Below are 104,896 nucleotides of genomic sequence, written 5' to 3' on the forward strand. Positions count from 1 at the left end.
TCAGATGGGTGGCAGTGTGCCAAGGTTTCTTTTCATTTTTTTTTTCCTAGTCCAGCCCTGGAAGTCTCATTATTATGTTGGGTAAGACTACAATGAAAGGGAATACCTCCATTAACAATACATATCAGGATGCACCATTTACGTGACGGTCATAACTAGAATAGGGCAAATTTGTTCAGGTTCCCTCTTATTCGGCAAGCTGCAGAGAGAAGACGGCTTCCTGAATCGCGCCAGCTGATCGGCGCTGCAGCTGCATGTGTGGCGGCTGTGTCACAGTCACAGGACATGCATGGAGAGCCCAACACACAGGCTTACCATGAAATAGATCACTCTGTAATGACTCTATATAATGAGTTTCACTTTTTGAATTGAAGAACTGAAATAAATTAACTTTTTTGATGGTATTCTAATTTTTTGAGAAGCACCTGTAGCTATCCTGGAGAAGTCAAAGGCAGTTTATTACAGCCTAGTTCATGTGGCTGCTGAAAATGAAAAAGTGGGTTTTAAGTCTAATATTAGGCCTGTGGGTCAGTGTGAAAATTCCTATTTTATAATTTTTTTTTTAAATACACATTGGAGAAAATAAGAATTTGATACGCTGTTTATTTTGCAAGTTCTCTCACCTACAAAGATTGGAGAGGTTTATAATTTTTATCGTACGTACAGTTCAACCGTGAGAGACCAAATCTTTGAAAAAATCATACAATGTGATTTTCTGGATTTTTTTTAAGTTAATTTGAATTTTTATTGCATGAAATAAGTATTTTATACAATAGAAAAACATAACTTAATATTTGGTACAGAAACCTTTGTTTGCAATCACAGAGGTCAGACGTTTCCTGTAGTTCTTCACCAAGACATCACTTTCCCTGAGGAAGCCACACTTGTGTGGCGATACGCGTGGGGTCCTTTTCCCACACTATTCTCCTCTCCAGCACTTATGGCTCCATTCAGGACCTGAATACTTTTGCAGCTATTTGGCCCAGGCCTTCTCTTGTCTCTCTGATTCCAGAGTAAAAATTGGGTAATCTTTTTATCTTCATGGCCTTACTTTGTGCCTCACTAAGTTATTAGGCTTACAATTCGACATATGCACATATATGTGCGTTTACTTATTTGTTTATCTATTTATATATATAGTGGTGTTCAAAAGTCCTGCATAGGATAAATTGATTTTTCAAGTTTTAAACGTTTTCTGTCGAATATCTTCGATGCTAATATGACATATTATATATGGTTTTGTACAGAATACAATTTTGCATTCTCTCCCTGTAATATTTTTGGCTTGGAATTACCCAGAACAGGCCCAGATCTGGTCGGCCCAGAAAGTCAACTAAAAGGGAGGATAGAGTACTGATAAGAACATCCCTTGCCAATCGAAAGCTCACCTCTCCTCAGCTTCTGCGAGAATGGCAAGAAAAGTGCAATATTGAGGTAGCAACATCAACTGTTAGGGCTCATTTCCACATGCGAGACATACGTCCGTGTCTCGCAGGTTAAAACCCTCTTCTGGCGCCGGCACTTGGGAGCGGAGCGTGCAGCTCCATGTGTTGCTATGCAGCCGCACGCTCCGCTCTGGAGTGCAGGCTCCAGAAGAGGGTTTTAACCTGCGAGACATGGACGTATGTCTCGCATGTGGAAATGAGCCCGTAGGAAGAGATGTTTGGAAGCAGGATTGAGAGGGTGCAAGGCCCGAAAGAAGCCATTGATGACAGCCATACAAAGACAAAGCTGAAAACTGTGGGCATTGAAATATTTAAAATGGAGGAAGGAGGAGTGGGAAAAAGTGCTATTTAGTGATGAAAGCACTTTTTGCATTTTAGGAAATGATGGCAAGTCTTATGTGAGAAGGTTCCCACATGAAGAGTACAAGCCAGAGTGTTTGAGCTTCTCTGTGAAACATCCGATGAAAGTAATGGTCTGGGGCTGTATGGCAGCCAATGGTGTTGGAAGGCTTCATATTGTGGAGGGTATGGTTAATGCAAAAAAATACATAGACATCCTTAATAAGAAAATGCTGCCTTCTGCTCAACACCTGTTTTCAGGGGATTATATCTTCCAGGATGATAATGCTCCTTGTCACAGAGCTAAGACAGTAAAGGTACCGTCTCACAAAACGATTTACCAACGATCACGACCAGCGATACGACCTGGCCGTGATCGTTGGTAAGTCGTTGTGTGGTCGCTGGGGAGCTGTCACACAGACCGCTCTCTCCAGCGACCAACGATCAGGGGAACGACTTCGGCATCATTGAAACTGTCTTCAACGATGCCGAAGTCCCCCTGCAGCACCCGGGTAACCAGGGTAAACATTGGGTTACTAAGCGCAGGGCCGCGCTTAGTAACCCGATATTTACCCTGGTTACCAAAAATAACAAACAGTACATACTCACCATCTGATGTCCGTCAGGTCCCTTGCCGTCTGCTTCCCGGACGGGAAGCGGACGGCAAGGGACCTGACGGACATCAGATGGTGAGTATGTACTGTTTGTTATTTTTTACATTTACGATGGTAACCAGGGTAAACATCAGGTTACTAAGCGCGGCCCTGCGCTTAGTAACCCGATGTTTACCCTGGTTACCAGTGAATACATCGCTGAATCCGTGTCACACACACCGATTCAGCGATGTCAGCGGGACCTCAACGACCAAAAAAAGGTCCAGGCCATTCCGACACGACCAGCAGGGGCCTGGTCGCTGGTACGTGTCAAACATAGCGAGATCGCTACTGAGGTCGCTGTTGCGTCACAAAACTTGTGACTCAGCAGCGATCTCGCTAGCGACCTCGCTATGTGAGACGGGGGCTTTTCGGAATGGAAAAAGAAGAACAAGGTGGCTACTATTGACTGGCCAGCTCAGTCCCGGACCTCAATCCAATTGGCACAAGGTATCATTAGAGATATCTAGAAAACAGCCAAGGACCAAGAGTGAGTTGATTGAGGCTCTGATACAGGCCTGGAACCACATCATCACTCGTGAACATCTGCAGAAGCTTGTTCACTCAATGCCACAGAGATGCAAGCTGGTGCTCAAGATTAGAAGCTGGCCAATAAAGTATTAGAAGCTAAAGATGCACTAAAAAAAGCCCTTTTCAGGACTCTGAATTAAATAAATAATAAATCTTAAAAAGTAAAATTTAAGTCTGTGTGAACTTGCATTGGAAGTTAATGAACTTAGAAACCTGTTCACCATTCTACACACTGTACTGGTGTAGGTATGGATATGCTGTAAAAAAAATTATCAAAAATGTGCATACCATAACAATTTATACACTTGGGACATTCAAAAATGAGTATGGCATACAATGAGGGATTACAAAAACATATGTTCTACCAGTTTCACTGTAGAGATGCAGAAGTATGAAACATAGTTTTCTTCACGCCTATGCAGGACTTTTGAACACCATTTATATGTCAGGTCTTTTAGATTCTATGGTGGCCAATTGGTCCATTTTCATGGTACTGTGAATGAATATGGTTTAGGATGTATCTATTTATCTACTGTGTATAATTCAGCCACTTGGTGGTTTTCTGAGCTATACTAAAAATATATATAGACATCTCTTTTTGTGTTGAGGATTATTGTGTGGGCAGCCTTGGCCTCGATATTAAGGCATGGCTAGGCAAAACACTCTTTGCAGATATTAAATGTTTTTATGTGTGCTGTGTCCTGTCTAGTGGTTTATTTATTTTCTTAAATAAAGTACACGTCATTTATATGATATACTTGGGTGTTCCCATCTTTATGAGTGCAGTCTTTCTCTTTCTTTTTATTCTAGTGTTCATTACTTGCTCATGGAGAACCCCAGTTGTATTGTTTAGCGGTGCCCTCTAAGCCTTTTTGTACTTTCTTCACCAAGTTTGCACACACTGCAACAGGGATTTTGACCCACTCTACTATACAGTGCTCCTCCGGATCTTTCAGGTTTTGGGGCAACATTGTAAACTGGGCAACATTGAGTGTCAGCTCCCTCCAAATATTTTCTGTTGGTTTCAGGTCTGGATACTGGTAGGCCACTCCAGGACCTTGAAATGCCTCTTACGGAGCCACTCCTTAGTTGCTCTGGCTGTGTTTTTCTGGTGATTGTCATGCTGGAAGACCCAGCCACAACCCATCTTCAATGCTCTTACTGAGGTAAGGAGGTTGTTGGCCAAAATCTCGCGATTCATGATCCCATCCATCTTTCCATCTTCCCTTCAATACAATGCAGTCCCTAAGGCCAGTTTCACATTAGCGTTTCTGTGCACAGGGTAGGCCTGCGTACTTTCCTTAAGATCCGCATGCATCTTGTGTACCTATATTTAACATTGTGTACGCAGGGACATGCGTTGTATGCGGGTGCGTCGTTTTGACATACCCGCCGAAAGCAACATGTCCCTGCATACACAATGTTAAATATACGTACGCAAGACGCATGCTGATCTAAAGGAAAGAAGTACGCAGGCTTATGCTGCGCATAGAAATACTAATGTGAAACCGGCCATAGTCAGTTTCAGGAGGCTCCACAATCATGAGAAAGACTGCTGACTTGACTAATGTCCAGAAGACAGTCATTGACACACTCCACAAGGAGTGTAAGCCACAAAAGGTCATTGCTAAAGAAGCTGGCTGTTCACAGAGTGCTGTGTCCAAGCATATTAATGGAAAATTGAGTGGTAGAAAAAGAAGCACAAGCAAGCGGGATAACCGCAGCCTCGAAAAGATTCACAAGGAGTGGACTGCTGCTGGAGTCATTGCTTCAAGAGCCACCACACACAGAGGTATCCAGGACATGGACTACAAGTGTCGCATTCCTTGTGTAAAGCCACTCATGACCAATAGATAACACCAGAAGTGTCTTACCTGGGCCAAGGAAAAAAAGAACTGGAATGTTTCTCAGTGGTCCAAGTGTTTTCAGATGAAAGTACATTTTGCGTTTCATTTGGAAATCAAGGTCCCAGAGTCTGGAGGAAGAGTGGAGAGACCACAATCCAAGCTGCTTGAGGTCTAGTGTGAAGTTTCCGCAATCAGTGATGGTTTGGGGAGCCATGTCATCTGCTGGTGTAGGTCCACTGTGTTTTATCAAGACCAAAGTCACTGCAGCCATCTATCAGGAAATTGTAGAGCACTTCATGCTTCCGTCTGCCAACAAGCCTTTTGGAAATGGAAATTTAATTCTCCAGCAGGACTTGGCACCTGTCCACACTGCTTAAAGTACCAATACCTGGTTTAAAAACAACAGTATCACTGTACTTGATTGGCCAGCAAACTCGCCTGACCTTAACCCCATAGAGAATCCATGGGGTATTGTCAAGAGGAAGATGAGAGAGACCAGACCCAATAATGCAGACGAGCTGAAGGCTGCTATCAAAGCAACCTGGGCTTCCATAACACCTCAGCAGTGCCACAGGCTGATCGCCTCCATGCCACACCGCATTGATGCAGTAATTGATGCCAAAGGAGCCCTGACCAAGTACTGAGTGCATTTACTGAACATACATTTCAATAGGCCAACATTTTGGATTTTAAAATCATTTTTTCAAGTTGGTGTTATAAAGTATTCTAATTTACCGAGATAATAACTTTTGGGTTTTCAGTGGCTGTAAGCCATAATCATCAACATTAACAGAAATAAACACTTGAAATAGATCACTCTGTTTGTAATGACTCTATAAAATATAATGACTTTTACTTCTTGTATTGAAGAACTGAAATACATTTTTGATGATATTCTAATTTTGTGAGAAGCACCTGTAGGCAGGTGCTTCCATAATAAATGTTAGTTTTGTGGTATACTTATTACCTCCCTCTGTTTTCAGTAATTTATTACAACCTATTTAGTAAATGTTAAACCTACTTGAGTGGGACCTACAACCTCCATAAGAAACAAACTGACACGGTTCTCTTTAAAAAAAAAAAATATATGTAAAGTTTATTGTATGTAGCAAAAAAAAAAAAAACTTCCCCAAGAACCTCACATTCCAACCCCTGTGATGGGAATATAGAGGTCGGTCTTTGTAATGCTAATAGATTCTAGATAATAAATAATTCACAACATTCCTAAAATCATTCCACACATTAAAAATCATCTAGATCAAATCCTTCCACTTTGGATAAATCGTTTCCAAGCCCGATTCTAAGGAGTCATTTGTAGACAGAGGAGTTAAAGAATCCAAGATATAGTCCATAAACTCAGTTATAAGAATTGGCCTTTGACAAAATTTCCACATCAAATAAAAACATGCTGCGCCGGTCACACAAATGATTAGTGTCAAAATTCAAAGGACTTGGATTCATCTTGGAGAAAGGAAATGACTGTTTACCAGAAGTTGTCGTCTGCTTCTCCAGTGGAGTGAGCTGTGATACTGAAAAAAAGAGAGAGAAATTATCGGAGCAGACAGAACACTGCAGCCTCATAATTAGGTCATTTCTACACGGAGCGCAGGAGCTGGACGCAGAGGATGCAGCCGGTTTCTAAGAGAGCTCTATTGGTTTATGGTAGTCAGGTGAGTAAAACCAAGAGGAGGACAAATGTCCAGACTGAGCGGACAGTTTCACACCCATGGATTCCACAACCACATTACACTAAGATTCAACTACTGTATAGAGTAAAGCACAGTTACCGAACAGAAATGTCCTCGCTGTGTCCTGGCAGCCTGTGTTCTACGCTTATGTATTAGCAGCCATATGTCTACAGACTGAGCATCACAAGGAGGGATCCAGCATGAACATAACTGGAAATGAAAATCACAGGCTCCATGTTTTGTTTGTGCTTTTAGTTACATAGAACAATAAAGCAAAGCTGCAAATCTCAGAAAAATAGGCTAAAATGGGTTGTCGGGCTTCAATCTCCAAGTCTGCAGTCACTATAACTGCAGACTTGTGAATCCTCACACCGTGCACACTCGCACAGTGAGGATTCTCCACTGGCGGGAGAGGAGGGGGTGTGACCGTAAGCATGTGATTTGCATACATGCGGTCACATGCCGACTAGACTGTATTTGGCCTTGCTTAATGCAAGTGTATTGAGTGACGCTGGATACAGTCTGCAAATCCCATCCCTGCGGTTCCATTACCGCTCACTGCTGGCTCCAGAACCAGAGAATCTCACAGCGCACAGTACGCACGATCTGAGGATCTGCAGACTTGTAGTTTTAGACCAGACAATCCTTTAAAGGGCCTGTCAGCACACAATGACTTAACATGAATTTCATGCGCTCCACAGTGGGCCAATCATTTATATACACCTTCCCACCAGCTTGGTTTCCATCTATCTTCTCCCTTCTTTGGCTCTATGAAGCCAGAGCTGTCAAAGATGAGGGGGGAGGAGATAAAGGGAAAACAAGCAGGCAGGAAGGTGTAAATAAATGATGGCCCCGCCGTGAAGCACCGAGCGGTGGGACTTAGTTTGAACAATCAGTCTGTGCTGACAAGGAACTTTAAAGGGACTCTGTCAGCATAGAATGATTGTTCAAATAAAGTACAAGCGCTCAGTGTACTCTAGGCATGGCCCAAATATTAAGGGCACCTTCTCAACTGCCTGTTTTCCAGGTGAGTCGCTATGCAAGAGAATTGTCGATCAACTGCCGCTAGGAAGAGCCGCTAAAAAAAAAAAGTAAAAAAAATAGTAGTAATCTTGCAACATCACACTGGCTACTGGGGCGTTTGTAGACTCACACTTACTGTCTTTTCAAGAAGTGTTTTCAGTAGGTTTCTTATCATCAGAGGCAGGATAAGAATTATGACAGGTAACAACTTCTATACACAACTGACAATATACAGAGTGGGCCATGTATACGGAAACAACTAAATAAAATGGGAATGGTTAGTGATATCAACTTCCTGTTTGTGGCACATTAGTATATGGGAGGGGGAAACTTTATAAATGGCCCACGCAGGTGTATCCATATAAATGGCCTACCCTGTAGTATCACAATACGTCATCACAGCTGACCCTGCTCTCCCTACCTTCACAATGACCCTTGCACAGGCTCAATAGATGCTTCAATACAAAAGATTGGGTCAGGGTCTGACCATTCTATCTATGTACATGGATTGTTTCCCGAAACAACAGAAACTTAGTCTGAAAAAGCCCCAATGGCCAATGTGAAAAATGCAAGATTTATATTTTTTATTTTTAATACAGATTGTGATATGTAAAATGATATGTAAAATAAAAATATTTTTTTTTTATTTACCCCAAAAACCGGATATAAATAATTTAATTTTCTAATGATAGCTTCGTTTTAAGACTGTCACTATGATTTTCAGTCCCAATGCATGATTACTCTACTAGGATAATTAATACCAATGGTTTGAAAATATATATTAGTATATGGTTTGTGTTCTCTTCCTGCACTGTGGAGACACACGTCTACTGATTTTGCAGGTGCCATTTGAGCTTGTCCTTCCCCCCCCCCCCTTACAGTATTTTAGTTATGGATAATTTTTGTCTAACTATGGCTTCATTATTTTGTAACGCAGATTTGAGTAAAAGTTAAGTTTTAGCCATTTTTTTTTTTTTAGTTACACTGAAAATGCAGGCATATTAAAGGGAATCGGTCACCCCCTGGGATGTATATGACTTATTAATATGGGCATACAGGTAACAGAAATGTTACTCTAGTCCTACCTGTATGCCTCATATTAATGCTCTTGTTGTTGAGAAATCTTATATTCTTTCCTTATGGTAATGATTTCTTCCAGGCTCTGGAAGAAATTCCTGCCTTCTGTCTTCGTTATAATACCACCCACCTCCCATGCACGTCGGTTCTGGCGCCAGAAACCCGCACCTGCACCTTGCACTCCCTCCACAGTACATACCTTTTCCTCCCTTCTACACATGGTTCCTAGCGATGACTATGCAGGAAGGAAGTGGGGAAGCGTGCAGGAGATCCCTGAATACAGTGCCCATAATAAGGTACGGATTGTGGAGGGACTGCAGGCCGCAGGCATGGGATTCCAGCACCACAGCTGACATGCATGGGTTGGGGATAGTATTGTAATGAGGGCAGGAGGCAGGGATTTCTTCCAGGCACCGTATGCCCCGGAGCTTGGAAGAAACCATTAGCATAAGGATAAAATAACAGATTTCTCAACAACAAGACTGTTAAACTAGTCCTACCTGTATGCCTCATATTAACATTTCTATTACCTGTATTCCCATATTAATAGGGCATGTGTCCAAGGGGGTGACAAATTCCCTTTAAAGAGCAAGAGAAGTTAGACCGAACAACTGATTCCTCTGGGTCTAGGAGTCCATTGGGCGGTCCTATTCAATGACTGACAGACTTCACTGTATGACTCTATGTAAAGCAGTGGTAAAGTCACTGCTTACTGGACTTCTAAGCCTAGAATGTGACTGGCTTACATGTCTGACATTTATAGAGTAAGGACTGGAATGTCTTGACTAGCCATGAATCTCGTAGCTTGAACTTAATGGCCTATTTTCCTATAAGGCTTCTTTTACACATACCGTTGTTTTGCGGCCTGGTTTTGCGGCGCCAATAGATTTCTATGGGGCCGCAATAATTTCACGATGCGCCGTATGGCCGTGAAAAAAGATCGAGCCTGCTCGATCTTTTACACTTTTACACTGCTTACAGACAGGGCCCCCATTGAAAATCAATGGAGCGAGCCGCAAAAACAACAGAAGCTTGTTTTTGCAGTGCACCGTGACTTCTGGTTTTGCAGAACACCTTTTTTTTCCCAATACTATTTCCACAGTATTGGAAACCTGAAAAACGGCGATCCGCAAGTTTTTTGCGGTCCGTTATTGCGGCAGACCTTGAAAATTGCGGCGATACGGCCCGCAATAACGGGCTGCAAAAAACCCGGTATGTGTAAAAGAAGCCTTAGACTGATGAGTTCAGGTTAAAAATCCGGCAGCTGGTCCAAACACCATGGCCTGTGCTAATATACCTGTGAGACTGGAAGTTTGAGTCAAGAGACTTTCAGTCCAGTCTGGACATTGTCCGACCGTACTTGGGACTGTGAATGTCGGATGTGTGAAACTGGCTGTAGACCAGTAGGTTTCGTGTTATCTTCTTGCCACAGAACACTATACTAATCTGCTGAGCTGCTCCTGGTCTAGAACATGTTGCTTAAAAGGTTTCCTTTACATATATTAGTGCAATAAAGCAGTCAATGCAACGATTCACAACTTCCAAAGACACCGATAATATGGACAGAAAATATAGTGAGCAGGAACGAACATGGCTTCTCTCGCTGCTGCGATACAAAACTACAGCGTCCTGTGTGAACCCAACCAATCTTTTTGTGTTAAAAACAATGAATTTTCTGCAACCGTATTAAAGAATAGTGTTCCTTGTCACATTTACGAGCGTTCTTCCTAGTAGAATAATTAGGAAAACATGGCACTTCTGGAATTCTGGTGGTGCACAAGTAGGATAACCAAATCCGTCAACTGCGACGTAGAAATCCTTGGCACTCATATAGGTGTGATCAAGAACTTATTTATTGAATGTAGAAATTCCACAAAATTAAGAGACGTTTTGGTCATTTCCTGACCTTCATAAGTCATCTGGATAGAGGAGATCTGTGTGGAAGCGCGCGATGTGAGGGTCTGCGGTGTCCACTGCTTCCTGTCTCAGCAGTGGACTCTGCAGTCCCTCACACAGATCTCCTCTATCCAGATGAATGATGAAGGTCAGGAAATGACCAAAACGTCTCTTAATTTTGTGGAATTTCTACATTCAATGAATAAGTTCTTGAATACACCTATATGAGTGTCAAGGATTTCTACATCTTCCTAGCAGAATGGCCATAAATCTTGTAATATTAATGTGCACTGATAACCTGGAGGCCTCTTGCATGGCTTTGTTTTTTTCATATTATTTACCTGGTATTAGAAAGTTTTTCCTCTACAGACACATCTTCAAAGATTTCTCTAGTAACCTAAAAAAAAATTCTCAAGATATTAAAATTCACAGGCAACTGTGCTTCAAAAAACCAAGAGCTACAGCTATCCTCGTGTTATAAGGAACATTATGACAATTATTTTCTGCTTACCTTATCAGACTTTTCCTCATTTCTGTTCTGAAGGAGCAACTGCATGTACCTGTCCAAAGGATTCACTTCTGGGCTACCGTCCTTTACACTTTCGTCTTGAATGTCAAGTAACGTTTTAGGTTCAGCTACAAAAGCCTTAAAACAACGAAGTCACAATAAGTGTGAATAAACCAGAATTCTAGAAGTATGACTGACATGATTCAAAGCGTTTTTGCTCGAAATGCGATGTCCGGGTCCAGCGCCTCCCATCTTCATGCGATGACGTCCTCTTCTTTGCTTCATGCCGCGGCTCCGGTGCAGGCGTACTTTGTCTGACCTGTTGAGGACAGAGCAAAGTACTGCAGTGCACAGGTGCTGGGCCTCTCTGACCTTTCCCGGCGCCTGTGCACTGCAGTACTTTACTCTGCCCTCAACAGGGCAGACAAAGTACGCCTGCACCGGAGCCGCAGCGTGAAGACAAGAGGACGTCATCGTATGAAGATAGGAGGCGCTGGACCCGGACCGCAATGCCCATCGGACCAGACCGCCCCTGGGTGAGTATAATCTAATTTGTTTTTCTTATCTTTCAGGTTAAATCGGGGGCTTATCTACAGCAATACAGAATAATGTAGATAAGCCCCTGATGCCGGTGGCTGCAGCCTATAGGCGAATTTTGGGGTGACAGGTTCCCTTTAAGAAATGTGAAGTGTTAGATTTTTTTGCTTTGATATAGCGGCTGCAAGATGAGCACTCTTATCTCTGTATATTCATCCCAGGAACCGGCCTGGAGCAATCCGTGCACCGCACCCTATCTGGCATTCCTCCTTCACTGCAGAGCTGATGATTTTTCCTTTTCCCCTTCCTACAATATTTTGATCCATTTTTATAGTAACATAAGTGTGATTTCCCATACTGAACTCTGATGGTGCCCATAAATGTTCAATAGCTGGCAGCTGAATTCTCATTGGGCGAACAGCCATTTCTCACAATCCCCTGATGCACATGCACACTCGATTCATCTGAGCATGCATTTATTTTTCATGGTCATATACAGGTGCTTCTCACTAAATTAGAATATCAGCAAAAAGTTAATTTATTTCAGTTCTTCAATAGAAAAAGTGAATCCTATATATTATATAGAGTCATTACAAACAGAGTGATCTATTTCAAGTGTTTATTTCTGTTAATGTTGATGATTATCACATACAACCAATGAAAACCTAAAAGTCATTATCTCAGCAAATTAGAATAATTAACAAAAAACACCTGCAGAGGCTTCCTAAGTTTTTTAAAAGGTCCATTATTCTGTTTCAGTAGGCTCCACAATCATGAGGAAGACTGCTGACTTGACAGATGTCCAGAAGGCAGTCATTGGCACACTCCACAAGGAGGGCAAGCCACAAAAGGTCATTGCTGAATAAGCTGGCTGTTCACAGAGTGCTGTATCCAAGCATATTAATGGAAAGTTGAGTGGAAGGAAAAAGAAGCACAAGCAACCGGGATAACCACAGCCTTGAAAGGATTGTTAAGAAAAAAACATTCAAAATTTTGGGGGAGATTCACAAGGAGTGGACTGCTGCTGGAGTCATTGCTTCAAGAGCCACCACACACAGACGTATCCAGGACGTGGGCTACAAGTGTCGCATTACTTGTGTCAAGCCACTCATGACCAATAGATAACGCCAGAGGTGTCTTACCTGGGCCAAGGAGAAAAAGAACTGGACTGTTGCTCAGTGGTCCAAGGTGTTGTTTTCAGATGAAAGTACATTTTGCATTTCATTTGGAAATCAAGGTCCCAGAGTCTGGAGGCAGAGTGGAGAGGCACACAATCCAAGCTGCTTGAGGTCTAGTGTGAAGTTTCCACAATCAGTGATGGTTTGGGGAGTCATGTCATCTGCTGGTGTAGGTCCACTGTGTTTTATCAAGACCAAAGTCAGCGCAGCCACTACCAGCAAATTGTAGAGCATTTCATACTTCCCTCTGCCGACAAGCTTTTTGGAGATGGAAATGTCATTTTCCAGCAGGACTTGGCACCTGTCCACACTGCCAAAAGTACCAGTACCTGGTTTAAAAACAACAGTATTACTGTGCTTGATTGGCCAGCAAACTCGCCTGACCTTAACCCCATAGAGAATCTATACGGTATTGTCAAGGGGAAGATGAGAGACACCAACGAACTGAAGGCACTATCAAAGCAACCTGGGCTTCCATAACACCTCAGCAGTGCCACAGGGTGATCGCCTCAATACCACGCTGCATTGATGCAGTAATTGATGCAAAAGGAGCCCTGACCAAGTATTGAGTAAATTTACTGAACATACATTTTAGTAGGCCAACATTTCAGATTTTAAAATCATTTTTTAAGCTGGTCCTATAAAGTATTCTAATTTACTGAGATAATGACTCTTGGGTTTTCATTGGCTGTAAGCCATAATCATCAACATTAACAAAATAAGCACTTGAAATAGATCACTCTGTTTGTAATGACTCTATATAGGAATTTCACTTTTTGTTTTGAAGAACTGAAATAAATTAACTTTTTGATGATATTCTAATTTTGTGAGAAGCACTTGTACATGGATACTTAAACTACTGCACTGCCCTGCACATGGGGTAAGTGCCATGGAAAAAAAAAGGCTTATACTCGCCTAATTCAGGCTCTGTGTACACCGCTGCCGCCATCACTAGTGATGGGCAACCCCCCCCCCCGATGTTCGGGATCAGCGGGCTTGCCTGAGTTTTTTGTAAAGTTCGAGTTTGGGGCCATAGATGACACGAACTTTCGTCTGAACCCCGCACTCGGACTTTACTTAATGGGATGGGTAGGGGGAGCTGTAAGAAAAAAAAAAAAAAAAAAAAGGCAGAAAATGAATAATAAACATTATAATTATACTTACCTGTCCAGTGACGCGTCCTCCCGTCCCACTGTCTTCCGGCCGCTCTGCTTCTGGGGCCGCTCATTAACTGCCGGCAGTATTCACTGTACTCCACAGTCTTCGGCTTTTTCCGACAGTGTCACAAACACTGCCGGAAAAAGCTGAAGACTGCCGAGCGCAGTGAATACTGGCAGAAGGTAATGAGCGGCCCCGGATGCAGATGCGGCCAGGAGACAGTGGGACGGGAGGACGCGTCACTGGACAGGTAAGTATAATTATAATGTTTATTATTAATTTTCTGCTTTTTTTTACAGCCCGAACGGTCCCGAACTTTAGAGTTTGGGGGAGCCTATTCCTAGCCATCACCTCTTCTTTCCTGGAAAGCAATGGGCGATGGCCGGTGTGATTCAGTGATGTAATTGCGCCATCTGACGCCCCCTTCTTGTGTCATCTTCAACAGGGCACAGGCCAGAAGTAACCTTGCTGGAGTTTCCAGCGGCGCTCACATAAATTATATTCACGTTTTAAAGACACAAAAACAACTGAATGCAGAGAGAGCAATGGCCGGGGTGAAGGCGGTGAGTGGTGGCAGTGTCTGACACCCTTCACCTGTGGGTCTGACCCTTGGCCATCAGTGCGCTAAATGACTGTGGCCAGAGGAAGGAGACACATGGCCATGGGCATTCAGCAATGTTTTTTGTTTTTAATTCACAGTGCGCCCCCCTCGGGGAGGCAAGAGGTAGCGTCTTATACACATGCCTAACCCTCGTACTGGCCCTGCTGGTCAGGATTGCTAGAGCGCACTGTCAGCTCCCCATCTGCCCAGCTTCAGGGCCTCTGCTCTTGACTGTCAATTATGAGGATCCCCACCTTCCAAGAATCAGAAAGTTGGCAGGCTGAGAAGAGGTGCATGTTTGAACAGACAATATGGGACCAACCATTTAAGTCCTAACACTGAAAAATACCTCCAAAATATGGTTGCCTTTAGTAGCGAGGAGCGAATATACTCGTTACTCGAGATTTCCCGAGCATGCTCGGGTGTCCTCCGAGTATTGTTTAGTGCTCGGAAATTTAGTTTTTATTGCCGCAGCTGAATGATTTACATCTGTTAGCCAGCATAAGTACATGTGGGGATTCCCTAGCAACCAGGCAACCCCCACATGTACTTATGCTGGCTAACAGATGTAAATCATTCAGCTGCGGCAAGAGAAACTAAATCTCCGAGCACTAAAAAATACTCAGAGGACCCCCGAGCATGCTCAGGAAATCTCAAGTAACGAGTATATTCGCTCATCACTGGCCTTTAGGTGATTTTGTTACGTTCCCCGCGTGATGATGGACATTAGATTACCTGAAGACCATGCTTCTTTAGGATCATCATGACTATGATGTCACACCATGGACGATTACCTCTGCCTGATGATCTGCATTCCCTTGTGTCTCTGATTGGTCTCTTATTGATCCTTCCTTGTACTCAGGGGGGTCAGTCTCCTCATTCCTGTCCAAGTCTTTACCTATATTATCTTTTTCTTTACTGCTGACTAAATAGAAAGACAAATGTTACTTTAGCCCATGATCTCTTCCCAACTAGAAACGGCAGCCTGTACATATGTACAAGAGGATTATTAGGTACCTGCTACGGGCAATGATTTTAGCTTCACACCCAATATGTCCTCGTATGTAATAATCTATACAAGCACATACATGAAGATACCAAATTATACAGCCAGAAAATTAATAACAGAGATAAAAATCAGACACGTCTGAATCTGCGGCAGGTTGGGTTTTCCCTTTCTGATCGTCTTGTCTCTCCTGGAGGTCAGTAGGACCATTAGTTTCTTGTTTTTTTGTATTAGCAGCATCACAATAATGATTCACCTAGCAGTTATATACATCAGTACCATAAAAAGTGAGCACAAAAGCTGCCAATCATATCTTATTCACCAAGGACATCACAGAAAAAGTCACGTCAGGAAGATTCTGTAATAACGAAGCAGGAGCCCTTACTTAATTTTTTTTTTACTCCTTGTTCTGCCTTACGAGGAAGACAGTTCCTAATGACATTGGCTGTGGGTTTGGCGTTGTCGTCCTGCTACAGAATAGATTTGGAGCCAATCAGATCCACTGTTCAGAGAACTCTGACCGGAAATGATTTTTATGAAAAAATTGTGGCCCAAAAACTACAACTCAACTACACAGGAAAACATTGGAATTGGGGGCAGAAAAATGGCTGGCAGCATGTGCTCTGGACTGGTGATGTGAAATATTTGGCTGTCACAGAAGGCAGTTTGTTCTCTGAAGTGCTGGATGGAGAGCAGTACAATAATGAGTGTCTGCAGGCAACAGTGAAGCATGGTGGAGGTTACTTACAATCTTGGGCCTAAATTTAAGTGAATGGAATTGGGGATTTAGTAAGGATTTAATTGGGTCCTCAATGCTGAGAAATACAGGCAGACACTTCTTCATCATACAGCACAATACCATCAGGGAGGCTTCTGATTTTCCAGCTGCAGAATAAATTTGGAACCAACGACCCAAACATTAAGGTAAAGTCGTTAACAACCTTTTTCAGGGTAAGGAAGTAAAGTCCTGGAAGTGATGGTATGGCCCCACAGAGACTTTATCTCATCATTTCATCTGTCTGAGATTACATGGAAAGATCTGTGGTTAGTTCTCCAAGGTGTTTGGAACAACCTCCCTGCCGAGTTCTTTCTAAAACTGACTGCAGCCTTGAAGGATTGATGGCGTAATGTGGTTTTGTAGGCAAAAGGCGGTCACAGCAAACATTGAATAGATTTAGATTTTGCTTTTGTTCATTCACTTAGCATTTGGTTCATTGCTAAAAATAAACCATTAACATTTTTTACAACCTCAAATCCAAAAAAAAGTTGGGACGCTGTGTGAAATGATTTAGAAATCTCTTCTAACCATATTTTATTCACAGCAGAGCATGCAACACACATCAGAAGATGAAAGTTAAGACATTTTTCCATTTCATTTTACAAAAATTCACTCATTTGGAAATTAGCGATAAGAGATTTCCAAATCATTGCATTCTTGTTTTCTTTCCATTTTTGGAAACATTCTTACTTTGCAGTGTTAATTTTCCACATCTGCCTAAAACTGGACTTTATTCTAAATACATGTGATGACCTTAATGATAGAAATACATGAACACAGCAGACGCTCGGCACAATGGCTGGAGCGTTCAAAAGAAAAACAATTATTCTACATAAAAGCCAATAGTAAAAACGATCGATTGTACGAGTGGGAAGAGCTCTTCACTTACACGGGTCAGGCACTGAAGGAGCCGCCACTGGCACATCGGCAGTGACACCAATGTCATGGACACAGCTTCCAGATGGACCAGACAAGTCACTTTCAAGCTGCTCTGGTATGTCCTCCTGGTCTGCGGGGAAGAGGAGGGGGAAAGTTTAACAATGATCCTATTATCTTGTAGAGCTGGGCCTGGCAGAACTGTCTGGGAATCACTGCGTTCACACACTATGTACCATTAGGCTCAATTCTAGAGCAGCAGAAAAGAAGTTTCTCTTAACCTCTCAATTAGCACTGCGGTCACCGCAGCAGTAGGGAGGAGCGGAGAAAAGCTAAAAGAATAGGAGGTGGACAAAGCGAGCGGGGAATATGTCCATGCACTTATTCTATACGTTACATGTGAAGCCAGTCCTGTTCTACTTTTCCTGACACCTTTAATATGACATAATTTTTTTAAAAAGCAAATTGAAACCAGATGAGTTTTTGTTGAAATTTTGACGTCTACGGGAAACCGATTCGTTAAATAGACATCCGTTTTTCTTCCATTGGAAACTGGTCTGTTATTTTTTACTTACTGGATCAGCTTCAAATAAACGATTACTTGACAGCAGTCATCTACTTTTAAGTTTTCCATCCAGTTGCAATCAGTATTTTTAAGCCGGACAAAAAAGTGCTGACTGCAGAACTATTTTTGTCCTGCTAAGATAACGGATTGCTTCGGGATCCATTTCAAATGGATGATTGCTGGACATGTAAGCTTTGTTGTTTTTTCTAAATTTACAGTTGTGGCCAAAAGTGTTGGCACCAGAAAAGGAAGTATTTTTTCCAAAAAATTATTGTAATTACACATTTTGTTATACACATTTATTTCCTTTGTGTGAATTGGAACACAAAAAATGACTAAAAAAAGGTAAATGGGACATCATTTCACACAAAACCCCAAAGATGGTCAAGCAAAATTGTTTGCACCTTCAACTTAATATTTGGTTGCACAGCCTTTGGAGTAAATAACTGCAATCAGTTGCTTCTTATAATCACCAATAAGCTTGTTACACCTCTCAAAGGGAATTTTGGACCACTCTTCTTTTACAAACTGCTCCAGGTCTCTCATATTTGAAGGCGCCTTCTCCCAACAGTAATTTTAAGATCTCTACAGGTGTTCAATGGGATTAAGATCCGGACTCATTCCTGGCCAATTCAGCACTTTGTTTCCATCCATTTCTGGGTGCTTCTTGAAGTATGGCCATTGTCCTGTTGGAAGACCCATGACCCAGGATGCAAACCCAGCCTTCTGACACAGGGCACTACATTGCGACCCAAAATCTTTTGAAAATCTTCATATTTCATGATGCTTTACCCACAATCAAGGCAGTCAGTGTCAGAGGCAGCAAATCAACCCCAAAACATCTTTGAACCTCCACCATATTTGACTGTAAGTAATGTGTTCCTTTTTTTGTAGGCCTCATTCAGTTTTCGGTTAACAGTAGAATGATGTGCTTCACCAACAAGCTTTAACTTGGTCTTATCTATCAACAAGACACTTTCCCAGATGGATTTTAGCTTATTCACATACATTTTGGCAAACTGCAGTATAGCTTTTTATGTCTCCATGTCAGCGGTGGGTTCCTCCTGGGTCTCCTGCCATGGTGGTTCATTTCATTCAAATGTTGACGGATAGTTTGCGCTGACACTGATGTACTATAAGCCTGCAGGACACCTTGAATTTCTATGGAACTTGATTGGGGCTGCTTACCCACCATCAGGACTATCCTGCGTTGCAACCTTTTATCAATTTTTCTCTGCTGTCCACATTCAGGGAGATTTCCTACAGTGCCATGAGCTGTACATTTTTTGATTATGTTGCGCATCATGGACAAAGGAGCATCAATATCTCTGTCTGACAATTTTGGTACTCCAAAAGTTCTCATCTTCTCTTTCTGTTCTCGGTGCTTACTGTGGCACACACAGACACACAATGCAAAGATCAAGTCAACCCCTTCCCTTTCTATCTGGTTTAAGGTGTGATTTTCATATTGCCCACACGTGTTGCTTGCCACAGGTGAGTTTGAAAGAGCATCACATGCTTTAAACAAAGTCGTTTAACCACAACTTTGGAAAGGTGCTAACAATTTTATCAGTCGCAATTTTGGGGTTTTGTGTGAAATTATGTCCAATTTGCCTTTTATTCTCATTTTTTGTGTTGTTCCAATACACACAAAGGAAATAAACCTGTGTATAACAAACAGGTGTAATTGCAATAATTGTCTGGGAGAAATACTTCATTTTCTGGAACAATTTCCAGGGTGCCAACGCTTTTGGCCATGACGGTATATAAAAATCAGATTATATTTATTTATTCAGAAAATTCCAGGAGGTTAAAACTTTTCAGTAAATTATTGTTTGCCTATGATACCACACTACCTTATTGAAGAGCACATGAGCAGATTACATATACAGCAAAGTCTGTTTTGTAAATTATATGATTACGTCCATACCCTTGTGGTTGAGGCCGGTCCAACCTATTATCTTATCTGCTTGGACACAATGGATTACATTATGTTGCCATGTAATACATTGTTTACTAAGACGCCTGAATGGATCTCAAACAATGAGGAGTTTATTACACACAGATGATGTGGATTTTCTTGTGGTTTATGTGATTGTCTTACTGTTGTGTGTAGTCTCCTCTGGGACATTAGATTATGAAAACATTCCCCTGTGCTAAAAGAGATCTTTGTGGTCATTGCTATAAAGCATGAGATGATGCTGGAATGGACTACTTGTCCTGCGTATCATCAAACTGTGCTGACAGCAGGCGCCCTCTGCTGGTCCCAGGGGAGTAGTACAACATGTACTCATCCATAGCAACACACTGACCCATTACATTCAGGGCAGATCAAAACTACCCTGAAGCCACAAAATGGGCAAAAAATTATGTAATGAAGTATAAAGCTTGAAATGTGTTTTTTTGTTAAAGATTATTATATAAATATTATTAAAAATAATAGATTTCTGCATTGTGCACTGGTCAGTACGCGATTCATTATGCAAGCATAGAAATTTGTACCCTTAAGGTACCGTCACACTAAACAATAATCGCTAGCGATCCGTGACGTTGCAGCGTCCTGGCTAGCGATATCGTTGTGTTTGACACGCAGCAGCGATCAGGATCCTGCTGTGATATCGCTGGTCGTTGATTAAAGTTCAGAACTTTATTTGGTCGTCAGATCGCCGTGTATCGTTGTGTTTGACAGCAAAAGCAACGATACCAGCGATGTTTTACACTGGTAACCAGGGTAAATATCGGGTTACTAAGCGCAGGGCCGCGCTTAGTAACCCGATGTTTACCCTGGTTACCAGTGTAAAATGTAAAAAAACAAACACTACATACTCACCTTCTGATGTCTGTCACACGTCCCTCGCTGTCCGCTTCCTGCACTGACTGAGCGCTGGCCGTAAGTGAAAGCACAGCACAGCGGTGACGTCACCGCTCTGCTGTTAGGGCCGGCGCTCAGTCAGTGCAGGAAGCGGACGCTGGGGGACGCGAATGTAAGTATGTAGTGTTTGTTTTTTTACATTTTACACTGGTAACCAGGGTAAACATCGGGTTACTAAGCGCGGCCCTGCGCTTAGCAACCCGATGTTTACCCTGGTTACCCGGGGACCTCGGCATCGTTGGTAGCTGGAGAGCTGTCTGTGTGACAGCTCTCCAGCGACCAAACAGCGACGCTGCAGCGATCAGCATAGTTGTCTGTATCGCTGCAGCGTCGCTTAGTGTGACAGTACCTTTAGTGAAAGCCAAAAGCACAGATCTAAATGAGTCCATCAATGGAAGCAGTTAAGCTCCACTCAATTTTATTTTTTAGCCATAAATGGGTAATATTGATTTACTTTCTCTGCTGTGACAGCTTGAATAGGTCTTCAGGTTATGGGACACTCTTCTCCTCCACCTGCAGTTTCAAAAAACAAACAGGCTTTTCCCACCCTGCCCGGGTCCGGCTTTGAGTCTTTGCCACTGATCCCAGTGTCTGTAATTGTCTCCTGGTTTGCTATCATGAAGACAGCACCACAGCCAATAACTGAGACTCATGGCTCTGTCTGAGTTGATGGCACTGAACTACGTTATTGACGGTAACACTGTCTACGTGCCGAACCTGGGGAGGGTGAGAAAAGCGCCATTTATTTTTTTTAACAAACAGCTGCCAGGGAACAGGTGTTTTCCAAGGCTGGAAAAGCCCCTTGAAGGGTTGTTTTTCCTTAGTGCCCTTTTACATGGCCTGATGATAGACTGAACAAGCATTCTAAAAAAAAGATGGTCATCTGCAAATATACCAGCAATAATCTGATGAGTAAATGCTGATCACATCTCTTCTGCAGCCTGAACAATAAATCTCTGCTGAAAGCACATCTCCTGGTATAAGGGGCTGGCTGCCGACAATATGCAAACTGTACGGGGACTAAACAATCCTATTAATCACTGTTTATACCCATACGGCTTGCATCGGCCTTTGTAGAAGGACCTTTAAAACAGCGCTGATTGACTTGTCATATATTCTGTTGCCACTTGTTGTGCAGAAACTTGCAGAAGTATAAGCCCCCCATACTCTGCATCTATCTATATGGTGATTGTGCACCACGGATTCAGGGGCTGTCTGTGAATCCAACCTGCCAACAGCGTTGGCTGTCTCACCAGGGAAGGGTCCTAGGTTCTTCTTCCATCCACCGTTCCATTTGATTGATCTAAAGCAGATGGGACTTGCTTGGGAAGGAGGGAAGGATTGTTCTGGAGAAATAAGGAAACTTCCTTGGTAAAGGAATGGCCATTGGCCACTTATATACTCATTTAACTGCAGGGTATAGAGTCTGTGCCGGCTTTTTCATAGTATATAAGTTTGCCCAGGGTCGGAGGGATTGGTTTAGCTTTCTCAAATCTAATGTATTCCCCATTTCATTCTCTCTACCTATCTGAATCCCAAACCTTGCACCATATTCTTGTTATCCCGCTGTCATAGAGGTTTCTTTAATCACTACACATCAACATATCATGTCCTTCCAGCAGGTTCACATAGCTTATTAAATACATTGTATATAAACTAAATATGGAATATCCTCCTCCAGATTTCTGCATCCTCCATAAGATTATTCTTTTTGTCCACATACTTATTTTTGTGGCAGAGGAGCTGGACACATTACAGCAGTGCAGCTGAAGCTGCTGGTAACAAATTCCGATTTAGTTCCTTGTACCCTGTGCCCATTCTAATTTAGGCTCCCTTACCCTGTAGTGAGGAGTCTGAACGATCCAGGTCTTCTGGATGTAACTTTTCAGGCACAGAATAGTGGGACAAATCTGAACTTCTGGTCGCTGGCATGTGAGCACTAAAGAGAAAGGAAAATTTGGAATGAGCGAATGATGTAATCTACAGTACAGTAACCAACCATCATTTACTTTTTACAGTATTTATGTTCACTTGGGCTTTAAAGGGCTTTTCCCATTCATCATCATATCCACATTCATCCCTATCCGTAACGGGGTTGTCTCACAAGACACTTATGGCCATAAATGCCTCTGTGATGCACATCTACAGTGGCTTACAAAAGTATTTACCCCCTTGGGTTTCTCCCTATTTTGATACATTACAACCGGTGTTTAAATATTTTGTAATAAGATTTGTGTGTGATGAATCAGCACTAAATAGTCTAAGTTGATGAAGTTAAGTGAGCAAAATATAGGCATCAATTTATTTATGGGATCAAATAACTAAAAATTGTCATGTGCATATGTATTCACCGCTTTTGCTATGAAGCCCCTAAAAAATTCTGGTGCAAGCAATTCACTTCTACGTCCCGTGCTTAGTGAAAGGAAGTCCATCTATGCAATCTAAGGGTCACATGGCCTGTCAGTATATACATATCTTTTCTGAAAGAACAAAGAAACAAAGAGGCTGCAACAGCATAAAGTACAAGGCACCACTAACAACAGGAAGACAAGGAGATCTCCAAACAAGTCAGGGACAAAGTTGTGAAGTACAAGTCAGGGTTCGGAGAGAAAAAAATATCCCAATCTCTGATGATCTTCTGGAGCACTATCAAATGGAAAGAACATGGTACCACAACAAACCTGACAAGAGATGGCCCCCCACCAAAACTATCAGCCTGTGCAAGTAGGGCATTAATTAGACAGCCAGCACAGAGACCAAAGATAACCCTGAAGGAGCTGTAGAGTTCTCAAGCAGAGATTGGGAGTATTTGTCCATATGACCACAATATGCCAGTCACTCCATACAGGTGGCCTTTATGGAATAGAGGTCAGAAGATAGCCTTTACTTACACACAAGAATTGTAAGACTGGTTTTGAGAGACATGACATGAGACATGTGGGAGACTCCCTTGTATGGAGGAAGGTGGTGTGGTCAGATAAGACCAAAGAACTTTTTGGCCTCTAAGGTAAATGCTATGTCTGGCACCAAACTAACACAGCTCATCACCCCAAGAACACCATTCCCACAGTGAAACATGGTGGTGGCAGCATCATGCTTTTCGGCAGCAAAGACAGGAAAAATGCTCTGAGTCAAAGGGAATCTGAATTGTGCGAAATGCAGCAATATTTTTGAGTAAAACCTGTTTCAGTCTGTCAGTGATTTGAGACCGGGACGGAGGTTCACCTTCCGACAAGACAATGATCCAAAACATACTGCTAAAGCAACACTCAACTGGATTAAGGGGAATGCATATAAATGTTTTGGAGTGGCCTAGTCAAAGCCCAGACCTTAATCCAAGTGAGAATCTGTGGTCAGACTTGAAGCTTGCTGTTCACAAGAGGAAACCATCTAACTTGAACGAGCTGGAGGAGTTTTGCCTTGAGGAAAGGGCAAAAATTCCAGTTAAGAAGAGAATGACCAGCTTCACTGAATCCGTAAAAAAAGAGTTTTCTTTATTTACAAACTTTAACCTCTTCACCCCCGGAGCTTTTTTCGTTTTTCCGTTTTCGTTTTTCACTTCCCTCCTTCCCAGAGCCATAACTTTTTTTATTTTTCCGTCAATATAGCCATGTGAGGGCTTATTTTTTGCGGGACGAGATGTATTTTTGAACGATACCATTGGTTTTACCGTCCCATGTAACCGAAAACGGGAAAAAAATTCCAAGTGCGATGAAATTGCAAAAAAAGTGCAATCTCACACTTGTTTTTTGTTTGGCTTTGTGGCTAGGTTCACCAAATGCTAAAACTAACCTGCCATTATGATTCTCCAGGTCATTACGAGTTCATAGACACCAAACATGTCTAGGTTCTCTTTTATCTAAGTGGTAAAAAAAATTCCAAAGTTTGCTAAAAAAAAAAAAAAAAAAAAAAATTGCACCATTTTCCGATACCTGTAGCGTCTCCAATTTTCGTGATCTGGGGTCGGGTGAGGGCTTATTTTTTGCGTGCCGAGCTGGCATTTTTAGTGATACCATTTTGGTGCAGATACGTTCTTTTGATCGCCCGTTATTGCATTTTAATGCAATGTCGCGGTGACAAAAAAACCTTAATTTTGGCATCTTGATTTTATCGCTACGCCATTTAGCGATCAGGTTCTGAACGCGGCAATACCAAATATGTGTAGGTTTGATTTTTTTTTTATTGTTTTATTTTGATTGGGGCGAAAGGGGGGTGATTTGAACTTTTATATATTTTTTATTTTTTTTATATTTTTAAACACTTTTTTTTTTAATTTTGGCATGCTTCAATAGAAGCATGCACAACTCGATCACCTCTGCTACATAGAGGTGAAGCACAGATCACCTCTATGTAGCAGAAATGCAGGTGTGCTTCGAACGCCGACCACAGGGTGGCGCTCAAAGCAATCGGCCATCAACAACCATAGAGGTCTCAAGGAGACCTCTGTTTGCTTTGGCAATGCACCGATGACCCCCGATCATGTGACGGGGGTCAGCGGTGCGAGCAACACCGGCCGCGCGGCCGGGAGCGCTAGTTAAATGCCGCTGTCAGCGTTTGACGGCGGCATTTAACTAGTTAATGGGCGTGGGTGGATCACGATTCCGCTCGCGCTCATTGCGCGCACACGTCAGCTGTACAAAACAGCTGACATGTCGCGGCTTTGAGGTGGGCTCACCGCCGGAGCCCACCTCAAAGCGGGGGATCTGCCAGCTGACATACTATTCCGTCAGCTGGCAGAAAGGGGTTAAGCATAGAGGATACAGACTTCAGCACGAGCCATATGGGTAAGAATCTCAACGCGTTTCTGGAGACTAAGCTCCCTTAATTATGACAAGATTAAGGGAGCTTAGTCTCCAGAAACGCGTTGAGATTCTTACCCATATGGCTCGTGCTGAAGTCTGTATCCTCTATGCTTAAAGTTTGTGAATAAAGAAAACTCTTTTTTACGTATTCGGTGAAGCTGGACATTCTCTTCTTTTTTGGATTCTATACGCCTGGACACAGCGGGTCCGTGCTCCCGAAGATTGGTTTATGCATCACGGGTGAGCTGGTTTATATTCCTTCCTTAAAAATCCCAGTTGCAAGATGTAAAAAGCTCAGAGACTTAGCCAAAGAGACTTGCAGCTGTAATTACTGCAAAAGGAGGCTCTACAAAGTATTGACTTTAGGGAGGTGAATAGTTATGCACACTGAAGTTTTCTAGCTCTTTTGTCCTATTTGTTGCTTGTTTCACAATAAAAAGAAAACCAAATGTTTACAGTTGTAGGCATGTTCTTTACATGAATCTGCTGTTGTGAGGTAGCAAAACACGAAAAATGCTAAGGAGGCGAATACTTTCGAAAGCCACTATATAGAACATGGATCCCCAATCCTGCGTTGAGGCTGACATCCAAGCACCAGTGGGCAGAGAAGTGGCAGGTGCTCTCTATTCATTGCTCTTTCTGACCTCGGACGGAATAGTACGTCCGAGGTCAGATACCGCGCTTTGATGCAGGGCTCCGGCGGTGAGCCCGCATCAAAGCCGGGACATGTCAGCTGTTTTGAACAGCTGACATGTGCCCGCAATAGCGGCGGGTGAAATCGCGATTCACCCGCCGCTATTAACTAGTTAAATGCTGCTGTCAAACACAGACAGAGGCATTTAACCGGAGCTTCCGGCCGGAAATGAGCGCATCGCCGACACCCGTCACATGATCGGGGGTCAGCGATGCGTCAGAATGGTAACCATAGAGGTCCTTGAGACCTCTATGGTTACTGATGCCGGCCTGCTGTGAGCGTCCACCTGTGGTCGATGCTCATAGCACACCTGCATTTCTGCTGCATAGCAGAAATCTGATGATCGCTACTATGTAGCAGAGCCGATCGAGTTGTGCCAGCTTCTAGCCTCCCACGGAGGCTATTGAAGCATGGCAAAAGTAAAAAAAAAAAAAAAGTTAAAAAAAATGTGAAAAAAAATTACAAAAAATATAAAAAGTTTAAATCACCCCCCTTTCGCCCCATTCAAAATAAATCAATAAAAAAAAAAAAAAATCAAACCTACACATATTTGGTATCGCCGCAATCAGAATCGCCCGATCTATCAATAAAAAAAGCATTAACCTGATCACTAAACGGCGCAGCGAGAAAAAAATTTGAAACGCCAGAATTACGTTTTTTGGGTCGTCGCGACATTGCATTAAAATGCAATAACGGGCGATCAAAAGAACGTATCTGCACCAAAATGCTATTATTAAAAACGCCAGCTCAGCACGCAAAAAATAAGCCCTCACCCGACCCCAGATCATGAAGAATGGAGACGCTACGGGTACCAGAAAATGGCGCAATTCTTTTTTTTTTTTAATAGCAAAGTTTGGAATTTTTTTTCACCACAGATAAAAGAGAATGTGATGAGGGAACAGCCGCCATCTTGGACGGGCATACTAACAGAGATTGGCGTGACTCCATTTTGTCTCCTGGTCACAGGTCTGCAGAGAGGATTGCTCCTGGCTCCCACCTTTTCTCATGAATAAAGTTCCTTTTAGTATGGTAATGGGCTGAGCACAGTGTAGCAGGCAGATGGCATTTCAAAGCCTGAGTGAGGAAGCCACACCAGCAGGGGACATAGAGGTGCCTGAGGTGCTTAATTAAAGCACGCATGTGAAGTGGCCACAGGATACACATCTATTATGGCCGTTCAGTCGAACCGTCTCCAACATGGAATCGTGAATTATGGACGCATCGTCCGAGGTACCGGCTCATAAAAAATATCCCCCTCGCCCTAAAGAAATTGCGCATCTGACAGTGCGACTCCCGGGTCCGTGGGAGTTCTGAAACCTGAGATATAGAGATCAGCCTCCCACAGCGACCGAATGGGTCCAGGTTTGATCCCTGTATGACTGGCAGAACAAACCACATGCGCTGGTACTGCCCGTGTACTGATCTGATCATCCTGAGAGAAGTTATCCCATTTATTAGATATTGGAATAAATCTTGCAGGGATGCAGAGGGGTGGAGATTGCTAAGCCCACCCAGCTACAGGGGGAGGGACACAGCAGGGTTAAGAGCTGGGACACTTGGAGAGTGGGTCAGAACAGAGGAAGATGACTAACTAAGGAACTAAGGAACAGGGCATATGCCAGATAGAGGGGAGCAAGGACACGCTTTCTGGGGGCTGCCCGGCAACTAAGTCTTGGACCTGCAGAACGCAGAGCCCCCCGGCTTCCACAAGCGACCTTCAACCTGGTAAATTGACCTCCAACTTTATACCTCTAAGCCTTGTCTTAGGATTGTTATATTTTACTTTGACTGTATATTTCTTGTAATTACCTAGTCGCCCTTAAGGCAATTAAATCATAAATTAATTCTTAGAATACCCAGCGTGGGTAACAGGGCAGTCTCCCCGGCGGCCATTTGCTCTGGGTGCAGTTCCCTTACTGACCTGAGAGACAAAGGGGGCGCTGGAGAGCTGTGCCTGTGTAGTGACGTCACGGATTGGTGACGTGGGAGGAACTGGGCTTCCTTCACAGAGAACCTAGACATGTTTGGTGTCTATGAACTCGTAATGACCTGGAGAATCATGATGGCAGGTCAGTTTTAGCATTTGGTGAACCTAGTAAAAAAGCCAATCAAAAAACAAGTGTGGGATTGCACGTTTTTTGCAATTTCACCGCACTTGGAATTTTTTTTCCGTTTTCTAGTACACGACATGCTAAAACCAATGATGTCGTTCAAAAGTACAACTTGTTTCGCAAAAAATAAGCCCTCACATGGCCATATTGACGGAAAAATAAAAAATGTATGGCTCTGGGAAGAAGGGGAGCAAAAAACGAACACGGAAAAACGGAAAATCCCAAGGTCATGAAGGGGTTAAGTTCTGAATACAGCCAAGAGCATTTGCAATGAATGAAGAGACACGCACATGATCCATCACCTATTCACTCACTTGTGGTCGGTCACCTGCCAGAACATGAGATGGGGTACCCCTCTTCTGGGGCCAGATCCAGTTCCCAGAGGTGGGCCTCGCATAAGATCAGAAATGCATGGCATATTCCATAAATAGGTCATAAATGGGCCTCATGAGACAGGATAGGCCACAAATACTGTGATCCCAGTAAACACAATGGGTTCTATGGTTTATAAAACTCAGTTTTAAACTGGGAACTCTGAGTAAGGAGATTGAGGTTCCTCATTCAGAGGTCTCGTGTACCAAGAGAGGTCTGAAGACATCATCTCTTCCTCTGGAGGACCTGGCCTGCAATGAATCTCCTACATGTTACTGATGATGGCTGAAAGCCTCAAAAATGGGTCGCTCTTTGATCTGCTTATGACTAGAGATGCCTAAAACAAAAATGGAATACTTCAAGGGGACAACACCTGTTTAGGATAAATATACTATGACAACAACTGGTAAAAAGCTTATTAAAGTAGAATGGTGACCTCTCCCAACTTGCCTTTAGCAATATATTGTATTTATCATGATAAAACAATGTACTGTTCCCCTGTTATTTACTAGTAAATTGACAACTAGGTGTAGCCAGCTGGGGAGGGGGGTGTCTCTACACCCTCTTATCCGGTTCAGTCAGTGCTGATCATGTCACACAGCGTATGGGCACACCCCTTTAAAAATGTAAAAGGTAATATCCATCTGTCAATGTATTCATAAATTTCTAGGAGGAACCCCGTAACATAAAATTCTAAGAAAAGGTGCTCCATAATTGTTATATTATAAGGAACACAAGTATTTTCTCTAAAATATGCCTATTAGTCAAGGATGGATGTGAATGTATAGGTCATCTAAGAGATGGTAAAAGCGCAAGAACTGACTTGCTGCCATCTAATAGGCTGGTAACGGCAGAGAGAGGAATTGCTCATCCGAGTTTAGAAATAATCACCATATATCTCTGATCCTATACCTGGACTGCTGCTCAACTTCACCCACTGCTGCAGTATCCACCACATCACGGCTCTGTGGAGGACGCTGTGCTACTTTCGTTATAGGAGATAGCCTATGATTAAGGCTGTGGTGAGATGATGAAATATAGGAGCCATCTGTAATGAGACATTTAGGGAAGTTATATATATAAATAATTTATATGTAATGCACAACAAAAAATACAGTATCCATTGATAAAGTCATTTACTTAAAGGGAATCTGTCAGCAGATTTTTGCTATGTAATTTGAGGATAGCATGAGGTAGGAGTTAAAACAGTGAACACAACGATGTGTCCGGCTGTGTGCTGCTGTTTATTTACACTGAAGCGTTAATCACTTTGTGATTAACATTGCTGTGACTAGCTGGTGCAGGTCACACTCCGCCCCCTCCTGTGATAAGCAGCTCACTGTCTATAGCTATGTGCATTGAGAGCCTGGTGTGGGCGGGGTTAGCTTTCTCAGCTCTGCTGCGTTGCTACATCTAAAAGCTCCGATTGTGTCCAAACGGCTGCACCCTGTAATCTGAGTGACACATCGCTGGATTCAGCTTCTCTCTGCCTACATCATGCTCCTCTCAGATGAAGTAGCAAAAACCTGCTGACAGATTCCCTTTAAAAAAGCCCTCCCATGAACTATTTTTCCCCAAATCTGTGTATATGTTTATGTAGTGTAATGTTAGTTTGTTAATATAATTAAATCTCTCATTTGCTATAAAAAAAAATCCATTCCATTATCCCATCCAGTCCCGCACCCCCATTTTGGATGTTTTTTAGGAGGCAAGAAAAGAAGAGTAACATACATTAAAAACATCCCTTAAAGAGCAACATATTCCTTTTAATATTACTAAAAAGGAACGAAAAGCTATAATAAACCTCAGAAAGAAGAAAGATCTTCTCATTAGACAAGCGGACAAGGGGGAGGGGGCTATTGTGCTACTTAATGCAGGACTCTATGAACAGGTAAATCGTGAAATGTTACAAGATACAACGGTAAATCAGTAACTGATCTTCAATCCCACTAATAAATCCCAAAAGGAACTCGAGATACCTCTCAAAGAGGGTGTTAACATGGGGGCTATAGCAACAGAAAATTATCCAAAAGATCTTTCTACACAATTCTCCACTATCCCCATATTCCACTAACTTCCTAAAATTCACAAAGATAAATTCACCCATCCATTATGCTGTATTGTGGCAGGGATTGGGAGTATGGGAGAGAAGCTCAGGTCCTGGGTGGATCTATAGCTACTACAACCACTGGTGAAACAACTGCCGCCTAGATTCCTGATACGAAACACGTGATTTCTTCCCTAGATGGTACTAATTGGCAAGACATTGCATGTGGTTATCTAGTGACGTTGCGGGATTATACCTGTGCAAAGACACAGATTGAGCGGGCAACATCAACCTCAAACGATAAGGATGGGGGGGGATCACCTGATGCATATCAATATACTGTAAACTGACAACACAAAGAAAAAAGTACATGCATCAAAGAATGGGATCACCACACAAAGCGTTTTAGTACAAAAAAGTAACAACATTGTTTATTTGAAAAACACCACACAAAAGACTGTAAATTTTTAAAAACACTTAAAATACTCCCCCAGACACATTGGGAGGTTAGGGTCCATACAGAATATGAGTAAAATACTCAGAGAAACATTGCACAGTCTAAATCCACTTAATACATGTATATATATCAGAGTGTGACCAAACACAAGACAATGTGGGCCAGACAATATATACATGCCGTTTCCCCCTCACAAAGAGAAAAAGGCAATGTTCTAAATAGAGTTTTTATCCAAGAACCATATTAAATATGAAGGCAGTATACATAATCGTGTGGCAGTACCTCCCACAAAATGTGGGGATACCTCGGTATCCAAAAGGGCACAATGCAATCAATTGCTCTGGAACATATATACCAATATACAAAAACACTGCACCTAAGGGAGATACTGGGTTCTTGGATAAAAACTCTATTTAGAACATTGCCTTTTTCTCTTTGTGAGGGGGGAAACAGCATGCATATATTGTCTGGCCCACATTGTCTTGTGTTTGGTCACACTCTGATATATATACATGTATTAAGTGGATTTAGACTGTGCAATGTTTCTCTGAGTATTTTACTCATATTCTGTATGGACCCTAACCTCCCAATGTGTCTGGGGGAGTATTTTAAGTGTTTTTAAAAATTTACAGTCTTTTGCGTGGTGTTTTTCAAATAAAAAATGTTGTTGCTTTTTTGTACTAAAACAATTTGTGTGGTGATCCCATTCTTTGATGCATGTACCTTTTTCTTTGTGTTGTGGGATTATACCTGTGCATACCTCACAAATTGGCCATCACCTCTCTGTCATATCATTTGCACACTTACAGTAACTATCCCTCTGTCATTTGAGAATTCATATTATTTGTAGTGGATTTTTTGTTACAGCACAATTATTTTTAATTTAATGGGTTTTTTTTATTTATAAAAACAAGGAGCTTCTATGGGGGCAGGTTTCCTCCCTTGGTCGCAAACATCTACAGTTAAAAGTCCATGTATATTTGGACAGAGACAACATTTTTCTAATTTTGGTTACAGACATTACCACAATGAATTTTAAGCAACACAATTCCGATGCAGTTGAAGTTCAGACTTTCAGCTTTCATTTGAGGGTATCCACATTAAAATTGGATTCAGGGTTTAGGAGTTTCAGCTCCTTAACATGTGCCACCCTGTTTTTAAAGGGACCAAAAGTAATTGGACAGACTAAATAATTTTAAATAAAATGTTCATTTTTAGTACTTGGTTGAAAACCCTTTGTTGGCAATGACTGCCTGAAGTCTCGAACTCATGGACATCACCAGACGCTGTGTTTCCTCCTTTTTGATGCTCTGCCAGGCCTTCACTGCGGTGGTTTTCAGTTGCTGTTAGTTTGTGGGCCTTTCTGTCTGAAGTTTAGTCTTTAACAAGTGAAATGCATGCTCAATTGGGTTGAGATCAGGTGACTGACTTGGCCATTCAAGAATATTCCACTTCTTTGATTTAATAAACTCCTGGGTTGCTTTGGCTTTATGTTTTGGGTCATTGTCCATCTGTAGTATGAAACGACGACCAATCAGTTTGGCTGCATTTGGCTGGATCTGAGCACACAGTATGGCTCTGAATACCTCAGAATTCATTCGGCTGCTTCTGTCCTGTGTCACATCATCAATAAACACTAGTGACCCAGTACCACTGGCAGCCATGCATGCCCAAGCCATCACACTGCCTCCGCCGTGTTTTACAGATGATGTGGTATGCTTTGGATCATGAGCTGTACCACGCTTCGCCATACTTTTCACTTTCCATCATTCTGGTAGAGGTTGATCTTGGTTTCATCTGTCCAAAGAATGTTCTTCCAGAACTGTGCTGGCTTTCTTAGATGTTTTTTAGCAAATTCCAGTCTAGCCTTTTTATTATTGATGCTTATGAGTGGCTTGCACCGTGCAGTGAACCCTCTGCATTTACTTTCATGCAGTCTTCTCTTTATGGTAGATTTGGATATTGATACGCCGACCTCCGGGAGAGTGTTGTTCACTTGGTTGGCTGTTGTGAAGGGGTTTCTCTTCACCATGGAGATTATTCTGCGATCACCCACCACTGTTGTCTTCCGTGGGCGCCCAGGTCTTTTTGCAGTGATGAGTTCACCAGCGCTTTCTTTCTTTCTCAGGATGTACCAAACTGTAGATTTTGCCACTCCTAATATTGTAGCAATTTCTCGGATGGGTTTTTTCTGTTTTCGCAGCTTAAGGATGGCTTGTTTCACCTGCATGGAGAGCTCCTTTGACCGCATGTTTACTTCACAGCAAAACCTTTCAAATGCAATCACCACACCTCAAATCAACTCCAGGACTTTTATCTGCTTAATTGAGAATGACATAACGAAGGGATTGCCCACACCTGTCCATGAAATAGCCTTGGAGTCAATTGTCCAATTACTTTTGGTCTCTTTAAAACAGGGTGGCACATGTTAAAGAGCTGAAACTCCTAAACCCTTCATCCAATTTTAATGTGGATACCCTCAAATGAAAGCTGAAAGTCTGAACTTCAACTGCATCTGAACTGTTTTGTTTAAAATTCATTGTGGTAATGTCTATAACCAAAATTAGAAAAATGTTGTCTCTGTCCAAATATATATGGACCTAACTGTATATCTCTACCCTTTGTCGCAAACCTCTGTATGTCTAGATGGGAGGGATTATTCATATTTCTGGATTCTAATCACTTCTCCTCCCTTATCAGGTGGTATTGTCACTATATTAAGACCTCCTCCTAATATGGGAGGGTTCAAGAGAGTCAGCAGCCAAATTTGTACAATACCTAAAATGCAATAATATAAACTTTCAGCTCACTTTTAACGTCCAAGACACTTGGATTGAGGTTTTGGACATTATACTCATTAATTCGGCCTCGGCACAGGAGGCGAGTATAATTTTTTTATTTTAATCGGGGCCAAATATTTAGACCAAGAACAGGTTGTCCTAGTAGTCGACATCCCCTTTAAAGAAAAAAATATACATCAATCTCATAGTACTGACCATATTACTTTTGTTTAAAACTATAGTCCCCAGTTTATAAGCATTAAAAAAATACACATACCGTACGTATGCTTCAACAGGATAAAAACTCAAGGAAATCCTAATGAATTCAGTTAGATTTCCAGCCAGAAAGCCCCCACCTTGGGCAGTATCTTATCTCCAAGTCTGTGTCTTAATGAAGACACTCACCCTAAGAATACTTGGTTACATATGACGGGACTTTTTACATGTGGTCATTCAATATTTACATGTTGCAAACACGCTATTAATTCCACCCATTTTACATCTTCTGTCACCAATAGGACATATAATATTCATAACTTCATTAATTGTAACTGATTGCATGTAGTTGACCTTATAACCGGTCACAGCTGGAACATCCAATACGCAGGCTGCACAACCGGCCCATCATAAACCGCATCAGACGTCATCTATCCGATAGGGCCAATAAACTTACTTCTGCATGCTCGGGAGCAACACAACACTTTCCACCACCATAGAGGAGATACCGCATCTTGCACTAGTAGGGGCATAGAATGGGTTAACAGACCATATTGGGGTGGGGACCACTGCAGGAAACTGCTTAATCGGGAATCACGGTGGATTTACAACTTGCACACCAGACCGCCCCAAGGCATGAAGAGCAAATACCACTATGAATGGTCTCCAGTTTTCAGTTATGTGTGTTTTATCCTTATTGCTAACTTTTTTGCTTTTGCTTTTATATCATGTGGTTTTATATGGTCCACATGCCTGGTACTGATTGAACCACCGAGACCATGTGTCGACAACAGGATATGACATAAAACGCTGACTTGCAGGTGTTTTTATATATGCGATTATATCCAATACATGAAATTTCAGAGCTTTTGGTCTGAATCGCGTTTGCACAGAACATCCCCAATGGGGCTGTGAACATTTTTGGAAGATCCTTGATGCTGGAATCCTTCTGCTTGACTTACATTACCTGCGGCATTGCCGGTCTCCAAGTATCGAACTGCAAAGTGGGTGAGCTGACTCCTTTTCCTATTAATATACTTAACCTACCACCGTCTTCTCCGGGATCCAGCTCCGTTAAGTTCCCCATCTAAGTGACGTCACCGCTCTTCAGACTATCCGACCTGCTGCACTCTGTGTGATTAGGAAGAGGCTTGTACAATGTAAGTACATGAAGCGTCAGAATAAGGCCCCATAGACTTACATTGTAGAAGAGCCTTCCTGCTCACACATGGAGTGGTCAGGATAGTCTGACCTGCCAGATCACGTAGCTCAGAAGAGGACCAGAATGGCGCTGGATACCAGGTAGCGGTAGGTGAGGATATTAACACACTGAAGCTACAGTACATACACATATACACAGTTTTAGGGAAAAAAGCTAATGGGAGAGTTTCAAAGCAGAAGAAAAGCATTAAAGCAGAAGGGTGACCACACTTTACAATAATAACAGTATCTATTATTAAAAACATTTCTCAGACCTGATGAGGCTGGTGTACATACTTTAAAACTCCAAGTCAGCATGGCTGTATAATCCTGATAATAAAATAAGCATTTTAGGAGTCCAGCTAAAGAGTGATTGAGGTTATGATTCCAAAAATGATTAGTCTCCATTCACTGCCCCAGCCTGATTGACCACAGCAGCTTGTATTCACAAGCGAGAGATCTCAGCGGCAGCAGTGGAGGAGGAACATTGAGAAGCTGTCAATCACACTAGGGTGGGTGGAGATGAAGCTTAAAGGGGATTTTCTCTTTCATTAAAAGTTAATTCTTGGTTGCAGGCTGTTATTAAGGAACAAACCATGCTATATTCCCCTTCCCCAGGTCCATCGGCGGATTTCTCTGCTGCTCCTAGTATCCAGCTTTGGCTGTGGTGCTGATGTCATGTCAAGAGCGTTGCAGCTAATCAGTGGGATCAATGACTTTGAGAGGGTCATTCCATCTATATGGGAATGCTCCATTCAGAGCTGCGGAGCTCACCGATTTCGTGATATCAGCGAAATCCAAATACTGGGAGCAGCGACAAGCCTAGTCGGTGGACCCAGGGAAGGGGTGTACAGCATTGTTTGTTTCTTTATAACAGCCTCCAGGCAAGGATTAACTTTTAATAAAAGAAGACACCCCATTTAAACTTTCAAAAAGCTATTGTCACATAGATTATCTAAATAAGTACACCAGCCTTGTTAGGTCCAAGAGATCTATGTAATAATATGTGCGGTTTATATTGTTAAATCTTTTGACAGACCTGCTTCCAGGTGCTCCCTCTCCGTTCTGCAAAGCTGAGTCAGAAATCAGGAGGCATGGATTTTGGCCTGTTGCTTATGACAGTCACGCCCCTTGATTAAGGCTACTCACAACCTATGTGCTAGTTTGATGTGCCCCATCCACCTCACCCTCTGAACTGCCTGTACCTTCACAGCTTGTATGTGACCTCTCAAGAAACGTGGAGATGGAGCAAGAGCTGGAGAAGCAGGGAGAGCAAAATAACAGGTGGTATGTAAGCTGTGCAGTCAGTGCAGAACGAGAGTGAAGGGGATGGGGGACCTGCACACAGACTGTGATATACCTAGGTCATGGGGACTGGCATGCATTAGGAGAAAGACACAAGCTATGCCAATGATCTGTGACGTAGTGTCCCAGAAGGGACGAGAAGCACCCAGGAGCAGCAGCAGTGCTGTGATGCAAAGTCACACTGAAAAGTAGTAAAATCACAAGCGATTGCATAAAAGAAGGCAGAGGTATATGAGTCTTTAAAGTTTTCGACAGAATGTAGATTGAAATGCATTTTTATCAACTCATAGTACCTACCCCCTTTAATTATGATTACAATTATTATTACCTTCCAAAGAACCTCTCTCTCCTTGACGGTTTTCCATTTTTGACACAGGAGTGGAGGACAGTCTGCGAGCCGAGGACTTCTTGGTCCGGGGTGGGGTTAGGCTTTCTTCAGCAGACAGGAGGCCTTTGTATTTCTCAGTTTTAAGCCTATTTAATAGAACGTGCTGCTGTGGAGTAAGATTGTCCTCTAAAAAAGTGACTTTGTGTTGTGCCATACCGCTTACGTAACCCCTGTTCGGTAGGCTGGCTGCCAGTGGGTAGTTCTCAATTGAAGCGGTGTTAATAACTCTATGCTGATAGTTACGATAAGCCTCCTCTAAATATTCAGCTTCTTTTTCAAGTTCTTTAATTCGTGCTTTGGTGCCAGCTACAAACTCAAGATCCGAATCAGGAGAACTACTTCGAGTCCCATCGTTGTAGCCATGCCTCCGCAATTTGATGCCACCAGTTTCAACAAGAGAGTCCAGTAATCGGTGGCTTTTCCGAACAGGTTTTTCATTGTAATTATCGGGATTGACAATCCTGCTGGCAGGGAAGCCTAGGGTTGAACGATCAAGCAGAGGTGCCTTGTGGTGCCGATATACTTCATTTTCAAGAGCTGAGTGGGAAAAAACACTTGAGAAATTATTGACCATTTCATTAATTTAAGGACTAGTACAAGGGTTATGTGTTATAGCAGTATGCAAAGTGATTAATAAAGGCAATCTGTTAGTAGGATCCACCCTCCCAGTCCTTCTTTATGGGCATACAGGTCCTAAAAAGTTGAATAAAATGATACCTTGATATCCGTTATTCAATGTTTTATTCTAGATAAATCCATGTAATAACAGACAGTCTGCTCACATAGTCACACAAAACTTTTGCAGTGAGATCAGAACTAACACAGTACAGCAGAGCTAAAACAGTACAGCAGAAGCAACACAGTACTGCAGAGCTAATACCATACAGCTGACCTAACACAGTACAGCAGAATCAACACAGACAAGCAGAGCCAACACAGTACAGCAGAGCCAACACAGTACAGCAGAGCTAATACCATACAGCAGAACTAACACAGTACAGCAGGACTAACACAGTACAGCAGAACTAACACAGTACAGCAGAGCTACTACCATACAGCTGAGCTAACACAGTACAGCAGAACCAACACAGTGCAGCAGTACCAACACAGTACAGCAGAACCAACACAGTACAGCAGAACCAACACAGTACAGCAGAACCAACACAGTACAGCAGAACCAACACAGTACAGCAGAACCAACACAGTACAGCAGAACCAACACAGTACAGCACAACTAACACAGTACAGCACAACTAACACAGTACAGCACAACTAACACAGTACAGCACAACTAACAAAGTACAGCAGAACTAACACAGTACAAAAAAACTAACAGTACAGCAGAACTAATGGTGTTGATTATTAGCATTTCAAGCTAGAAATTACCGTATTTTCTGGCATATAAGACGACCCCCCAACTTTTCCAGTTAAAATATAAAATCTTCTTAAAAGTCGGGGGAGTGGTCCTGATGACGAAGAGGGGGCATCTCACAGGAAAGTGTGAGTGGAGTATCCCCCATTACCTCATTGTAGCTGCAGTGTGGGGTGCTGGGGAGCGGCGGCGGCCACCGCCCCACAGCACAGCACCCATGCGGCACAAAGAGGAGCAGCAGCTGCCGCCTCTCCCCAGCACAGAGACCCCATGCTGCAGCTACAATGAGGTAATGGGGGATACTCCACTCACACTTTCCTGTGAGACGCCCCCTCTTCGTCATCGGGACCACTCCCCCCCACCCACCATATACACATTGGTGTCTGCACTCGGCGTACAAGACGGCACCCGGCGTATAAGACGACCCCCGACTTTTAAGAAGATTTTCAGGGGTTAAAAAGTAGTCTTATACGCCAGAAAATACAGTATCTTTGAATTCAAACTCGAGACACGGGATAGATTCTATATAATGGTGTTAAAGTTTCCCTCTTTACTGACTTTTATGGGAGACCAGGAAGAAAAGAGCTGCTTTTGCTGAGATAAAAAAAAAAGACTGAGGACTTTGCAGCTTAAATACAAAGTTTTGTATCCAGCTTAACTGTGTGTAGTCTGTAACAGTGCAGTTATTTTTTTTTATCAGTCCATAAGGGGCAAATTGTTGGTTTGAAGGTAAATTTGTAGCCTTTAAATAAAAATAATTATCCTTTTTGTCTGATGATATATAACATTTTCATTATTAAGAGAAGCTGACACCATGATAATGCAGTCTAATCTGCAGGCACCGTGTCATAGAGCAAGAGGAGCTGATCTGATTAATTACCGTTACATAGTTTTGTGGTCCAGTGGGTGGCCATATCAGTGACTGACAGTTATCCTCATATGCACACTTATATAAAGAGAGCTGTCAGTCACTGAAAGGACCAAAAATCCCAAAAAGAGTAGAGGATTAAATGATGAAAAAATAAGTTATTCTGAATATTTCATCACAAAACTATATATCAATCTACTCCGTTCACCCTGCTCTTTAACATGGTACCTGCAGATGGGTGTGCCTTTTCGTGGTGAAATATTCCCTCTAATATGTGGAACTTAGAAGAGAGGAGCCTATACTGTGTAGGATCCTAGGCATTGCTAGGACTTTTCTCTGTGGGAGTGTGGGATGACGAGGGTGTGGGTGTTGGGAGGGATTGGGATGCAGTGGGTGTGTTGGGATGAACGAGATAGGGTTATTTTTCCTTCTCCTTGTGTTTTTATTAAATGTCCTTTTATGACAAACGAGTTAGAAAAATAAATTTCTTGGATTGTGAAGAGTCCAGGAGAGACGTGGAAAAGATTTCTGACATTTAGCATCTTAAAGAAAGTAAAACCATCTGTTTGCAGGAGACTCATTGTTTGGGTGATACACTCAGGCACTCAGAACGGGATGGGTGTAGATATTATTTCCATGCAGTATATGGTCTTGCATTGTAGAATTTGGTCTATGGAATGTATTTTGGCGTTGGTATTTTTGCACATGAGAAGTGTGAGAAACTTACTTTTTTTGTTAGATTTTAGTAATGTCATAAATTTGAGCTTGGATAAACTTAATTATGGGGCATTATCTAATAGACTGACTCACTTTGGTAAATATGTATATGAGAGCGATGTTTGAAGAACACGTTATCCATGGACAAAACAACTTACTTATTTTTAAAAAAAAAATAGGCCCCAATTTATCAAAGCAATTTTGTCAGAATTTGGGGTAAATTGCTTTAAAAAGTCACAATATTTTGAGGCAACTCGGAGTTGCGCAAACATTTAGAAACTTTCGGCATTTTCACAACAGTTTTTTCCAGTTTACTCAAAATGTGAGTAGGTGGGGCAGGACCAGGACACAACTTAGGTGTGATGCCACAACTTGCCTAATTCATGATGAGCTGTGGCGTTCCCAGAAATCTCATTCCAGAGAGTGGTGTAAAATTTGAGGCAATCACAACGCTACTTGTCAACAGTTCCGGATTCATGAAGAGGCATTCACCAGATCCTGGAATACATTGGCTCTGTCTGATACCCTGGGTCACTGATTGAGGTTGTAGTGAAACCGGATCATGGGTTAAAGTTTTAGAGGTTTCAGCCAAGAGGGCTAAACATCATAACTTCATATAAGGCATTCAAATTAGAGTCAATACTGTTTTTTTCAGAATAATTTAGGAACTAGTAAATGGTATGGGATACATTTAAAACCTTTATGAGATATGTGATTATCAAGGTGGTGGCTAGGGAAAAACAATAGAGAGATAATTTGCGAAAAATAGAGCAAAGATTGGGGATTTTAGAAGAAATGTATGTATTACCAGTGAAAAATGAGAACAGAAATAAATGGTAGGACTATGATATAGGAGTACAAGAGTGCAAATTAAAAATGATCATCTCCTTTACAAAAATGTCTTTCCCCGGAATAGGAAGGAAATGCTTATCACATAGGGTCAATAGTAATAGTGGGCCCTCTCAGGTTCTGACACTAATCAGCGGAAGTGGTAAAGTCTTGACTAGAGAAATAGATAAATTGAGTTAAACAGTACTTTGGGAATTTACTGTGGTGTGAAAAAGTATTTTCCCTTCTTGATTAGGCATAGATAACACAAATAAACACAAGAAATTTCTAAATGAAGGTCTTTATTATTAAGGGAAAAAGAAATCCAAACATACAGGGCCCTGTGTGAAAAAGTGATTCCCCCCCCCCCCTTAAAACATAAATTAACTGTGGTTTATCAGATCTTTGGGAACCCGAGTTCAATTTCCCTAGCCACACCTGTTCTCAATCAAGAAATCACTATAATAGGGCCTGTCTGACAAGGGTAAGTAGACAAAAAGATCTTCAAAAGCTATACAGTATGTCACAAGTCAAAGAAATTCTGGAAGAAATGAGAAAAAGTAATTGAAATCTATCAGTATGGAAAAGGTTATAAAGCCATTTCTAAAGCTTTGAGACTCCAGAGAATCAAAACATCCTGAAGGAGAATGTAAGGCTAACTGTTTGTGACCTGAAGCTGAAGCGCACTTCAGTTATGCAGCAGGACAATGAGGCAAAACGCACCAGCAAGTCCACCTCTGAATGGCTTAAGAAAAACAAACTTTGGAGTGGCCTATTCAAAGTCCTGACCTTAATCTGATTGAGATGCTGTGGCAGGACCTTAAAAAGGCGATTCATTATCCAATGTGGCTGAATTACAACAATTCGGCAAAGATGAGTGGGCCAAAATTCCTCCATAGCGTTGTAAAAGACTCATTGCCAGTTATCACAAATGCTTGATAGCAGTTGTTGCTGCTCAGGGTAGCCCAACCAGTTATTAGGATTAGGGGCCAATCACTTTTTCACACAGGGCCCTGTAGGTTTGGATTTCTTTCCCCCTCAATAATAAAGACCTTCATTTAAAAACTGTATTTTGTGATTACTTGTGTTATCTTTGTCTAATATGTAAATTTGTTTGGCGATATGAAACATTTAAGTGTGACAAACATGCAAAAGAATAGGAGATCAGGAAGGGGCAAACACTTTTTCACACCACTATATACCTGCTGTTGAATTACACTTACATTGAGAAAATAAAGGAAGCACTGTTGTTAAATGTAGATCTCTCAAAATGATCAGATCAAGGCACTGATTTATTAAACGCACCGATAACACTTGAGGAGATCTTTGGGGCGGGTTCTTATTTGCTAAAAATAAAGCGCCCGGTATTGGCTTAACTTCTTTTAGAGATCTGCAAGATATTTTAAATTTGCTGAATAAACTATTATTTTCTATCCAGCAACTTCCTGCTTCGTTGGTGAAATCTGAAATAGTTTTGATCTTAATGATAGGTAAAGATCCATTTAGTATTCAATCCTACAGTCCAATCTCATTATTGAATTCTGACCATAAAGGGATTTTTCAGGACTTATTTTTTTCTATTGGGCTAAGCATTTATCAGCAGGTAGTAGCCAACTATCTGCCTGTTCTGCTGTCCGACAATCTTTCAAAGCCCATAGTGGTCACGGAACCGATTCTGAAGGCGATGCTCCTAGTTCCTGTGACATCATATTGACAGAGCAATTCCTACTCTTCCGCTGTGCTCTGTTGAAGGGGTATCACTACCAATGTCATGTTGATTGACAGCCAGTTTAACCTAATGCAGCAAGGAGCCGACTGTCCATCAAAATAGCCCAAAGCGGAAGAGGAGGAACTGCTCTGTTTATTAGATGTCACAGGAAGTAGGGGAATCGCCATCAGGAGCAGGGAAAGATTTGCATACAGCAGAACAGGCAGGTTGTTAGCAAATGCCTGCAGATACGTGCCTCCCCCTTATGAGGGGACACAATGTGTAGAATAAATTAAAAATAAATAAATGAAAAATAGCAGGTAAAAAAATATATATATTGCTCAAATTAATAAAAGGAAACGCTAAGATACCACTTCTTAGATATCACTGAACAAAATATTACAGTTGTTCATTACATAGTGGAATGTGTTTAGAACAATAAAACATAAAAATGATAATTGTAAATCAAAATTAATATCGTGTGGAGGTCAAGATTTGGAATGATGCTCAAAATCAAAGTGGAAAATCGAATTACTGTCTAATCCAGGGGTGGGGAACCTCATGCACCAGGGCCATTTACGGCCCTCAATGATCTTTTATCAGGCCCCCGAGCAGATTCTCAGGGCAGGGAGGCCCCCGAGCCGCATTCTTGGGCAGGGAGGTGTATTTTGATTGCCACCAGCTCATTAATTTCTTCTTGCTGTTAGCACACACACGCAGTGTTCACTACTGACCACTGAAGAGCATGCAATGAAAGATTACATCCTGACACCAATACCAGAGTCAGGATGCACTTTGTGAGTGGAGTTTGTATGGCCCCTGAAAGATGGTATAAATATCCAAATGGCCCTTGGCAGAAAAAAAGATTCCCCACCCCTGGTATAATCCAACTTCAGTGGAAATGCCTCAAGACAAGGAAATGATGCTCAGTAGTGTGTGGCCTCCACATGCCTGTATGACCTCCTTACAATGCCAGGGCATGCTCCTGATGAGGCGGTGGCTGTTCTCCTGAGGGATCTCCCACACCTGGACTAAAGCATCAGTCAACTTCTGGACAGTCTGTGGTGGAACTTGGCGTTGGTGGATGGAAAAAGACATGATGTCCCAGATCTGCTCAATTGGATTCAGGTCTGGAGAACGGGCAGACCAGTCCATAGCATCAATGCCTTCATCTTGCAGGACCTGCTGACACACATCAGCCACATAAGGCCTAGCATTGTTATGCATCACAAGGAACCCAGAGCCCAGTGCACCTGCATATGGTCTCACAATGGGTCTGAGGATCTCATCCCGGTACCCAATAGCAGTCAGGGTACCTGTGCAGCCCTCCAAAGAAATGCGTTCCCACAACATTACTGACCTATTGCCAAACAGGTCATGATGGGGGATGTTGCAGGTAGCAGAACATTTTCCACGGCATCTCCAGACACTGTCACATCTGTCACGTGCTCAGTGTGAACCTATTCTCATTTGTAATGAGAACAGGGCACCAATGGCGAATCTGCCAAGCTTGGTTTTCTCTGACAAATGCCAACCTCCTGCTGGGCTGTAAACACAACACCCACTTGTGGACATTGGGCCCTCATACCACCCTCACGGAGTCTATTTTTGACAGTTTGAGCAGACACATGGATGTTAGTGGCCATTTTGCAGGGCTCTGGCAGTGCTCCTCCTGTTCCTCCTTGCACAAAGGAGGTGGTAGCGGTCCTTCTGTTGTGTTGTTGTCCTCTTCTGGACCCCTCCACATCTCCTGGTGTACTGGCCTGTCTCCTGGCACATTATCTGCTCCATGCTCTGGACACTGGGCTGACAGACATAGCTACCCTTCTTGCCACAGCTCGCACTGATGTGCATCCTAGATGAGCTGCACTACCTGAGCAACTTCTGTGGGTTGTAGACACCGCCTCTATGTGTATATACTGTATATCTATTCTATTCTGGCGCGTCACGCTGTGATCTTTCTGTACGTGGCAGATGAAATGTTGGAATTTCAAGGACATGAGTGTGTAAAAATCGGACGGCATTCGCATGGTCCGAGTGACGTGCAATTTTTTTCTCGCACCCATTGACTTTTATTGGCTAGTCTCATCCGATATACAAAGACAATCGCAGCATGCTATAATTTTTTGCTCGGGGACTCATAGATTAATATTGGTCAGAGTGCAATCTGATTTTTTATCGGATTGCTCCAGTCTGTTTTTCTCACAGATGAGTATGAGGCCTAATAACCCCACGGGAGTCACCGCCGCCAGGTATTGCGGTGCTCGCCGAGTTCTGCAGTTGCTGTTTGGTTACAACCTATGTAGGTGAATTCTGTGAACGCTCCTCCTTAAGCTGGTGACAACGAGGGAGATTGCTTTAATCCTTGGATTACCATCGAACCTGGGGTGAGTATATTGGGTTAATTTAAATGACTAAAGAATGTGTCTGTTTTATTTCAAATAAAGTGATTTCTCCTTGGTGTGTGTTTAACACTTTGCTTACAGGTTTAGTAATGAGGGAGTCTGGCTGACACCTCTTCATTACTACACCTAGAGCTTAGTGCCAGTGGCAGGGCATCGGGAAGAACCTGGGCTAAGTGCCAGTGTGGTGGTTTTAATTACAGCAGGATCTTACCTACCCATAAATACAGTTAAAGAGAGGTATCCACATTTACTCAGGAATTCAGACTTCAGCCTAAGAGAGGTATTGACACTAGACACATAGGATCCCAGCAGTTTGAGACCACCTTGTCATTGGTTGCTGGGCATGCATGAAATGGCCAAATTATGTGCTAAGCGTCTTAAATTTTTCTTATTATCCAGAGCAGTATTGCTATTCATATTTTATATATTCCATGTCTACAGTGGGTACGGATTTTTGGTCAAGTGGGCGGTCCTATCAGTGACTGACAGCTCTCTTTATATACAGAACAACTTGGTGACCATTCTTGACTGGCCCAGCCAGAGTCCTGACCTAAACCCAATTGAGCATCTCTGGAGAGACCTGAAAATGGCTGTCCACCAACGTTCACCATCCAACCTGACGGAACTGGAGAGGATCTGCAAGGAAGAATGGCAGAGGATCCCCAATTCCAGGTGTGAAAAACTTGTCGCATCATTCCCAAGAAGACTCATGGCTGTACTAGCTCAAAAGGGTGCTTCTACTCAATACTGAGCAAAGGGTCTGAATACTTATGACCATGTGATATTTCAGATTTTCTTTAATACATTTGCACAAATTTCTACATTTCTGCTTTTTTTCAGTCAAGATGGGGTGCAGAGTGTACATTAATGAGAAAAAAATGAACTTTTTTGAATTTAACAAATAGCTGCAATGAAACAAAGAGTGAAAAATTTAAAGGGGTCTGAATACTTTCCGTACCCACTGTACATGCTTTAGCACGACAGAGTACAACTTCTTTTGTAAATTATTTACAAAAGTGCCAGAATAGGCGCTTCAAACATTTCTGGGGCAGCTGAGGGCTGGTATTTTTAACCTGGGACAGGGCATATAAGCATGAAAAAGAAGGTGTTGAACAAGAAAATAACACCATAAATCTTTTTTTTTCCCCCATTTATCAAATATCTTTAATTACCTCCAAAAAGTTTTCATTGCTGTACAAAAACGCATGCAAAAAACGCATCAAAAACACGCATTATTTACATTGCGTTTTTCCTGCCAACAAATTCCTAGAGATGCAGAAACGTTGCAGAAATTTCTGTTTTCAAATACTCAACCTGTGCACAAGGCCTTACAGCTCTTTAAACTGCGTGTATGAAAAACTTTGAAAATGTGCCAGGTCAGGAAATTGCCCACACTTGAACTGGTTAATGGAACACTACAAATGGCTTTAATTTTGGTTACAGTTCCCCTTTAAATGGAAATTTAAACACATAAGGAAATTGGTCTCTTAACTGAAATGCAATAAAACAAAAAGATATGTAAAAGAAAACCATTTATTAAAGAAAAGAAACCGACCTTGTTGGGTTTGTCTCAGCTGAAACTCCAGTTGTTCAACTTGGCCACCTAATCTTTTTGATGACTCTTCGCGGCTCATTAACTGCATTTTCATTTCCAACCCTCGTTCAATCTGAAACCCAAAAGTATATAGAATCAGACATAGAGCTCTGTCTCCTGCTCGTAGGACTTGCCCTACTGCTACTTTATATCTACTTTGGTCCCTGAAGACACAATACTAACTGGTGTGACCATTGTTCAACCACTGGAAAACACTGTAATGTGAAATGACAATTCTAAGGGAAAACACGTAATCCGCTCAGAAACCCCCAAAATGTCGACTCATTTAAAATCTGCATTAGAAATATAAAACATAGATTCTCATTGGTTATAAGCCACCACATTGATGGGTTCAATAGGAGATAACTCCTAGAGAAGCTCACCTCTAATTCCAGCTGTCTTTCCAGGATTTCCCGTTGTATTTTGAACTCATTTTGCTCACTCTTCCTGACAGACTGCAGCTGATTCATTTCTTCTTGGAGCGTCAGTAACTCAATGGATGGCTGAGAGGTTCCTGGAAATTATAAGTATAGTGACAGTGTGTAGATTAGAGGTCACTGTACAGTAATAAGTGTATATATTGCATTTCAAATAACAGGCGGTAGAAGGAAGATAATGGAGAAGTACAGCCATATTATATTGTGCCACCTGAATACTGGGCACAAGACTGACAGCAGCATTAACAATTACAAAGCCAAGGAGTAAAAGTGAGACTACGACAAGAGACAAGTGCAGATCTCATCCTAAAGAGATGTTTTCTCTGGTTCCTTGATGGGGCTGTTAAAAGAGATTTTTCCCCACTTTAAAAGTTGGCTTCTTCTACTTGGACAGAATGTGATGACTGCAACTGGTCAATGGCGGCAACGATCACGTGACAATCCACCAGATATTGATGCCAGCAGATCTGAGGGGGACAGAGCAGTGAGTGCGGGAGGTGAGCATGGAAACTTTATTCATTATATCACCCTCGGCTGAGTCAGAAAAACTTTTAAAGTAAGGGAAACCCCTTTACACATAGCACAATTCATGTTTTGTAGCTTATGGTTATTAAGGAAAGGTATTATAGCTTTATAAACAAGTGGATCTCTGCATAGACATGGTTTCATATGATAGAAAACATAATTTATGGCATCACTTACTTTCTTTGAGGATGAGATTTTCTTTTCTTAGCTCCTCGACTTGAGGTTTTAATAAATGGACTTGACGCTGAAGGTCAGCCTTCTCTTGCTGTACTAGAGGATATGCTGCAAATTCTCTAAGCTTCTCAGTCAAGGTTTGGTTCTGTTGAGTCAGGATGGACAACTGTGCTTTCAGGGTATCCACCTCCACCTAAATATATTAACTTACAGTCAGTAGCATTACTACTCCCCTCTTTACACATTGTATCTTCTCCATCAATTATGATAAGCATTACCTAACGTGTGCAGCAGGTCAGTGGTGGTCCAGCTCTTCAGACCTCCACCGAATGCTCAGGAAGCAGTTGTGAAGCATGCAGCTTTGGCAGGCAGATATACTCAGCTCCTGCTGGAGTAGTGTACAGGCTCAATAGAAAGTCTACGAGCTCATACTCCACTGTGTGCACAGGCTCATGGACTTTCTATTCAGCCCATACACCAGTCTGTGGGTGAGCTGCAGGAGAAGTTCAATGCTTCTGCCTGACAAATTACACATTTAAGAGTAGCTTTTTGAGCAACCAGTGGGGGTCTAAGGATATAGACCCCAACCGATCTGCAGGACATTTTATATAGTAATTTTTTTTTTTTAAGTAAGTGTAAATGTAAGTACAATTTAAAAAGCATGTACCCAGTAGACCCGAATGGATGCCATACAGAGGCATCTGCACCAGGAGAACTCTATTGTAAAAAAAAAAGTATACCAAGTAGTATACCTTATTACTGGAAGCCTCTGTATGGAATAGAGCAGGTGACTGTGGTAACCATACAGAAAGTTTGATGTAAACCACACACATACCGCCAAGCCCAAATAGCCATAATGGGCTACTGTCAACACCAGCAACTAGTTTGCTAACAAAATCCAGAAGATAAAAATCCAAAATGCATCAATTCAAGTGAGAGATAACATATGCCCCCGCCATGATTATGAGAATGGATGAAATACTAAAAACTCTTTCACATCACTAGGATGGCAGGGAAAGGAATTGCTAAACTGGGGACAAAGCATGAGAGGCGCTGATCCATGCAATAAAAAGGAATAGTGAGCAGGTGGATCCCCAGGAATCTGTGGAAAGGTGATAAATATTGAGTCAAGACCACTGGTCCGATCTACAGCAAGAAGCAGAATGAGGAGTCAAGAAGCATTTTATATACACTTCTTCATGAAAATCCAAATATATATACAGTAGTGTTCAAAATAATAGCAGTCCAACATGACTAACCAGATTAATCACTGTTTTGGTATAAATTATATTACCACATGTTAAACAATTTACCAGTTGGTGCAGTAGAATATAAGAAAACCAACAGACTCATTATTCAAGATCTGCAGGTTTTTGAGTCTTTGAAAGGGGGTGTGCTCAAAATAATAGCAGTGTGGAGTTCAATTAGTGAGGTCAATCATTCTGTGAAGAAACAGGTGTGAATCAGGTAGTCACTGTTTAAGGGTGAAGCCAGGACAGGTTGTACATGCATTTGTCCTTGAAAGCCTGAGAAATATAGGTCGTTTGAGACATTGTTCAGAAGAACAGAGTACTTTGATTAAAAAGTTGATTTGCGAGGGTAAAACTTATAAAAAAGTGCAGACTATGTCAGGCTGTTCAGCTAAAATGATCTCCAATGCTTTAAAATGGAAAACCAAACCAGAGAGACGTGGAAGAAAATGGAAGACTACCATTTGAATAGATAAACAGCCAGAATGGCAAAGGCTCAGCCAATGATCAGCTCCAGGATGATCAAAGATAGTCTCAAGTTACCTGTGAGGACTGTGACAGTTAGAAGAAGCTTGGGTGAAGCTAATCTCTTAGCAAGAAGTCCCTGCAAAGTCCAACTGTTAAAAAAAGACATGTACTGAAGCGGATACAATTTGCCAAAGAAAACATCAACTGGCGCAAAGAGAAATGGAGAAACATTTTGTGGACTGATGAAAGTAAAACTGTTCTATTTGGGTCCAAGGGCTGCAAACTGTTCATCAGACGGCCCCCAAACGCTGCATTCACGCCATAATACACTGCAGACAGTGAAGCATGGAGGTGCAAGCATCATGATATGGGCATGTTTCTCTTACTATGGTGCCGGACCGGACCTATTTACCGCACAACAGGGACCAGTTTGCATATAGTAAAATACTTGAAGAGGTCATGTTGCCTTACACTGAAGAGGATATGCCCTTGAAATGGGTGTTCCAACAAGACAATGACCCTAAACACACTAGTAAAAGTGCAAGATCTGGGTTCCAGTCCAACAAAATTGAGGTTATGGAGTGGCAGCCCAATCCCCGGACCTTAATCCGATAGAAGACTTGTGTGTTGTGTGAGGCTGTGGCCTCTGATACAGCTAGGGGGTGCTGTTTGTTCTCCACAGAATGTGCATGCAGACGGATGAAGTCCATAGGTGTGCATGAGAGTCACGGATTTCCGGTCCGGGTTTTCCATGTGGCCACAGGTTTGTGCGTGTGTTTAAAAACCCTGCAGTAAGGGGTATGGGTGTGTCAGGCAGTGTCAGGTGTCATGTCAGGTCAGGAGTGCAAAGTGCACGTCAGTGTCAGTCTGGTGTGTGCTGGTCTGCAGTGCATGGAGGCAAAGGCCAGCAGAGCCAGCCCCCATGGCAGCTGAATAGCCTGGCACCCGCAGCGTACACAGAGATGCAAGTCGTCCATGGTACTGGTCTCGGATGTGGACAGTCCTGTGCCCAGAGGTGGATGTCCTGTGCCCGAAAGAGGACTACATGGGAAATGATTGCAAACAGGTGGATATGGTGCCCGGCTGCTATCCGGAGGATATCCTGAACTGTGTACGACTGTATGAGTAAAGAGTCTGTAAAGAGACTGTGCTACAGGGATGCAGGACACCCACAAGAACTAGTCAGAGGAGGGCAGGCGTGTGTAGTGTCTGCAACATATGAGGCTGTGTGTATGGAGACGTATAGAGACTGAGATGGCGTGCGGTCGCCCAGGGAAACTGGACATGGGAAGTCTGGCCTGTTTAGGGAATGCAAATCTAAAGCCATGTGATATGTATTGCTTTGAACCGGTGTAAACTGGTCACTGATAATATCCACTGAAGTTATATGCATTTATGTGAATTGGACTTTAATGCTGTGAAGAAACACATTAAAAGAGAGTTTTGTGTTTGAATTTGTGGGTCACTGCTTCTTCACTGCGTACGATGCTACTGCAGCCTTACAGTTGACATCAAAAATGCAGTTTCTGAGACAAAGCCAACAAATGCCCCAAAATTGTGGGACAAAGTCAAAGCATCCTGGGCTGGAATAACAGTTGTCAGGTGCCAGAAATTGACTCTATGCAACATAGATATGAAGCAGTTCTAAAAAAAACTGTGGGTAACAACTAAATATTAGGTTAGTGATTCACTGGAATCCACGAAAAAAAGCCGGATTACTCACCGGTAATGCTCTTTTAGTGAGTCCACGACAGCACCCTACTGGAGAGAGGGATCCGCCCCGCAGGAACAGGAAACCTATTGAGAAATAAATGGGGGCGGTCCGCCTCTCCTCCTCAGTTTTGATTTCAGAGTACCCGGAGGACCGCCAGTATTAGGCAAATATCATTTATTTCATTGTTTAAACTTATTTGCTTATGATTAAAAGGATTTTACTCAAATAATATGCATTATATTAACATAGGGAGGGATGTAAGAGGGTGCTGTCGTGGACTCACTAAAAGAGCATTACCGGTGAGTAATCCGGCTTTTTACTCTTCGCCACGACAGCACCCTACTGGAGATCTTTCAGAGACCATCACCTAGGGAGGGGACCACCGTGCTGAGGACAGTCCTGCCAAAGTCTAGGTCAGAAGTTGACGATAGGTCTAGCCTATAGTGGTTATAAAATGTAGAAGGGTTTGACCACGTTGCCGCCTTACATATAGTTTCAATCGGGACGTCTCCCCTCTCTGCCCAGGAGGATGCCATCGCTCTGGTCGAGTGTGCCGTTATGCCCTCCGGAGGGTTTTCTTTCCTCGCGGAGTAAGCCAGTCTGATAGCCTCTCTGATCCACCGGGATAAGGTGCTTTTTGTTACTCCATGACCCTTCTTGACGCCCTGGAAGGAAATAAACAGAGCCCTACTCTGTCGCCAGCTGCTGGTCTTTTCAATGTATTTTAACACTACTCTTTTAACGTCTAGAGTGTGATATTTTTGTTCTTCAGGAGTGGATGGATTACTGAAGAAAGTGGGCAAGATTATTTCTTGTGATCTGTGGAATTTTTTTGCTACTTTGGGCAGGTAGGAAGGGTCTGGTTTAAGAATTAGCTTATCCTGAAAGGTTAACAAAAAAGGTGGATCTATAGAGAGTGCTTGGATGTCACTGATTCTCCTAGCTGAAGTCAGTGCTACCAAGAGGGCCGTTTTTAGTGATAGACATTTAATTGGTATTGAGTCTATTGGCTCGAATGGAGAGTCTGTTAGGGCTTGTAAGACTAAATTTAAATCCCAGGGTGGAATCCTAGGTATGTTAACTGGATTCATTCTTTCGCAGGCCGTAATAAATCTGGATACCCATCTATCCCCCGCGATGTTATGGCCATAGAGGGCTCCTAGCGCTGAAACATGAACCTTTAAGGTGTTTACAGTTAGACCTAGTTCTCTCCCTTTTTGAAGAAACTCCAGGATAGACTGTATCGGAATTTCTGATGTGTCGGTAGATGTATGGAATTGAAAAAATTTTCTCCATACTCTTGTATAGATTTTTGTGGTGGAGGGTTTTCTACTATGGAGAAGCGTATCAATTAAACCCCCCGAGAATCCTCTCGATCTTAACATCTGCCTCTCAAGTTCCAGGCCGTCAGGTGTAGATTGTCCACCTGAGGGTGGAAAAACGGACCCTGGAAGAGAAGGTTGGGCGTTGAGGGGAGGACCCAAGGATCTGAGACCGACATGGTCTGTAACCATGAGAACCATGGTCTCTTGGGCCAGAATGGAGCTATCAGTACGACTCTCGCCCCTTCTTCCCTGATTTTGCGTATAACTTGAGGAAGCAATATGATCGGAGGAAACGCGTACGCCAGACTGAACTGCCAAGGGGCTTGGAGAGCGTCCAGAATGTCCGGATGATCCGCTGGAGATAGAGAAGCAAATCTCCGGACTTTTCTGTTTTTCCTTGTGGCGAAGAGATCTATCTGAGGACGGCCCCAAAGAGATATTATGTCCAGAAATATCTGCTGGTTTAGACACCACTCTCCTTGCCTCAGGGTGTGTCTGCTTAAGAAGTCCGCCTGCTGATTGCTTGCTCCCCTTATGTGCAATGCAGTAAGGGATGTTAGGTGACTTTCTGCTAGATTTAAGATTTCCGTAGCAGAAGACATCAGAGTCTCTGATCGCGTACCTCCTTGCCGATTTAGATACGCCACCGTGGTGGTGTTGTCGGACAGGACTCTGACGTCTTTCCCCCGAATCTGTGGGAGGAAATGGTATAAGGCGTATTTTACAGCATTCAGTTCTTTAAAGTTAGAGGAGCTGCAATTTTCTTCCCTGCTCCATAAACCCTGGCAATAATCGTTCCCCATATGAGCGCCCCATCCATGAGGACTGGCGTCAGTGGTTATGGTGTGAGATGGCGTTATTACCCATGGAACCCCACTCAACAAATGGTTTGAGTCTAGCCACCACTCTAAGGAAGTTAAAACCTCCTGAGATAAGGTTATTTTTGTATTTAGGTGACCAAATAACCGTCTATCCTCTTGTAAAATTTGATGTTGTAGGACTCGAGTGTGGTGTTGAGCCCATCTCACTGCTGGTATACAAGAGATAAGAGACCCTAGTAACGACATAGCTTGTCTTAGGGATATACGAGGATTAGTTATTGCGGCTAGGACTTTGTGTCTGATCAGTAGGATTTTTACCTGCGGCAGGAGACACTTTTGAGATATGGAGTCTAACTGGAACCCCAAAAACGCCTGACGGGAAAGCGGAGTGAGTCTGGATTTGTCGGTATTGATTATCCAGCCCAGGTCCTGTAGAGAGGAAATTGCGTGAGCCAAACGATCGGCACATTGAGTAACTGAATTTCCTATTACCAAAAAGTCATCCAGATAGGGCACAATCAAAGTTTCCTTCTGGCGTAGGTATGCCATCACCTCTAGCATTATCTTGGTGAAGATCCTCGGCGCTGTTGAGAGGCCGAAGGGTAAGGCCGCATACTGGAAGTGACGAACCTCGTTGTTGATTTTTACCGCCACTCTGAGGAATTTTTGGTATCTGTTATGAATGGGGAGATGATAGTAAGCATCCTTTAGATCAATGCCCCCCATCATACAGTTTGGGAAGAGGAGTTTTATGGTGGACCTAATGGACTCCATTTTAAATGTATAATTTTCAATGAATGAATTGAGTTTTTTAAGGTTTATGATGGTTCTGAAAGAACCGTCGGGCTTAGAGATTAAGAATAGGGGAGAATAGAATCCCCTACCCCCCTGTCCCACTGGCACTTGGACTAGGACCCGTTTTGATATTAGGGTTTGAATTTCAAGCTCTAAAGCCTGTTGCTGTATAGGCGAGCTGAGAGTTGTTATAATATAAGACTCGTGGGGTACACAAGAGAATTTTAATTTAATTCCATCTCGGACGATATTTAAAACCCACGAGCTAGATGTTATCTTCTCCCATTGGGTGGTGAAAAATTTAAGTCTGCCCCCAACTGGTATGTCCTCAGTATTTGTCTTTTGGGGGGTTGGGTCTTCTAAACATGGTACCTCTCTGCTTGTCGTCTTTAGGGGTCCATGTTGTAGACCTATCCGTTTGCCTCCTTTTGCCAAACGGCCTCCTTTTAAAGGCTCTCCTGTAAAACGGAATAGAGGTTTCAGGAAAAGCTTTCTTCCTGTCCTTTGCCTTTTTGAGTATCTCATCTAAGGTTTTACCAAAGAGGTACTCACCCTCACATGGGATTGCGCATATTTTAGACTTAGATTGCGCGTCCCCTTTCCAACTCTTCATCCATAGGGCTCTTCTTGCGTTATTTACAAGGCCCGCAGATCTTGCTGCTAAACGGAGTGAGTCGGCGGAGGCGTCTGCCAGAAAGGCCGCTGCTCCTCGTATTAAAGGGATGGCTGCTCTTAGTTTTTCCCTCGAGCTTTTCTTTTCAATTTGCTGGTCTAACTGATCAATCCAGATGATCATTGACCGGGCCGCGCAAGTGCTGGCTACTGCAGGTTTGAATATCCCTGTAGCCGCTTCCCAGGAACGTTTAAGGGATGATTCAGCCTTACGATCCAAAGGATCGACCAATAGTCCCGCATCCTCCACAGGTAGAGTGGATTGTTTGGAGGTAGAGGCTACAGCTGCGTCGACCTTAGGGACTTTGGTCCAAGTAAGAAGCTCCTCGTCACTAAACGGATATTTGCGTTTTGAGGCTGAGGGTAGAAAGCCTCTCTGATCTTGCTTCTCCCACTCTCTTTTAATCAATGTTTTCACTGCTGGAATAACCGGAAAACATCTCCTCTTTCTGTCTGCCAAACCCGCGAACATTATTTCTTGCGCGGTTTGCGCACCCTTAGACTCCTCACACCCCATGGTATTTCGAATAGATTTTACCAAGTTGTCCACACTGTCCAAGGGGAAACATGAGCGTCCCTCAATCTCTGATGAGGATGATGATGCTGGACATGATGACAGGGAGGCATCTGACAGTATCGGTTGGTCACTGTCGGAGTCTGACACAAGTGTTGGCGTTTTAGATTTAGAACTACGCGGTTTTTCCTGGGTCATATTTTTTAGTTCTTCTCTAATAATGGCCCGTAGGTCCGTAATGGACACTGCTGCTCCCTGTGTTTCTTTTAAACAGTCCTCACAAAGTTTTTTGGGGTATGAGTCAGGGAGGGGCTGGTTACACAAGGCACATTCCCTGTGCTTCGTTTTTTGTCGTTTTTTGCTCTAAGCGTGTAAGTAGAGAGAGAAAGGGAAAAGAGAGAGATAGGGAGACAGCGTTAGCTTAATAGGTAGAGTTCACAACTCACCCAGTGAAGCAAATAATACCGGATCAGAAGGCCGAGATCCTGTTCTGGAACCGTCGCTTTTACGAGCGGTGTCCGAGGATCCTCTGGCGTGATCTTTGGCGGGGGGTACTGGAACTCCGGTTGTAGGGTCCATGGCACCTGGGGATGACATCTCTGCATCGCCGATTCAGCGTTAGTGAGCGCTTTAAATAGAGCGCCAAAACGTTTTTTTTTTTTTTTTTTTTTCTCGCGCATGCGCAGATCAGTGCCGGCTCCCCCGCCCTGGATCCGGCCTAGGCGCCCCGGAAGTCCAAGAACCACTTCCGGGGTAGCCTGTATGTGCGGCGGTCGGCGCACGCGCGGCCCGGGATTCAACGCCGGCCGCTGGAAGGTCACCTTACCCGGCTCCTGCTGCCGTACCGCACGCTGGGAAGGACGCCGGTCGGCCTTTCCCGGACCCGGCCGTCTGCCCGCTCCATCAGACGAGGGGGGAGCCGTCTAATGGAACTCCCCCGACGCTGCTTCTGAGCCGCAGCCCCTGCCGTTCTCACGGATACTGCGCAGGCGGCATGCAAGCCCAGGTATGTCTTCTCAGTAAGAGTCCTGTCGTTCCCGCAGGAACAGGAAACCTAAACTGAGGAGGAGAGGCGGACCGCCCCCATTTATTTCTCAATAGGTTTCCTGTTCCTGCGGGGCGGATCCCTCTCTCCAGTAGGGTGCTGTCGTGGCGAAGAGTAAAAAAGTATATATTGTGAGTTTGTAAAGACAAATGCAGGTCTTATTGGGGGGGGGGCGGGATAAGTTGGGATTGCGGGGTTCGTTTGGGGGGAAAACTTTGTACTGAAAACAAGAATGTAACATGTCAATTGTAATGTTATTCTTAATAAAAATTCATTTGAGTTAAAAAAAAAAAAAAAAAGACAAATGCAAGCAGTTCTGAATTAGAAAACAGTGTGCAATGTTCCTAATGCTGAAAATAAAAACTAGTATGAAGATTTTGTGATTAAGGCTAAGTGCACATGTTGCAGAATTGCCACGGAAATTTTCGCGGGAATTCCGCAACTCCTGCCGCAGGTATATCGCATGCGTATTCCCGCTAAACACTAGCGTTTTCCAAGCGATCTGTAGCATCGCTTGGAAAACTGATTGATAGTTTGGTCACAACCTAACCGAATACAAAAACGATCACACTTTAGCCACGATCAAAATTTGGAAGAAATTGGGTTCTGCCCTGGTTCCTGCCCTTTCACCTCTAACCAAAATCACCGATTTATTAGATTCTCTTCCTTTCCGAGCCACCCATGTTCCAATAGAGCAACTGTTTGAAAATGGGACACTTCTCCCATTGCAGGAATTACGCAAGGTCCCTGGGTTGTCGGGCCTCACATTCCTCCAGCATGGAAAACTCTCCCACATTCTCTGCCAACGATCCCATTCAGTCGACTTAGGTAACGTTCACATTTGCGTTGTTGGGCGCAGCGTCGTCGACGGATACCGACGCATGCGTCATGCGCCCCTATCTTTAACATGGGGGGCGCATGGACATGCGCCGGTATGCGTTGTCAAGCATTTTGTGACGCATGCATCATTTGGGTGCAACAGTCAGGCCGCAGCCGACGCTACATGATGCAGTTTTTTGAGCGTCAAATTTCATGTAAACGTCGGACGCATGCGTCACAAAACGCTGCGTTGTGCATGCGTTTTGCGTTGCGTCGCTGCACCCAACAACGCAAATGTGAACGTAGCCTTAGACAGATCTCTATCTCCCTACGAGATCTTATGCGCCAGATTGAAGCCCCCTACTAAAATTCTCTCAACGATTTACCAATTCCTACTTAAAATAGATATACCTTTGAAGAGGGCATACTTAGCCCGTTGGGAAAAAGACATAGGCACACCTCTCTCTGAGCAGCAGATTAAACAAATATATAAAAATTCTCATAGTCCTTCAAAATGTGTCCGTATCCAGGAAAATTCTTACAAAGCCATTATTAGATGGTATATCACACCAAAACAGACTCAAAGTTGGCGCCATAACTCAAACACTGATTGTTGGAGATGTGGAACTAGTGTAGGCGACTATGAACACATCTGGTGGTCTTGCCCACGTTTAAGTCCATTCTGGAAGGAGGTGGCCTCGGTTATAAGTAAGTTGCTGGGGAAAGGTCACTCTGAAACCAGAAAATGTTTTCCTAAATCTGCCAATCTGGCCTAATGATGAATGTGCCACTAAACTAGCTCAATTTATTCTTGCGGCTGGGAAATCTTTGATCCCGATTAACTGGAACTCATCAACAATACCCACGAGCCAGCAGCTGTACTCTAAAATTAATCAATTGTTTCAGGTGGAGGAGCTAGCAGCAAGGGTTAACCACACCGTCACTGCATTCCTTAACGTTTGGGCACCATGGACCCAATTTAGGTCTCAGTCAACCTATCTTGCGACAATCTCAACATAATCATGTCCCATCCCAAGGTGTCATCTCAACCCCCCCTCGTCTCTCTTTCCCTCCTTCTCCTCCCTCTCTATCTCCTTATATCCTCTAACTAGAAGCCTTTTTCTATTTTTCTTCTTTTCTTCTCTTAATTTGGTGTTTTAAAATATGTTTGTAAACAAGAAGATAACCGTAAATTATGATAATGCAGGATTAGGTTGAATAATACCCCATATATGATGATTAATACACCTGTATTTCATTTAGTTGACTATAACCTGTTACAATTACACGGAAAAGTTTGTAATATGCTGATTTTCTTAATAAAAAGAACATTGAAAGAAAGAAAGACAGGCTGGTCACACTTGTCAAACATAGTGTTTGACAAGTGTGACCAACTTTTTACTATTGATGCTGCCTATGCAGCATCAATAGTAAAAAGATCTAATGTTAAAAATAATAAAAAAAATAAAAAAAATGGTTATTCTCACCTTCCGACGGCCCCCGAACTCCTCAGCAGTGCACGTGGCGGCTTCCGTTTCCAGGGATGCTGTGTGTGAAGGACCTGGGATGAAGTCATGGTCACGTGACCGTGACGTCATCCCAGGTCCTTCACACACAGCATCACTGGGAACGGAAGCTGCCGCGTGCACCGCTGAGAGGCGGGAGTACTCCGGGGGCTATCAGAAGGTGAGAATATCACTATTTTTTATTTTATTTTTTTTTTTAACAGTGATATGGTGCCTAGTCCGTTGAGGAGAGTCTCCTCTCCTCCATCCTGGGTACCATCCGCACATGATCCGCTTACTTCCCGCATGGTGGGCATAGCCCCATGCGGGAAGTAAGCGGATCAATGCATTCCTATGTGTGCGGAATCCCTGCGATTCCGCAAATTAATGAACATGCTGCATTTTTTTCCGGAATGCGTTTCCGCTCAGGAAAAAAACGCAGCATATGCATACAAAATGCGGATTGCATTCTTTTAATAGGATGCTTAATGTGAGCATTTTTTTTTGCGGTTTTATCACGTTTTTATAGCAAAAAAACCCCGAAAAATCCAGAACGTGTGCACACAGCCCAACTCATATTTTTGAACACACTGCTATTTTGAACACAACTGAATATACTACCGGATAGAAAAGGAGTTCAAAATGATGCAGCCATGTGACAGGGCAGTACAGCAGCCATGAAAGGTTCCTGTTATCTTCTAGATTTCACCAGTAAGATGTGCTTATTCACTACTGATAACTTGGGTTCCATGGATGAAACATTTCAGACCAAAAACACGTGCACTCACTTGAAGTTGCGCAGAGCGAGAGATGGCCTGTTCTACTTCCTTTTTCTTCATGTTAATTACAATCGTATCTTCCTGTAACCGTGCTGCATCCTCTAACAATATAACAAAGGTAAAATGGTGTTACACAATATAAAGTATTTTACACAACAGGAATGATGACTCCTGCTTGGAGGAGGGAGGAAATGGCTTGAAAGAAATCTGAGCTGATTCTTGGCGGAAGAGACATGAAGAAACACCTCCATGGGGGATGTAAATTCTATTTTGTAACCGGAAGGCACTATCTCTGTGACCCAGAAGCCATACTGATGAATACCTAATCAGCACCACATGAAGACCCCCCACACAGCCCACCCAGGGCACGAGCACATCATTAACCAAGAACTGCAAATAAAGATTAACAGCAACCACAAGACGGATTTCATCAACCAAGGTATCATTGTAATCAGTATAACAGCGCCAACCTGACACTGTCTGTAGGTTACTGTGCACAATCCTGCTGACAGGTTCCCTTTAAAGGGGTTAAACAATAGTTGAGTTTCTGACTACACATCCTCTATGGTTACCAACCTCTGTTTCTTCTCTCTTCTTCACTAACTTTCTGGGTTTTCGTCAAATATTCTTCTTTTAGTTCAATTTGATACCTACCGAATACAAACAAAGTATTGTCTTCTATTACTGTGCAAAGGAACATGAGTGACAGAATTAATGTAAGCAGCAGACACTCTTCCCAATGTTTACAGCACGTGTTATCATTACAAAGACAGGTGCGGAGAAGGGCAATTTTCAGACAAGACGTTTCTATAGTATACAGTGGTGTGAAAAAGTGCTTGCCCCATCCTGATTTTCTATTATTTTGCATGTTTGTCACACTTAAATGTTTCAGATCACCACACAAATGTACATATTAGACAAAGATAACACATGTAACACAAAGTTCAGTTTTTAAATGGATAACAAGATGAATGGCCACATGTATATCATAAGGAAGGGTATAACGTGGCACAGTTTGTCAAGGCACTTTCAGATTGAACATAAACAAGATCCTACTAACCTAAAACTCATTATTGTCAAACAAATATCGTATTTCGCACTATAAGACACACTGGACTATAAGACGCACCCAGGTTTTAGAGGTGGAAAAAAATATTTGAAGCAAAAAATGTGGTAAAATATTTAATAACATACTATTAGATGTGGTGTTATTATATATAATAGTATATTATTATGTTGGAAGCTACAGGTAGAAGACGGTGCTGCGGGACCAATGTGTTGTCTGTAAAGTACTATATGAAGACGCTGGAGGGCGAGTATAAGAATTGGGTCACAGGGCTTATATTTAAAGCACCACTCCAGCACTGAAAAATAACACTGGAGTGTTGCTTTAAGATTCCATGGGAGAACTATAACTCCCAGCATGTCAGTGGATCTGCAGGACAGGAGTGGCAGAGTGGATTTTATGTGTTATTACTAAACTTTTAATTAATTCTTACTTGTACAGGCTGTGCTCAGTGCAGGTCCTGCAGCCAGCCACGCTAGAAAACCAAAAGTCTCTCTCTCTACAGCTGACAGGACCTGTGGCGAGGTAAAGAAAGACTGGAGCATCACATGACCTCACAGAGCCCTCCTTCTTGTTACCTTGCTAGTGCAGTGTCTACAGGAACTGTGATGACATCATGAAGAGGGAAGGCTCTGTGCTGTCATGTGATGCTCCAGCCCGCCCTCTTCATGACCTCACCACAGGTCCTATACGGGAGCACTTGGCATCAGAATAGCCCGTGCTGGGCTGTCAGGAATGCGGCGATCCCTCCTGTGGCACCCCGCTCCTGCTGCCTCCTCCTCCACCGGACACACAATCTCCTCAGCCACTGCAGGAATCCAGCGCTGGGGTAACCATGTGGGTCCGCTGTTTAAGTGAAGGAATATTCATTTGCTGCTCTCCGCCCACTGCTAGGCGCTGACAGGTGGGCGAGGAAGCGGCTAATGAATATTCCTTTTAAGCATCGGGACCACGTGGTTTCCCCAGCCCCAGATTCCAGCAGCGGTGAAATTTTCCTGCCTCCTGCGAGTGCGATCCCACTCCGCCGCTGCCCCTGTTCTGATGCTCTGCAGTGCAGAAAATCTGCACTTCAGGAGGCAAATAGCGCTCTGTCCCTCCCCGAGTCTTTCCGTATGACTGAGCAGTACTGTACAGACCCATATGGGGATATCTGGTGCCATTTTTACCCATTTCCCAGTATGAAAATGTAAAACTTGGGGCTATCACACAATCTTGGTGGTAAAAATGTAATTATGTTTTCTCCACTGTCCAATGGTATTAAAGTCTGTGACACACCAGTGATGTCAATATAATCACTGCACCCCTAGAGGAAATCATTGAGAGGTGTAGTTTGTAAAATGGGGACACTTATGGGGCTTCGGCTGTTCTGTCACCTCTGTCAATGTAACATGGCACCCTCAAACATGTGGAACAAAATCTGCACTGTAATATGGCACTACTTTTGTTTTGAGCTTTGCATTGCACCAAAAAATTGTTTTTGACCACATATGGGGTATCGGTGAACTCACAACAAAATTTTGCACAACAAATTTTGGGGTCCATTTTATCCTGCTACCCTTGTGAAAATACAAAATGTGGAGCTAAAAAGATTTTTGTGGGAAAAATATGATTCTTTTATTTCATGGCTTAACATTATAAACTTCTGTGAAGCACCTGGGGGTTCAAGGTGCTCAATACACATCTAGATAAGTTCCCTAAGGGGTCTAGTTTCCAAAATGGTTTCCACTGTTTAGGCACATCGGGGCTCTCCAGACGCGACACGGCATCCACTAATTATTCCAGCAAATTTTACATTCAAAAAGTCAAATGGCGCTCCTTTCCTTCCAAGGACTGTGGTGTGCCCAAATAACAGGATTTTTTGGTTGCTTACCATAAAATCTGTTTCTCGGAGCCTTCATTGGGGCACAGGAACCATGGGTGTATGCTGCTGCCACTAGGAGGCTGACACTATGCACAAAAAAGTTAGCTCCTCCTCTGCAGTTTTACACCCCCCACCAACTGGCATTCAGAAAATCAGTTAGTGAGAAAGCAGTAGGAGGAAAAACAAGAAAATTGAAAAAAATACAACCACAGATATTTAAACTGTAAACATTGAACGTAGAAAAAACAATCATAGAACAGAAACACAGAACACAGAAGAACTGATCAATATGGGAGGGTGCTGTGTCCCCCAAAGAAGGCTCCGAGAAACAGATTTTTACGGTAAGCAACCAAAAAATCCTGTTTTCTCTATCGCTTCATTGGGGGACACAGGAACCATGGGACGTCCCAAAGCAGTCCCTGGGGAGGGAAAAAACAAACTTCCATCAGGTCGAAGAACTCACCACTGCCTCCTGCAAGATCCTTCTGCCTGAGCTGGCGTCCGCCGAAGCGTAGGTTTGGACCTTGTAAAATTTGGCGAACGTGTGGACGGAAGACCAGGTTGCCGCTTTGCAAAGCTGTAGGGCGGAAGCCCTGTAGTGCACTGCCCAGGAGGCACCGACTGCCCGGGTAGAGTGAGCCTTAATCCCAGGAGGGGGGGGCACTCTGTTGACCCGGTAAGCCTCCAAAATTGCCATTCTGATCCAGCGAGCAACGGTCGCCTTGGAAGCCAGCAGACCTCTACGCATGCCATCTGGAATGACGAAGAGAGAGTCCGTCTTCCGAAAAGAAGCTGTTCTGGCTAGTAAGATCCTCACCGCCTTGACCAGGTCTAGCTTGTTCAAAGAAAGTTCCAGAGGATGAGTCGGAACAGGACAAAAAGAAGGTAGAACAATGTCCTCATTGAGGTGGAAGGCGGATACCACCTTAGGAAGGTGGAGGCCATAAGACCACCTTATCCTGGTGAATAACCAAGAAAGGTCAGCAAGAAAGGGCCGCCAACTCCGAAACGTGGCGGATGGGGGTGATGGCCAAAAGAAAAGCCACCTTCCAAGATGGAAATGATAGGGAAACCTCCCTGAGGGGCTCAAAGGGGGAACCCTTCAGGACCTCCAGGACAAGATTGAGATCCCATGGGTCCACGGGAGCCCGGTATGGAGGAGCTGCATGCGCTACTCCCTGAAGGAAAGTCTTGACCTGTGGTCGAGAAGATAGCGTCTTCTAGAAAAGAGGCCGTCGCGGAGGGCAAAATTGGCGGCCCAATTGTCCACGCCGAGGATCTGCACCGCGGATATCACCGGAACCGTCGCCTCTGCCCAAAGGAGGATCTTGGATACCTCGGCCAAAGCCAAGGAACTCCGAGTCCCCCCCTGGTGGTTGACATATGCCACTGCTGTGGCATTGTCCGTCTGGATTCGGATTGGCAGACCCCTGAGAAGCTTTTCCCAATGAAGGAGGGACAGAAAGATGGCCCGTATCTCGAGGACGTTGATCGGCAGGGAGAACTCCTGCGCCAATTAACGACCCTGAACAGTCAGGTGACGAAACACTGCACCCCAGCCGAGGAGGCTGGCGTCCATCGTCACCACCTGCCAGTGGACGGGAAGGAAGGACCTGCCCTGGGAGATAAGGGGTGATGTCAGCCACCAATTGAGAGACCATTTGACCTGGGACGAAAGCCGAATTGGACAATCCAGAGAAAAGGGAGACTTGTCCCACTGAGCAAGAATCGCATTCTGAAGGGGCCTTGAATGAAATTGGGTGAAGGGAATCGCATCCAACGTTGCTACCATCCTCCCCAGGACCTTCATGGCCGATCGGAAGGATGGAAGCCGAGGCCCCTGAAGCAAGCGAACTTCCCGACGGAGAATAGCTCTCTTCTCTTCGGGAAGGAAGACTCTTGACAGACGGGTGTCGAAAAGCATGCCTAAAAACACGAGGCGCTGAGAAGGAACAAGACAGGACTTAGTCCTGTTCACAAGCCACCCGAAACGGGATAGAGTATCGAGGATGATGGTCAGACTTTCGTGAGCCTGAGACAAAGACGAGGCCTTGATGAGAATGTCGTCGAGGTATGGAAAGAGCACCTGATCCTCAAAATGGCTATCAACGCTGCCATGATCTTTGTGAAGACCCTGGGGGAGGTTGCGAGACCGAAAGGCAGGGCGACAAACTGGAAATGCTCCTGATGTACCACAAAACGCAGAAATTTGTGATGTCCCGGGAATATAGGGACGTGAAGATAGGCGTCCTGGATGTCTATGGAGCACAGAAATTTCTGTGCTTCCATGGAAGCGATTACTGAACGAAGGGATTCCATCCTGAAATGTCGCAGACGAACCCTTTTGTTCAGTAACTTGAGGTCCAGGATGGGAGGAACCTTGCCGTCTTTTTTTGGCATCACAAACAGGTTCGAATAGAAACCTGTGAAACGTTCTCCCTCTGGAACTGGAACGATTACCCCCGAATCAAGGAGGGAGTCGATGGACGCGAAGAAACCCGGGACCAGAGCGGGGTCTCTTGGAGGGCGGGATTCGTAGAAATGATCACGGTGCCGAGAAATGAACTCTATTTTGTATCCTGAAGATACAACTTCCCTGACCCAAGAGTCCTCCACTGAGGCGATCCAAACGTCACGGAAGGAAAGAAGACGGCCGCCCAGCTTGGGAGATACGCTGTGATTTCTCCGCGAGTCATGCCGAGGTAGACCTTCCAGGTCTAGGTCTGGTGGGAATGCCAGGAGGGGGTGGGCCTAAAGGATACCTTCTTTCTCTCTTGACGTGCCTGTGGCCTCTGCTGTTGGGAAAAGGAATCTGACGCTGCGAAATGCCGAAAAGACCGAAGCTGCCGCTTAGGAGGAGGCCGGCGGGGTTTGGACTGGGGAAGCAAATAATTTGGTCCAGCTTGGAACCGAAAAGGCGCGATCCCTGAAAAGGCAGGCTGGTAAGGGACTTTTCTGATGACAAGTCCGCCTGCCAGGCTTTGAGCCAAACGGTTCGACAAATGGCAAAGACATTACTGGACGCTTGAGCTGCACAAGACGCGGCATCCAGGGAGGCGGAAACCAAATATTCCCCTGCGTGAGAAATCTGAGTGGCAAGCTCTGCCAGCTGGTCTGACTGAGCCCCTGCAAGAAGTTGTTTGGAAGCAAAAGCCGGACAAAGAGTGGACGCAGCCGCTTCGAAGGCTGACTTCGCGAAGAATTCTATGATTCTATCATTAGAATCATTGAGAGATGCTCCGCTGGACAGTGGGAGGACCATGTTGGTGGACAGTCTAGAGACTGGCGGATCCACAGAGGGGGAAGTAGACCAGTTGGTGGTGAGTTCCGGAGAAAAAGGGTATAACACACCAAGACGCTTTCCTTTGAAAACGTCTGGTTGGATTCTCCCTTTCTCTGGCCAGGAGCTCCTCGAATTCAGGATGAGGGGCAAAAACCTTGGAAGGTGGTTTAGACCGACTAAACAAAACTGCCAGATCTGCGGGTTCCGTAGAGGAATCTATGATGCCGCAGGTCTGATTGATCGCTCCAATGAGACTCTGAACCATATCCCTCATGCTAGCGATTTGGTTCGAATCCAGCTCCAACACATCCTCCGAGGGCACGTCTGACTCGGGAGAAGAGGACCGGGAAGAGGCAGACCGCTGAGACGGACCGTGGGGCGAGATGGAAAGGGAGGAAGACTCAGACCGGAGTTCCAGTCTGGATCTTTTGCGGGCTAAATTGGTAGGCTCGGACAGAGCTTCCTGTGACCCGCTGGCCAGAACGGAAGTCTGCAGGGGCAATCTATCAAGTACAGACACTAGGGTCTGAGACACCCTGGTGAGATCCGCCACCGATTGTGACAGAGAGGAAGCCCAAACTGGGGTGGAGGCCTCACTCTCAAGCGGAGGAGCAGGGAGTTCCTGGGCGGTGGGTACAGTGGGATTGCTGCAGGCCTGACAGAGGGGAGAGGACTGACCTGAGGGAAGCTTGCAGTTACAGGACGAACACACAAAGTGTTTGACTAAGGCAGAGGAAGTAGAAGAGGAAGCAGGAGGATGAGAACGACCTCCCTTAGAATGGGACATGATGAGCGAGCCCCTAAAGAAAATGCCAGAAGGTTAGGGGACAGGAGGGTTTCATTCTGCAGTGCAGAGCTACTCACGGCAGATGTCCTGTAGTAGCTTCTAGGCAGTAAAGGCTTGGTGAGGTCCTGTAGGAGATACACCATCCGGGTCCACGGGTGGAAAATGGCGAACGCTTGAGAAGATGTGGCCAGTGCTCTATTACACCCCAACTGAGGAAAAGGGAAGAGCAAGTTGCGTGTGGCACCAAGTGAAGGATTTACTGCGGCCAGAAGGAGCGGAGCTAACCGCCCCTGATGATGGAGGACAAAGATGGCGCCGGTGGGCGGAGCTCACTGAGGTGCAGGAAGGATGTGTTAAGACGGGCGGGAGAAAAGCCCGCCCGAAGATAAGAGAAAGGGGGCAGAGTCGCGGCGCCGGAGTAGGCCCATGTAGAAGCCGGGGCCTAAATTAGAAGCGAAGATGGCGCCGGTGGGCGGAGCTAGCCGGGGAGCAGGAAGGGGAGGAGGTAAGACGGGCGGGAGAGAAGCTCGCCCGAAGGAAAGAGGAAGGGGGCGGAGTCGCGGCGCCGGATTAGGCCCAGGCAGAAGCCGGGGCCTAAATTAGAAACCGGCGACCGCAGATGGGGTAAGGTGCGGCACGGATGCCAGCAAAGGCCTCCGCGCTGGCACAGCGGTTACCCTCGCCCTGGGACGCGATGCCCCTGGGAAAACAAGCCAGACACGGGGAGAATAAGTGCCTGGAGCGCGGCTGGAGCCTTGGAAATCAGCCAGGCCTGCGCCCCCCACCCAGAGCACAGAGAACCTCAGCGCTAGCGGCGGCCCTATGACCCCAACCATGGAAAGGGGGCTAATGACCCAAGCGTCCTTTGAAATACTCACTTCCTTCATCCCACGTTGGCAGCTAGGAAGAACCCTGGGGAAAGAGAGGTACCTCATAAACCAGGGAATGCATCGGACGTCCAGAATGAAACTGTTGATGGGTGACCTCATCTCCTCAAGCCGACAGGCTCTGGTGGGCGAGTGGGTGGGAGACAGAGCTAGGACCGGTTCGGATCTCCTAAACACGCTTCTGTGTTAGGGGCTGGGGTCCTGCTGACAGATCTATGAGGATACGGGGTGACAGTACACGCCGTACTCACAGTCTGATTGTGGAAGTACAGTAGTGACTGTTCACACTGTATCCCTCCATGGTACCTGAAAAGGAACGACGCACACTGAGGTAGATATGGGTCTAATGAAAGACCCGTGTCCACCTCCTACTGACACTAAGCTAAACTGAATTTCTGAATGCCAGTCAGTGGGGTGTATACTGCAGAGGAGGAGATAACTTTTTTTGTGCATAGTGGCAGCCTCCTAGTGGCAGCAGCATACACCCATGGTTCCTGTGTCCCCAATGAAGCGATAGAGAAAGCAGTGTTCCCCCCACATACGGGATATTGACATGCTCAGGAGAAATTGCACAACAAAATGTATGGTCCATTTTCTCCTGTTACCCTTGCGAAAGGAAAAAAAAAATAGGTCTAAATTAAAATTTTTGTGAAAGAAAGTTACGCGTTTATTTTTTCCTTAACATTCCATTAATTTCTGTGAAGCACCTGAAGGGTTAATAAACTTCTTGAATGTGGTTTTGAGTACCTTGTGGCGTGTAGTTTTTAAAATGATGTCACTTTTGGGTATTTTCTGTCATAGAAGCCCCGCAAAGTAAACTTCAAATGTGATGTCGTCCCTAAGAAAATGGTTTTGCAAATTTTGTTGTAAAAATGAGGAATCGCTTGTCAACTTTTAACCCTTATAACTTCCTAACAAAAAAAAATTATGTTTCAAAAATTGTGCTGATGTAAAGTAGACATGAGGGGAATGTTATTTATTAACTATATTGTGTGATATGACTCTCTAATTTAAGGGCATAAGAATTCAAAGTTTAAAAATTGCGAAATTTTCACAATTTTTGCCAAATTGCCATTTTTGTTTCACAAATAAACGCAAGTCATATTGAATAAATTTTACCACTAACATGAAGTATAATATGTCACGAGAAAACATTCTCAGAATCAGCGGGATCTATTGAAGCGTTCCAGAGGTATGAACTCATAAAGTGACAGTGGTCAGAATTGTAAAAACTGGCTTGGTCAGGAAGGTGAAGACAGGCTTCGAGGTGAAGGGGTTAAATGATTGTATAGATAAGGTCTCTTTCAGACATCAGTGTGTCTGGTTCTTGTTGTGACAGTTTTTGCACATACCGGTGAATGGGTCTGTGCACGTGTCAGTTTGTTTCCATGGACCGTGTGTCTGTGGGCAAAGCATACTGACAAGTCCGCAATATAATGGAATAAGCGGTCATGTGCTGGGAAAGATGCGAGCTCAGAGCTAGAGCCCGTATCACAGAGGGATACACAACCTATGACTGCCCTATCAACATACGTCGTAAAGGGGTTAAAGGAATTGTCCTGTCTCAGAAGACTGCATGCAGTCTCTCTATAACTGCTTGCAGTCACTCTACTACTTCATGCAGTCACTCTACTACTACTTGCAGTCACTCTATTACTGCCTGCAGTCTCTCTATTACTACTATTTGCAGTCACTATTACTACTACTTGCAGTCACTCTACTACTTTATGCAGTCACTCTACTACTACTTGCAGTCACTCTACTACTGCTTGCAGTCACTCTACTACTACTTCATGCAGTCACTCTACTACTTCGTGCAGTCACTCTACTACTACTTTATGCAGTCACTCTACTACTTCGTGCAGTCACTCTACTACTTCGTGCAGTCACTCTACTACTGCTTGCAGTCACTCTACCACTGCTTGCAGTCACTCTACCATTGCTTGCAGTCACTCTACTACTGCTTGCAGTCACTCTACTACTGCTTGCAGTCACTCTACTACTGCTTGCAGTCACTCTACTACTGCTTGCAGTCACTCTACTACTGCTTGTAGTCACTCTATTACTACTGCTTGCAGTCACTATTACTACTACTTGCAGTCACTACTACTTCATGCAGTCACTCTACTACTACTTGCAGTCACACTACTACTGCTTGCAGTCACTCTACTACTACTTCATGCAGTCACTCTACTACGGCTGGCAGTCACTCTACTACGGCTGGCAGTCACTCTACTACGGCTGGCAGTCACTCTACTACGGCTGGCAGTCACTCTACTACGGCTGGCAGTCACTCTACTACGGCTGGCAGTCACTCTACTACGGCTGGCAGTCACTCTACTACTGCTTGCAGTCACTCTACTACTTCATGTACTCATCTGCTGACTAAACTTCCCCAGGTTCTATCAATAGAAAAGAATTACGAGATGCTCAAGAGTCTAGTCGGCATGTGACCACCCACACAGGGAATACATGGGAATCGTAACAGTGTCCACGTCACACACTCTCATGATTTGGCAATCCGCAGCCACATAGATTGCCTGCATACTTTTCTTCTGACACCGGTTAACCACTTTGATAGCCCTGTAGCATATTATTAATGCTTTACCAACCACGTGTGTAGACTTGTTTCCTTTAACCCTTCTTAAGCAGAAATCCTACAGTAATTTTATACTCTTGAGGTAGGATACACAAGCAGATAAACAAACCGTAAGACTTCATCTTTAATCTTATGTTCATATGTATCTTCAATATTCTTTACATCCTGCTCTCGCATCCGCAGCAGCTCGTTCACACTCCTGTTCTTCTCTTCTTGTAACTTTTGAGCTCTAAAATGGAAATTACTTTGATCTATCATAAGTGTTTAGCATCGATGCAGTTTAATATATTATTAAAGGCTCACTGAAAATCTGTCCTTTTCAAAACTGTGACAGATTTTTCCATTACCATCTCTTGCAAATTTTCCCTATACTGCGGATTAAACTGCCCTTTATCTGCGCATACGTAAAATATGTAGGGGGTAGATAATCACGGCATGGCATTTCTAAGAGTCAGAGGTTTATGCTTTTTAATCAATCTAACTCATCTTTTGGCCTGTGTAGGCACCAAAATCCAATCATACAGTTTTATACATCTTTCTGGCACAAATTACAGTGAATCTATTGGGCCGTGCCCGTCCTGCCAAGGTGCGCCCACTTTTCTGAAAAGTTTCTAAGTTGATATGAAAATGCCAAAAGTTGCTACATTTTTTTTTTTTACAACTAAGCCTATGTGCACACGTCAGGATTTCTTCAGAAATTTCCTGAACAATACCGGACATTTTCTGCAAGAAATCCGCATGCGTTTTTCTTGCCAATTTTTTGCGTTTTTTTCTGGAGATTTCCCAATGCAATAATATAGTGGGAAATCCGCAAAAAATCCGCAAAATTAATGAACATGCTGCGTTTTTTACTGCGATGCGTTTTTTTTTTGCGGAAAAAACGCAACATATGCATAAAAAATTGCGGAATGCATTATAAATGATGCATGCGTTTTTTAAGCGTTTTTATAGCGAAAAAAACGCGAAAAATCCTGAACGTGTGCCCATAGCCTTGTTGTTTTCTGACAAGAACTGAATGATAAATTCCCACCAATGTGTAATAAAATCATATATGAAATGAAGGTAATAAAATATGTAAAGAAATTACCAACACGTACAGCTCAAAAGCATCGATTCGTTGCCGAAGGTCCATTTCCCGCTTCCGCACTGCCTCAATCTCTATGAGCAGCGTCTGTCTCTGAGCATATACATCCTTGGATTCAATCTGTCAAGAGAGAAGACGCTCCATCTGAACACGGTGTATGACATACCTGGCAAAGGTCGTCTTCAAAAGATTTCTGTTCTATTCTTTATCTCAAACACACACACAAAAAAAAAAGCTACGTCCAAGCTCATTCCTGCGACTCACATTTGTTCCTAAGAAATTACAAGCTCTCATACCGAGAGCACATGAAAATGGGGAACTGAGGGCCATAACATACTAGGAGATAAAGCAGCCAAACTGGGAGCAAATAAAGAACAATCACTGCTGGGGTAGTCACTCATATCAAGGACGTTTGATTCACACACCCCAGGGCAACTTTGCTAATGAGCAGGATAAAAACCTATAAATAATAGATAATATTAAGATGTAAAAGACCAGCACAGACAACGGGTCTGATCGTATTGCCACACGCCATCATACTAGAGCAGGATTAGCTTGGCATTACCTCCTGTTGCCTCTGAAGTCTCTCCACCGCATTCTTCTCTCGGGACACCAAGCCATCGTATTTCAACTGGTAGGTCTTTTCCAATTCTCTACGTAAATCAGAAATCTCCTTCTGGGACTTTTCGCTTTCTTCTAGTTTAATTTTTGCAAGTTCAACATCTTTAAAATGTTTGAACTTGGGAAAAAAATGAATAAATGGAAGATGACATATGTTGAGACGGGTATCCTGTTACATAACCTGATAATAAGTGACCCTCCTTCCTGACACTAAAAAGGGACTAGAAATTTGCCATGTACAGTCTCACCTGACCTGGTGCCTTCTCCTTGGAGATCGGCCTTCCAGAACTCATGTTCAAGATGGCAGCTACGGCGGAGGAGTGAATCCCCATGCCACTCTTGTATGCAGGAGCACCAGGAAGAAAACAAAGGGCACCAGATAGGGTATTTGTACATGGCAGTCACTTTTCAGTGCAAAAGGATAAATGATAACTTGTAGGTCGTTGAGGGTCTGACTGCTGGGACCCCCACCAATCTGCAGTACAAAGCACTTTTATCACGCTCATGGGCAATCCATGGATCCATTGCAATCCATCAATTCCCTATGGGGCTGCGCTAAGCAGTGCGTTTGACTTTTTTTAGCAGATTCATACAGAATGAATAGAGAGACAGATGAGCCTCCGACCTGTTGCTTTTGTAACAGCGATAAAAGTTTCCCATTCTGCTGATTGGTGCAGGGTCGGGCAGTTGGACACCCACCGATTAATAAAGGAATACACATCTGATGTATAGGGAATAAAGGGGTTGTGCAGGGAAAACAAATGAAGTTAAAATCTATAATTTAAAGAAGAGTTACAGACTAGGTTTTCCAGGTTATGCTCATGTCTGACCTCAAATACTAAGACCTGTTATCATAAACGGGGAAACCCTGACCAGTCCTCTATTGGTAGAATTTCCGTTCTTCTCCACTCTATAACATACAAACCTTTTGAGACATTTCTTGCTGGAGCTGCTCTTCCATTTCTCGGCGATACTCAGCCAGCTTGCCTTCCAGGGACTCAAATTTTGAGCGTTTTGGATACATTTCTTCAAACCGTTCATCGATAAATTTCAATTTCTCAACTGTAAAATTAGGAGAATATATTGTTAAAAAATGCAAGAGATTCTGTATAGAAAGTAAGTACTAAAATACATAAGAAAAAAAAGCTAAATTCAGTCTCTGGTTGTGTTCCGCAAAATATTTCGTATAGTTAATAAGGGGCACATATAAAGTCAATGAGAACAGCATCATTCAGAGGAAAGAAACAGGCTGACATTTTTCAAAGTAGTCAAAGCAGAACACTGCCAATCTGTCCGATTTTTAGCCTTTTTCCTATAGAGAGTATACTGCATACTTATTGAAAAAACGAAAGAAATGGAATATAAGTTGGTATACAGGGTGGGCCATGTATATGGATACACCTAAATAAAATGGGAATGGTTGGTGATATCAACTTCCTGTTTGTGGCACATTAGTATATGGGAAGGGGAAACATTTTCAAGATGGGGGGTGACCATGGTGGCCATTTTGGATCCAACTTTATAAATAGCCCACCCAGGTGTATCCACATAAAGGCCCCCCTGTACATGCAACGTGTAAGAGCATGTTCACACTGGCCATTAAACAGACAAAAGCTAAGATGAAAACAAAAGATGAATGGTATATATTCCTTTTCTTAGGTTTTGTCTGTTTAATGGCCAGTGTGAACATGCTCCTAGACGTGGCTTACTATACTCCAGTCCATTTCTTTCAGTTTTGCTTTAGTTTCTTGCACTGTGCATACAAGGGCATGGCTGCCCTTTCTTTGAGCTGGGCGTTACTATTATATAGCTTCCCATTGCTGGGTGTCCACAGTTGGGTCCCAGCTCGGACTTTATTCACATTGAAGTCACTTTGACACATGGTAAGGTTTTAATACTAGAGGTTAGGACTGTCCCGGTTTGGGTACACCTTGTTGCGGTGGGATGGCTTGTATGCTTTTTTTTTTAAATCAAAAACAGTGTATACTAAGTACCTTATGTTATTTCTATGCACTATTGCTTTTACTTTCTTACAGCAGGGTATATGTCCATTGTGTTCCTATCTTATTTTCTGCATACTATTGAGTATGACAAGGTCTGGTTTATTTTATTTTTTGAAATAGTTGAGAATAAAGCACAAACTTTAGTCTCTACTAAAGAGTAATACTAAGCTTCAACAAAAGTGTGAAAACACAACTCATGATAGTAATAATTGAAAGAAGAGCAGCTGGATTACTAGTAAATTATACCTATTGACTCCCTGTAAGGAGACGTTGTGGCGGTCTGTGTATCGGCATCTCTGCCATCTCTGTTCAGGTGGTTGTCTATCAGTTCTGCCAGGATCTGTACGAGAAAACCTCCAAAATATAGAAATATTAACTATAACCATTGAAGAGCAGAAATAGCTACAATTACACACCAACATCCATATATATTGAATACTATCGTATCACCATCGATATGTAAGAGAATAAACAAAGCCTCATCCATAGGGTACATGGAGGCAGATAATCACACAAGCACAAACAGCCACGTCCGCTATCGCCATTACAGGAAGAAGCTTTGAATTATACGGGTATAAAAAAAAATGATATTGTTAGTGATGAGCGAACGTGCTGGGATAAGGTGTTCTCAGACCATGCTCTGGTGCTAGCAGAGTGCCGTCAGCATGCTCAAATAATATGTTCAAGTCCCCGCGGCTGTTAGGCAATCCCTGCACGTGTTGCTGCTGTCTAACAGCCGCGAGACGTGCAGTTGAGGGAACACGAACATATTATTCGAGCTACCACCCGAGCATGGTCAGAGAACACCTTATCCCAGCACGCACGCTCATCAATAATTATTATACAGAGACTAATCTGAAATATGGACACACATGCCTTTTCTGAATCAAACACAACAATATTGATAACCAAACAATATAATTATACCTTTCCTACTACTGTTTTGGTGGGTTGACGTCTGCGGGAGAAAAAAAGAGAAATAAACAAACATATAATCATCAAAGTACAGCATGTTGAAAGCAACAATAAAAATACAATAAAAATCCAAATTACCAGAGACTTGTAGATGCTGGATTTGGGGTTGATTTTCATCAGCTGCATTAAATCTTGGATCGAGAAATCCTTCATAGGAAAAGGAATGTGGTTTAGGTGATGCTCCTTTACAGCGTGCTGCAAACATACTGTATTTTCGGATTAGAAGACGCACTTTTTTACTCTAAATTTGGGAGGAAAATAGGGTTGCGGCTCATAATCCAGAGTGAGCACACTGGGGGACGGCGGCGGTGGAGTGGGTCACAGAAGGCAGGGTTGGTGCTTCAAAAGGTCGGCGGCAGGAGAGACACAATGCCTGGGATCTCAGAAAGTGTCGGCGCCGGAGTCCATGATATCCTTGCGGTGGGCTATGGGAAAATGGCCGCTGGAGGTGGCGCATGCATAGATTGAGATCTTGGGAGACAATCTTCTCATGCGCCGCCTCTGGAGGCCATTTTCCAGACCCCACCGAAGAGATATCATAAAAAAAATGGACTTTGGTCACCGGCGCCAACACCTTCTGAGATCCCAGGCAGTGCAGCATTGCCCGGCTCCTGCCACCGCCGACCTCCTGAAGCAGTGACCCTGCATCCTGTGACCCCACTCCACTGCAGCCGCACCCACTGAAGCGTCTTCTGGGCCGGTGCGTCTTATAATCCGCAAAATAAGGTACTTAATCTCTGTTCATGTCAGGGTAGTGACGTGTGCATATATACTGGGATCAAAACGCATATTTTTATTTTTACCTGTGGATTTTCTGAATCTAATGCTTGTCTGTGGGAAAAATCCACACAGAAAACGCAGCATACCCATAAGAGAAATTGTCATGTTGTGGATTTCAAATTCTCACCGTGGGTCAGCTTGTGCTGTATAACAAAAAAGAAAAGCACTGTGGGCGTGCGATTTCTGTAACTCCCATCCACTTTGCTGCCACCTTACACACTTTGAGTTTTTGGTGTGCGTTTTTGACGCTGCATATTTTTGCTCAGTCAAAAACATTGTGGGAGATTAACCTTACACAACTGACAAGTAATCATCAAAACACTCAATAAAATAGAAAAAAATCATCCCAGATGCACAATGTGTAGTTTCCACCATAAGTGATAGGACAATGGCCAGTTGACATTTACCAGTAGATGTATGTCTCTAGTGTTCATCACGCCAAATACGACCTACCTTGTCTTTCTCCAGACCACACTCTGGGTAAAACACAGACAGAGAGAACTCGTAGCCACATCTGCTCAGGTGATCGGCCACCAGACTGTTGCAGGCCCTGTGCAATAGAGAGTCACCAGAAACCTGAGGAGACTGAAGGGACTGGCCACTGCCGACACGGAGCTTCAGATCTTGGATGAGCTGATTTCTAAGCTGTGTCTTGTTGAAAATAAAAAATGAATAAAAAAATATGCAATTTGATAGAAACTGGAAGCATTGATTTCAAGCATTTAGAATATTTAAAAGGTGGCCACTGATCGGCTGCTTGCCAGAAGTGAAAGCCAGGAGCCCAGCGAGGGACGCCGGCAGCTAAAGGTGGCACCAAATGAGTATGGACTTTAATTTTTATTAAAAACAAAAAAGTATTTTTAAATAGTGGACAACCCCTTTATTCTGTTTTACAGAGTTATGTGATTAAGCATTTTTTAATCAATGCCCTGATTCATCAAACAGCTTCCACCAGAAATGTTGCAAACGTTTGTGGCTCTGCTGAGTTGCAAAAGTTTTGGGACTTTTGCTGTTTTAACATCAGTCCCAGCCAGGTCGGCCTTACTTTTTAGTAATGAGCGAAGCTTAGCCATGAAGCTGACAAATTCATCATATGGACATGTACTCCAGTCTGAGATCGCAGTACATTGTTTTGCTGCTCGAACATGCGAAAAACTCATTAGGAGACACAAACCTCTTAATGGACTTGACACATGTTACCCCAGCACTCCCTTCATCCAGCATACAAAATGCCAGTCCTGATGAAATACGGACATTGTAAGCAACGTTCCAATATACTTGGATGACAAGATTTCAGCCTCTGGGTGTAAACCACTGAGAAACACAGAATTACCTTCAATGAATCCAAAACCCCCTTCTTTTTAAACGTCTGATAAAGTCTTTTCCGCAGTTCTTCTTGGGACAGGGATTTCATTTCACCTTGAGACATTTGGCCAGAAAAGATGGAGTCTCTGAAAAAGTTGACATGTTCTATATTATTGCATATTTACATTTACAGCTAATCACAATTTACAGCAGCCTGAAACCTGTGGTCCACCGCACAGTATATACATCTCATCCCCGCTTGTAGCCCAGTGCACGCTCCAGATGCTGACAATCACATGGAGAGACTTGGGGGAAGTCAGATTGGGCTCGTTTGGTGGCATCCCTACTTGCCCTGTACATTGAGGGGTTAATCCCAAATTTCAGAAGCCATTCAGCTTCTGTGTGCACAGAGCAAGGACATAAGGCATCTGGAGAACACAAAGCCCATACTGTGACAGACAGGGGAGGAGATGCAGGACAGAGCAGCACAGTGGAGAGCTCTATTGGTGACAGTGATATGTTTACATTCTATTATGTAGCGGAAGGGTAACCAGTGCAGTGACTGGCACAGGATGGAGGCATCCCTGCAGTGGTTGGACAGGCAGATGAGTCTGGATTCTGCCTTCAGGACAGATTGTAGAGGGGAAAATTTAGCAAGAGGAAAATGGATTAGTGGCGAGTTACAGTAGCCCTGACAAGAATTAATCAAAATGACAATAAGAGTTTTAGCCATTTACATGGTTACAATGGTTGATTCTGGAATTGTTTCTGAGGTGCAGTTGACATGGGCAGGTGATTGATGCAATTTAGAGTGAAGTAAAGACCAAACTTAAAAGGATTATTCCCACGATATTAAGGATATGGGAAAACGTAGTAATCCTTGGGAGTCCGACTGCTAGGACTTACTGCATGGCAAAAAAAACAGGCTCTGCAGGGTCCAGTCTGGAATAAAGTTGGCGAACTTGGCCACCAGCCACTCATTGTCTATAGGAATAGCCGAGCGCTGCACTCATCTTTCCCAGGCGTCCAAAAGACAATGAATTGGGCAGAGGTGGAGATTGTACAAATCTCTGCAGATCCTGAGTCTGGTTTGTGGTCATGGGGGTCCTAGAGACTGCTGATCATTAAGATAACCCTTTTAGCTCCAGATAGCAGACATGATACCCAGGGGTTGAGGTGGAAATAACAGGATTAGGTGGGGATGCTGCTGATACCTATGTTGGCAGTGAATGAGACGCAGACTGTCCTGTATTCCAGTGAAAGGTCTGTACCTGTACAGCGTCCACAAACCGTGCAGACCCCCATAATAGAGGACACTAGCCCGCCTGGGGCACACAGCAGTGTTCACAAACACCTGTACCTGTACCGCAGCCATAAACCGTGCAGACCACATAATAGAGGACACTCACCTCCCTGGGGCATACAGCAGTGTTCACACCACAGGTCTGTACCTGTACCGCAGCCATAAACCGTGCAGATCACATAACAGAGGACACTCACCTCCCTGGGGCATACAGCAGTGTTCACACCACAGGTCTGTACCGGTACCGCGGCCATAAACCGTGCAGCTCCACATAACAGAGGGCACTCACCTCCCTGGGGCATACAGCAGTGTTCACACCACAGGTCTGTACCGGTACCGCGGCCATAAACCGTGCAGACCACATAACAGAGGACACTCACCTCCCTGGGGCATACAGCAGTGTTCACACCACAGGTCTGTACCTGTACCGCAGCCATAAACCGTGCAGATCCATATAACAGAGGACACTCACCTCCCTGGGGCATACAGCAGTGTTCACACCGCAGGACTGTACCGGTACCGCAGCCATAAACCGTGCAGATCCATATAACAGAGGACACTCACCTCCCTGGGGCATACAGCAGTGCTCACACCACAGGTCTGTACCGGTACCGCGGCCATAAACCGTGCAGACCACATAACAGAGGACACTCACCTCCCTGGGGCATACAGCAGTGTTCACACCACAGGTCTGTACCTGTACCGCAGCCATAAACCGTGCAGATCCATATAATAGAGGACACTCACCTCCCTGGGGCATACAGCAGTGTTCACACCACAGGTCTGTACCGGTACCGCGGCCATAAACCATGCAGACCACATAACAGAGGACACTCACCTCCCTGGGGCATACAGCAGTGTTCACACCACAGGTCTGTACCGGTACCGCGGCCATAAACCGTGCAGACCACATAACAGAGGACACTCACCTCCCTGGGGCATACAGCAGTGTTCACACCACAGGTCTGTACCGGTACCGCGGCCATAAACCGTGCAGACCACATAACAGAGGACACTCACCTCCCTGGGGCATACAGCAGTGTTCACACCACAGGTCTGTACCGGTACCGCAGATGGGTCATTCCATATCAAGTGATCCAAATATGAATATTTTTTTTACCTGACATCTTTAGATTTTGTTTATTTTTTGTTTTTATGAAGTACAACTTTAGTTAATTACAAATTAAAAGTTTAGAATTTTTTCCTTCATCAGTTAATTTTTTACAGATTTTTAAAGTTTTAAAAAAGCGCAGATTTTGGCCTGGTATGGCTTTACATTTTTTATCATATCTCGGGCTAGAATTAAGATATAGAGGTGGGAGAGGCAGCATTTTTCTCAGAACGGGTCCGGCTTTCATTTGATATGTCACAAGACTATGTTTCTTTATATTTTGTTTTGGTGAAATCAAATTAAACATTTTGATGCGCAATTCTGAAAAAAACGTATGTTTTAAAATTTTGAAACCATGCATGTGTGTTACTTGTGACCTTGTTTATATTTGTACAGGGATTCAATTTGGGACCTATCACATTTGTATTTTTTTTTAAGCCTTGAATCATCTGATTTTTTGTTTGTGTGAGTTTCTTCCCTTTTTCTTTTCAAATTACAACTTATTGCATTCAACATTTATATGTAACAATAAAGAAACGCAAAAAACAAATACCATAGTGCCAGAATAAATACATCTTAATCATCATAACAACTGGCTCAGCATTTTCAACCTGAATGCATTGAACAAGCCAAAAGAAAAAACGTGATCACATCCTCAAGTGTGATTTTCTAAATACAGTCTGATCCTAATTATATGTTAAAAACAAGATTAAAAGAACCCATATTTTTACCACCTATTTATACATGGAACTTTTTTTTTTCTACTATATCACTAAACATGTCATTTCTGAAGTGTTTAAGAAGAATAGTACAGTAGTTAAATCCTCCTCGTACTATAAAATATGAACTAATCAAACAATTAATAGTAGGTTTTTACACTGGCCTGTTATCAGCAATGTGTCCCTTCTAATGGATGAAATGTCATCTTGTCCATAAGCGCTCACTAGCAATGGCCGTCTCCTTCTGTGTCCGAGTATGTGCGGCTGTCACGGTGCTCGGCTCCACCTGAGTTATATCTGGTTTTTGTTCACTTTTACAATGTCTGATTTTCTTGGATACACAAAGGACGGCGCTGGACCAGAAGGTGCAAAAAAGTCACTTCTACGTCTTCATTTTCACAATCTTTGGAGAGTCCAGTAGCCACCAGCGCCGATCATATTCACAGGTCACATAACCAGTTATGTCATCCATTGCCGATCTTGTGCCGCCTTCTACCACTTCATGGACGTCACTGTCTTTATTTCCACTACATGGGATGAAAGTCCGGTATTGCTGAGTCCCTGTGATGGGTTCTGCTTCCTGTAACTGATGTTTTCACAAACTCTCCTCCTCCTCTTTGTAGTCCTGGTTTGTACAATACATGAACTGGATGTTAAGAATATGTTTCTCCCTCCATTTGAGGAGTTACCTCTCCTGGGTGATAAGATTTGGTGTGAATATGGCCTCTGGAGGCTCGAGCTGCCGGCCTGTCATCTGCTCTGCAGTCACCTTCTACCCCTGGTCATCCTCAGCCCTAACAAAGCTTCTCCTCTGTCCTCTCCTGCTTCTAATACTCTGTAACATAATAAATAATACCGTAATATCTAGCAATCATGGATTATTTGGTAAATCTAGACCCCACACTGTTAGACCACAGGCTGAACAGATCTGAGATCAAGATTTTTGAACTGACACTGTAATAGTTTTATTTTTTAAAATATGATCCCACCACGATCCCAGCTTGTATTTTGGTGCAGAAGTGGCTAGGAGCATAGCAGGCACATGTGCAGTTTTTGAAATTTTTAAATTAAACGTTTTTTTCGGAAATGCGTTTTAAAGTTTTGCGCTTGCGTTCGCATAGGTAAAATATTATTAAAGATACTCTTGTGACATATCTGGTGAAAACCTGTACAGTTCTGAGTAGAATGGTGTTTATTTTGTTTCTCTATCTCTTTTCTAGCCCGAGTTATGGGGATAAATGTAAAGGCAGGCAACACCGAAATCCGCAGTTTTTCAGAAATTTGAAAATCAATAAAAAATAAAAAAAAAATATCTAGAATTTTTTTTTCTCCACATTTTGCATTCTCTGACACACTATTACCAAAGAACAAAATCTCAAAAGAATTAAAAATATAGTGGTAAAAATCATTGGTTCACTTGACATGGAATGACCCAGATATAAACCGTGCAGATCCACATAACAGAGGACACTCACCTCCCTGGGGCATACAGCAGTGCTCACACCACAGGTCTGTACCTGTACCGCAGCCATAAACCGTGCAGACCACATAACAGAGGACACTCACCTCCCTGGGGCATACAGCAGTGTTCACACCACAGGTCAGTACCGGTACCGCGGCCATAAACCGTGCAGACCACATAACAGAGGACACTCACCTCCCTGGGGCATACAGCAGTGTTCACACCACAGGTCTGTACCTGTACCGCAGCCATAAACCGTGCAGATCACATAACAGAGGACACTCACCTCCCTGGGGCATACAGCAGTGCTCACACCACAGGTCTGTACCGGTACCGCAGCCATAAACCGTGCAGACCACATAACAGAGGACACTCACCTCCCTGGGGCATACAGCAGTGTTCACACCACAGGTCAGTACCGGTACCGCGGCCATAAACCGTGCAGACCACATAACAGAGGACACTCACCTCCCTGGGGCATACAGCAGTGCTCACACCACAGGTCTGTACCGGTACCGCAGCCATAAACCGTGCAGACCACATAACAGAGGACACTCACCTCTCTGGGGCATACAGCAGAGTTCACACCACAGGTCTGTACCGGTACCGCAGCCATAAACCGTGCAGACCGCATAACAGAGGACACTCACCTCCCTGGGGCATACAGCAGTGCTCACACCACAGGTCTGTACTGGTACCGTAGCTATAAACCGTGCAGACCACATAACAGAGGACACTCACCTCCCTGGGGCATACAGCAGTGTTCACACCACAGGTCTGTACCGGTACCGCAGCCATAAACCGTGCAGACCACATAACAGAGGACACTCACCTCCCTGGGGCATACAGCAGTGCTCACACCACAGGTCTGTACCGGTACCGTGGCTATAAACCGTGCAGCTCCACATAACAGAGGACACTCACCTCCCTGGGGCATACAGCAGTGCTCACACCACAGGTCTGTACTGGTACCGTAGCTATAAACCGTGCAGACCACATAACAGAGGACACTCACCTCCCTGGGGCATACAGCAGTGCTCACACCACAGGTCTGTACCGGTACCGCAGCCATAAACCGAGCAGCTCCACATAACAGAGGACACTCACCTCCCTGGGGCATACAGCAGTGCTCACACCACAGGTCTGTACTGGTACCGCAGCCATAAACCGTGCAGACCACATAACAGAGGACACTCACCTCCCTGGGGCATACAGCAGTGCTCACACCACAGGTCTGTACCGGTACCGCAGCCATAAACCGTGCAGACCACATAACAGAGGACACTCACCTCCCTGGGGCATACAGCAGAGTTCACACCACAGGTCTGTACCGGTACCGCAGCCATAAACCGTGCAGACCGCATAACAGAGGACACTCACCTCCCTGGGGCATACAGCAGTGCTCACACCACAGGTCTGTACTGGTACCGTAGCTATAAACCGTGCAGACCACATAACAGAGGACACTCACCTCCCTGGGGCATACAGCAGTGTTCACACCACAGGTCTGTACCGGTACCGCGGCCATAAACCGTGCAGACCACATAACAGAGGACACTCACCTCCCTGGGGCATACAGCAGTGCTCACACCACAGGTCTGTACCGGTACCGTGGCCATAAACCGTGCAGCTCCACATAACAGAGGGCACTCACCTCCCTGGGGCATACAGCAGTGTTCACACCACAGGTCTGTACCGGTACCGCGGCCATAAACCGTGCAGACCACATAACAGAGGACACTCACCTCCCTGGGGCATACAGCAGTGTTCACACCACAGGTCTGTACCTGTACCGCAGCCATAAACCGTGCAGATCCATATAACAGAGGACACTCACCTCCCTGGGGCATACAGCAGTGTTCACACCGCAGGACTGTACCGGTACCGCAGCCATAAACCGTGCAGATCCATATAACAGAGGACACTCACCTCCCTGGGGCATACAGCAGTGCTCACACCACAGGTCTGTACCGGTACCGCGGCCATAAACCGTGCAGACCACATAACAGAGGACACTCACCTCCCTGGGGCATACAGCAGTGTTCACACCACAGGTCTGTACCTGTACCGCAGCCATAAACCGTGCAGATCCATATAATAGAGGACACTCACCTCCCTGGGGCATACAGCAGTGTTCACACCACAGGTCTGTACCGGTACCGCAGATGGGTCATTCCATATCAAGTGATCCAAATATGAATATTTTTTTTACCTGACATCTTTAGATTTTGTTTATTTTTTGTTTTTATGAAGTACAACTTTAATTAATTACAAATTAAAAGTTTAGAATTTTTTCCTTCATCAGTTAATTTTTTACAGATTTTTAAAGTTTTAAAAAAGCGCAGATTTTGGCCTGGTATGGCTTTACATTTTTTATCATATCTCGGGCTAGAATTAAGATATAGAGGTGGGAGAGGCAGCATTTTTCTCAGAACGGGTCCGGCTTTCATTTGATATGTCACAAGACTATGTTTCTTTATATTTTGTTTTGGTGAAATCAAATTAAACATTTTGATGCGCAATTCTGAAAAAAACGTATGTTTTAAAATTTTGAAACCATGCATGTGTGTTACTTGTGACCTTGTTTATATTTGTACAGGGATTCAATTTGGGACCTATCACATTTGTATTTTTTTTTAAGCCTTGAATCATCTGATTTTTTGTTTGTGTGAGTTTCTTCCCTTTTTCTTTTCAAATTACAACTTATTGCATTCAACATTTATATGTAACAATAAAGAAACGCAAAAAACAAATACCATAGTGCCAGAATAAATACATCTTAATCATCATAACACAACTTGCTCAGCATTTTCAACCTGAATGCATTGAACAAGCCAAAAGAAAAAACGTGATCACATCCTCAAGTGTGATTTTCTAAATACAGTCTGATCCTAATTATATGTTAAAAACAAGATTAAAAGAACCCATATTTTTACCACCTATTTATACATGGAAGATTTTTTTTTCTACTATATCACTAAACATGTCATTTCTGAAGTGTTTAAGAAGAATAGTACAGTAGTTAAATCCTCCTCGTACTATAAAATATGAACTAATCAAACAATAGTAGGTTTTTACACTGGCCTGTTATCAGCAATGTGTCCCTTCTAATGGATGAAATGTCATCTTGTCCATAAGCGCTCACTAGCAATGGCCGTCTCCTTCTGTGTCCGAGTATGTGCGGCTGTCACGGTGCTCGGCTCCACCTGAGTTATATCTGGTTTTTGTTCACTTTTACAATGTCTGATTTTCTTGGATACACAAAGGACGGCGCTGGACCAGAAGGTGCAAAAAAGTCACTTCTACGTCTTCATTTTCACAATCTTTGGAGAGTCCAGTAGCCACCAGCGCCGATCATATTCACAGGTCACATCACCAGTTGTGTCATCCATTGCCGATCTTGTGCCGCCTTCTACCACTTCATGGACGTCACTGTCTTTATTTCCACTACATGGGATGAAAGTCCGGTATTGCTGAGTCCCTGTGATGGGTTCTGCTTCCTGTAACTGATGTTTTCACAAACTCTCCTCCTCCTCTTTGTAGTCCTGGTTTGTACAATACATGAACTGGATGTTAAGAATATGTTTCTCCCTCCATTTGAGGAGTTACCTCTCCTGGGTGATAAGATTTGGTGTGAATATGGCCTCTGGAGGCTCGAGCTGCCGGCCTGTCATCTGCTCTGCAGTCACCGTCTACCCCTGGTCATCCTCAGCCCTAACAAAGCTTCTCCTCTGTCCTCTCCTGCTTCTAATACTCTGTAACATAATAAATAATACCGTAATATCTAGCAATCATGGATTATTTGGTAAATCTAGACCCCACACTGTTAGACCACAGGCTGAACAGATCTGAGATCAAGATTTTTGAACTGACACTGTAATAGTTTTATTTTTTAAAATATGATCCCACCACGATCCCAGCTTGTATTTTGGTGCAGAAGTGGCTAGGAGCATAGCAGGCACATGTGCAGTTTTTGAAATTTTTAAATTAAACGTTTTTTTCGGAAATGCGTTTTAAAGTTTTGCGCTTGCGTTCGCATAGGTAAAATATTATTAAAGATACTCTTGTGACATATCTGGTGAAAACCTGTACAGTTCTGAGTAGAATGGTGTTTATTTTGTTTCTCTATCTCTTTTCTAGCCCGAGTTATGGGGATAAATGTAAAGGCAGGCAACACCGAAATCCGCAGTTTTTCAGAACTTTGAAAATCAATAAAAAATAAAAAAAAAATATCTAGAATTTTTTTTTCTCCACATTTTGCATTCTCTGACACACTATTACCAAAGAACAAAATCTCAAAAGAATTAAAAATATAGTGGTAAAAATCATTGGTTCACTTGACATGGAATGACCCAGATATAAACCGTGCAGATCCACATAACAGAGGACACTCACCTCCCTGGGGCATACAGCAGTGCTCACACCACAGGTCTGTACCTGTACCGCAGCCATAAACCGTGCAGATCCACATAACAGAGGACACTCACCTCCCTGGGGCATACAGCAGTGTTCACACCACAGGTCAGTACCGGTACCGCGGCCATAAACCGTGCAGACCACATAACAGAGGACACTCACCTCCCTGGGGCATACAGCAGTGCTCACACCACAGGTCTGTACCGGTACCGCAGCCATAAACCGTGCAGACCACATAACAGAGGACACTCACCTCCCTGGGGCATACAGCAGTGTTCACACCACAGGTCAGTACCGGTACCGCGGCCATAAACCGTGCAGACCACATAACAGAGGACACTCACCTCCCTGGGGCATACAGCAGTGCTCACACCACAGGTCTGTACCGGTACCGCAGCCATAAACCGTGCAGACCACATAACAGAGGACACTCACCTCCCTGGGGCATACAGCAGAGTTCACACCACAGGTCTGTACCGGTACCACAGCCATAAACCGTGCAGACCGCATAACAGAGGACACTCACCTCCCTGGGGCATACAGCAGTGCTCACACCACAGGTCTGTACTGGTACCGCAGCCATAAACCGTGCAGACCACATAACAGAGGACACTCACCTCCCTGGGGCATACAGCAGTGCTCACACCACAGGTCTGTACCGGTACCGCAGCCATAAACCGTGCAGACCACATAACAGAGGACACTCACCTCCCTGGGGCATACAGCAGAGTTCACACCACAGGTCTGTACCGGTACCGCAGCCATAAACCGTGCAGACCGCATAACAGAGGACACTCACCTCCCTGGGGCATACAGCAGTGCTCACACCACAGGTCTGTACTGGTACCGTAGCTATAAACCGTGCAGACCACATAACAGAGGACACTCACCTCCCTGCGGCATACAGCAGTGTTCACACCACAGGTCTGTACCGGTACCGCAGCCATAAACCGTGCAGACCACATAACAGAGGACACTCACCTCCCTGGGGCATACAGCAGTGCTCACACCACAGGTCTGTACCGGTACCGTGGCTATAAACCGTGCAGCTCCACATAACAGAGGACACTCACCTCCCTGGGGCATACAGCAGTGCTCACACCACAGGTCTGTACTGGTACCGTAGCTATAAACCGTGCAGACCACATAACAGAGGACACTCACCTCCCTGGGGCATACAGCAGTGCTCACACCACAGGTCTGTACCGGTACCGCAGCCATAAACCGTGCAGCTCCACATAACAGAGGACACTCACCTCCCTGGGGCATACAGCAGTGCTCACACCACAGGTCTGTACTGGTACCGCAGCCATAAACCGTGCAGACCACATAACAGAGGACACTCACCTCCCTGGGGCATACAGCAGTGCTCACACCACAGGTCTGTACCGGTACCGCAGCCATAAACCGTGCAGACCACATAACAGAGGACACTCACCTCCCTGGGGCATACAGCAGAGTTCACACCACAGGTCTGTACCGGTACCGCAGCCATAAACCGTGCAGACCGCATAACAGAGGACACTCACCTCCCTGGGGCATACAGCAGTGCTCACACCACAGGTCTGTACTGGTACCGTAGCTATAAACCGTGCAGACCACATAACAGAGGACACTCACCTCCCTGGGGCATACAGCAGTGTTCACACCACAGGTCTGTACCGGTACCGCAGCCATAAACCGTGCAGACCACATAACAGAGGACACTCACCTCCCTGGGGCATACAGCAGTGCTCACACCACAGGTCTGTACCGGTACCGCGGCCATAAACCGTGCAGACCACATAACAGAGGACACTCACCTCCCTGGGGCATACAGCAGTGTTCACACCACAGGTCTGTACCGGTACCGCAGATATAAACCGTGCAGACCACATAACAGAGGACACTCACCTCCCTGGGGCATACAGCAGTGTTCACACCACAGGTCTGTACCGGTACCGCGGCCATAAACCGTGCAGACCACATAACAGAGGACACTCACCTCCCTGGGGCATACAGCAGTGCTCACACCACAGGTCTGTACCGGTACCGTGGCTATAAACCATGCAGCTCCACATAACAGAGGACACTCACCTCCCTGGGGCATACAGCAGTGCTCACACCACAGGTCTGTACCGGTACCGTAGCTATAAACCGTGCAGACCACATAACAGAGGACACTCACCTCCCTGGGGCATACAGCAGTGTTCACACCACAGGTCTGTACCGGTACCGCAGATATAAACCGTGCAGACCACATAACAGAGGACACTCACCTCCCTGGGGCATACAGCAGTGTTCACACCACAGGTCTGTACCGGTACCGCGGCCATAAACCGTGCAGACCACATAACAGAGGACACTCACCTCCCTGGGGCATACAGCAGTGCTCACACCACAGGTCTGTACCGGTACCGTGGCTATAAACCATGCAGCTCCACATAACAGAGGACACTCACCTCCCTGGGGCATACAGCAGTGCTCACACCACAGGTCTGTACCGGTACCGTAGCTATAAACCGTGCAGACCACATAACAGAGGACACTCACCTCCCTGGGGCATACAGCAGTGTTCACACCACAGGTCTGTACCGGTACCGCAGATATAAACCGTGCAGACCACATAACAGAGGACACTCACCTCCCTGGGGCATACAGCAGTGTTCACACCACAGGTCTGTACCGGTACCGCGGCCATAAACCGTGCAGACCACATAACAGAGGACACTCACCTCCCTGGGGCATACAGCAGTGCTCACACCACAGGTCTGTACCGGTACCGCAGCCATAAACCGTGCAGACCGCATAACAGAGGACACTCACCTCCCTGGGGCATACAGCAGTGCTCACACCACAGGTCTGTACCGGTACCGTGGCTATTAACCGTGCAGCTCCACATAACAGAGGACACTCACCTCCCTGGGGCATACAGCAGTGCTCACACCACAGGTCTGTACTGGTACCGCAGATATAAACCGTGCAGACCACATAACAGAGGACACTCACCTCCCTGGGGCATACAGCAGTGCTCACACCACAGGTCTGTACCGGTACCGCGGCCATAAACCGTGCAGCTCCACATAACAGAGGACACTCACCTCCCTGGGGCATACAGCAGTGCTCACACCACAGGTCTGTACCTGTACCGCAGCCATAAACCGTGCAGACCACATAACAGAGGACACTCACCTCCCTGGGGCATACAGCAGTGCTCACACCACAGGTCTGTACCGGTACCGTAGCTATAAACCGTGCAGACCACATAACAGAGGACACTCACCTCCCTGGGGCATACAGCAGTGTTCACACCACAGGTCTGTACCGGTACCGCAGATATAAACCGTGCAGACCACATAACAGAGGACACTCACCTCCCTGGGGCATACAGCAGTGCTCACACTAAAGCCAACCGCCAGCTAATGTGTAAACACAGGGGACCCAGCAGACTGGATCATTGCTTACATGGCAACCAATCACAGCAAGAGCCGAGAGCCAACCTTCCAATCAGCAGCAAAGCGAAGTTCCCGCCCCTTCCAGAATGAAAAGCCTATTTCCGCGTTCCAAACCTCTTTTCCATGTAGTTTCCGTTTGTTATAAATAAAGTTATCAAACAGCGGAAGCGAAGATGCCGGAAAATAGGAGGTGTGACGTCATTGCTCGATGACTAGCAGACTAGTTTGCGCATTTGAGTATATGAGCCTGGACTTGGCCCCAGACAGAGGTGAGCGCCGGGGAACCCCACTGTCAGGAGGGGATTATCGTGATGTCATTCAGTATCACTAGGAAACCAGGCCGCTCCCAGCTCTGCTACCTGTGTGGCGCTGCTGTGTGCCCCGGGAGTGGGGAGATGTGGACATGTCGCTTTTCACCAGCACTTTCTGAGCGGATTCTTAGTGATAAGTGGAAGCCATGATGAGAGTGGCACCTGATGTGGCGGAGCTTCTTACTAATAGCAGCTCAGATTACCAATGCACTAACAGGATGTAGGAGACCCCATGATAAAGAATGGGGGCTGCACAGGGCCTTTATGTCCTCCTGTCAGTCATTGTACACACAGAGAAATCCCAGCCTCTCCAGATCAGATGATGCACTAACAGGAGACCCCCATGATAAAGGTCGGGGGCTGCACAGGGCCTTTATGTTCTCCTGTCAGCCATTGTACACACAGAGAAATCCCAGTCTCGCCATCTCCAGGTCAGATGAGGCACTAACAGGAGACCCCCATGATAAAGGTCGGGGGCTGCACAGGGCCTTTATGTCCTCCTGTCAGCCATTGTACACACAGAGAAATCCCAGCCTCTCCATCTCCAGGTCAGAAGATGCACTAACAGGAGACCTCCATGATAAAGGTGGGGAGCAGCTCAGGGCCTTTATGTCCTCCTGTCAGCCATTGTACACACAGAGAAATCCCAGCCTCTCCATCTCCAGGTCAGAAGATGCACTAACAGGAGACCTCCATGATAAAGGTCGGGGGCTGCACAGGGCCTTTATGTCCTCCTGTCAGCCATTGTACACACACACAGAAATCCCAGCCTCTCCATCTCCAGGTCAGATGAGGCACTAACAGGAGACCCCCATGATAAAGGTCAGGGCTGCACAGGGCCTTTATGTCCTCCTGTCAGCCATTGTACACACAGAGAAATCCCAGCCTCGCCATCTCCAGGTCAGATGAGGCACTAACAGGAGACCCCCATGATAAAGGTCGGGGGCTGCACAGGGTCTTTATGTCCGCCTGTTAGCCATTGCACACACAGAGAAATCCCAGCCTCTCCATCTCCAGGTCAGATGAGGCACTAACAGGAGACCCCCATGATAAAGGTGGGGAGCAGCTCAGGGCCTTTATGTCCTCCTGTCAGTCATTGTACACACAGAGAAATCCCATCCTCGCCATCTCCAGGTCAGATGAGGCACTAACAGGAGACCCCCATGATAAAGGTCGGGGCTGCACATGGCCTTTATGTCCTCCTGTCAGTCATTGTACACAGAGAAATCCCAGCCTCGCCATCTCCAGGTCAGAAGATGCACTAACAGGAGACCTCCATGATAAAGGTCGGGGGCTGCACAGGGTCTTTATGTCCTCCTGTCAGCCATTGCACACACAGAGAAATCCCAGCCTCTCCATCTCCAGGTCAGATGAGGCACTAACAGGAGACCCCCATGATAAAGGTGGGGAGCAGCTCAGGGCCTTTATGTCCTCCTGTCAGTCACTGTACACACAGCACTATGGTCCTATGAGCACAAGCCTAGTAATCTGCTGCTCCACATAAGCAGGAATAAAGCCGGCTCCATACATGTGCGTATCTGGAGAGCTTGTGGCGCATGTGCTGAGCATGGGTCTCTAATGTAATGGCCGCTCTACTGCTGGGAATAGATGTGTTTTCTGATGCCTCTGCTTGTGTTTAGGTGTCTCCCGCTCTGAGGACCATGTCTGGCAGCTTCTACTTTGTGATTGTGGGACATCATGACAACCCAGTATTTGAGATGGAGTTTCTGCCTCCAGGAAAAACCGAATCTAAGGTACTTGGCCATTATCGTGATACATGTTATTTGGCGCTTACTCTCATAACTGAGTGTGTATAGTGTAGGGGCCTAGGGCGCTCAGCGTGAACCCAGACCACGCAGTGAGAATTGCAGCAGTTGTCAGATTGTAGGGAAATGACTGGAATTGACAATATGTCATTAATGGCAGCTTAGTTATGTAAAAAAATTGTCATTAAGTGTCGGAGAACCTGACATTTGGCTTGTCTCCGCCGCTGACAGTGACTGATGGTCTCTGCCTATATACGCACCTAGGAGAGACCTGTCAATCCAGACAGTGGGCGAAGAGAAGGCGCTCGTCTGTGCAACTAGTCTGCCATGCGGCTTGGTCCCCAGCCGCTATTAAAGGTATATCACAACCAGAATCCTGATGCTAGAAAAAACGAAAAGCGCAAATAGGAGCTTATCCAGGTAAACCAATCGTAAGTGCTCACCTTATGGGGTTAGTGTGACCCTCCCAGTATGTTCGCCTTATATCAGGTACTGCAGCACCCACCAAGATGTAGAACGTGTCAAGGTATTGGGATAGTGGACTTCACTTTGCGCTGCTGATTTTCCAGTCAAAGATCCATGAGACAGAGGAGAGTTCAAAGTGGTTTATTGTCAATGTGTTGCATAGCCATCAGCCATGTGTTGTTGTGTACATCCTGAAGAAGGAGTTTGATGAATTTGAAACGCGTTGACAATAAACCACTGTGAACTATCCCCCGTCTCGTGGATGTTTGACCGGAAAATCGGCAGCGCAGAGTGAAGTCCACTATCCCGATACCTTGACACAACCGGAGTAAAATATACCTGGTTGTGATTAGAGAGCCAATGTCTGATACTTGCTGCTCAGTCCACAGGCGGCATGTATCAGGTGTGAGGTTCATGTTAAAGGGAGTGTGACAAAACCTTTCTTCAACAGCTCACAGCTTTCTGCTTACCCTGGGGGGTTACTCCTAAATAGAGAGGAGCTGATCGCTTCACGCATCCTCCATCTATGGTACAGGTCTGTGCCCCTAGTCTTATACTCACCAGCTGCTGTCTTCAGCTGTTCCTGGCACCGTTCTGGTCCCAATTTGCCATCTTGTGATCGTAAAGTCTGCCTGACCAGAAGTCAGAGGTAACTTAGTCACAATCTCTCAAGGTCAGTCTATGAGAGGTTCTGGCCTTTTTCTGGCTCTCGTAGACTTGCATTGAGAAGTGACCTCTGGCTTGACTAGCCCCCACTGGAGTGATCTGACAGGTCACAAAGTGCAGAAGATGTCCGCAGCGATTATTAGGGACAAGGAATATATTGGTGCCACCACTGCAGAGGTAACATTTATAATGGAGTGGTGATTTAACTATTTTTAATAGTCTGAAAAGCTACATTTCAAGTTTGTTTTCCTCCTTTTCATGATTTGCCAAGGATGACCATCGCCATCTGAACCAGTTCATAGCACACGCAGCCCTGGATCTGGTGGATGAGAACATGTGGCTGTCAAACAACATGTACCTCAAGACCGTTGACAAATTTAATGAATGGTTTGTTTCTGCATTTGTAACTGCTGGACATATCCTTTTTTTTGTTGCTGCGAATGCTGACCACTTATCCCATTGATAATAGATCGAGAGAGATGATAGTTACCTCTATATTACATCTATCTATCACACTAAGGGGTGGGGAGAATTTGGGTGCTGGCAGCTGGTCCTCCAGTGTGAGCACATTGTTTGGGGAGCTGCTGAGAATGCCGGAGATGCCGCTATTAGTTGTAAGCTGTACAGTATTGAGGCCACCATTCTTGGATCCACCACCTGTTGTCACACTGTTTACATCAGACACCATTATAGTTTTAACTGCTCACAACAGCAAATGATGACTGCCGATATACAGGAGTACATATTCTGTCTATATACAGAACTACCGTATGTGGGGCTTTTTTTTATTAATAGCTTCGATTTGCTATAATATTTATTTCACAAGTAAAGTGCTGCTGAATATGTTGGCGCTATAGAAATAAAAAATATTATTATTCTTATTGATCACCAAGCCTGAATATTTTCTTGAGCTTTTTAGTATGCATGTCAAAATGATACGAACATTTGAATTAAAGGGTCGTCCAGTACTTGTATATTAATGATCTGTCTTTAGTGTAGCACATCAGTATGAGTGGTGGGAGTGCGGATGTCAGATCCCACCAATCGGCTGATATAAACACTGTGTAGAGCAGACCACTGTTTAGTGATGGCATTGGGGTGCAGCCAATTTGCTCTTATCCTTTTCAATATGGGCTGATCTGCAGTACCTGGCAGCCGCCACTAAGCAGGGTGTGGCGCTGCCATGTTCTATTCTGTACCCCTCCAGCTGTGATGTCACTACCTTTCCTTGACATAAATGTAATCATTTTAAAAGCCTATGAACGCCAACAATTTTATATTTTATCCAAGTGGGAAGTAGACTTTCTAATATCTATAGAAGATGTTTGTTACATCTACATTTTCCTTAGCATTGCTTTTTTTTTCCCTTTTACATATGAGATTTATTATGCTACATGACGTACGGCAAGAAGATGGAATTAAAAATTTTTTCAATGAAGCATATGACTTGTACATTAAGGTATGCCATAGAGGTGGTATGTGCACATTGCGGTGTTCAGAGATTCTGCCTGTGTATTTATACCTTTTACTGTTTTTTTTTTTTTCTTTTTCTGCAGTTTGCAATGAATCCATTTTACGAAGCAAATACTCCAATACGATCAACTGCACTCGATCGAAAAATACAGTTCCTTGGAAAGAAGCACTTACTAAGCTGAGCAAAAATTTATATTCAGAAGTATACGTGTATGACCCTGCAGGTGCTACACTGTACGGTGTAAACCAGAGATTTATTCAAGGGTAGCTAAAACTAAAAAAGAATATATACGGTATATAAATACCATAGATATATAAACATTCCCTGATAACTAGTGTTTAGTGGGTATTGCATCACGAGACCCCCGCAGATAAATTAAACCATGTCCTGGTAGCAATACGAGGAGAATAGTATCTGCGCTCTACACAAAGTGTACGGATCCATAGCCTGTTTGCTCATGTTTTTGAGAATAAACTGAGTGTTTATGCCCCGTGGTGAGTGATTTTTAGTAGGGGGTTTTCAGACCCAGACCACCATCGATATATATCATAATGTTTTGATATATCTCCCCTGTACAAGTTAAAAAGTTTAGTTACTCTTGAATTGAAAGTCTTATTAGCAAATAAACGTAATATTAATCTTTGGATATGGAATCAGTGGGCTAGCGAGAGGAATACATGATGTAAATATTAGAGTATATATTCCATGGACTAAGCCTTTGTGATTGTATACTTAACATGTATTATGCTTTTTCATCATTCTGTAGATATTTCCCTGATGTGTCCTGTGACTTCCATGTTTTTTTTTCAGTATTTATTTGTATTCCTTCTTAGAAGTTATTTCACCATTTTTAGGAAAATCTTGTCAACAATAAACACTTCTATGCATCAGTTGAAATGTACTCCTGTTTTACTGTGGTTTACTAATGGTAACTAGTGATGAGCGAGTATACTCGTTGCTCGGGTGGTCTCCCGAGTATTTGAGTGCTCGGAGATTTAGTTTTTGTCGACACAGCTGCATGATTTGCAGCTGCTGGACAGCCTGAATACATGTGGGAATTCCCTAACAAAAAGGCAACCCCCACGTGTTCAGCCTGTGTAGCAGTCACAAATCATGCAGCTGTGTCGACAAAAACTAAATCTCTGAGCGAGACTCACAAATACTCGGGAGATCACCCGAGCGTGCTCGCTCATCACTAATGGTAACTAAATTATCCATACATTTCCATGATCACCTCCTTGACTTTACAAAGAACCCTTCCACATTGCAGCTTTGTGTTGCCTGGATCCATAAGATATCTGGCACATACAGAAAAGATTGCGATAGGCAAGGTTTGGATTTAGGTGCATCATGCTTTCCAATCTATGAAGCCTGTTTGTTATTTTTGTACACCACCTGTAATTGAGGTTGGCTTACCTGCCAGGTCTCTTCATTTAAATGAATCAGTTAATTTATTACAAGTTCACCGCTGTATGGCACAGGGTCGTGCTCGCTTATTTGTTTTCTACAAGCCGTGTTTAGAACGCTTTTTAAATCAAGGATAGTGCCTTATAAAGCCTATTCAATGTTGTCCCCAAGCCTTTTAACAGTAAGACCCCGCTGCAACTGAAACGAGATGAGGACATGACTAAGGGCTCTTTACACAGGCCGACTTGCAGCATTAAATGACTGTTAATTGGCTACATACTTGATTTTTTTTTTCAGCTTGTTTAGAAAGGTCAAATATGCTTCTAATATGCACAAAATAGCAGTAATCATTCTGTGCACATAGACTGCCACTGTTCTCAGCAGCTCATCCTGTTTATGCAAGATGTGCTCCTGAGAAACAATTCTTCAAATAGCATTAAAGTCCATAGGACTGTGGGTATACATATGCCTTGTCACTAACAGGCTTGACACTAGGTGAAAGTTTTGACTCTGCATGATTGACTGTACCAGCTCCACGGACCTAGTGTCCATATGTGGTAGAGAAGACCGGTTTGAGGTCTGCTGCACTTTTTTTTTTTTCTTTTCTTTCCCTACGTGGTGAAGATGTTTCCAACCTCATTTTCACCATTCTATGACCGAAAGAATTTATTCTACAATAGTATACCTCCCACTTGAAAGCCATTTCATCACTGGTCACCTCATACCCTTGACTGCTGCTGTAGATAAGAACCACTGACCCGACAAATTATGCAAGGCCACCAAAGGTGTTGCATTGCGGGTAACCAAAGATGTTGGGATTGTTGAGTATATTCCCTGTCTCCACCACTGGATTTATTTCAGATGTTCCTCTAGAAGGGGTTTGCAGTGATTAACAGGGTCCCTTTGGCTCCCATTGCCAACGTCCAGGCTGCTGCTGACTGCAGAAGGTGTTACCATGCCACTGGAAGGGCTTACTGATCGTGGCCCTGGTTTTACTTGCAACTAGTGTTCTACCCCGAAGGCAGCCTGATCAGAAAGTAGGCTTTTACTCCTGAAAAAGTACTACCCTGTGCATTGCGAGGATGTTAAATAAAAAAAAATCCTGTGCCAAGAATCTTCTCAATGTGCCCCTTCTGCTTAATGGCTGTCTGACCATGCAGGAACATAGTTTGATCATACCACATCTACTGGCCAGGGGAGGAAGGAAGAGTATACAGACAGGATGGCATGGGATCACAGCTGGTGCTTTGAGGTAATACATTTTCCCTTCCTGTTGTGGAGGTTGGTTCTGAAGATTAAAGCTCTTTTTAAATGTTTAATGGTGAAGCTGAGAGCCAGCTAAAGGCAGGGTCATGAAAAATTTCCTTCAGCCTGCATGGGCTGAATCGGTTGTTTTTTGTTTAAATGGCTAGGAAAGAATGGAGCTCGGGGCGATACATATAGCTGCATGAATAAACATTGTAGAGGAATACTCCAGGGTGCTTCACAACCTTGGAGTAATTAAAGGGTCACAATTATTTTGTCCATTCATTGGAAACTTGACTCAGAAGAGATGAGGATCTGTACTAAGGCTATAGTGGCACATTTAAAGAATTTAGCAAATTTCAGATGTTTGAGTCATCCTTCCTGAAAAGAGGTTGCCATGATCAAAAGCGATATAATGGGCTTGGGAGTCCACTATTGGGGAAAAAAAGGGGCTTTTAATTTTAGGTGGTCCTCAGGGAATATACATTAACTCAATATGCTTGTTACAGTATTTGTCAGGGAACATGTACTTCCAGGAAATATTAAAATCGGTGACGTGGAACCACCAATGAAGGCGTGAAGAGAACCCGTTAAGTGAAGGAAGTTGTGGAATCCGAACCTACCCTCTTCTATAGGCAGAATAATGTTGCCTGTAAAAGAACGTCTGAATCAGCATCACTTACTACACCCATGGAAGAAGATAGAGTATCCATATAAGACCACCTGCACACGTGCAATATTTTACATCAATATCTGTAAGCTAAAACCAGGAGTGGAGCAATTAGAAGAAAAATAGAAACACGTCACCACTTCTGCATTTTTTTTCAAGGACTTCTGGTTTTAGTATACAAAAAACGATCGTGGCCCGATGGTATTACTATTATAAAAGGTAGTAAGTATACGGCTAGACAACCGAAACAGAAGCGGGGATTGCCTATCAAACAATCCCCACGGTTTTTTTTTGGTTTTTTTTTTTTGGGTACACATGGACTACAGAAAGTGCCAATTGAGGGAAGGAAAAAAAAAAAAAAGTGTTGCCGTGGAGTGAGGCAGGGGCCACATACACTAATATAAGTTGCTGCAGACATGGATGGAGAGGAAGATACGTTCAGTGAGGCCACCGGCAAGTGTGGAGCTAGGCATTAGGAACTACCTCGAAGGCCGATACTGTCCTACACAGTCTTCATGCAGAAGCAGAGTGACCATAGAATCTCCATCCGCAAACAAGACACTCTGTACTGAAGAAAAGCGCATCTTGATGAACGAATCTCAAAACCAAATGGCTGCTTAAAGTCTCTTCCTACAAAGTCCATGGGCTGGGATAGAGCGAGGCACAACTATTATCAGTTGATAGTGATGAGCGAACGTGCGCAGATAATGTCTTATCCGACCATCTGTGAGTGCTTGTATATTATGCTCTATTCCCCGTGCCTGCATGATGTGCGGCTGTTAGGGTATGTTCGCACAGTCAGTAAACGCTGCGGGTTGGACTCTGCGTACATCCACAGCGTCCAGATGTTACAGCATAGTCAATGAGATTTCAAAAAATCCCATATCCACTATGCATGCACCCTACGGAGGCGGACATGCGCCGCATCTTTCCAGACTGCAGCATGTCTATTTATCTTGTAGAGACGCTCAGTCTCCGCAAGATACATATCACAGTCCTATGTATAGGATGCGGTGATTAAGCACGGTTCAACGAACACATGTGGAATCACCACGTGTACAAAAGCCGGCAGCACTATGGATGGAGCTGCGTCCAAAGCGCTGCCAAAATAACGTGGAAACATACCATTAGACAGCCTCAAGACATGCGATGACTGCCTGTTTGTTGGGCAATCCCCATGTGTTCAGGTTGTCTAACAGCCTCAAATCATGCAGCTGCAGGGACTTGAACATAATATACGAGCAATCCCAGATATGACATTATTCTGAGAATATTTGATCATCACAATTGATAATCCATCCTAAGAATTCTATGAAGTGCAAAGTGATCAGGAAACTGGACTTTTGTCCTCTCTGAATGGGGTCTTCATCAAAACATTGTCCAGGTAGGTGGATTATTACCACCCCTTCGACACAAAGTAATGCCATGAGGGAAACAAGGACTTCGGTGAAGACCCTGAGAAATGTTACAAGTTAGAAAAGTAGGGCAGGAAACTGGATATAAAAAACAGTGCAGAGAAGGAAGTGCAGGTGTGAACTAGATTTCAGAATATGAAACCATGTTGAACAGATGGCAACCAACTCTACTTGTGCTAGTGACTTGACTATGAATTGCAGAAATTCCAGGCAAAACCCGATTCATAATGTCCAAAATCACGTGGTTTCCCCATGAAACATAAAAGGTATCTGTTCACATCAATATCTTTAATACTCTCATATAGCAACACTTTACCAGGAAGCAGCAAAATGATTGGACCTGTGCTACTGTGCAAAGATATGAAATTGGGGTTGAATAAAACTTTTACTTTACCTAAGCCAACAAAAGACTGACCCCAATATTGTTAAATACATAAATGTAGCAACTGTTTTTTTTTGGTGGCAGTAAAGGTAGAGCAGCAATTGCAGCTGGGTAAAAAGGTGAATGCATCATTCAACGATACAGACCTTTGTGCAAGAGAATCTGAAACACAAAGATTCATACAGAATTTACACATCTGTTGACCAGAGACTACATGAGGCTGAAAGGTATATTAAAATAGGGATTTTTGTGTACTCACCGTAAAATCCTTTTCTCCGAGATACTCGTTGGGGGACACAGAACCATGGTGTTATGCTGCTGTCACTAGGAGGCTGACACTAAGTTGAGACAAAAAAGGTTAGCTCCTCCCCTGCAGTATACACCCTCATGCTGGCTTCCAGAGACCCAGTTCAGTGCAAAAGCAGTAGGAGATTAATAACAATATATTACATAACATTAGAGTATAACATGTCAGAGAAAGTCAAGAACCAAAGAGTAACGAGCCGTAAGGCTAACAGGGTGGGTGCTGTGTCCCTCAATGAGTGGCTCGGAGAAAAGGATTTTACGGTGAGTAGACAAAAATCCCTATTTCTCCTTCGCCACATTGGGGGACACAGAACCATGGGACGTCCCAAAGCAGTCCCTGGGTGGGGAACAGTACAACCAAATAACTCAGTGTACCATCTGACTATAAATGCACAACGGCCGCCTGCAGAATATGTCTGCCAAGGGCCGCATCCGCAGAAGATTGAGTGTGGACATTGTAGTGCTTTGTGAAAGTATGCAGGCTAGACCATGTAGAGGCCTTGCAAACCTGCTCCACCGTTGCCTGGTGCCGAATGGCCCAGGAGGCACCCATCGACCGAGTAGAGTGTGCCCTAATCCCCACCGGGATAGGTCTGCCCCTGACCCGATAAGATTCTTGAATAGCTGATCGGATCCATCTGGCTATCGTGGTGTTAGACGCGACTAAACCCTTTCTGTGACCCTCCGGGAGAACAAAGAGGGAGCCCGATTTGCGGAAGGGAGCAGTCCTAGAAATGTACCTCCTGAGGGCCCGTACCACGTCCAAGGTGTGAAGGGCCTTTTCGACCCTATGTCTCGGCTGAGGGCAGAAGGAGGGAAGAATGATATCTTCATTAAGGTGGAAGGATGAAACCAACTTGGGGAGAAAAGCCGGAGATGGGCGTAGGACTACCTTGTCCTGGTGGAAGGAAAGGAAAGGCGCCCGGCAGGATAGTGCGGCCAACTCTGAGACTCGCCTGATAGATGTTACTGCCACAAGGAAGGCAACCTTCCAGGAGAGAATAGTCAGCAAGACATTCTGCAGAGGTTCAAACAAACGGAGATTCCTGAAGGACGCTCGGGACCAAATTGAGGTCCCAGGTCTCTAACGGCATTCTGTAGGGGGGTACCACGTGGGAGACCCCTTGAACAAAGGTCCTGACTTGCAAGTTATCAGCAATCTTACGTTGGAACAACACGGATAACGCTGAGATCTGACCCTTGAGGGAGCTGAGCGCCAGGCCGAAATCCAAGCCGGACTGGAGAAATTCCAGAATGGAGGGAATTGAGAAAACGAGAGGGGGACGACCGCGGAGCCTGCACCATGAGAAGGCGGCTTTCCATGTGCGGTGATAGATGCGAGCGGAAGACGCTTTGCGAGCGCTTATGGTGGCAATGACCTGCTGGGAGAAACCAGCTTGAGTTAGGATCCTGGTTTCAACAGCCAAGCCGTTAAACGTAGGGCCCCTGAGCTCTGGTGGTAGATCGGCCCTTGGCGAAGCAGATCTGGGCAGTCTGGTAACCGCCAGGGGACATCGCCTACGAGCTGAACGAGCTCCGCATACCATGCGCGACGTGGCCAATCCGGGGCAATAAGGATCACAGGAACCCCCTCCGTCTTGATTTTTCGGATTACTTTCGGCAGCAAAGGAAGCGGAGAAAACACGTACGGGAATTGGAACCGATGCCATGGGGATATCAGTGCGTCCACCCCGATGGCCCGGGGATCCCGAGAACGTGCCATGAAGTTGGGAACTTTTGCGTTCAGTCTGAACGCCATCAGATCCACGTCCGGAGATCCTCAGCGAAGGCAGATTTGCTGGAAAACCTCTGGATGGAGTTCCCACTCCCCCGAGGGGAGACCCTCATGGCTGAGAAAGTCCGCCGCCCAGTTCTCGACGCCTGGAATGTGCAGTGCAGAAATGGTGGAGTGTTTTTTCTCAGCCCAACGGAGAATGTGGGAGACTTCCTGCATCACCGCCCTGCTGCGGGAGGTTTATGTACGCCACCGCTGTGACATTGTCCGATTGAATTTGAATTGGGTGACCCGCGAGTAGGAAGTGAAAATGACTCAAGGCAAGTCTGATCGCTTGAATCTCCAAGATGTTTATGGGAAGTATCGATTCCCGAATCGTCCAACGCCCCTGGGCAGTGTGGTGGTGAAACGCTGCTCCCCAACCGAAAAGACCTCCCCTGGTTGAGAGATGATTCCAAAGTCCACCACTTGAGCGCTTGCCTGGTCCGCGGGGGCAGAGGACATGGTCGGGCGAGAGTTAAGGAACTCCTGTCCCAATTGTCCAGCAGGGTCTGTTGTAAGGGGCGGAGATACAGTTGAGCAAAGGGAACCGCTTCCATTGCGGCCACCATTTTCCCCAGGATCTTCATGGCAAACCGTATGGACTGCGGACAAGGGCGACAGAGCGTCCGGGCTCCCTGCTGAAGCGCTTGGGCCTTGGACCGAGGAAGTAAAACCAGCCCCTTGGATGTGTCCAGGATCATGCCTAGGAAAGAGATCCGTCGGGCTGGAACGGGGAGGACTTGTCCAAGTTGATTAACCAGCCCAGGTGCGAAAGGGAATCCAAGGTAATACAGACGCTTGCTTCGCAGGCATGATAAGACGGACCTTTGATCAGAAGGTCATCTAAGTATGGCAACACGACCACTCCCCGGGAGTGAAGAATGGCCATGACAGCCGCCATGACCTTTGTGAATACCCTGGGCGCAGTGGCAAGACCGAAGGGTAAGGCCGTGAAATGAAAGTGGTACTCTAGGATGGCGAAACGGAGGAACCTTTGATGTGGCGGGAAGATTGGGATATGAAGATATGCATCTTTGATGTCTATTGATGCTAGGAACTCCTCTCTCTCCATTGAGGAGATGACTGACCGGAGGGATTCCATCCTGAAGTGCCGTACTTTTACATACTTGTTTAGGAGCTTCAGGTCCAAAATAGGGCGCACCGTCCCGCCTTTTTTTGGTACGACGAATTGGTTTGAGTAAAAACCTCTGAATCTCTCGTGTTCTGGAACCGGAACAATGACCCCGTTTTGGCGGGGGGATTCGATGGCGTGGTGAAGTGTGTGAGATTGAGCTCCCAAACTTGGGAGACGAGAGGGAAAAAACCGTGCTGGAGGGGAGCCGGAAAATTCGTCGTGAATGACGGAAAGCCAGACGTGTTGAAAAAGAAGCAGGCATCCGCCTACTTTGGTGGTGTCGACTGGAATTCTCCCCGAGTGATTGTGGAGGAAATCTAGAAGGCCTGGATCCCCTGGTTCTGGGTTGCCTAGGCTTACATCGCCAATACTGATTCGGTCTGTAAGAAGGCCGAGAGTCTCTGTCTGTGCGTAGAGATCATTCTGATCTGGACAAGGCTGTGGAGTTGGACCAGACAGGGCTACTGCTAAAGGGCCGAAAACCAAAATGTTGCTGGCGCTGAAAGGCAGCTTTAGGCCTGTGTTGAAGGAGGAACTTGCTTTTCCCTCCTGTAGCATCGGAAATAAGCTGGTCTAATTTTTCTCTAAACAGACGTCCGCTCTGAAAGGGAAGGGAAATCAGAGACTTTTTTGAGGAGGAATCCGCGCGCCACTCTCTAAGCCAAATTTTTCTCCTAATGGTGACGGCGTTTGAAGTCGCAGTTGCCGCACAGTCTGCTGCGTCTAATGAAGCGTACATCACAATCTCCAGCCATGGCGATTTGTTTGACGAGATCCGCCGCTTCAGACGGAAGAGCCTGGTCCTGAATGGATTTTGCAAGAGCCTCTGCCCAGAAAACCATTGCTTTGGCGACCCATGCCGCAGCGAAGGAAGGAGATAGGGAGGAACCTGAGGCTTCATACACCGAGCGAGCCAGAGAATCTAATTGGCGTTCTGTGGGATTTTTAACTGAAGTCCCGTCAGGTACGGATAAAAGCGTTTTGGTAGCCAAACGCGATACCGGAGGATCTACCAGAGGTGGTTCCGTCCAATCTTTGACGAGATCTGCGGAAAAGGGATACTTCGATTCCAGGGCCTTTTTACCCGTAAAGCGTTTATTCGGTCGCTCCCTGTGTCGCCGGACTATCTCTAGGAAATCTGGATGAGAGGTGAACACCTTATTGGATCGCTTAGTTCTCGTAAAGGAAACCACATGATCCGGTGCTGAATTAGGGTCATCATCAACCTTTAGCGCATGACTGACAGCCTCAATGAGGGAATCAACAGTTGAACGAAACTCCGGAGAATCCGGGTCCAAGGACGCCTCAGACTCATACTCAGAGTCATGATCGCATCGAGCCCCTGGAGAGGGTGAGCGAGAAGTGGCTGAATAACGTGGAGAATGCTCAGGAGAGGTAGTGCGGATCCGTTTTTTGGATGTCCGTGTGAAGGAGAAAATGTCTAATGAAATCAATTATTAAACCTTATATAAGTCAGTTCAGATATGGTGAGCAAGATGGCGTCTGTGTCTTTGAAATTGTCTTGAAGATTCTTGAAACGGTCTTGGAAGGAATCTTTGGAATGCAGGAGTGAAGGCACCAATACACCATATTTGGAGATGAAGCTTGGAATGAACCAATCAAAGTGACTAACTATTCAGAAGTTGTGCGACCTCCCCCATTTCCTGTTCTTTTAGTACGCTCCTTTGTTAAGAATAAACTAGTTGTGAATAAGCCATCACTGAGTGAGGAGTGTGTGTATCGTCTTTGTGAATTTGATACATTCTGGGCCTCAAAGCTAGCACTCAGCTTATATTTGGTCAGGTACAAGCAATCATATTGATCTCACTTTAAGAGATCACCCTCACATCCGTACCTCTTTCAGGTGAGAGCGGCCCCTGCTGGCCGATGATTCCCGTTATAGAAGGGTCTCTTAACCCAGGAAAACAAACGCCCCGCTCCCCAGAGGGGTCATGAAAGGATTCAATCGCTTTGGCTAGCGCAGCCATGGATTGTGACAGTGACGCGGCCCACTCAGGGGTGCTAGATACACTGGGGTCGGTAGCAGCGGAGGGCTCTTGGGCACATTGGGCATCACAGGCAGGGCAGAGAGGGGAGCTTTGAGGCTGAGGAGCCTGGCAGGTGGTACACGCAGAGAAATAGGTGGTATGTACCTTAGTGGTCTTTTTAACCCTTGACTGGGACATGTTGTACCCCAATATGAGAATAAGAGGCTGCTAGTGGAAGCTGAGGGGTAATGCTGCAGGGAAGCACTAAGTGCTGTCTCCTTACCCAGGTCCCATGCTCCGCAAGTCGGATAGGTGGCATGGAAAAAACCTCCAGAGCTGCTGGCGTGTGGAAGAAGCCGGCCGGCGCTGCTGTACAGAGGGAAGATGGCTGCCGAGAGTTTGTGGAGTAGTCTTGCAGGGAGCGAGAAGCGCCAGGACCGGAGGCGGAGGCGTAAAAATGACGGAAGCGTGGGCGGGGCTCATCGGGATGCGGCCTGTACTAGGCCAAAGCCGGGGACTACATTTTCGGCTTCGGCTGGCGCGGACCGCCGGGAAGACGCCACGGAGCCCTTACCACCATGGAGCCCTCCCAAAACGCCAGAAGACACGACCCCTTATCTGCACTTAACCCTATGGAGGGGGGGGGGGCTGAAATCCGCGGATCTCCTGTACCAGCCTGATGTAGGATTCAGGGTAGATAGGACGGTGCAGGGTTAGGGGAGCCTCCATCCACCATCCCCTTAAAAGGGGATGGAGAGGAACAGTCCCACTCCTTCCATCATCCGCTTTTTCAGTGGTGATGCAGTGGGGGCTGCACGGACGCCACAGTGGAACGTGCCTCTGAACAGCCGAGGGTGAGACCTGGTGGGCAGGGCAGATGTCTGGCAATAAGGCCTGGCTGCAGAAGA

The 104,896-nt window shown here is 44.5% G+C and overlaps 3 protein-coding genes across 5 annotated transcripts; 1 reads left to right on the forward strand and 2 right to left on the reverse strand.

The window, feature by feature from the left end:
- Positions 1-5,885: 5,885 nt before the first annotated feature.
- Positions 5,886-89,018, reverse strand: OFD1 (OFD1 centriole and centriolar satellite protein). Of its 3 annotated transcripts, none has more exons than XM_077296780.1 (23): positions 88,901-89,018; positions 76,565-76,682; positions 75,685-75,882; positions 74,530-74,598; positions 74,404-74,434; positions 73,723-73,830; positions 72,399-72,535; positions 71,418-71,591; positions 70,866-70,972; positions 69,878-69,997; positions 59,862-59,935; positions 59,295-59,386; positions 47,582-47,771; positions 46,826-46,956; positions 46,404-46,515; positions 36,891-37,487; positions 29,470-29,605; positions 22,417-22,517; positions 17,155-17,274; positions 15,276-15,406; positions 11,011-11,145; positions 10,841-10,896; positions 5,886-6,344 (listed from the first exon to the last, which is right to left on the reverse strand). In XM_077296780.1, exons 2-23 carry the CDS (start codon positions 76,658-76,660, stop codon positions 6,299-6,301), a joined length of 2,961 nt encoding a protein of 986 aa, XP_077152895.1. In that variant the 5' UTR covers positions 76,661-76,682; positions 88,901-89,018; the 3' UTR covers positions 5,886-6,298. The 3 variants fall into 3 exon arrangements, 2 of the variants coding, with proteins under 2 accessions (XP_077152895.1, XP_077152896.1); XM_077296781.1 differs by lacking the exon at positions 88,901-89,018 and adding an exon at positions 78,404-78,437; XR_013223941.1 differs by lacking the exons at positions 5,886-6,344; positions 15,276-15,406.
- Positions 47,997-54,006, reverse strand: LOC143817557 (uncharacterized). The gene is made up of 4 exons (XM_077299050.1): positions 53,475-54,006; positions 52,522-53,027; positions 49,372-49,445; positions 47,997-48,097 (listed from the first exon to the last, which is right to left on the reverse strand). Exons 1-4 carry the CDS (start codon positions 53,928-53,930, stop codon positions 47,997-47,999), a joined length of 1,137 nt encoding a protein of 378 aa, XP_077155165.1. The 5' UTR covers positions 53,931-54,006.
- A 103-nt stretch (positions 89,019-89,121) lies between the features above and the next one.
- On the forward strand, positions 89,122-94,553 carry TRAPPC2 (trafficking protein particle complex subunit 2). The gene is made up of 5 exons (XM_077296795.1): positions 89,122-89,250; positions 90,933-91,046; positions 92,461-92,603; positions 93,561-93,648; positions 93,746-94,553. Exons 2-5 carry the CDS (start codon positions 90,954-90,956, stop codon positions 93,842-93,844), a joined length of 423 nt encoding a protein of 140 aa, XP_077152910.1. The 5' UTR covers positions 89,122-89,250; positions 90,933-90,953; the 3' UTR covers positions 93,845-94,553.
- The last annotated feature ends 10,343 nt before the right edge of the window (positions 94,554-104,896 follow it).

Source organism: Ranitomeya variabilis, chromosome 3 (assembly GCF_051348905.1).
Source record: "Ranitomeya variabilis isolate aRanVar5 chromosome 3, aRanVar5.hap1, whole genome shotgun sequence".
Lineage (NCBI taxonomy): Eukaryota > Metazoa > Chordata > Amphibia > Anura > Dendrobatidae > Ranitomeya > Ranitomeya variabilis.

Excerpts from the sequence above, each read along its gene's own strand:
- LOC143817557 (XM_077299050.1), bottom strand. The coding sequence starts at position 53,930 with ATGGAGTCCATTAGGTCCACCATAAAACTCCTCTTCCCAAACTGTATG. Across the intron at positions 53,028-53,474 it reads AAAAGTGTCTCCTGCCGCAG|ATTCGGGGGAAAGACGTCAG; the intron begins GTAAAAATCCTA and ends TTCCTCCCACAG. Across the intron at positions 48,098-49,371 it reads AACTGTCACAGTCCTCACAG|GCAGAAGCATTGAACTTCTC; the intron begins GTAACTTGAGAC and ends GTAATTTGTCAG.
- OFD1 (XM_077296780.1), bottom strand. The coding sequence starts at position 76,660 with ATGTCTCAAGGTGAAATGAAATCCCTGTCCCAAGAAGAACTGCGGAAA. Across the intron at positions 75,883-76,564 it reads GGGTTTTGGATTCATTGAAG|ACACAGCTTAGAAATCAGCT; the intron begins GTAATTCTGTGT and ends ATTTTCAACAAG. Across the intron at positions 46,516-46,825 it reads AAAGACAGCTGGAATTAGAG|ATTGAACGAGGGTTGGAAAT; the intron begins GTGAGCTTCTCT and ends TTTGGGTTTCAG.
- TRAPPC2 (XM_077296795.1), top strand. The coding sequence starts at position 90,954 with ATGTCTGGCAGCTTCTACTTTGTGATTGTGGGACATCATGACAACCCA. Across the intron at positions 91,047-92,460 it reads CAGGAAAAACCGAATCTAAG|GATGACCATCGCCATCTGAA; the intron begins GTACTTGGCCAT and ends TGATTTGCCAAG. Across the intron at positions 92,604-93,560 it reads TCTGCATTTGTAACTGCTGG|ACATATGAGATTTATTATGC; the intron begins ACATATCCTTTT and ends TTTTTCCCTTTT.